Here is a 144,179-nt window from a genome sequence, read left to right on the forward strand (position 1 = left end):
ATCTTGCTGTTGTGAGTATATTAATAGCATAAACACGCCATGTTCTATATTGGCTTATAGTTAAAACAAGTCTAAGCTTAAGGAAGTTGACAAACTCGTGTTAACCTCTGACATTGGTGACATAGGTCAGAATTTCATATATCAACTATCAATTTGAAAAAAAAAAATTGGAGTGCTGCCCTTTCTACCCGGCTTCTCAAATCTTTGATAAATTGTTCTGAACCATGGAGGCATTTTGGGCTCCAGTGTAATTGTGCATACAACAGCTGTAGCACAGCACACAAAAGGATAGGCCTGAGGTAATCTTGCTTGGTAGAATTGCTATGCTGCTAGGCAAAAATCACTGATATGATGTCTTCTGAAGGCCAAGTGTTGTCGCAGAGTGCAGAATTAACCCTAGGGAAGTGGTACAATGACAAATCACTTTATAGACTGTATCTATGGACTGCTTTCTCTGGATTAGTTTCCGTCCCTCTTTTTTCCCTATTGGCAGTGCTATCTATCTTTGGGATTGTCTATTTTTTGTGCAGAAGATGGAGTTTTAGGGGGGCTGTGGCATTGCTCCATAGAAATACCAGTCTTGAACCAGTGAAGAGGTGGTAAGCATACAGAGTAAGTTCATAATCCAAAAAAAACATTGCTAGCTCAATCTGGAGAAGGAAGGCCTGGAAAACATTCACTCATTCTATGTGATGCTTTGTAATGGAATAGCAGCTTCGGGGGAATGATCTGCTGAACATTCTGATCCCTCTGCAGACTGTGCTGTAGGCTTCCAGCCGGCTTTATGAGTTTGTACTGAGTCCCAGCTTGTTTTAGCCCTTAGAGGGAGCCACAGACTTGAATATGGAACTGGAGAAGAAAGGCACGTTTTGTTACATCCTATCTCTGATGGAGGAGGTGGGGAAGGGATAATTCTCAATTGCTTATTTCTAGTTTTTAATTGGCAGCAATGTGCATACCAAATGCAAGACCTGTTTGTTGTGGTGAGTGCTCTAATGTACTTAATTTCCTACTGACAGGTTTGTTCGTGTTTAGAAGGCCTCAGAAAAATATTAATTTTACCTTTCCTGTGTCACAGTCAGCTTCTTCCTGCACTATTCAGTTCCAGCTTCTTTTCTTCTCATTTTGATGCTGGCACAGTGGGACTTGAAAAGTACAGATACTGTGCACTGCTTCATCTTGGACGGGGAGGGGGGGGGGAAGAAAAATGTGTTAAAGGTACAAAACACACACGAAGATTAAGACTTCAGAGTTCAGCACGTTTTCATTGCCACATTTTTTTTCTTTATACTTTCTTTCACAATTTCATTCCTTTCTTTATGGGTAGAGATGTATTACTCCTGCATCTCTCCTCGTAGTATGTAGGTTATAGCTGAATATTTTTATGTAAATGACATGGCTAAAGTAGGTTAGGTAGCTGTGTTATAAAATCTGAAAGAAAATGCTCTTCTGCTGGTTCAGCATTCATCAGCATTGCCAGTGAGCTGTTCAGCCCAGGGAATAGAGGATGCATGTGCTTAGAAGAAAATGGAGGAAGAGATGAGAAAGCCCCGGCCAATTAAATACTTTACCTTTTTCTTCAAAATGGGGCTAAAACATTTTTCTGTGCTTCCTCTTCTTCCTTACTTCCCCAGCAGGTGAGTTCTAGTGACAGTGCTGAGCATTGTTTAGCCAGAAAGATGTTATACCAGAGGCTGTGTGTCTAGTCCCACAAGATGCTGTTAAAGATTAAAGGAATCTCCAGTCTTAAATTTTAAACAGCTCTGAGCTCCTTTCTGGACTAGTACTAATTAGAGCATCAAGTTATATGGAAGTTATAGTAGGGTAAGAACTGCCAGCAAGGAACTGCACTGATAGTTATCTTCTGTTTTGTTCATAAGTTCTTGAGATGTAATCCTTGTGTAATTATTTTAGCTTAGTTTGGAGTGTTGTGGTAGGGGTAACCAAGGTGAAAGGGTAATGGAGAAATCATTGTCCATATAAACTTCTCAGAAAGGCTGGGGCGATGAAGAATGCCCACAGTCAGTCATTCTTTCTTCAGTTCTCCCTGCCAGTCATTAATTCATCTATATCGTAATCAGGTCTGAGAAAGGACGGAAAGAAAAATTTTGTTTGTCAGTAGGAAGTTTAATTTCATGTTTTCTCTGAATAGCTGTCTTCTTCCTTTGAATTGTCTGAATCTGCTGAGTCAAGCTATTTCTAACTGTGAACTAATCCTGGAAAAGGGAAAAGTTTTTAATATCGGATTTGGTGTCTCCTCAAGGTTGCCTTTTGAGTTTCAGACCTTGTAAGGTTTCTACATTTTCTCAGAAATCAGAAGAAAAGGTTGAGGGACTGGGCTTGTTTAGTTTGGAGGAGAGAAACCTCTGGGGAGACCTCATTGTGGCCTTCCAATACTCAAAGGGATTGTATAAACAGGAGGGGGAATGGCTGTTTACGAGGGTGGATAGGGATAGGACAAGGGGGAATGGTTTTAAACTGAGACGGGGGAGGTTTAGGTTAGATCTTAGGAGGAAGTTTTTCACCCAGAGGGTGGTGAGGCACTGGAACAGGTTGCCCAAGGAGGTTGTGGATGCCCCATCCCTGGAGGCATTCAAGGCCAGGCTGGATGTGGCTCTGGGCAGCCTGGTCCGCTGTTCAGAAACAGCTCTTGCTTCTTATCATGCTTAAGCGTACGTAGTCCTTGATGAAGAGTTTGTTCTTTGCACTGTGATAGCTTGTGATCACAATTTGATTTTTGTTCTGCAAAGTCAAGTAAAATAAAATTGGAAAGATGACAAATGGTTAGAACAGTAAAACTGCTTGCCCTGAAGCCTTTACAAAGGCGAGTCTTTTTCAATTAGTGCCAAAATGTGAAGCCACAGTTTCAGTATAATTGAATAAAAGTAGAGAAAGGAAGGCCAAATCCCTCAGGCTCTCCTCTTTCTATACCTGACCAAGAAAAATAGAACAAATAGAAGCAAAGTGTTTCTTTCTCTAGGTATTTTCTTTCCAAATTCTATTTCTTTAAGGAAAGCAAAAATGTACAAACAAATAAAAGCCAAATAAAATTGAAGCATTTTGTTTTACGAGACAAAACCTGCACGTAAGAGAGAACCTGAATTGCAGAGTGACCTGGACTCTGTACAGAGCAAACAGCTGAAGGCGTTGTTCAAGGAGAATCTTTAGATTTGTGCTTCCACACAGTACAGTCTCTACTTGAAATTTAATTTAAATCAGAAGTATTTTCTGCTTAAATTGTGATATTTTGTTTACGTCAAAGGAGCTTAACATGAGTAAACACAATAACAGTGTAAGTTTTTGAATACAAGGACCATGAAAGCCATGTAAGAGCTCAAGACATCCGTAAAGTTATTTTCTTCATGAGGAAGAATGTAACATATCTTGCATTTAAAGGATAATGTTGTTAAAGGCATATGGAGCTGGTACACAGTTTTTTTCTAAGTGAACTCAGAATTCCTTGAGTGTTTGTTTTAACTTTGTGTGACTGCATATGAATGTCACTAAGATAAGTGATGCTCCACTCTGCAGCATAGACAGCTGCCCCTGTAATTGGGAATTACCTGCATTGACAGGGGAAGAGAGGTCAGTGACTGAAAACAGGTGGTTAGTAAGTTGTGTTGAGACTGATGAGTTTGTGTCCTTGCCTTCTAATACTTCCATGTATTTCCTGGAGCGAGGAAAACAGGGAAGAACTGTGAGGAGTAGGGGAAGGAGGAAACAGACTCCAATTTTGTGTCCTCTCTGCTCAGGAATCGGTGCCAGGGGCCAGAGGCAACTCTCCAGGGAGGCACCTGCATGTGAATTTCCTTGATTTGTTTCTCTGTGCAGGAGGAATGCATCATTCTGTGGTGTCTCGGCCCTGAGTCTTTGTACCATCGTTGTGAGAAGATCTTAATCTTTAGAACTTTTCATTTCTGGTTTGACTGAGGGCAAGCACCAGAAATAATTAGTAACTCAATACTAATTCATTAAGTGAGCAGGCATCTTCTTGTCACTTGTTGTGCACGCCAGTAAGGAACCATTGCAGGTGAGGGATGGGGTTAAGCATATTAGCAATAAGTGATAGTATCTAATTTGAAAAACGATACAGGTGTATGGTGGATGGATCATCTGTGTTCCTCTTCCCTTGCTATCTAGTGCTACTGCAAATTAGATATCTTGCTTCTGAAAATTGTTAATGACAAGGAGTGGAAAAGTGCGATGACTGCTCTGCAGTTCTGCTCCATGGCAGTTCCACTGCCCTGTTCTGAATGTCACGGGAGTGGCACTCTCATCCCTCTGGCAATAGTGTGGGTCTTCCCTGTACAGTCTACCTTCTAGTGGTAGACCCTAAAAGGGAGATGTTGTGCAAGTATCATGAAATGGGATGCTACAGCCTGAGGTGTGTTCTTCATTTTGTTAAAACTCAGGATGGCCCCATCTTTTCTCTTCTTAGACAGTTTCCCCTCCTCATGGCGTGCTGCTGCTCCTTGGAGGAGTACCCAGGGAAAGCTGGATGTGGAATTCAGCATTTACTTTTCTCGTTTAATTTAGTGGCTCTTGGCCCTGCTGCTGAAACATTATTTTCCAGACTGTGGTAAAAACTCTGTTGAATAGCATAAGGTCACAATTTACTTGAAGAGCAGCATTATATCTTTCTGCAGTCACAAAGCGGAAAGTGAATTGCCAGCAGGATGTGCGTGTTCTACATGAACTGCTGAGAACTACCTCTTGTTTAATTAATATTAATTTACTATTTATAAAGTGATAACAAGATTCTTGCGGCTTTTATTACATTTGCTTTTAATTTTAAAGACATTTTAATCACTTTGCATGACCATATTTGTCAGCACCAGGTAAATATGAGATGATGTGACCTACCCTATTGAGACCAGTTAACAGGTTACACTGGGAAATAATATGCAAACTCATTTCTCCTCTCTTATCAGAAGAGATCAGTTCCCGAAGTGACATAGATATTGTTGGTGTAGGTGATACCTTAAACCATGACATCACTTTAAACCCCCAGGGCAACACTAACACCCTTGGGAGTACATTATCGCTTCAGCCGAAAGTCTCAGACTTTCACTATATTGAATTTCCTTCTACTCAAGGGAGCAAAAATGATGGGTGCAGTCAAGAATCCCTTATTTTTACCTGTTTGCAGTCAGGAACACTGAAGGGTCTTATTTCTTTTGGTCTTTTCATTTATTTCATCATCATTCTCCTTTCGTCCCCCCTCATTTCACTTGACACCTGTCACTACCTTTGGTGGATGAGATAAGCAGAGAACTCTGTCAGTGTAAGAGAAGAGGAGCAGAATATGCCTGCAAGAAGAGGGACAGAGGAAGAAGAATCGAGCCTGTGCTGGGCTGGCAGATGAGGGAGAATACCTTTGCTGCAGGTTGCTTTCTGGAGTGCTGTAGGTGGGATCTCCTCGTTGTACTGAAGGTAGTTGGGAGCAAGTTTCTCTCTTCACTTTTGGAGTAGTCATGCTGCAGCAAATTTTGCGTGATATGTATATCGACCCTGAGCTCCTGGCAGAGCTGAATGAAGAGCAAAAGCAAATCTTGTTCTACAAGATGAGAGAAGAACAGCTGAGGCGCTGGAAGGAGAGGGAAGAGAAAGCACGAATGGAGGAGGCTATGCTGACAAAAACAGCAAGGCGCAAACAAAGTAAGCTTGTAACCTCCTCCTATGCTTGTTCTGGAGCTGGGGAGATGGGCATGCAACTGGCTGTGATACAGCATTTCTGAAACAGATTACAAGGAAGCTTGCCAGCTGTCCCCATAGGCAAAACGGGGTTGGGCATCAAAAACACAGTTCCTGCTCTTTGTCTCTCAAGGCTAATTCTTTCTCCAGGGAGTAGTTTAGTGTGGGAGCAAGGGGAATTGTTTCAAAGTGACTCTTTCAGACAGAAATCACTGCTCCCATTTTTTCAGTGGTAACTGGAGATTACCAGGTCTCCCACTATTGAGGCTTTTTTCTTTGCCTGCTATCCCTTTACTTGCTCCTCAGTCAAGCAGAAGGCAGGCTTACCTGTGCTGTTGAGGTTTCTTAACTTGGCGCTAATTGTTTACATGTGACTGGATCAGAAGATAGGTTCGTGAATTGGAGCTGCTTGGGAAGGGTTGACTATGAATAAGATGTTATGTAAGAACAGCCACACCATGTGAGTTTAGCTGTCCAGCTATACAGTTTTGAATAGATGATAGAAAATAGGACAAAAAAAGAGAAATTGTGGGAAAAAAACCATGAAGATGTGTTTTCATGGGATATTTAGTGAAGCTGCAGAGCTCCATCCTCAGTCTGTTATGTGTGCTGAATGTGTGTTGGCTGAGAAAGCAAGTGAAATTGTGGGGAATAAAAGAAAAGAAAATTTCCACTTGGTCATTACCGAGTGTTTGATCTTGGGTTCAACTGGTTTAGAATAAATAGAAATATTTCCTTGTTGTCTCTTTTGTGTAAGTGGCTTCCAACTCTTTCCTCATCTAGAGGATGTATGATAGAAAACTATTTTCTCATGAAAATGTGGTTGCAGCCATTCCTCACTCAGCAAGGAGGTGTCACAGAGATGTGTCAAACACTCCCTGTGAAATGCTAAAGATCTCATCCGATCTTTAAATCGATTTAAGTCTGAACATTCGAAATCACTAATAATCCTGGGTAGCTGATTACAGCTGCAGTCACTATGTAAAGTGTTGCTCCTGTTAACTCTTTGCCATAGCAGAAGGCTTTGCTTTGAGCACCTCAATGCAGATACATTATTGGATTCAATTGTCAGACTTCTTAAGTTAGAGCAGCTGAACCTTACAAAGTACTAGGTATATCCAATCAGATACTTGGCAATTCAAACACTATGACTAAAGAAATGTATTTCAAAGCAAAATTAGTTTTCAAGACTCACTTGAAGCTAGGGCCTTTGTAAAATGACTCCAGGGTAGGTAACAACAGTAGCCTAGAAATGAGGGGGGGAACATTAAGAACAGTCTATTTAGCAGTGGTGAGTCTGAAGTGTCCCCTCACAGATGACAAGGTAGAAGTTGGGAACCAAGTTGTGTCTAATTTCTGTTTTCTTTATCTTAGTGTTCTTACAGTGAGTATCTCTCCTCTAAGAAAGATGGCATCAGGATCGCTTCTCTCATACAGCACAATAACTTTGTTCATCTCGATTGATTTGTAGCTGGAAAAAAATATTAAAAATGTCTTTCAGATCCTTAAACCAAAACAGCTGTTTATCATCCAGATAATCTGCATTATGCTCATTCTTTGGGAAAGATGGATGCAGCAAACTCTAGCTGCAAAAATATTTATGTGATGATTTGTCACAGTGTTGACATCTAAATTTCCATATATAAACTATGCATTAAACCTGTTCAGCTTCCTACTACAGGAGACTATTTTCTGGGTAATTAATTTTCTGATTTATAAAGAATTAGAGGAGGAGGAGAGGAGCAACACAGTAACTTGTAGATTGCGTTTGTACTGACAAAAATGTTCACATTCGCCTAGAGTAAAATGTCACATCAACATTCTATTTTACATATTACCAAGACTGCTCTGAAAGTAGTGCCTCGTATTTTACTATGTTGTCCCACAATGTCAGAGGCAGATGCTCATAATGTGGCATTAGGGCCACCGATACCCATTACATGTTGTTGCCATGAGACAGATGGCAGCAGAGGGGCAGTCTGACTGCTGAATGGTGTCTGACATGGAAGGGTACATGTAGCAAAGATGTGTCATTGAATTCCTCTGTGTGGAAAAAAATTCCAGCTGTTGACATTAATTGTCACCTGTTGAACACTTATGGAGACCAAACAATGGACGTGAGCACAGTGAGGCAGCGGGTCGTGCTTTTCAGCAGTGATGTGAAAGATGAGCCACATATCATACACAGCTGTCACACCACCAAATGAAGAGCATCTTGATCAGCTCATCCCTGTGAATTGATAGATTATGACAAGGGAACAATGGATGGAGCAGAATCTTGGCTTCAAAGCATTGGAAACCATGGTGGCAATACACGGGAAGAGAAAGAAAGCCATATGGTATCTGTGAGGACCTCTTGAACTAATAGGAAGTTGCAGATCATAGTTGCCTGAATTATGTCATAAGAAATGATGAAATGTGGTGTTGCTACTATAAGCTACTGTCAAAACAGCAGTACATGGGGTGGCTACGTGGGTTCCCTGCTGAAGAAGTTCAAGACACAGCTCTCAGTGAGTAAAGTTATGTGTATAGTTTGGGATATAAAAGGGGTGATTCCTCTGGATTCCCTGAAACCCACACAAACCATCAATTCTGACTGCTACACTGTGACCCTGACTAAGCTGAAGGCTTCAACTTCCAGAATGTGGCAAGAATAGAGGATGACCTTTCTCTTGCAACGTGATAATGCCAGGCCCTATACTGCTTTGAAGACTGTGGAGCACACTGCCAATCTTGGCTGAACTGTACTACCATGCCTGCCATGTTGTCAGGATTTTGTGCCTTCGTGAGTTCAATCTGTCTGGGCTGATGAAAGATGGACTGCATGGGCAATGTTTTCCTAGCAACAATGCCATAAAAACAGCTGTGAAACAGAGGGTCACTTTGCTGGTGTGGATTTTTACAAGTGTGACATATGGGCTCTTGTTCATTGCTGGTGAAAATGCATAACTAGTGATAGTGACTGTTGAAAAACAGTGCTGTGTAGGTGAGAATGTGCTCTCTCAAACACTGTTATTCTGCTCTGTGTATCTGTTGTAGTTTCCGTGGAAATGAATAGGAGGCATTACTTTTGGAGTGACCTATGTACCTTCTTAAATTAGCAATTTGAATTATCCTTTTGGTTTGACTGAAGATAAAAGTATACCACATCCAACAGAACTGTACTGGAGAGCTGATCTTACAGAAGTTTTTGAGAGAGAACTATTGAAATTAAAAGTTGAGGAAGTCAGGCATTTGGTTCCACTGAAAATATATCTTAACTTTCATGATCTAATGTTTCTAATCAAATGACTCTTCATTTTTCTCATAGATAAAATATTTACTTATGAAACCCAAACCCTGCCTCTTTGGGAGGGAGTAGGGTGAGGCAGTGCAAAAGGAATTGGTAATAATAAACATTTCTTCAGAAGTGTTCCAGAAGGTGCTTGGGCTTGAGCTGCAGTCGTATGCAACAACTGGTACAATTCTCCTCCAGTTCAAGAGCTCACCTTTTATTACTCTGCAAAACAAACAGCAAATCAAAAGGGGTGCATTTTTCAAAATTTTGCAATGATGGTGAATGCAATTTTGATTATTTGGCATTACCTTAATGTCTCTGCCAGGAAGGTCAGTTCCATAATCTTCTCAGGCATGGAGCTGAGGCTCACCAGCCTGTAGTTCCCCGGTTCTTCCTTTCTCTCTTTTTTTAAAATGGAAGTGATGGTACCAGGGACTGCGCTTGGCAGCCATGACTTTTCAAATAGGACAACAAGATATCTGTGAAAATGAGAGTGCTGATGTGAGGTGAAGAGTGGTTACACAAACCTAAGAAGGTTTCTGGTCTCTAAGAGCAGGACTCTAAACTTGCTGGTCAAGGGCTTAGAGGAGATGCCTTGTCTGCTGCAGGCTGCTGGAGCCATTCCACTCTGATCTTCTTGAGTGTCATCCACGTCAGCTCTTTCCTGGAAGTCCTAGTTTGAAGTACAGCAAGCTGCACTGTGTAACTGACTTGCCATACAAGGCAAGATATGTTGTCTTGCAGAAACCACGAGCCCAGAGTTGGGGAAGAAAAGGGTGGCACTCATAGGTCAAATAAAAAGATTATTTTTTTCTTGAGTTAAAACCACCCACAGGTTTAGGGGATGTTGCTCAGTGTGATAACTTTTCAATTGTTGTGGAAACTAACTAGCCAAGTCCCAAGGCCTACAGTGATTTTTTTATTTTTTTTTTATGGGGACACCAAAGAACAGAGATTGTCTTAGATGTCCTGTTAAATGCTATGAAGCTTGATGTAAGTTGTTGAGAGAGTTTAGCAATAAAAACAGTATAGCATTCTACATGAAATCACTCAGTCTTTGTGTCTGAAAAAAATAATATTAGCCTTCATCAGTAACAGCTAAATCATACCTGCTTTTACGTTTGAGTTGGTTGGTTCGTGTGTCTTGAGGAAAAGGTCACAATTGAGATTTATATCAGACTGAGCCAATGTTAAAGATAGTATTTTACTTTGAGTGTGAATGAAATGTTTCCATGGTCTTCAACAGCTTAAAATTCCTCCCTTTTTAAAATATAAATCAAGGTGTTAAAGGAATACTATAAAGGAGTCATTTCTCTGGGATGAAATATTTCCTTTAGCTGACAGTGAACTGCTCTGATGCTTTTACTGTTTCTACCAAGCCTGTGTTTGTACTTTCCCTAGAATGTATTGGTAGAATTTGAGCATTGCTTCGGGGTCCTCCCAAAATAACATTATTTAATGAATTTATTCTAAGTTCAAGCAAGTATTTTGAAGCTTTTATTATGACTGATGGCTTTTTCTGAAAGAGTTTTCTGAAAGAGCTTGAAAAAGGAATAGAGTTAGTGGAATTTAGAGGTTGTCCTCTATTTATAAATAATTCCTTAGCTGATCTTTCACGGATATTTCTTCATTGTAATAAAAACAGGTTGCCTTTTCTCGTTGTGCTAATACCTCTAAGGGAAGCCTCTTCAAAAATTCAGGATTCCTTTGGGATTTTCTCAGCGGACTGACAGGCAGCTTTGCAATTTGCAATGAAGTGCATTTATGTCATTAGGCAGAAGCCCTTTAACTATTATAGTGGAGTTGGGACTAAGCGAAGAACGCTGCCAGTTTGGATTTTGACTCTTGTGCTATCCAAAGCTGTCAGAATACCTAAAATGAGATTTCAAAGCCTATTGAGCTCTAGGAAGCTGAAGAGCAGCCATGTGGGAGGTAAGACAATGTGGGACTGCTGCTACTTATGCTGACATTTACTCATTGTGAACTGCAGCTCAGGATGTTCAGACAGGAGCTATTTGTAAACTCTGTTATTTACCTGTCTTTAACAAGCATAGCTGGGAGAAAATTAGGTAGGTTTATCACAGCATGGCTAGAAAATAATTTCTCCGTCTAAATGACATTTGTGTTGGAAAATCATTGGAGAATAGATGAAGCAATTTGAAAGCAAGTATTTCAAATGTCACAAATGGATAGTTGGAGGATAGATCACTGTTGCAGGTGAAGACCAGCGAGTACATGTTTCACTGTTTGCATTTAAGGGTGCGTGGATGTACACAGTGACATTCCTCTACATTTCTGAACTCAGGAACGCATTTGTAGTAAATCTTCTCTACGTCCCGGTAATGCTTAGCTAAGGCTTGGCTAACACTACAGAGGCATGCTCCTGGCAGCATTCATTGTCTTGTTCCCTGTGTCACTGGATCTAACCAAAACTATCAGACTTGAGTATTTCCAAAGTTTCTGGCTGTATGTGGTCTTGAATTCTGTCGTCTCATATTTGTTTTGAATTCAGAGAGGACTGAAAATGTAATGAAAACATTCGAATAATTTTTATTAGGGATTTGAGCCAACTAATTTGAAATTGTTGGAAAAGCTTTGATGTAGCATTCACAACATATATATAGTAGCCTGTGATGTTGTTAGTACTAGATACCTTGGGGCTCAGATACCTCAGCTGCTCAGGGTTCATGCCAAATGTGGCTCTGTACTGAGCTGTGCTTAAACAGTGGCTTCTAAATGTTTCTAGCCCCAGCTTGAGAAAAGCAAACATCTCTGACCCAGATATGTACCAGATGGAACAAATCCAGAGGGACTTCTCTGCCCTCCTTGGATTAGCCTTTAAGTCTGTGCTTTTTAGTCTCATCCTCTGCCCTGCAGCTGACTTCGCTGTTTTGCAGAAACATAAGAGCAGAATATTGCTAGCTACGTAGGTCTTATTTCAGCCAAGGTTTCTTTTGCATCTGTGTTCTGAGAGGCTACTGGGTTAATCGAGTCACTGGCAGGGAGACAATTGCTGTGTTCCTTTGCTGATGGTTCTGCTGAGCCCGCCGGGACACAGAGGTGGTAGACAGGCTTTCTTGTACATAGTTGTGCTCTGGTAATGATACGAGGTTGTGACTGGTTGCAAGCTCATGAATACTTCATATGGAAATAGAGCAGCACTGCAACCAAGGGGAGAGTGAGGTTTCCCCAAGCTAATTCCGTATATTCTTGCAATTTGTCCCTGTTTCCAATAGAAGCACTGGGTTTTGAAGGAAGGATTTGGAAAAGATAGGAAAACTTGATGAGTTCAAGTGAGTGATGGGTTTATTCAGACACTGATGATGGTTCATTAACCTCCCAATGCACTTCTGTGCCGTGATGATGGAAAATCTCGCTGTGGTGGGATACCAATGATTTTCCATCAGCCCTTGAAGTAGCCATGCAGACTTGCTTTAATTTATTCTGTAGTAGCAGGTAAACTTGGATGCTTTGTGATAGCTCTTAGTGAGAAATAAGCTTTGCATGTAACTTTTACAGTGTATAAAAGATAATTGGGATTGGGAATCAGAAATTATAGTGCTTTTTCCTTTCTTTTTTTCAATGAACGGAAAATAAATGAATGCTATTGATGTAAATGAGTTCATAAGCTTCCTCTCTGATCTCATATGCATCTGCACTCTTATACCATTTCCAATGAAAGGGACATAAAAATGGAGTGACTTGAGCTTGCTGCTAAACTGTAATTCGTAGAGTTACAGCAACGTCTTTAAGCTCTGAATGTTACTTCCCAGTTGAAAGTGGGCAAAGCATAAAATTAATAGGCGTTAGCGTGCTTTGCCCAAGGAGCCAAGAAAATACTTGGGGCATACTGGAAAGAGATCAATTAAGTGCTATTTTATTTTTCATTTGTTCACAGTATTCAAACCTCTGATATTGCAAACCCATTTTACCTTTGAGTGTTATGCATGGATATTTTTGCCACATTTGTTAATTACCGGAGTCTGATTTGGGTAACTGTCTCCTCGCTTTATGTTTGCTCTCTTGCAGTCACTCTTCCTTTATTTAATCCTGCAGGGGTATATTGCAGCGTAATTATTTCCATGGCAACAGGCTGTAATTCCATAAACATAAGATTGGGTTTGTTATATGATCAGAAAGCAGCTGGAGAGCCATGAAGGCTCATTTTTCAGTGGTGCTGAGATCCTGCAACCCTTGCTGATAAATTAATGTAAACCAGCTAAATTCTCTTGCTCCCCCTGCAAATCCTCCTTCAAATAGGAAGGCACACAACTCAGTGTTGGAATCGGACAGCGTATAAAATAAAATGCTGGGGGGCTGCTTGAGAAGTTTAGAGTTTTTCCCCATTTTCTTACTGTCTCAAAGGTTAGTTTGAAGCAGCGGAGCTCTCAGAATGTATTCTTGGAAGAGATGGGTTCGTGGCCCTATGACTGCTAGCAGGGGTGGACCACATAATTAACTGTAGTATATCTGCAGTTTATTGTGGGATTATGTTACTTTCATTGCTTTCATCATTAACACCTGTAGTGGAAATGCTAAATCATGGCCTGAAGCAGTGATGGAGCACCTGGTGGGAAGGCAGGGCCAAGCCAGGGGAGCTCAGGTGCACGCAATGCAGCTGAGTGACAGGAAGGGCTGGAGCCAGGATCCACCCCTTACAGACCTCATTTGACAGTGGAGGTGAGGGGTTTTTTTTGTTGGAGATCTCTGCCTACCCGAGATCTTCTGAAAGTAAACATCTTCTTTCTGACAGCCTGTAGTTGTTGTGTTTGAGCAAATTTTCGCTTGCTGCAGCCTGGGACCTTGCTTTCTTGCTGTCATTGCTGTGCTTTTCATTGTGTCATACCACTTAGTTATTCCATGTGTATTTTTATGGATCTACAGATGTTAGTATTCAGGAAAGTGCATTCTGTCATTTTATAAGTCTTTCAGCAGCATTCACAGAAACATGGATTGTCTTTTCTCCTTAAAAAGAAGGGAAATGGTGAGTGGGATCAGTGGCTAAGCTCAGGAAACTGGTAGCTTAATATCCTCACCATCATCTTTATCAATGTGTTTCTAGTATATCACAGAGTATACGTCTAGTACCTTATTAAACTGTGCGTGCAGTGGGTTTTATTCTGTATCTGAATCTGGGTTTCTAGAAGATGGCTCGAACTAGCTTGCGTGGCTTAGGAGCCAGGGACAGTTTATGCTTGGAATATAGCACAGATTGTACCTAAGCAGCGGTGCTTGGTGAATAGGTTTCTGGAATGCTCGCCTTTGTTCCTTCGACATGCTTGTCTAACCACTGTACCCTAGGTATGTGATTTATAGAGTTGTTTATAACCATGGTTTCGGGTTCTGTATCTATATAAGGTCTGCTGTGGTTACCAATAAACGAAGCTGTTCACTCATATTGAGTTGGTGGGCTTCCCCAGGTTTATCAGCAGGTTTCCCTGGCCAAGTGGGTTATTCCCGACATTTGGCGCCCGAACAGGGACCTGACTGATGTGCCTGGCGTTGCGAGGCTTATGCGGTTAACAACCGGGGCAGACTCGGAGGGCAAACCTGTGTGAATAGCTGGCCAGCTGAGCGCGACCGCGGAAGGCGGATTGCGGATCTCCATCAGACGGAATGGAGCGGGAGGTAGCCCAACAATTGCTTTTACGTTTTTTAGAAAAACGCGGGGTGGATACGGGAGTTTTAAAGTCGGTACCGAGCGTTTTAGATTTCGGGCGATCGGCAGGGGTGTTCTTGCATGCAGGAACCTTATTTAATGTTGATGAGTGGCGTACGTGTGGTGATATACTTTGGGATCAGGTGATTGATGATAAAAAGGAGGCTAAGAAATTGATGAAGCCTTGGAGAGAGATTATTAACTGTATTAAGAGACATAAGGTGGAGCAGGATATGGCCGGTCAGGCAGCTCAGCAATTGGGGGTTGGGACAGCTACGGGGAGAATCCAGGATCCCCCTCATCCATCTATGGGCATCCCTGTCCCCGTTAAGTTGGATAATTACGTTTTGCCCAGCGCTCCACGAAAGGAAGAGTCGGACTCTGAGCCCGACTTATTCCCTGAGGAGGAAGGTAATGGGGACTTGCCCCCCCCCCCCCCCCTCCACTCGCCTCTGCACCTGTGCCGGCGGGGGTCTTGCCAAAGAGAAATGAGCAAAAGGGCTGTGACAATGTTACTCAAATAGGGAAAAATAGACGGATTACAAGACTTAATTGGGCTAAGATTGCGGAACAAGCCGCACATCAGGGGAAAATGGATATAGTGGAGGTTGTGAGTCAAGCTTTTCCAATTCGTTATGATGCAGGACCGGATGGTGAGGTTCATGGGGTACATGTGCCAATCGGTTGGAAAATGTTATTTCAGTTGCGGGCTACAGTGGCCGAGCATGGGTTACATAGTGAACCGGCTCGACAGCTGTTGACGTATATGTGGGCTAGTAGCATTTTGGTTCCGGAGGACATAAAAACTATAATGCGCATGATTATGAAGCCCTCTGAGCAGATGTTGTGGCAAGCACATTGGCGGCGGCTGTGTGAGCTGTCTGCACAGACCCCGCGGGATATGCACCACCCGTTGTTTCAGGTTACGGTTGATCAGTTGACAGGCAGCAATATGTTTTCTCGCCCTGACATTCAGGTCCAGATGGGACCTGAGGTTTGTATGGAAAGTATGAACTTGGCGCGGGATGCATATAACATGGTAAAGACGTCAAAGCCGACACCATCATATTTATCAATTAAGCAGGGCAGAGAGGAAACTTTTGCTAGCTTCGTTCTAGCTAGTCTTGTAGTCTTCGGGTTTTCCCTAACGGCCACTGCATGGGCTTTCCCGATCCGATTGCGATGGATTTCTGATCATCCCATTTGGATTGATCAGTGGCCGTTGAAACAGGAAAGCCTGCAGTATGCCAGTCAGTTGGTACAAGAGCAATTGCAGCAAGGGCATATCGTGCCTTCTACCAGCCCTTGGAATACTCCTATTTTTGTGATTAAGAAAAAAATCGGGGAAATATCGGCTGCTACATGATCTGCGTGCTATTAATAATCAAATGCAAGCAATGGGGGCATTGCAACCGGGATTGCCAAACCCATCAATGGTCCCGGAGTCATGGCATCTGTTAATAATTGATCTGAAGGATTGCTTTTTTACAATCAAAATTCACCCTGATGATTCAGAACGCTTTGCTTTTACATTGCCAGCAATCAATAAGAGCATGCCAGCAGCGCGCTATCAATGGGTCGTGCTTCCGCAGGGGATGAAAAATAGCCCTACCTTATGCCAGTTGTTTGTTGATTACGCGTTAGCACCGGTCAGAAAAGCTTGGTCTCGTGCTATCATTTATCATTACATGGATGATATTTTGTTTGCTCAATCTGAACCTTTTACTATGCAACAAGAAGTTTTCCTACAGGAGCAATTACAGAAAAACGGCTTGCAGATAGCACAAGAGAAGATACAGCTGGAGACCCTAGTCAATATGAATACAGCAAAAGCCCTTCCCCCCGGTATATTTCTAATTTGTGGGGATAGGGCATGGGCTGGGGTACCTAAGAATATAGTAGGAGGACCCTGCTATTTAGGAAAGCTAACCTTGTTTGCACCACGGCGAGCGGAATGGATGAACATCAATAGGATGCTATCTGGAGACAACCGCCTGAGGGATCAACGCTCGGCAGTGATTCTGACTGAGGATTGTCGTGACGAGGTACAGCTATGGACGGTCACTGCGAACATCTTTGCGTCTATCCTAGCACCAGGTCTGGCGGCTGCACAAGCCTTGAAGCAGATTGAGCGATTGGCATGTTGGACAGTCAAACAAAGCAATATTACGTCCCAGATCCTTGAAGAAATGCTGGAGGACATGGACAGTTTACGGCACGCGGTGTTGCAAAATAGAGCAGCTATAGACTTTTTGCTGTTAGCGCAGGGACGCCGGTGTACTGATTTTGAGGGAATGTGTTGTTTTAATTTGTCTGATCATAGTGATTCCATACATAAGCAGATTCGCTGGCTCCTAAATCACACGCAATCTGTGAGTAAAGATCATAATCCCATAGATGATTGGCTTCGTTCTACTTTTCCAGGCCTTTCCTCATGGGCATACGGCCTGATAAAAGAAGGTTTGCGATGGTTAGTGATCTTGCTATTGATAATTATATGTGGACGAATTGTATATGGCTGTCTTCAAAGGGCAATCGATCCCCCTCGAGCCATGCCGGTATTTAGTACAACGTTTTCGACGAATGAGTTCATTCAAGATTGGCTTAAGGAGCAAGGAGGTCATAGCTCCTTGGAATATCTTGAGATGCGTCCATAAAATAAAAAGGGGGGAATTGCAGTGGGTTTTATTCTGTATCTGAATCTGGGTTTCTAGAAGATGGCTCGAACTAGCTTGCGTGGCTTAGGAGCCAGGGACAGTTTATGCTTGGAATATAGCACAGATTGTACCTAAGCAGCAGTGCTTGGTGAATAGGTTTCTGGAATGCTCGCCTTTGTTCCTTCGACATGCTTGTCTAACCACTGTACCCTAGGTATGTGATTTATAGAGTTGTTTATAACCATGGTTTCGGGTTCTGTATCTATATAAGGTCTGCTGTGGTTACCAATAAACGAAGCTGTTCACTCATATTGAGTTGGTGGGCTTCCCCAGGTTTATCAGCAGGTTTCCCTGGCCAAGTGGGTTATTCCCGACATGTGCGCAACCTCATGTACTCTGCTGACTATGAAAATGCAAGCCTCTACCTTAAGGATGTAACAGTTGTTTTTTCAGAAAGCCAAGACTAAAATCTTATATGAAACACATAGTGCTCAGACTAGAGTATGCCACGTATCTGTGTTCCCAAAGAACAACAACAGCGAAAGTAACCCCACAAACTGCATTTATCTCTGACCAACAAAGGCAGATCAGACTGATCAGTTTGATGTCAGCAGTGAATGCTCATGCAGCCTATTTCAAATGCAGAATAAGGTTCAGGAGCATTCTTCTAGTGCAGAGCGAGAGAAGGAATGCTTTTAAAGAGTGGGTCAAAAGATATTTATCTGACTACAAAGCTTTTCAGCTAGTGAGGAAACCAAGTAATTTGCTATTGCAGAGATCTGTAGCTTCCAAGTGGGAGAGCTGTGGTGGGAAGCCAAACCTCAGAGAAACAAGGCTATTCATTGAAACAGCAGGCTGTTTTGAGAAAGTGACTTTTTAGCAGACTTTGAAAGCCCTTCTGTGCTTCTCAAATTATAAGTCAGTGATCTTTCCATCTTCTCAATTTGCACTTGACAGAGCTTGTAATATTCCTTGTGCTACAAAGGCAAGGGGGATTACTGGTGCTCCCTGTTTGGCAGGGCTGAGTGGGCAGGTGTGGAAAAGTAACAGCACAGCTGGGAGGCCTGACACCATGGGCCTTCGAACTCCTCCCCTGAAAACCAGGGAGATGGATCACAAATAGGAATTGTCAAGGGTGTTGTAGCTGTTAAAACAATAATGAGTGAGCTCAGAGGATGGAACCGATTCCAACGATATCCTGTTTGCTCTGATTATTGCTATTTTTAAAGCCCTTTAATTGCAAGCGTGTTTGAAAATGAAGCTAGATAAAACCGAACTCATTAAAAAACCAACTGTGATTCTCCACCTCCATCCCGATCAGCAGAAGCGATGAAAGATGGGGAGACTTGTGCAGTTCCATTTGCTGTAAGCCTCAATCGCAGCATGGAAGCCTGAACTAATGCAAGCTGATCCCTTGTTTAGTATAAGCGTTTCCTGCAGCGGGATCCTCCTTGCAGGCCCCTTCCCCTGATGGCTTTCACTCTTGTCTAATGTTGCTAATGTTCATGTTCTCTGGCAGTGCTCGGCCGTGGCAGTAACGATATCCTGCATACACTGACGATTTCTTAAGGCAAGCTCAAAGGGCATCCTGTTGTGATGTACAGCCCAGCCCATGGTTGAGCTCCAGCTCAGTGTGTGAGGTTGGCATTATTGCTGGTAGAGAGACTAGCAGTGCTTGCAGGTGAGACACTTGACTTGCTTTCTAGGGTGTTGTTTTATACTTACATAGCTTCTATGCCATTTACTGAATAAACACAAATAAATAGAAAGATGACTTGGTCATCTTTGATCAGTTATGATTGTGTGTATGCATTTGTGTTTATAAGTGCAATTTTATGTTGCTGTTGCTTCAGGTTGTAGGTGTCAAAGTTTGCATTGTTATCTCTTTGTGCTGCAAATTTACACGCTTGATTTTGCATTTGCCTAGTGTAAGTGGTAATATGGAGAAACCTATTTACTGGTCTTATAGCAATATAGCTGTAGCTTCGGGAGACCTCAGTAAGAGGTGCTCCTCCATTGACAGGTTAAGAGAATTGCAAGAAGTAATGTTGATTTGTTGAGTTACTACAGAGTTGATGTAGCCAAAAAACATGATAATATTCTGTACCTTTATAAATTGTTGGTCTGAGCAGTAGAGCTAGAAAAAAATCTTGGTGAATTATTCAGTACATTTTCCTGATAAGGTAATTCTTGCTTCTGAAATGCTTGTTTGTTTTTTTTCTGGCTTTCTCTTCTGGACTAATCTTGATGTCCAGTACTTCCTAATGCTAACTATTCACAGCCTGCCACAATCTGCAGGAAAAGAGAAGTATTTCTGTAATCCAGCACCAGGCTGGGACTCAAGAGATTATTTTATTTCCTGATTTTGTATTAGGTTTTGTTCCTGGGCTCAGATGTCTCTGTTTCTGAAGAAGAGAAATGAGATTCCCTTGTTGCTTTCTCACTTAGACTTTTAATTTATTTAGTTAGGACCTGTCTTTTCTTTTTAGACTTATTTGAGTTTCTCTATTTCAAATTTGTTGCATTTAAAAATAAATTATATGAATAGGATATGTATATTCTGAAAAATGTAACACTTTAGAAGTGTCTCAAAGTATAAATTATTTTAATATAATCAGCCCTCAATGGTAGTAATTCTGCACTAGTAAGGCAGACAACGCTAGTTTCCTGAAAATATTGAGGAAAAGAGTTTTCTGTGCTCTCAGCTCATATCTTGGAGTTGGTTCTACAGTTTGAAAATGCAAGCTCAGTATTGTTGGCCCAAAAGGCCTGACAGTGACCACTGTGAACTTGATCTTGAGACTGCAAATGCCTCTTATATGGAAGAAATTCCATTTTCACGATGTCAGATCTTCTCCCTGAGTTATTTCTTTTCCTGACCACTCATATTTTTTGGTTGTTATTTTGTGCTAAGAAAGTACAAGGTTTTATGATCAGATTGTGCAGTAAAGCCAATCTCCAACTTTATAGGGAATGAAACTTGAGTAGATTTAAGGTATGATTTGCATGGGAGTCATTTCTTGACGTAAAATGGAGAATAGTTGAATTTGAAAGTTTTTCTCATGCTCTAAAGAAAAAGGTGAATATGAGTTTATGTGCTGAAGTTCAAACATAATAAAATTGTATGTGTAGAAATCTACCTGTTTAACACTGGAACTTCAAATTGCCGGATTTTTGATAGCTCTTCCAACTTGAACTATGTCTGTTAATATAGCAGTATACAGTACTGCAGTATAGTACTTAACCTACAGTATATTGCACCCATGTTTTTCAAAATGCTTTGTGTATCTATTGTCTGTAGACTTACAAGACAGATCTATTGTTTTAAAAGGAAGAGAGAGAACAATATCTCAGTATGGGTCTACAAATCAATTACTTGTTTTAAGTGGCTCAGTAATTATGGTTAAATTGTGCGTCTGAGAAACATATTAGAATCACAGAATAATTTGAGTTTGAAGGGACCATAAAATCATGAGCCACCTTTTACTAGATGTGGTTGCTTGAAGCCCCCCACACTAGCCTTGAGCACCTCCAGGAATGGCGCATCCACAACTTCTCTGCACAACCTGTTCCAGTGTCTTGCCTCTCTCATAGTGAAGATATTTTTTTCCTATTTCTAATCTAAATCTTCCTTCTTTTATTTTAAAGCCCTTAACCCTTTTCCTATCACAGCATGCTCCTTCAAAAAGTCCTTCTTCAGCTTTCTTGTAAGCCCCCTTTAGGTACTGGGAGTCAGCCATCTCTTCTCCTGAGAGAAAAGGTTCCCTGAGCCTCTCTTCACAGGAGAGAGGTCCTCCTGCCCTCTGAGCATCCTCATGACTCTCCTCTGGACTTGCTCCAACAATTCCATATTTTTTTGGGTGGGGGTAGAGGGGGGAGGAGCACAGTAGTGCAGGTTGAGGCCTCATGAAAGTGGGACAGAGGGGGATGATCACCTTCCTGATCAGCTGGCCATGCTGTTTTTCATGCAGCCCAGGACTCAAATGACCTTCTGGACTGCAAGGATATGTTGCTTTCTCATGCTGAGAAAGTACCTGACACAAGTGCAGGATCTTGCACTTAGGCCTTGTTAAACTTCAGGAGATTTCTGTAACCCTACTTTTCGAGTTTGTTGTGGTCTGTCTGAATGGCATCTTTCCCTTCAGCATGTTGACCGCACGGTTCAATTTGGTGTTGTCACAAACTTGCTGAAAGTACTCAATCCCACTGTCTGATGACAACAAAGATAAAATTAGTGCTTGTCCCAGTCCTGATCACTGATGTCCACCTGGATGCTGAGCCATTGACTGCAAACACTGTGAATGCTACCATCCAGCCAATTCCTTACCCATCAAGTGGACCAGCTGTAAAATCCACATCTTCCAGATGTAGAGCCAGTATTCCTAGGAAATCATTCTGTACTTCTCAGGATGTAAAATGCGTGAAATGCAGTAGATGACAGCCTTAGGGACACATACTGATATGACCAATCTGTTCTTGGTAGATGGTTTTCAAATGTTGTGTAGAAAAAAATACAATGCTAACAGAACACAATAGAACCACAGTAGAATACATTCACATTTGTATCCTGAGACATAATCTGATAGACTGTGAAAGGACAAAGCATTTGGGGGTTATTGAAGGGAAACGTTACTAGCTTAAATTTTTCTACTCAATGAAGTTAGCACCATTACACCAACAGAGGGAATTCTTACAAATCACTTTTCAAATTTGATGTAGAATATCAGCTTTCATTGAGAGATTTGATATGTTTGTTGCCTTCAGTTTGCATTGTAAACATTTATGAGAGAGGCTTGGCACTGGCGTGACCTGCTGCTTACAGCCCTGCTTCCTTCTCTTCTGCAGTTTTCTCTCTTCAGTTTTTGAGATCTCAAAAATACTTTTGATTATACATTGGGAAACCTTAATCTGGGTAAGTGGATATTTGCCTTCTTGTAGAACAGCAGGTAGTTAAAGATGGTAGGAGTAGCAAAGCTAATGAAGTGGAGAAAGTTGTAAAATAAACAAATAAACAAAAAAAAAATGTAAAACAAAAAACTGCAAGTGAAGGTTCAGATAGGACTAAATTTATTTTAACTCCTACAAGATTGATCAGAAAAAAACTAGCTAGGAAAATGTGGGCTGTCCAATTCTTCATGTCTTGAAGCAGAAGCCTTCTGGAGGGTAATAAGTGGCCACCGAGAATTTACTGGTCTCAATATGAAGGCAAGAGGCTAAAATCTAGTGGAATGTATGAGGTCTGCTCTGAAAATAATGCCTTTTATTTTATTACATTGGCCCACAACCTCAGAAGTGGGTGTTGGTGGTACAGCAGTAGAGGCTGAACCTTCCCACCAGTATTCCATTACGTTTTCTTGCTGTGTCACAGACGATAGCAGAGGGGCACTCTGACAGAATGTCATGGGAGTGCATATGAAGTTAAGATGTGTCATAGAATTCCTCTGTGTGGAAAAATCCATTAACAGTCGTTGATGTTTGCTGAATGTTTACAGAGGCCAAACAATGGATGTGAGCACAGTGAGGCAATGGGTGGTGTGTTTGGTTACTTCTGTTGATGCATATTTGTACGAGCATGGCATGCAGGAGGCTCTTGTTCATCAGTGGTGAAAATGCCTAGGTAATGGTGGTGACTATGCTGAGAAATAGTGTTTGTTAGCTGAGATTTGCTCTCTAAAACAGTATTAGTGTTCTTTTTATCCGTTGTCCTTTTATCCATTGTCATTTCCATGGAAATAAATAGGAGGCATTACTTGTGGAACAACCTGCTTAATGTAGAGCAAATGAGATTAATTGCTGATCCCTTGTGGCCTTTTAGTCTGTATTTTTTTTATAAATGATTTTCATTATCTATCTTGGCTGTAGTGTTTGTGGTGGAATGTCCTTTTGTGAAGGACAATTTCAATAAATCAGCAAGAAGTAAAAAATGAATGCAAAGGGTGTTTCCACTTATTCCTTCTTATGAATTTCTAAAATGTATGAATTAAATGTACAAGAGTGAGGTGGTGTATATGACTTAAAGTTTAGTCACATTGCATCTAATCAAGTACCCTTCGTACTCAGCAGGAAGCCTTTCACAGATGTTTTGGAAATGAATGCTTGCCAAACATTTGTATTGTCAAGAGTGCACAAGCTGTGTTGGTGAAATCTCTCTGCCAACACAGCAGCCATAGATTTTTGCATAGTATCTTTCGTGAAAACTGATCCCTGTGAATTGCCTACTGGAACAGAAACGCTTCTACTGTTGAGTGGTGCGTTCTAATGTGTAGGCTTTCTGTAACTTCTTCATACAGTGGAAGCAGGGAATTCCTCAAATTTTGTGAAGGTTCAGCTTGGGTCTCTGCATGCCTGACGCTCAAAATTCTCTGTGGGCTAAAGCATTTCTAGTTGTATAATGCTACTTGTTGTTTCTATCTCTCCATCTCTTTTTCTCTTCCCTTTGTTCATCCTTTGCTGAATTAAGCAAGACAGTATAGTTTTGCAATTAATAAAGGGATCGTAGTCCCTAAGTTCTGGAGAATACAACAGAATTTTATTTTTTTTAATTATTATTTTTGGTAGAGCCTTTGAAGATTATATGCTTTGAATTGTACAAACACTGTCTTCCCCACTTCTAGCATGGTGGATGGGTCAAATCTGTAGATTTCATCAAGCCTGATGTGTCTTATTCTGAGTAGTAAGTTGCTTCCCAATTATGGTTTTCTGGTCTTTTCTTCTATATTAATGTAAGAATTTGAGCCTGCACTTACGTGTTTGCTTTTTCCTTTTTTTTTTTTTTTTTTTTTATTTCTGCTGTTGGCTGTTGCAGGTAATGGCAAACACGTGCAGTGGCTGCGTGGGAAGGATGGTGAGGTCTGGGTCTGGGTTATGGGAGAAGCCCCAGGTGACAAGCCGTATGAACAGATATCAGAGGAGCTAATAGCTGAACGCGCCAGGCAACAAGCACAGAAGGAGGCAGAAGAGCTATGGTGAGGATTTAAGAATCTGAATTCAGGGTCCACTTGGCATTATGGGACACATGGCCTTGTAGAAAGGTGTGAGGTAATGGTGGGTAAAAAATGGTAAGTATGTTTTGTCAACATTTACTTTCATTTGTTTTTGGTGATTTTTCAATCTATGAAAAAATAAATTTTATTTTAATATTTAAAAAACAGAAATCTTCTTGCACAAAAAATTGTGGTGAACATTTTTCTTTTGGGGAATTTTGCTAAACTGTTGTCCAGTTTGTAAGTAAATAAAAAATAGGGAACTGGCAGAGGAGATTGCCAAGTTGCTCTCTGCTGACTTTGAAAGGTGATGGAGAATGGGAGAGATGCCTGAGAACTGGAGGAAAGCCAATGTATATCACTTTTCAGAAAGGAAAGGAGGGAGGACTCACCTGCATCCCTGGGAATGTGATTTTTTTTAATGTCATCTCCAAGCAATGTCATTTCCAAGCAGGTGAATGAGAAGCAGGTTATCTGGTGCGTAAACATGGATTCACCAGGGGAAAGTCGTGCTTGATGAGTCTGGTAGTCTTCTATGATGTCATGATCTGCTGAGTAGATGTGGGAAGAGCAGCAGATGTTGCGAACCTTGACTTAAGCAAGGCTTTTTACACTGTCTTCCATAATATCCTCGTAAGTAAGCATAGGAAGTGTGGGATAGATGAGCAGACAGTGAGGTGGATTGAGAACTGGCTGACTGGCAGAGCTGAGGGTTGTGATCAGTGGCACAGAATCTATCTGGAGGTCTGTAGCTAGCAGTGTTCCCCAGGGGCCAGTGCTGGATCCCATCTTCAACATCTGCATTGGTGATGTGGATGAAGGGATAGAGTCCACCCTCAGTATGTTTGCCAGTGATACAAAGCTGGGAGGAGTAACTGACACACCAGAAGGATGTGCTACTTTTCATTGAGACCTGGTCAGACTGGAGAGGTGGATGGAGAGGAACCTTCAACAAGGGCAATTGTATAGTACTAAAATGAAAGAGGAATAACCATGCACATTGGTATGGGATAGAAGCTAACCTGCTGGAGAGGAGCTCTGCAGAGAAGTACCTGGGTGTCCTGGTGGACGACAGGTTGGCCATGAGATAGCAGTGTAGATAGCCCTTGTGGCTGAGAAGGCCAACAATAGCCTGAAGTACATAAAAAGAGTGCGACCAGCAGGTTGAGGGGATTTATTCTCCCACCCTACTCTGCGCTGTTGAGGCCACACTTGGAGTACTGTGTCCAGTTCTGGGCTCCCCAGCTGAAGAAAGACAGGGGACTACCGGAGGCAATTCAGTGGAGGGCCCCAGAATGACCGGGGAACTGGAGCATCTCCCTAGCAATGAAGGGCTGAGCGACCTGGGGCTGTTCAGTCTGGAGAAGATAAGACTGAGGGTGGGTCTTACCAATGCTTATAAATATTTAAAGTGTAGTAGTCAAGTGGATGGGGCAGGTTCTTTACACTGGTGCCCAGTGACAGAACAAGGGACAGTGGATGCAGGCTGGAACACAGAAAGTTTTACCTGAACACAAGGAAGCACTTCTTTACTGTGACAGAACACTGGAAACAAAGTTTGCCCTGGCTCAGCTTTCACTGCAGCCCCTGCCTGTCCCGTGATTCTGTGTTTTGAGATGGTGAAATCAGAAAATATTTGTTGCATCTATGCCCACAACAGAGATTTTGTATGTGTAATGCTTTTTTTTTATTATTATTTTCCAGTTGGCTTCATGTGCATACTGCTTGTGTTAGTTCTTAACCCAGCAGTTCAGAAGCTGATTACTACAAGTGCCATGCTGGTGTTTCCAGTAGGGCTGATTCCAGCTTTCGTAAAGATTGAAAAGTCTTTTGATGCTTGATGTTGTGATGTTGTTGGGACGTAGGCCACCTGCTTCCTGCACTTAGTTTTGCAGTTCAGTGCACAGAAGTAACACATTAAATATTGGATTATTCTGTATTATTGCTTTTCATATCAGATTCTTCTTGCTTATAATGATTGCAGATTTAAGCAGGGATTAAAACTTCACCGTGTGCTCTGTGCTCCTTTTAGGCTGTCACAATTAATAAATGCTCTACTGTTAAAGTTTTGCAGACATTTTCACTGGTTTCACTATTTGAGAGAAAATAAATTCCCACGGTTTGCTAGATGGATAGGAAAAATCTGTTTTCGGCCAAGGAAGACAGGACATGACTGGAAAATAATTTAAAAAAAAAAAAATTGATCTCATTTAGAAGATGCTATATTAATGGGACATTTACTGGAAATTGAAAAAGTTTCTTGTCCAGATGGTTATCTGAAATCCATTCCTCAGAGGTTTCTTGTTAAGTGTGTTTTCTTTTGTATTTCCATGACGTTTAATTCTAATTATTTGTTGCAAACGAGGATCTACTACTGACTAGAATTTGATCTTCAATTTAAAAAAAAACCTCAAGAACCGTGCCTTGAATTATCTTCAATCATTTTTATTTTCAAATTCTTTTCTGAAGGAGACAAAAAGAAGCTGAAATTACAAAGAAATTCCGGGATGCTATGGCTCAAGAAAAAGCCAGAATAGTAGCAGAAAAATGGAAAATAGAAATGGAAGATCGAAAAGCAGCAAAATTGGAGGAGGAAAAGATTCAGGAGGATCTGAAGGTTTGCACAATCGTATTTAGGCTTTAAATGTTCTTACAGAGATTCAAAATTCTTCTCAGCTTTGGTGCATGTTTATTAATAGGTTTTAAGAACCAAAGTTGTGTTTTTTCATCCTGGAATATGCAAATAGCTACATGGTGCTCACCGGCACAGCTGGGTGAGTGATGGGGGAAAAAATTACATATCTCGTTTGAAAGTGTCAGGACAATCATATGGGTTATTCAGCTCACACACTGATGGAATTGTTTAGTCAGCTCTACTGAGTGAATCATACTGGGGGCAAAAATGTTCAATTGTGGAACGTATCTTTTTAAGCTAGTCTTTTTGAACATATTTGATGCATTTTGTGTGCATTGCTCATACATTTGACTTAAAAATTCTCTCTCCACATTCATTAAGGTAATGAACAGTGGATCTTTCTCCTACTCAACATATGGGAAAAAGCTTTGTTTCATGAGGTTCATTTACCTGATTTTTATTGACACCATTGTGAATTTTCCATAAACTCGGTTACAGTATTTTAATGTTGGTTTGAAATACTTTTTTAAGATTCTCTTGTCAAAGATAATTTGAAGACAAGACAGGAAATGCAGATCTCTGTTTCTTTCAATTTATTTTGTAATGATAAAAACAGGAAAATACAATTGTCTTAGTATGCAGAGAAATTATCATGACTTCTGAGACTGAGATGTGTGGTGTGGGACTGCACAAGATTGATGCAGCTGGGTTTCCATGGAGAAAACCTGTAGCAAAGCATGACTCCTAGGAGATCTACATGCAGCCATTTCCATCTACACCCCGCTCACTTTCCCCAGTTGACAGTTGGCTACTGTCATTTTTCTCTTCTTTGGATGGTGATTAAATGCATGGAAACTGTGGATGGAATCCTCACCTTGTCCCTCTGTAACAGGACAAATTTTGAAAATCTCAGTGTTTATTTATATGGTTTGATTCCCAGCTAAAGTCAGCAAGTTACTTGTCTATCTGTAAACAGTGGGGCTGGGATTTGAGGATGGCTATATAGCAGAAAGCCTCTGCAGCACAAAGTTGCTGATTTACCTTTGCACAATTAATTTGAACTCATAGGAGAGAACAGGGCTTTTGAAAATTGATGTCAATGAGTAATGAAACTATACCTTTCAAGTAGCTTTATTAATGTGTGAATAATGAGCAGAGCAACTAATTAAATTGCTTTCCTTCCTCTACTTTCCAGAAAGCAAAGCGCTATTGAACTAAGACTGCTGCAGGCCTGTTCACTTGTGGCTCTGTGGTTGTTTCACAATGCATTTGATGGTCTAAATGTCCACAAGCTCACTGTTCTTTTGTTTCAAAGAGATTTTTTTCAAAAACCTGAATGGAGCAACTTATGAAAATTCAGTGGCCACCAGTCGCATTTTTTTTCTTTTAAGGAAAACTAGCCTTCCACAATTTGAAAAGAGTGGCACCAAACTCTGCTCATTGTACTTAGCTTGATGAGAAGGTCATGTCCCAGCAGCAGCAGCAGCTTCTCTGTCCATCAATTTATTTAATCTCTCTTGGTTCCTTGTTGGGAAAAAGATGAATTAATCAGTTTCGTTATGTATGACTGCAATCATTGAAATCAGAAAGAAATGCACCTTTCATGAATGATTCAGAGAGTGGAATCAAATGCAGATCAGTTAGCTAGCCCACTTTAGCAGGTTTAAGATATTTAATGTGTTGGTACTCATCCTTCTGTGATAACAACCAGCATGTAGTTAAAGCAGTCCCCAAAACTAGGGTATGAAAACATCGGTGTCTGTTAAGGCTTTGTCCTCTTGAAGAATTTTGACTTGAGAGATTGGAGCTCTGTCTGTTCTGATATGCTGATATGTTTAATTTCTGACCACGCTATATCACAAACTCTCCTTTTTAAAACACTTTTATATTCTTGACCTATCATGGGACTTTAAGGCTGCCTGCGCTAGATAAATGATATCTCACATATCAAACTGATGATTCCTGTCTTCTTTTTTAACACTATTGAAAAAATATTGCATTCCTTGCTGTTTCTTAAACAGAAATGCCTTTAATTTATGATGCTAGAATATAAATGTTCGCTGCTCTATTTTTGCAGTTCAAGAACTGCTATTCTTTTATGCATCTACTGCAAAGGACAAATAAGAGAGCCAATTACTATCATTAATCTTTTTCCAAATTCACGAAGGCTATGAGATCATAGACATCATTTCCTGCTTTTATCTGTCATTAAGAGTCTTGAACAATGTACAGAGCTAAGATAAATTAAAGATGTGATCTTCAGTGAGCCAGAAGAGGATAATATCCTTTAGCTACGTTTAGGAATGAGAGATACTGTCTCAGTTCTTTGTGGTCTCCATAAAGCAAGAAAATATTAATAGTAAAGTGCTATCTGTATGACAACAACAGATACCTGTCAAATGTAATTATATAAGCAGAACTGACAATAAAGCTAGATTGTCTCTTGCAAAAATCCATAGGTATTAATCAAAAATTATGTATTGGGTTTAATTGACACTGTGTGTCTTCATGCATAAAAAGATATTTAGTGGGACTTATAATGACATTGGCACTTTGGGAGAAATAATGCTTATTTTTATCATAGGCAGTAAGAGAGGAATAGCATTACAATTTCCTGCCATTATTTTAATTTTTATTGTTATTCAAGTGTTTATGACTAATTCCCATTGGGACTGTGTTGAGTGAAGGGGGAGTTTCTGTGTCCTGGCTGTTTTCATTGCCATGAAAGAAGGCAGGTTTATAAACAACCTTCTGAGAAGAAAAAGAGTAACTAGTGCTCTAGTTCAGGAAAGTGATAAGGACCACTTGTGCTTAGTAGACAGAGTACACTTCTGTCCCGCTGGCTTGGATGGGCTTTCAACACGTGCTTTGTGAGTGCTTTCCTGTGCTCGGAATGCTGTGGACCTGTTTTTTTTCCAGTGGTTGCTGCCACATATACAAATTAGGAATGCAGTAAAATGTCACAGTTACCACTTAGAGTACTTTGCACTTCTTACAATCTAGCAATGAGCATTCTGTCCTACTCTAAAAAAAAAAAAAGTTGTTTCCAAGTAAATATCAGGTAATTAAGTGGGCCTGTTGTTATGTTTAAGTGCAAATAAGCTGTAATTTCAGCTATGTGCTCTGTGCCAAGAAAACACTGAACTCTTTCCCAAGGATAGTGTATTCAGAATACAAGAATAAGACAACAGCTTCTTGACCAGATTTTGCATCTAACTCATTCTGAAAATCCTTTCAGTACATTCAATACCAACTGCAATGTTTTGGTAATGCTTCATTTCTGTACTTTTTTGACACCACAGTTAAGATTTTATTTTTTATTTTTCTATGCAGATGTTTCTTTAGTGATACTGTAATGAGGCTGGTTTTTATCTTCAGCTGGGAAACAGATCTTCAAAGTTTTCCTATCCTATGTGCAATGAATTGTGACATGAACTTTAAAGAAAAACCCTTTCCCTACTAATGTGGGTACTGATTATGCTGCTGAAGCTGATGTCCTTATTCTAGACGCAGCATAAATATGACCTTTCCCATGGGTAAATGAGAACATATGAACCACTGATGGGGATAGTTGACGTACCAGGGATTTGAATTGTGAAAAAGAAACAAGCCATTAGGAGATTGTGCTCAAGAATGGTCTGCTCCAGCTCATGTAATAAATCTCAGATCCTTCCTAATCGGAATGAGTCCTCACCTTTGTTTTGTACTTCATCTAAAACATGGTCTTTGCAAAGCAGAGTGTGATGTTGGCACCTGCCCATATGAAATGTATGTGAATAGCATGTCCTGGGGCTCATCTGTTAGTGAAATGTGAATTTTACATAAAGCGCAACTGCACTGATGGTATTTGTCTTCATGCAAATGCGTGCATGGACTAGTGAAATGATGCAAACCCCCTGTTCCTCTTGAGACACTGATAGTAGAGAAAATATGTTTCTGCAAATGTTTTTCTTTCTGAGGCAAGTGGGAGGATTTTCTCAGAAAAACGTTGGGAAGTGGTTGGATGTATTTCTGCTGATGCGTGCACACAGCTCTGCTGGAAACTGCCAGGTGGGTTTGTGGAGAATGCTGGTCTCTGAAGTCAGTCCTGGTGTAACAGTGCTGCTGACAGCACACTGTCCCGGAGCCAAGGACCCTGGGTTTTTCAGAATCTCTCACTGAGGGCTGGGAGGCCTAAGGCCTCAGATGTGAAGATGAGCTGTGCTCGCAGTACTCTGGCAGGTGGCCTGGACATCTGCCCTAGCACATGGCTTTGACTGCAGGGAGTCCAAGTAAATGCATAGCAGCTGTGCTGCAGCAGGCTGCCTTTGGCTCTCAGGCTGCCAGGAACATTTCCTGACAGCCTTATGTGTGGAGGGAATCCAGGTACCCTTCGTCTCAGAGAGGGCTGCTGTAACAAACCCTCTGTGTGGGTTTTGCCCCAAGCAGAACAGCAGTCGTTCAGCTGCCCTGCATCCTTCCTCCTGAGAGAAGCCCCAAGAGCCTCAGCATCCAGAAACTCCATTTTCCATTGGAAAACAATGAGGTGATGTTTGTCTTGTCTCAGGGCATTTTAAAAATCATTCTGCAGCAGAAACTGAATACTGACCTAATCTTCTCTCATCCGTTGGACTGAAATACCTCAAGCTAACCCTGGCTAGGATTAAATATTATTTAGAGCTGGCTGAGGTAGCACTATCAAACACTGTGTGATGCACATTTACAGTAACAAGTTTGTGGTAAATGCTCAAATGCCAGGGGCTAGATAAGATCATTTAGCATGTTCACATTCTTCAGTGGAGTTTAAGCTGTAGAGGATTACTCCTGCCTATTGAATTGCCAGCATGATTTGTTGCAGAAGGTTGGTATTTGTTGGCAACTTGCAAACGTGCACAGAATTGTCACCTTCCTAATTATTCTGGAAGACATGAAAGAATCACTGCACACAGTGCAGTCTCTCCCAGCTGTGAGGCAGAAGGTGATGGTTGGAGATCATTACAGCTCTTTTCTTTCAGCTCTATGTGAAGGATTAGGTTCGCAGGGAGAAGCAGATAAACGTGGTGCTGTTCTTTTTCCATTGGTGTAAGTGTGAAAAGTCCAATTGTTCATTTTCAATAAAAATTCACACTTTTTATTCATACTTATCCAAATGCTTACTCATCTGTCCTGTGTTGTGCTATGAATTGTCATTTCTCCTCACAGGCAGTTGTTCCCAAATATACTTACACATTAGTGCATTCAGGCACTAATTTGAGTAAATGCTATTTAAAATCAAACTTGCTCAAAAATATAAAATGGTGCAAAACAAGTTTTGTCAATTCAGAGTCAAGTGCTAGTGTTGAATGTTTTTGTTATTATTTCTTCTTTGACCTAAAGATCCTTGTTCCCACTAAAGAAAAAAAGCTATGCTTTTCTTAATAGCCACTGCTGCTTTCCATAGAGAACTGAATTGGGTTCTTTTTTTTGTTAGGGATTTTCATCTTTATACTACAAATTCTTGAACAACAGCTGTATTGAAACTAAACTTCTGACAAATCCCTTGTGTGATTCAGGGAAATTGCTGAGATGGATTCTTGTGGGGTTTGTTCTGGTAGTTTTTGTTTTGTTTGTTGGTTGGTTTTGTATTTAAGATGTTGAATAGAAACGTTTTGATAATTGAGGATTACCTCTATGCTGATCTGCCTTCCTGAAAGGATAGCCTCCATGCGGTGGAATTTTTTTCGAAGCAGTGCAATTGGGTGGATAACATTCACCTTGTAAGAATAAAGCACAGCTGATTGGATGCTTTTTCCAAGAAGGAATTAAAAATGTTTGCTAGTGACTGAAATAAGAAAAGTCTTGTTCTGCAGGAGATGTAAAAGGGATTTTTTTTCTTCTGAAGAAGCTTCTGGGCTTTGAAATCAGTGCTTCATAAAAGCATTGACATTTCAGAAATAATGAAGTGTCCACTCAACTAATCTTCTTAAGACTCAGGAGATAACAGTGCGAGGACAATGTTAGAAATAATCAGAGAGTCTGGCATTAATATATGAAAAACTGAGTGAAGAACAAAACCGGGCTTTTCTTTCTCAGAAACAGTAAGATCAGCCTAATTTATTGTTCATCATGTATGCTATAAAACCCCTATTCACTACCAATAAGTTTTTCAGGTCTTTCGATTTAGTTTAGTAGAATCAAAGGGACCTCCTCTGCTTACTAGTGGTGCTCAGCTGAGCTAAATGGAGAAATGTTGTTTTCATTTACTTGAGGAAATGGAAAAATTGCGGAATTCTTGCAAGGGCATAGATTTACATTTGTTCCATTTTCCCACTTGAAATGTTGATTGTTGCTGCTAAATTGCTTACTACTTCTCAGTCTTTTTTAATTGTCAACGGACAAAAGCATTACAGAGCTGTGTCAGCTGTCTGACTGTTCAAAAATCAAAGCACCCTGGTGAAACTCAAGGCATCTGTCCTTGTTTATGCACTGTTATTTCCACATTCATGCAACTACAAGATGTTATTTTTCTTAAACATGGCATTGTGTCATTCCTAACTGGAACAACCAAACAGTATTGATTCTTTTTGGGTCTTCATTAAGCTTCTATGAGTCACAAATGGTGAATAACAATATTATTTGCTTTGAAAAGCTGTCTTCAGAAAAGAAGTTGAATCATGCTCCTTTAATTCCGGTTTTCAGTTAACTAAAAATTACGTATGCAGTGCTGGAGAGAATTAAAAAAGCAAACAAGCAAACAAACAATAACCCTTGCCATGGTGGATAAAATTTTTCTTGATTCTCAGATGAGTATTCCAGATGTATTTCATCACTGGAAAAACACAGATGATGGTTACTCTTAAATGTGTTAAAAAGCAATGTTGTTTGGTAACATCTTCCAACAGGAAGAACCAAAATGTGGAAAATTAGATGACTTTATGCAGGAATAACAGCTTGGTTATGCTTTTCCTGATGCAGCCTGTGAGTTTAGAGTGTATTCAAAGTCAGGTTTTTCATCCATCTCACCACTCAAATTTGTAATTCTTATTGAGATAGACCACATATTGTGTTGGTCGTGCTGTGAATCCTGCTGTGCTGAAAATTATGAAGATACCTGTTTTCAGATTGTAAAGTATGGCCTTCAAAAAAGTTCACAGTGCACAAACAGGGTGTGAAGGAAGCAAAATATATCTGATTCCCCTTTGAAAGAAGGAGCAGTCTCATCTGAACTTAATTTCAGACTGTGTCTTAAAGAAGAAAAAGAAATAATTCATGCAAAGCCCCATAGTTAAGACCTGCTTGCTGAAATATATGAGCTCTGAAAATTGATCAGTCGTTGTTGCATTTGAGAAAGTTGTTTTCTGGTTTAATCCTATTTTTTTCTTTCTCTGTGCTGATCTACTGCCTGTCTCATTGTAATTAAACATTAAAATCCCACCCAAAAGAAGAAGTTAGTAAACTTCTGGCCTTTCACAAACCAAAAAAATCCCACACACAACTGTTTAAGGAAGACAGAAGTATCTCTCCCAAGTCCCAGTGTAAAAGCAGTTTCACCACAGTTTATTCAGCTGGATCAGTTGCTTCATGCTAGACATTTGATAACAATTTACAATAACTGACAGTCTACCTGGGCTTCATTTCTAGTTTGGGTTGAGTTTAGCTGAGTTTGTAATTGAGGGTGGATGAATACTCAGAGACTACTAATGAAACTATTCTGCATAAGTTTCTTATTGTTGTGGTTATAATGGTTTTTCCATTATTCATTCAAGACCTCTGTTCTTAATGAGATAATTATTTACACAGCACAAACTTCTTAGTTTGTAGTAGCAGTCTTCTTAGTTCAACAAAATAAATTCACTTCTCTTCCTAAGGTAATAGTGAAAAATACAGAAAAACAGATGTGGATCCCTATTCCTGCACTAATTAGGTACCTTGGTTATTGATAGTATGTAGAAGGGCATCCATAACATTACTCTATGAGGTTTCCATCTCTTTGATAGTCTTCTTGCACAGGAAATTTTTGTGTGTTAAGTTACATCTTGCAAAGTGTTTAGCATATGCTGGAGGATCTGACTTTCCTCCTGGAACGTAATGGTCTTGATATTTGAAGAACGTTGTTCTCTGTGTTGGTTATGAAGACACACGGTGACAGTTGCTCAAGTAAGAATGCTAGTAAATCTGATTCAGAGTAGTACAGATCTTAGAAAAGATGTTGTAGCAGAAATGCTAAGTCAGGGGTTGAACCAGTGATTGAGCACCTGGTGGGAAGGCAGGCCAAGCCAGGGAAGCTCATGTGCATGCCATACAGTTGAGATTGGAAGGGCTGGAGCCAGGATGCACCCCTTCTTAGCTCTCACTGAAGTGTTAGCAGTAGATGTGAGGCTATCTCTCTGGAGATCCCTGCCTAGCTGAGATCTTCCAAAGCTCTTTTCCTTCATTTCTGTTTCTGTGGTTCCTGCATTTGTGCTCGTTCTTATTTGCTGTAGGTGAAGACTCTGCCACCTTGCTATTATCTCATTATATCATTACAGATGTATATAAAGCTAGAGTGGGAGTGATGCCTCCAGTGTAAGTCCATGTGTATTGAAAACAAGAGTGCTACTTCTGAATTATAGGATAGCGCAAGTTCAGGTGCCATGTGATGAGGTGTTTTCCTTATATATTTTAGATCTTTGGTCCTTTGAAGTTCCTTATTGCTGTGATTTCTATTATATTATATGGAATAAAACTCTTAAGTTAAAAGAAAACGTTTTTCAAGATACCATAGTTACTTTGGTCAGAAACAACTGAAGCAGTATCTGTACAATCAATGAGTATACAGATTATAGAGTATGTCCAGGAGTTTGGCTGATGTAGCTATTACATTAGAGTAGGAAAGAAGAACAAGCACTCTATCTTGGGCTTCTGTGGTAAACTCCAGTGGAGCAGATCTCCAGAAGAGATCCTTCCCCACTGGCGGTCAGCTCTTAAATGGGTCTAGGAGAGGAGGAGACAGGATCCACCCCTTCCTGCAGCACAGGTGAATTGCCTTCTCCTGTGCTCCCGTGGCTGACTTCCTGCTCACCTCAGGTGATCAATCAGAGGTTCAGGCTGTGATTCAGCAGCCCCATAGAAGTGTCCTAACTTGGCATATTCTTCTGCTTTGGTCATTTCTGTTTTGCTTCATTTTGCTTAGAAAAGAGAAGAAGAGGAAAGACAAAAAGGTGAAGAACAAATAAGGCAGCAGGAGGAAATCCGAGCAAAAGAGCTGTATTTGAGTCTCAAGCAAGCTCAGCAGCACAGTCAGCACAGCGATGATGACCAGGAGTGGGAAGAACAGTGTGAGTAAAACCATCTTCACAAGATTTATGTGTTTCTGGAAGACTCCTATGTGCTTCTAGAATGAAAAGAAGTGTTGCAAAAAAATCTCTCGTGCCTAGAGGAATGCAAAATGCTGTATCATTTTTCAGGAAATCACAAACTTATTTTAGAAGTGAATGCTTCTATGAGTTTACCGAATACGTTTCTGAATAACAGTCTATGTCAATGACTTAAAAAAAATGTATCAACTAGAATGGATGGACACACTTATTCAGATGCCTTGTTCTCTGCTATCTCTGAAGAGGTAGAATCTATCTTTATCTGTGTTTTAATTCCTTCTACATGTTAATGGGATTGAGATATGATTTCAGCTCTTCAGTTTGAGGGATTACAGTAAATAATACATTGTTTCCCTGAAAAAAAAAGCTCATGGAGATGCTCTCCCTGTATGAAGACAATTTCTTTTTAGCCGCTCTGAAATCACTTACTGTCGTCTTTGTGGTTAATTCATAAATATAATTTTCTTTTTTTTAAAGACAGTAAAGAACAGGGCAAGCATGTGACTCAATGTATAGACATATATTGTAGATATAACCTTAATAGGTTGTTGTGAACAAAATGTAGGTCTACTTGATCTAGAGTCTACTGTAAAACTAACTGTAGAAGTGGGAAATATGCATTTTCTTGGAGGAAGAATATTATTATTTCTTGCAGCAATACTTGTTTGATTACTTTTCAGAAAATGTGGTGTTTGTAATGTTATAGCTCACATGGGTGTATTCTATTAATTAAGTACAGTGCAAAGTTTAATCAACTAATACTGAGAATAGAGCTTTATGGAAATGACAAATAGCATGTGCATTATGTGAAATACCTCATGAAGTAGGAGAAAATATTGCTTTACTGTTTCAGAATATGCTAAGAGTTTATTTTATAGCGTTGGTAATCACTTCAGCAGTTCCTGAAGACTAGTTACTGAAGTCCTATTACCTGAGATTGATGTGACAGAGAATCGTGCTAACAAAGTGAATTAAGATTATATAAGATACACTGGTGCATTTTCCAAGGTGGTAGAAGGCTAGGCTTATTTTTGATCAATAAAACCTCTGCATATTACACTGTCAATAAAGAAAAGGTAATGATTCCTAAATCATCTAAATCTAGGTGTACGTGTTTATTCTGAAAGGAAAACTGTAGCTTTCTATGTTTGGACTAAATTAGGTCAGAAGTAGTCTTTAGTTTTGTCGAAAATTAGATGTTGTCAATTACCATCGGCTACCAACATAGCATAGAGGATGGCATTATGTACTTTGATGGTACATAAGGAAAGAAAATACTCCTGTAACCATGTTACAAAGAAAAGTGCAGCATATTTTTATACTGAGAGTGGCAACAAAAAATATTCTAAAAATTACTAATAAAAGATACAATTTTTTTATTACTGCAATTATTTTACTTTGATGCATTGAAGAGAGAAGTGAAGGTTTTGAAATCGTTTCAGTTTTCTCAAGGAATCCTGGTTGTACAGGGACAGATATCAGAAATGCAACAAAGGAATTATGAGAAGAGGCAGAGGAAAAAGAAACAAGCTGTGAGAGACTTGGATCATTTCTTTAATAGCATTCGGTGTCAGTCCAAAAAAGATTTCAACTACATCATATGTTGACTGACATAATGTTTGTTTTTTTTTTATGTAACCTTTGGTTGGAGTGTTTTATGTGTTTATGTGAACTCTAAATTATTCGTCCATCCCTTGTCACCCTCACTCTATATACTTCGCTACCTGTATGGATGTATCTTTGTGCTCAGAAGAGTGACTGACTGCAGCTCAGATAATTTGAGATACCAAGTGTTATCACCAGTAACAGTGCTGCTGTGGCAAAACAAAAGGTCAGCATGGTCTGGTTGGCTGCACCATGGCTAATGTTTGCAGCCTGCTCTAAATTCTGTGCTCTCAGAGTTTATGCTGTTATCAGGAATTGATTTAGCATTAAACTAACTGCAGGGTAATGACTGGAGTGTATCATATCTTTGTTTATCCTCTTATGCTTATCTCATTGTCTCAATTTATCCCAGTTGATTTGAAGGCTTAGAACTGTGTTCCATTAGCGAATAGCTGTGACAGTTTAAGATATGAAGAGGTAGTGTTTAGTGCCTTGGTTGAAACCAGTTCCTGGGCTGGTTTAAACTCTGCCATCTGATCGCAGTGAGTTTCCTGAGGAATGTTCATATCTTTCGTTCCCTTAACTTTGCCAAAACATCAGAACCTTCAGCAAACAGACAGCAACAAATATTTGGAAGAGGAAACGTGTTAAACTGCTAGGGAATGAGCTAGTGTTCGGGTTCACCAGACTTCTCAGCTTTAAGTTCAAATGACATCGTTTTTCCCCCTTTTCATGGCAATCCTTTAATTGCATCTTCATGTATTTCTTCAGCACACTGAGAGGAAATTTAGTCAAGGTGGGCAAAGCTGTCCATTTGTCATCTTTCCTAAGCAAGAAATAAATGCACGAATATGTGAGAAAGGTCTAAGCAGACATAATATTAACATGTTTTGTCTCTTGCCCACCTGCAATGGAGACCTTATTGCCCAGTAGGAGCAAGGTTAAGCTCCTTTGTGTCTTGTGTCCTTGTAGTTAGTCCTTCATATTCAACAGTACTGGGGTCAGTACCGAAGAGGAACAGAAGTGCCTAGTGCAGCTATTGTGGAGAGCAAATGTAGCAATGATATTGATGACAGTAGTAATTTATTTAGCAGATGAAATTTAGAATGTGATGAGAATTCATCTCTCCTCGTCGCATTATCCCCTCGGTTTACTGCCAACGCGATAAGCAAAGTGCTGCTAATATTAGTTTCTATTGTTCTGTTCAGTTTGCTTCTGTGGTTTGCTTGATTATGCCAAATAACAAAAAAAAATCCCATAGAACTGCTTTGTTAATTGAAATAGCTAATTTCAGTGCTTTTTAATATAATAAATGACAAATGTGGAAAAGCCTGAAAAAGCTCCACTTTACGTGCATAATTGCTACTAAATCATTTTTTCCTTCATATGTGTTGGGGTACTGTAGAGGGCAGTTGCAAGTTAATGTGTGGAGTATTTAGGTTGGCAGATGGGAAGATGAATAGTAAAAAGGAATTGTTCAGATAGTCCACTTTCCCAAGCTCTTATTCTGAGAAGTGAGAACTGAAGCTAAGCTTGGATAGAAGAGAATGTATTCTGATTGGTTTTGAATCTTTCTACAGGCTGGTCTATTTTGTATGTTTCTAGAGTTTTCAAGAAACGATACTCTATGCTATGCTCTCTTAGTGTGACTCTGTTGTGTGAGACCAGAAATGAGGGTTTTACGTAGCATAATATGAAAACTTGTAGCTTAAACATTCCTCTGCTTGAATAGTGCAAAAGGCATTCTGTCAGTACACTGCCAACTTCCTGCAAACTGCACCAAGGAAAGAAATGCCTGGATACTGTCTGACCAACTATACCCCTCTCCAGACAGTTAATAAGCCTGAAAAGATGCAAATAGATTTGAGTGACTTGCTCTGTTCATATTTTTACATCTTTTCTGAAGCACCCACCTTTGGTCTCTGTTGGAAATGGGATACCAGGCTGATCTGGTAGAACCTCTTCTATAATTTTGTGTTTTACCACAAGGTATGCCTATGAACTTGTTGAGGTTCAAAGGATTTTATGTTCTTCTGGTACTTACCTTCCACAGAAATTCAAGTGGAGAAATTTACTGGCAGGAACATTTGATAAAATGCTGATTTTTAAAGCAAACAGCTCCCAGTTCAGCTATGCATTAAATAAGCAAATGCTCAACCTTAAGTATGTGCTCATAGAACTTCAATAGATCACAGAGCACATTGCTGAATAGGGATGGAATTATTGACATACTTTCAGATCAAAAGATTGCTGAAGTCAAGCCCTGTTGCAGAATATTTGTGGGAAGTTATTTCCCAATTGTGGAAAACACCGTGTGATTTTTGGGTTTGCACTCAGAAAATCTGCGTGTTGAATTTTATTTATCAAGCACTCATTTTGAATTACTCATGAACAAGCTTTCAAGAATAATTAACAAGGGTAAAACTTAAGAAAAATCTCTTAAAAACAAACAAACAAACAAACACGTTTGTGGCTTTTTTTTTATTTCCACATATCTCCATCTATAACTCACAGCTCTTCAAAATCATAACATGTATTATAGAAAATAGAGAGTTCCTAATCTCACAATTGACGTGCTTCACTGACCACGCACAGCACAAATTAATCCTAATCTGAGTTAAAAGATTTGTTAATACAACTTTTCCAGGGCTAGATAAGCTTATATAATATAAATAAGGATTCCCAAGCCCGAACTCAAAATATGAAAGATGGTGCTGCATTTTGACTCAAAAGATTGTTTAGACTGGCAGAGAGAAATTATAGATTCTCAGAAAGTGTCCAAGATGGAGCAAACTCAAGTTAAGACCACATAGAAACAGGTCTGCATTTCTACACAAGGTACAGCGTAGGGCATAAGGTACATCAGGGGAAAAGTATGCTTAATTTCACCTGAGCTGGAAGAGGATGTACCTGTTCTTGTTCTTTATTCTTAACCAGCATCTGAAGAAGAAACCTGATGGTGGAGGTGGACGTATGGGCTTGGCTGAATGGTAAATTTTGTGCGTAAACTTGAAAAATCAATCAAAATCCTCCTTTTCCAGTATTGAAATTATTCTGAAGTTATTCTGGGATATAAATTTGTAGTAATTCTTGATGCTAGATAGATACCTACAGTGATGATTCAGATATTTTTGAGGACAGGAGATATTTAAATATCTAGTCTTCTTACAGAATATACCGATTATTAAATGTTGTGCTTTGCATAGGGGTCACGTCAAATGTACACTTACTGTAAAAGTGTCTTCTGTCAGCAAGTCAATAATTTAAATAATCAATTAAGAGACCTTGTACACCCCCATGTTCAGTGATGCAGTTCTTCAGACACTTCATCTGGAGAATTTTAATGAAAATTCTTCATCATGGGAAAGAGATGACTATATATATGTGTGTTTATGTATATATATATACTTTTACATATATATATATACACACAGATGTGTAGACTTGCATATGAATAACTATACGTAGATATCTGACTACAGTTTTCTCTATTCCTACACATTTATAAATGTATATGCATATGTATATGTGTTTACATACATGAACACAAGCATGTGTATCTATATGTATAGGGATGGGCAAGGCTGCACATCAGATATCCATTCTGAAATTTTTTGGAATGTTAATGATTGACAGTTGAAAAATATGTTCTTTCTTCCCATTATTTTGCCATAAGAAACATTTATATTTGATACTGCTTGGGAAAACATAGTTCAGGTCTCGGGCATCTGATGATATAGATTTATTAGCTAGCAAAAAGACAGTAGAAATGTCTGTTGAAAAATCTATTGCTGAGGAAACTTGAGCATGAATACACCTTGTTGTTTTTCCTTTGCCAGTCAGTCTGTACATCAGTAGAAAGGAATTCTGAAAGCTCCATGCAATCTGCCCTCAATCTGTTTGTAAGGAACAATGACTGGTTTCTAAATGTCCTACCCAGCTGTATTGTACTCATCTTCCTTGCTCTCTCTCATACTGCTGCTAACACAAAGTCCACATTTAAAGCAATCGCTGCTCGCTGGCTTTGCAAAGGATAAATCATAGAAATTTTGTATCTAGTACACTTGACATACTGAAGTACCATATTTAGATAAGATTATCTACCCTTAAAAAGAAGGACCTGTAAGATAAATAGTGGAACACAGTACTCAATTTTTCGTACTGTATGGCTGTTACTGCATTTAGCTAAAATGACAATGTGTGTATTTAAGTGAAAATACATTGAATTTGTGCGCACAGGAAGTAATGATGACTCGTTTATTATTCTGTCTTGATTAGTTTTAAGTCGTATATATCTTTCTACCTATAATAATACTTTATAACTAAACTTAGAGGTCTTCTCTCATTCCTTCATTTGCCTAGAGTGTTTTATTTTGTTTTCTGTTAAGCACTTTTATTTTTTTATTCCATTAAACCTTTTCATAATTCAGATAAATCTATTATAGCCCGTGCTTGCTGTAAATCAGGAGCATAAACCAGAGGCATGCAGCCTAATGAAATGCAGCTGTCTGGTATTATATCATGCATTCCAAGTCACAGGTACAATCACAGCAGAGTAGGAAATAGCATGTGCACTTCATGAATTGGGTATGATCTGACCCAGGATAGTCATGGCAGGATTGATAATTGCTGCTGGAGGCAATAGCGTGCTGCTTTAATATTTGCTTCACTGAAAGGTTTGTTTTGCACTGGAATAATTTTCCTGCCTGAAGTTATTTGTGTCTGAAAAAATCATCAAAATGGAGCTTGAAGCACTGGGAAAGAGCAGATAGATGACAAATATTTGCATATTCTTAGTGCATTTAAGTCACACCAGTTTGACAAGGAGATTGTTTGTACACTGTTTTTAAAGTAAAGAAGCTTTAGTGAAAGGTGTGTGATCTGCGATGGCCAGAGCTGCAGGTCCATCATTTCAGGCTATGGAAATTAGTTTGCTTTACTTAGGTATTCCTGGTCAGTGCCACTGATATGTGTGTATTAGAATGATAAGATATCCTGAGATGGGATATTCCCATAAGGATCATCGTGTCAATCAAATGTGCCAGACCAGACTCTGGGTCTTTATATATAGTTTCAGAGACTGAAATAGGAAATGATAACACCATCTGTAGCATCAGAATACCCTCTACACTGACTATTCATTTTTTCTGCTGTTCCTGAAACAATTTTTTGACTGGAGTTCTTAAGATGGAGATGTTTATGATTTTAAACATCGTAATGATGATAGCATCCACTTTTAGAAAGAGAGCAACGTTAACAAATAGAGCAATCTAAATACTAACGCAATTGTATGTTTTGGGAAAACCTCCTGCAGTTCTAGTTATGTGCGTAGCTGCTCAAGCAATAATTAATATTCTCTCTTGAAATGTATAACTTGATCAACCACTAGTGGAAAAGATGTCCTGCAGCAGAATTTCTCTTATTACATCCAGTGCAAGCATCAGATGTAATCACAGTCTGTGGAGGCTCAGTTTTTGCCTGTAGCAATCAAGCCATTGATAGCACAAATTTGGCGTACTTCCTCTGCTGTTGGGCCTGTATTTGAAGCATCAGGGAGGTTATCTGCTTAGTTTTCTCACTGATAGCACATTGTAATTGGTGTGTTCCTAAAATCAGGTAACATGAATAATAATGACATAAATATGGGCAAATGTTAGTATTTCATGTATTTCAAAAGCTTCTCCTCCTGACCCCTCCCCTTCGTTGACTCAGTGCGCCGCTCCAAAGCTGCGGATGAGGAAAGGAGCCACAAAGCACGCAGAGCACGGGACGAGTACCGGCGGCAATCCTTGCGGGCCATCCAAAAGGGCAGAGTGGCTGATCTGAGTAATTTGTTCCAGGGAACCAGACTGAATAACGATCAGGAGGCAAAACTGAACAGCAACAGTGCGAGTCCTTTGCTGTCTTGTGCTGTGACATCCAGGTTAGTTTGTGCAAGCGTAACTTGAAAATGCATATTCTGTTGAACTGTTTCCTTTCCAATTACTACCTGTCTCAACAAGTTCAGTGTTTTTTTTTATGTTCTCACTGTCTTGTTCTTTCACTACGACCAGAGCAAGAGTGTTTCTAGGGTGGAAACAACTGAATACTTAATGCCAACTAAATTATTTTTCAGGCAGATTTGTGAGAGCCCATACTGAGAGATGGGCCCATCAGAAATCATGATCAGGTTAGTATGCAAGGCTCTGATGTAGAGAAAATCAAATGGACAAATTCTTAGGTGAGTCTTAACCCTCAAGCCTGAAACTCTCTGCTTCTCAATGGATCATAGAATGGCTTGGGTTGGAATAATGATCATCTAGTTTCAACCCCCCTGATATGTGCAGGGTTGCCAACCACCAGACCAGGCTGCCCAGATCTTTGAAAACACGTTATGGATAGTTGTCATACTCCTAAATTTCAAAGAGTTCTCTTGGCAAACTCAAATGTTTTTGGTGTTTTTCTGTTTATTAATCTTTCATCCAACCATTCAGGGAGTACTGTGTAAAGAATTCAGCATGTAAGTGCTAGAAAGGTTATTGGTCACTGTTTTCCTGAATACATCTTCTGTCATTAATTTGGCTTTTTGCAATGATAATGACAATGTGAATTCTGTCAGAACGGTAGCATTTAATGCTGAAAGTGACAGTAGATCAAACTTTGCTTTACCAATTTGTGTTGCACCAGTGAGGAGTCCCCTCTTGTGTGGAAATCTGTTCTGCTCTGACAAATAAGTTCTTTTCTGTGTTATGTTGAATCAGAAAACCTCTGACAGTAATAGCAAAAGCAGCTTGAGATGGAATCAAAATATCACTGGCTGAGAGAGAGCAGAATATTTAAAATTGCCATCAAATCAACTTGTCAGAGGTGTTATATTTTTCTGAGCTACTTAAATAAAAGTCTTCTTTGAAATGGAGTACTATAAACACTAATGAAAATGATGTATTTTAAAACAGATGATCTGTAACTTGTAAGAAGAAGTTCTGTGCTTCTGAAGCGAGGATACTGTCTTTAAAATTTGCCCAGGGAGGTTGTGGATGCCTTGTCCTTAGATGCGTTCAAGGCCAGGTTGGATGTGGCTCTGGGTAGCCTGGTCTGGTGGTTGGTGACCCTGCACACAGCAGGGGGGTTGAAATTAGATGATCCCCAAGGTCCTTTTCAACCTAGGCCATTCTGTGAATTTGGTAGTACCAGACATGAATGTTTTGAAAAAGGGGTTGAAAAAATACTGAGGTATGTTCTGATGGTTATACAGCTCATGTTCAATACTGCTTATCTATTATAAGCTATGCTTTAAACATGTATAGTGATTCAGTATATATGTAAATGTATATAGATCAACTTCCTACCCCTAATACAAGTACGGTGAAGAAAGAATGTAGGTATCTAAAATTTTCCTTCTCTTCTGAGGTGGGAATTCAAGGGGGAGATGTACAGTATGTGGTTATTTATAGCTGGTCTGAGGCAGACCTTCAGCCTTAGGGAATGCAGGTTTAGTGTCATATCTCTAGTTTTTTCTATGTGACGCACAACCCCTGTAGTTTTACCTTCTCCTGTCTATTTATTCAGCTTTTTCCTTTTGTTCCTTTTGCATACTGTGCAAATATATGCATACATGCTTACATTTTACTTATACTTTTGTGGCGGTATTTTTCTCTTCTGTCATGTATGAACATGTTTGACAACACTAACGCTATACAAAATGACAGTGATTTTGAGATTTGCCTTTGGGCAAAAATAAATAAATTTCACAAGCCTTTTGCTGTTAAATAGTAGAAGTAGAGCAAAATAAGTTAAAAAATGGAAATGGATTGAAGGGCTTTGGAACTCAAATGGTTTCCTGTTTCTTTATCGAGGAAAGCTTTTAAAAAAACAGAAATAAGAAACATACATAGGATTTTTGTTTATTTCATTAAGTGCATATCTGTGTCTGAATCTTCACTTTCTCCACTCACTTGTATGTTTATACCTTAAAATTTGGTTATGAATGTTGGTCAGATCTACCCATGTGTTGATGGAATTTAGCAGTTACTGTTACTTTGGGCTTCATCACTCGATATTAACAAACTCAATCACTATTTTTATTAACTTTCATATCATCAAGCAGACATCATCTATCTTTTTTCTCTTATTCATTTCTAAAGATAAGTTTACTGACATGAATTACTGAACCTCACATGTCAGTTTCATGTTTGGTGCCTTCTGAGTTGACATTTTATTACTAGTTCTTCCATTACGTTGTCTGGAAATACCTGATGTTAAATAGCAGCTTCGTGGCAGGTGGGCTCAGAAAGCAAGAAATAGGTAGCTGGTACTGTACTGCTCCCTGTGAAGAGTATGTCTGTCTTGCCAAATGAAAGTGACGTTATACTACAAGTGGACATACCTGCATCAGCTTGAAGATTTGATAACTTTCGTTAACAATTTGAGCACACAGAATTCCATGGGATTTCAAACAGAAATCCATAGTAAAACCTCCCTTCTATTTGTTTACCAGGGTAAATGAGACTGTGTGCTTGACTGGAACACAATCACACTTCGTTTTGATACTATAGAGCTACCTTCAGTCCTTATGTAGGATTGCTGGATGTGTTTCCCATATATTTTACCTGACTTGCCTTTTACAAGCTAATATAATCTAAAATACTTATAAAGTTGTAAGGGAAGCTGGCAAATCAAGAGTGCCAAGGCAACATAAGGGCTTAAACCAAACATTTCCTCTCTCATGCTCGGTGGTTTAGGTAAAGGAAATATTATAGGTGATTCTGGATTAGAATTTCTTGCCAGGCCAAAGGAATATATTCTAAGCCGGAAAAAAAACTACTTGTGAAAGTTAGGTGGAATACAAAGGCTGCCTGAAATGCCCCTTGCATCTTTCGTGATAAATTGTTTTTTCAGTTGTAGTTCTTTGCTTAAGAAATTACTTAGAATTCTGTTAAATTCTGAAAATGTTTTTGTTTTAAATAAGAACCCAAAGGAATTTGAACAAATAAAAAAGAACATAAAAATTGTTCAGTGATCTATACTGAACAGCAATTACACTGAACATGCTGTACTTTTAGGTGTGTGTTGTAAAATACATACAAAAGAGATTTTGAATTATATTGACCCTTGCTTTCTTACACTGCTGATTCCCTATGTGACCACCTTCTTGCCTTTTGACATAGTAAAATCTGGGAACGTCCTTCTAGACCCTTTTCAAGAGAAGTCATCATTCGCTGGTTCAAAGAAGAGCAGGTCCCTCGACGTGCTGGGTTTGAGAGGAACACCAACAGGATTGCTCAGTGGTTTCATGGTAATATCCTGATCTTTACTTTCCCATCTTATAGAGCTGTAAGCGTACCTTCAGGAAGTAAATCTTACCGACCTTTCCTTTCAGAAAGGAATGTTTACTGACAGTGTGAAACCTGGTGCATGTTTAGCATTTTTTTTGCATCATTCCTTTTTCTTAGCATGTGCTTTCCCTATTTTCTTTTTCTGATTAAGTAGATTTGTGACTCAAATTGCTGATGTTTTTCAGGAGTATTTTGATTAAAAAAATAATAAAAAATGCTTTCTGTAATATGGCAAGCCAAGCAGGAAGAACAGACTAAGATGGGATGAGGGGGATTTAGAATGAAGTGGCAAATACAATAGTGTGATGTTATGTGAATGTCTCACATTAAATCTTTTCTTTCCCTGATTGGCAAACAAGATTTGAACTTATGTGTCTAACATCTGTTGCGCTTTGCATACCACGGTATCTTTTATTTTCTCTTTGTTTTGCAAAGAAGAAATATTGAGATGTCTTAATTGTTTTCTGAATGTCCTGGAGAATACAGGAGAATGTGTCTGTGTTGCATAAGGAAATGGCAATACAAATGAAAGCCATTCTGCAAAGCCAGAATTATGGCTAACTACTTGAGCCAAATAAACAATAATGTAATAATCATTTGGATAGGTGGGTGTTTCTATGGAAAGGACTACCGCCTAGTATTTAATATTGTTAATATTGTGATTAACAATGGGTTTTCAAAACCTCTATAAAAACATCATTGAAGAACTTCTGTATTTTCTTCTATCCCAGTTTTGGACCGTAAAATGGGAGGATACTGTTCTGCTCACATTAAGATCTTTTTGAATGCAGTGCATTAAGATATCTATTACAGCATTATTAAAGAAGTGCATTAGTTAGGTACAGAATTACATGGTTTTGCTGAGGTCAGCAGGCCCTTGCTTATCAGATTCGACTGGCAAGTCCTTCAGCTTTTTTTTTTTTTTTTTTTTCAAGATTAAGCACTAGCTTATTTGCTGTCTTCAAATTGTACTATAAATGTCTGGTATTTTCTACTCGTATAGAGATGAAGGCTTTGGGTTGTTGTTAGGCTATATTTAAAAAAGACAAGTAATAAAAGAAAATGTAGTTGCTGTTATATCTTTATCTTGGGTTATATTAATATGATAAGGTGCTGATCTCTTCTCTCTATTGACCAGTGATAGGATCCGAGGGAATGGTATTAAGCTGCATCAGGAGAGGATAAGGTTGGGTATTAGGAAAAAGTTATTCACAGAGAGGGTGGTCAGGCCCTGGAACAGGCTCTGAGGGAAGAACTCCAAGCTGCTGGAGTACAAGGGGAATGCTCTCTGACATAGGGTTTGATCTCTGTGTGGAGCCAGGGGTTGGATTCAGTGATCCTTGTGGGTTTCTTCCAACTCAGGATATTCTGTGATACTATAATTTGTTTCCTCTGTTTTCCCTTGTCCTTTAGCCTTTCTCTTCTGCTTGAAATCTGCTTAATCGTGTTATTTTTTTTTTCCTTTTCCAATTGGTTTGCCAGCCATTATGTTCAGAAGAAACTTCAAAAATGTAGGACATTGAGCCATCACATATTCTGTTCAGCATTTGGTAATTTTTCATTCAGAACATACAAGAGAGTTAGTTCCCTTCTTGTCTGGGGAGTGGTTGATTTCTAAATATTTCCCCAGCTTTAGTTGATTCTAATGTCTTACTACTGTTGATTTTATTTATCCACTTTTTCCACATTATTTATCCATTTTATTTATCTGAGAGAGTGGGATCTCTCAGAAGTATGCTGAGAGTAACGTGAGATGACTAAATGAGGAATTTGCGAATTGCCTGTCTGTTATGTGGCTTCATGTATGTTTGCTAAGCGCTTTATGCAGCATTGTGTCAACTCTGCTTGCCTTGAGGTTGAAAGAATAGTTCAAAGGCTGCAGTTCAGAATATCACAGGGTTGGAAGGGACCTCAAGGATCATGAATCACCAACCCCCCTGCCACAGGCAGGGCCACCAACCTCCCCATTTAATACCAGACCAGGCTGCCCAGGGCCCCATCCAGCCTGGCCTTCAACAGTTCCAGGGATGGACAGGGCATCCACAACCTCTCTGGGCAGCCTGTTCCAGCACCTCACCACTCTCATAGTAAAGAACTTCCCCCTGCCATCCAATCTAAACCTTCCCTCCCTCTTAAACTTAGAACTGTTTCCCCTTGTCCTGCTGTTATCTACTCTTTCAAAGAGTTGATTCCCCTCTGTTTGTAGGCTGCCTTTAGGTACTGAAAGGCTGCAATGAGGTCACCTCACAGCCTTCTTTTCTTCAGGAAAAGAATATCTGTAAATTTCATGGCTTGTGAGTGCTGGGGGAAGGTACCAGGTGAACACAAGCTGATGGTTATTGCCGTCTGGTAGAAGGAATGCACAGGTTGCCTTTAGTCATCATTCCTATTCCACATAGATATTACCACAAATGTTTTTAGGACTTGCTGTCACCTTTTCTGGAAGTCTTCCCAAGAGCAGATCTGGAACAAGTTTGGTCACCAAATTATGTTCTCACTGTATAACTTTACATCAGAGAATAGATAGATGCATACTGTTAGGCATGAGTAGAAAGGTATACATTTCTGTCATCCATACTGACCCTATTCTGTGTGTACACAGAGCACATTAGTCTCCAAGGCTGTTAGTCTCATGCTTTTCATCACTGCTGAATTCAGACACAGAGATGAAAGATGTTCATATGCCAGCTGTTATGCAGGATGAAGAAGAGCCCTCTGTTGGATAATATGGAGCTCGTTACACGCTGAATGAGGCAAGTCAGGCTGGAAAATCTGTCTAGCATTTGAAGGTCTGATGACAGGGTCACTCTGGTTTTGCACCATAGCCTGTAGATAATAGCCATACTGTAGTTTTAATTTATTTTAAATAATTATAAAGTAGTACTGTTTATAACCTCCATGTATAGGTTTTATGTTTTGGAATGCTATGCAAGAAGAAGATTGTCCTTGCAGGGCTCTACATATTCTCTATATGGGTGGATTTAAACATAGCTATTAGAATCATGTTTACCTATTCATTTTTTGGGAGATGGAATGATGTTTTTTATATTCCCAGAATGTTTCACTATCAAACGTTTACTGCATTTCTAATAGTGCTTTTCTGAGACAGAACTTGGAGTTGTGTTTAGATCCTGCAATAGGTTCCTGCATGTGATTATGGATGTTATGAGTAAAGTCAGATACATAAATTGTGATCCAAATCCTTCATCAGCTCTAGTTCAGTTCTCAGCTTCTTCCTTAGGAAATAATAGATGTTTTGCTGTTTCTGAGAACTAAGATGATCACGTCACTCTACTTAGTTCATAATGATTGTTTTAGTGTGTTGATTCTTTTGAAGGTTTTGGAATTGTATTTCTAGTGCCATTACAGTTCCAAAGTGTCTACACAGGCAGGTTATTAGCAAACAAAATAAATGTTTTAGGCTCATGGCTCCACTTGGAAGGGAGCAAAGTATCACGGTGAGGTAATGTGAGCTGTAGCGTGTGGCGAGGAGAAAGGAAGCTCAAAAGAGCTGCAGGGAAATTGTAGAATGAGGTAAATGAATAATTAATGTGAATAGGCTAATTGCTTGTGTGGAATTGTTTTCTTATTCTTCTACAATACATTGTCCTTCTTGACTGCTTGTTAACTGGAAGCTATGTTCTAAAGATGTAGATGAGATAGAGAAAGGCAATTTCACTAAGGAGATACTGTAGACACTAAAAATGTGAGACTATAAATAACAGGTGACTACAGGAGTAGAAACAAGTTTATAGTGTTAACAGTTTCATTAATACAAACTGATCAGGTGCCATGCCTGATCAAAGATTAAAAAATATGGTGGTTTTTTTTCCAATTATGTGCTTTTGAGTTTAAGCTTGTGCCAGAAAGTTCTTTGAATCTTTTTCATAGAGCTTACTTCTGCGTGAGCTTATTAATCGCTTAATGGAAAAATATTTTGCTATTAAAAATGAAATTGATTTACATTCTGGAGACTTGTTGCCCCCTCTATTTAAAACACTTTTAAAGATTTTCATCTCTGTGTGCTTCTATTACAACATGAGCACTTATGATTTCATTTAGTAGGCCACAGTGATGGCTTAGTGTATTTGCCTGTAATTTTACATTAGAGCTCTGTGTTGTGTCGCCTTAGTGAATTGGACTGTAGGTGGTTAGTTTTTCTCAATTACTATAGCTATTTCATTCAGACTGTATGTAACATCACATTACATAAAGTAAAAAGGAGAGATTGTATAATCATAGAACCGTTGAGTTAGAAGAGACCTTTAAAGGTCATCTAGTCCAAATTCCCTGCAATGAACAGGAACATGCACAGCTAGATCAGGTTGTCCAGGGCTTGATCCAGCCTTGCCTTGTAAGTCTTCAGGGATGGGGCATCAACCACATCTCTGAGCAACCTGTTCTTCCATCTTCCCACCATCAGTGTAAAAGACCTCTTCCTTGAACCCAGTCTAAATCTACCTTCTTCGAGCTTGTATCCATTTCCCCTTGTTTTGTCACAACAGATCCTGCTAAAGAGTCTATCTGCTTCTTTCCTGTAGCTCCCCTTTAGATATTGAAAGGCCACTATCAGGTCACCTCGCAGCTTTCTCTTCTCCAGGCTGAACAGCCCCAGCTCTGTCAGCCTGTCCTCGTAGGAGAGGTGTTCCATCATTTTTGTGGCTCTCCTCTAGACGCACTCCATGAGGTCCATGTCTCTTTTGTACCGAGGACTCCACATTTGGATGCAGTACTCCAGGTAAGCCCTCACCTGCACAGAATAGAGGAGCAGGATCGCCTCCATCGACCTGCTGGTCACGCATCTTTTGATGCAGCCCACTATACATTTGGCTTTCTGTGCTGCAAGGTCACGCTGCTCTCTCATGTTCAGCTTCCCATCTGCCAGTATCCCCAGGTCTTTTTTGACTGGGCTGTACTCAATCCTTTCATCCCTCAGCTTGTATTGGTAATGAGGGTTGCCTCAACCCATGTGCCATGTCTTGCGTTTGGATTTGTTAAACATCATGAGGTTCATCTGGGCCCACTGTTCAAGCCTGTCATGTCCCTCTGAAAGCATCCTGTCCCTCTGCTGTGTCAACTACACACCACAGTTTGGTGTTATCAGCGAACTTGCTGAGGGTGCCCTCGACCCTGCTGTCAGTGTCACTGATGAAGATATTGAAGAGTATCAGTCACAGCACTGACCCTTGAGGGACGCCACTCACCACTGATCTCCATTCAGACATGGATCCATTGACCACCACTCTCTGGACTTGATCCTGCAGCCAGTTCTATGTCCATTGAACATTCCACCAGTCAAATCCGTACCTTTCCAGTTGGGAGGGAAGGATGTTGAGGGGTACTGTCAAAGGCCTTGCTAAGTCTAGATAGATGATATCAGTGGCTCTTCCCCTGTCCATTGATGCAGGATGTTCCTGAGCTGAAAGCTCTGCTGTTCATCTATGGAAATGAAAGAAATATCTATGTAAAAAAACTCAAACAAGTGAGAGCATAGATTATTTGGAAAAAATAAAAAAAACATATATAAGGACCTAAAACTTATGCATTTTAAAGAAAATAAGGACGAATATTTTCAAGTACAATGTCCTTCTACCTACAAAGGTTGTGTATTCTATGACTGGGGGAAAATGATGCTGATCACGTATTATGATAAAAGTGAATGCAGAAAGCCTTGTTTGCCTGACCAACTTCATGAATCTGAGCTGTGCTTCCCTTTTACATATACTGTAGTGTGTTCCCTAGACAATGGATCATGTTTTTTCCTTTCCGTGTCAGTCATGTGTTTTCATTAGTTATTTCATCTGCACACAAAGTGCACTTAGATGTCAGCCATTGCCAGCATAAGGTATTCAGCTCATACTACATATCTTTAAATACTGGATCTGGATATTTTTCCTTTTCTAGCGTAGCACGTGTGTTCTGGATAGAACTTTGTTAATGTTGGACAAACTATTGATATCCTACCTATTAGTAATCCATATCTGATTGTCATGTGTGCCTGCAGCCCTTCTTTCTTTGCCTGCAGCGTTATGCTAACATACATTCTACTTTACAGGCATCCACTTGGCCGCCTTCAGCTTACGCTAGAGTAAGTCACATTTATTATTTTACCTGCAGTATTTTCTCTGTGAAGTACAACAAATATCTTTAGACTCAAGGTCAGAAAATTTTCCTGTTCGCTCAGCAGATGGCCGCCTTTCTGATCCTTCTGTCTTACTACTCAAAGTACTGAAACCATGATGCTATTGATCCAGCCTGTAGGCAAAGGATGACAAGTTATCAGTTGGATAGTTCTTTTGAAACCATGCTGTTTTCCTGCTAAGCAAGCCTACCTCTCTCAAACAGGGTATCAGCAGGTATGTTGTGTAGTCATGCGGGGGGGAAAGCATGCACCTGCACAAAATTACGTTGCTGGTTAGTCTTAAGTATAGATCAGCCAGTTAGAAACAGATTGTGACACTTAAAGTGCTCTCACAACGGGAGATAAACAGTAGGAAATAATATGAAACAAAGCGAAGAGATTTCTGTGAGTCTGTTGGCAGCTAAACCTTTATGAGCAGCTTCTCAATATGATTCTGGATGAAGGCAGAATGAGTTGCAGAGTGGGAAACACAAATTCACTCTTTTCCTGCAAGGGAATGACAACTCCTTCTTCTCTCTTGAATTTCAGAAAAGTCAGTTCTTCTTTCTACTTCCTTGTCTTTCAGTGAATGGGACTGTCACATCACCATCTTGTGAAACTTTTTGAGGTAAAACTCCAAAAGAGCTTGACAGAATAACACACTGTATTGTAACTTACTTCCGCATCCAGGATGAGTACCTGTAGTATAACACATAATAGACCTTAATCCATTATATGAAAGATTAAATTATATAGAATTCCACAGAACATTCTGCCATTGCTATTAATGCTGTCACTGTTGTATTTCTGGGGAGCACATGGATTTTTGTAAATCCATTCCACTGTGCTTGATGGAAAAAATGTTTTGGATTTGTAGTGAGATGCAAATATTTACAGATGTTTCTGTGCAAGGTATCAGAGAATTAATTAACCATGGGACAGAACTTGCTTCTGTTTTCATTCTTAACCATGCTGTTGTTTTCCGAGTAAGGTTTGAGATCATAGGGTGCCAGTTGCAGTAAGGGATTCTGCATACTCTCACCCTGTGTCCAGATCCTCTTATGTAAGTAAAATTATTTGATTGATGAAAATCAGATAAAGCAGAAGGTTCAAGTTCAGACTTGAGATAAGAAATTAAGAAAACATTTCTGTTTTCATCTTCTTGTGAGTGTGAGTCTAGCTGCTAGCTCATTTACCTTAATTCTAGTTGTAGGGAATGGTGACCGTTTTTAATGGCTTAACAGAGAACTGGGGTGGACTCCAAAGGATGTCCAGATCTGGATCACTGCAAGAGCTGCATATGGTTATTATCATGCCATTCTTTGGGCATTAAGTTTTTCCTATCCAAATATTATTCTCATTTTATTTCCAACTGTTTTTCAATGTTTGATTGACTAAATCAAAACATGAGAATGTTGCAAGCAGCTAGAAAGGACTGTAATTAACAAGATAGATTAAAGTTCTGAAATCTAGTCAATTGTGTGACAAGAAAAGTAACTTATTATTCTCCCTGACTTGTTTTTCTTTGAGTTAGAAAAAGAAGTGCAGTTTCTTAAGTACTTACAGAAAATACCATGATCAAACTGCTTCATAGAAATCTATCTGGAACAATTATTTTAGTATGAATACAGAAAATGTTCTAAATGTAGCATGATTTAGATTTTATTCCTAAATCAATACTAAGTTTTAATGACTGCTTAGTTAAAAACAAACAAACAAAAAAAAAACATGTAGAAAGATCCCTTCTAAGTCCAGTAATGTGATTGTGAGAACAAATGTAAACAGACTTCAGATTTGACTACTACTAAAAAAAAAAATACGGATTCTTAAACCTTGTATATATTCAATATACTCTCAGGCAAAAAACATTTTCCTTCACCATTGAAAAAGCTTTGAAAGTGAAGAACTCAGTATATGTTCTGCTTAGTTTCCTGCTATAAGATATATTGTAAAATCTCATTTGTAGGTCTGCATGTTATCTGTGACTTTTTCTCCTTATATTGAGTGAGCTCTTCTGTTATTGTGGTTTGCTGTTACAGTTGTCATTGAGATTTCCAAAAAAAGTCTTAACAGCTTCTTCAACATCTATGAAATGCTCTATGTACATTGTGAAATGTGTTTTTGAAGACCATCATTGACATATTTGTTTGGTAGTAAATATGATGTGATAGGCATGTGGCTATTTGTACACATATTAAAAAAAATCCTTAAATTTTCCTATTTTTTGGATCCGTTCATTTCGTTATAGAAAGTAGATGGCTTGATTGATTATTTTTTAGTGGTGGATGTATTCTTGTCAACAACCAGATGCCTTTGTGTTTTCAACTGCCTTTCTTCTGTGTCTAATTCACAACGAAGAACTTTATCACTAGAGGCTCTGGGAAGTTTTTATTTACCTGATATTGTTAAGTAGATTTGGTGATCGCAGAGAAAATTGAACTGTATAATTGTCATTACAACTGATAACATCTTCAGTGTGTTTGTGTTAGTGTGTCTGGCTACAAACGGGGGGCCAAATTTGTAGCACTACTCTCTCTAGGTTCTTTCTGAAGTTAGTTGTTTCATGCTAGGTTCATACAGCAACTCTCACCTACGTTGTAAGGTGCAAGGAAACTTACCATGGGAAGGGAGAAGCTGGATATTTCTGCAGCTTGTTGACAATGCCTTTCTGGACCCTACCTGATTGAGCCCTGGCTGACTTCCCAGGGCTGCTGTATGACAGACTCAGAATGAAAAAGTCAGCTCTTGTTTATAGGTCAAACTGGAACTTTAATGACTCTTGTTGGATGCAGTGAAGAATCTAAACTTTCATAGACTCAGATAAAAAGCAAATTAAAATTAAAATGACATAGGTATATCAATACAAATTGGTATCAGTGTAAAAGGCCAGTGGAAAACATTAGCAGCTCTAGTAAATTAGAAGTTTGTTCAAGGCTGTAATGTGATATTCTGTTTACTACCATGTTACTCAATTAACTTCTAGTCATTTCAGTGTCTATTCATTGGGCAAATGCTCTTACAGTGAGACTGTTAAATTAATGAAATCGTATTCATAATGCATTCTCAGTGTGCTGAATGACAGATCAATATCTGCATAAAATAAAGCCAGTTAATGTAGCAGTATACCGGGAAGACTCTGTAAGAAGGCTCTGAACACAATCAACCTGGATGTCACCTTTCCATAGGTAACTGGTAAAATTCAAAAAAAAAACAAAAAAAAACAAAAAAAAACCAAAAAAAAAAAAACAAAAAACAAAAAACAAAAACAAAAAAAACAAACAAAAAAAAAAAAAACAAAAAAACCCCAACACTTTCCATATGTCTGCACACTTTATATTACACCATTCAGGATGTTTACAGAAAATGTTGAAGCTTGCCTATTTACAGATAGATTTGCTTTTCATTTAACTCATGAGCACATTTTCTATATCTAGTAGTCCTTTCTTATGTTGAAATCTTACTGTTCTGTTTCACAGTAGTGACTGTGAAGCTTCATGTTTGCTTTAGGTAGGACTACAAATTAATTGCCATTCTGTGAAGCACTACGGCTAAGTATTTGTAAATATTTCTACAGATACAAAATAGAAGCAAATTACTTGGGCCCATAGAACTATCAACCATGTTTCCTAATCTAAAGCTCATCCAGACTTCTTCCTTTTATACTCTATACATATTTCTTAATCTTTTAACTAACAATTATGAAATTATATGCTATGTGAAGTATTCCAGAATCCAGTCAGTAATGCTTATTTTGGAAAATGTGTGCTGTTTTAAAGGACTGTGCAGTTTATCCTTCTAGATAGATGTTCTGTCTTTGACTCGTGTTTCTTGTTCAGATGAAACACTTGTTAATTTGCAAATATAAGTGTTTCTTCTGGCACTGTTTGTTTTTGTTTTTTTTTTTTTTTTTTCAGAAGAATTTCTTGTTAAATGTACGTTTATAGTTGAGTGAAGTGAGTTTAGGGAAGCTGATAAAATCCAATTCATGCCAAAATTGAGAGAAGTAATCTGAAAAAAACTAAAGCAGTAAAATTAAATGACAGAGATTGTACTATGCAACTTAATTACTCTCGAGATATTTTCTGACAGCTTCACGCAAAGCATAATGAGGACAAGATGTTACCTTTACTGAGGTGATAAAACACTGTTAACAAAGGGATCTAGATATTTCAGGTTAACAGTTGTCTTCACATCTGAAAAGGAGAAATGAAATGAAGCCCATCTTTGGTGGTTTACTTTACGTGTTGCTCTGAACATATCAAGAAATGACTCTTTTGTAAAGCACTTAATCCCCTAAATTAGATAGATTTAGGATGTACTGGATTTATGCTCAGTGCGGGGAAGGCTTTGTTCATGTTACTATTTTTCTTAAACCCTTTTTTTCCTTCTTCTCTATTGCCACATTGGGACTCAATATCTATTTCTTCTTAGTAAGAACTTCTGAGCAGCAACTCGTGTAGAAGCAGCACAAGCACTGTTTCTGTCCCAGTAGAATGTGCTTGGGAGGATACCCTGCTCCTTTCCACACTCTTCTACTCTCTTGCTTTCATAATGTATTTCAGATTTATATTTGTATGAGCACACTCACTTCTGTTTTAAACATCTGTTTTTCTAACATTAGTCAAGATGCAATATCGTCTGTTTTAAGAGCACAATAAACCTTTCAGATACTTAAATTCATTTCTTCAGATTCCCAGGTACCTGATCCTATTTATGATGGTGCAAATGTTAGTGATTTTTTTTTTTTTTCCTTTCAAAGAGCGTAACATGATGTTAAACATTGATGTTAACAAACATTCTTCTTATTGGTTAGGTACATATGTCACCCAAATGAAGAGGAGAAGCTCCATTTAACCAAAATTCAAAAGCCTAAATATTCTGATGGAGCGTTATCCAGAAAAGTGCAACTCACCTGCATGTCTGTGTTTGCATATAGGTATAAAATATTTTTAACCAGCTGTAAATAATTTTGTGGTATAGGTATATTTCAAAACATAACAATTGAAATTTAATTGATATTATTATTTGTTTAGTTTGTTTCTTCCTTCTCTGTACTATGTTGTACAGAAATGCCATTTACATGATGCAGTCATCCAATAATACTTGTATTGAATCTGAATCCTGATTATTCTTCTGCTTCAGAAAGAGGACAGGATTTAATTCAGTTTATGCCACTTTAACAAGTGATTGAACCAAACTGCAAAGCACTTTTAGAAATGACACTGCATGAATATGTCAGTAAAAGCAAAAATGTATAATAGAGTTACCAAATGCACTTGGACAACTTTTGGTGTAGTGTTTTCTTGTCTGTGGATATATTAGAAATGTTGTAAACATAACAATTATTGTGGCTTTGAGCACAACAGTAGCAGTGTTGGTTCTTGGAAATATAAAATTTAGGGATATAAAGAAGAATCATTCTCAGAAGCAATTTATCCATTTAAGAATCTCTCACTATGGCTTATTAGGACATAAATTCTAAAACAACTTTCTGCAGGGCATTGTTACCATCCTGCAAGATGGTGGCTCAGGTGGGGAAGGGGAATGGGTGGTTTCTTCCTCTCTCTGGGTAAGATATATAATTTCTGCTACATTGTTACTTAAGTTAGTTAGGAACTTCAGTACTTGCCATGAACAACTCATAAATCCTATGCCCCCCTCTGCTTTTATCTTGCTCTTTCATCTACCTACAGTAGATCTACATTAAGATCTACTGTAGTCAATATGTCTGCATATTTAAATGATTAAAGCTTACTTGTGTCAAAATTAATAAAGTCTCTTTTCCGGGTTAGATTTATTTGCAGGTTTTCTTGTGGAACACTTGAAATTTGGAAATAATCATTGAAATGAGAACTGTTAATTAGAAGTTGTTAGTGGCTTTTATTTTGTGGTGAATCTTTTGACTTGGAAATACCATAGAAGTATTAGAAATAATGTTGTCAGTTTTTATACAAAAGCCATTCCTTCTGAACAGAAAACCTTTGCTTTGAAATTTCAATTAATTTATAGATTTAAAAGTTGAAAAAAAAATGCAATAATATTTAAAAATATTATGAAACTGGAATATTCGTGTTAACTAGCTCCAATATATTTATGGATCATCAATTTGACTATTTCTTTTTCCTGACATTAATGATTTACAGCAAATTTTGCTGGGGTAAAACCAATGAATTTCCCCATCTGCCAGGTGATGAGATGCCCATTCATTTTTTGTCTATTGTTGAAGTCTTGCTCTGAACAAAGATCTTAAACTAAAAACTGGTTTCTCCAGTAGTAAGTCTGTTCTCATTTACAAACCTTTTGTTTGCAATTGTTCAGACTTGTTGTCTTCCACTTACAGAAAGTAGTAATATACACATGCTAAGAGAGCAGATGCCTTGAGTTCTAGGTTCCAAATGCAGCTTAGTGCCACATAAGAGAACTTGCACAAAATTCTGATTCTAATGCTTTCAACTTTCAAAATTTCCTGTAATGGATAATTTTGACTTGCAAATGGTTTCCACTTTTTATATTACTTTTTCTGAGTTGTTTTTAAAATGAACTTTTTATCCAAAGAATAATTTTCCCCAGCCTCACATACTTCTCTATATGTTGTACGTGTTCTGAGCTGTACCTCCCAGCTTAATTATCTTATTGTAAACATCTCTGTGTGGATGTCATCCTGGCCAAGGCTATTTAATAGTAGCACTATTCTGTGCACCACTCTTGTTTATTTTCTACCTCTGAAGTATAATCTGACAATGTTGCTTCAAAATTGGTTGTATGAAGCCAGGAAGGAGCTGTGTAAAAAGAGACTATTTTTAAAATTAATTCTTCAACTTTGTCTTTTTACAGAAAACTTGATCAAAAGAGTCTCATCAAGAAGTTCATTTGTGTAATTGGCTTGACAAAAGCTTGATCTTCTATATTTTCTTGTGTCTGTGCTGCCCTCAGAAGTAGTCAGGAGGAGCAAGGATTTATGATGGCTGGAGTTATGAGAACATAAGCAGATCCTTGGAGGGCTTTTGATCTCTTATCCTCTCCTTTTGCAGACCAGCTTTCTTATCTTTTCCCTTGATGTAGATTTCATTTGCATATTGGAAGATTTTCTCTATCCTTTTTGAATTCAGAAATTCAAATTCAGTAAATCAAAGTATGAGGATTTAAATGGGAGATTACAAGATGAGTAACTGATTTGGTTAAGAAGAATCGCTCGCGAATCATGCCCACAAGCTAGAATTTCTTTTTCCTCTGTTATTTGTGTGATCAGGACCAAACGAATGCAACTATTTTGCCTACCTGGAGAAAGTATGGTGAGTTTTGTCCAGCTTTCTAAGAAACTGCCAACTGTTTCAGTTTTCGTGCACAACACTTTATCAGTACTGTTGTACTAGAGCAGAGCTATTTCTCTTCTATTACTCGGCCAGGATCAAAGCTTAAATCAGCTTCTTTCCTTCAGATATTTTTTTTTGTGTGCGCTACACCATCCTATAGTTTCTAGCCTAGTCAGGCTGCTCAAGTGAGCTATTCCTGTGAGTGCTCTACTGTTTTTACAAATGCTAGTATTTCAAGAGGTACAGTAAGGTTTTAACGTCTACTTTGCAGTAGTCACATCATACCTCTATCACAAAAGTTTATTGATTGTTTAGTGGGTTTTTTCACACTGAACAGGAATAAAAATACACTTCCATTTATATGATAAAGAGGTGAGTGTATCCTACAGGAGTAATATTTGTAATAAAGTTCCCTATTTGGATTAGCATATTGATATTCTTTCAAAGACTGCTTGTTTCTTATCTTCAGACTTCTCCATGAATATGCTTATTTCCATGCTATAAAGGCTGGTCTGACAGTCCTTGAATTATAGAATCATAGAATCATGGAGTGGTTTGGGTTAGAAGGGACCTCAAAGATCCTTTAGTTAAAAGCCCCATGCGATGGGCAGGGTTGCCACCTGCTAGAACAGCATCCACCAGGCACCATCCAACCTGGTCTTGAAAACCTCTAGGGATGGGACATGTGCAGCCTCGCTGAGCAGAGTGTTTGAGCGTCCCTCCCTGTGAAAAATTTCACCTTGGAACGTATTCTAAATCTCCCATCCATTAGTTGCCCTGTCCTGTTACTATTTAGTCATGTAAAAAGTTACTTTCAGAGTGACCTGTGTATTTTTAAAAAATGTTAACTAAGTACAATGGTCTCTAGGTTGCTTGTACAGGACGGATGTGTTTTTTTTCCTTTTGTTTGCTTTTTTTTTTTTTTTTTTAACTTTCAGAAAACTTTTATAAAACTTTCATTTTCTATTTTCATCCCAACAGAAAAGAGAAAAACACAATTATGAAGAATATTTGCATTGTTTATGAAGGGCATTCCCTGGTATCAGTCTTACTTTGACTTTACCAGAACGTAGAAGCTTCCAATTTAAGTCAGTGTGAGCATTATAACATAAAATATTCTTGCCTCTATTTTTTTTATTAAGTTATTGATACTAAGTAGGTAAATTACACTCATGGAATATGGTTGAAGAAGACATTGAGAATATAAAGGTAAATTGCTCCAATTTTTGTATGACCTACTTTTCAAAAACTGTACAGATGAGAAAAACTAAGGGATAATAGCAGAGGTTTAATGCAGGACAGCCCATCCCTAAAGAAAAGTTCAAATGTATACATATAGATGAGGTAAAATTAGAAACACAAAAGATTAAATCCCTTTATTGTACAACCTTTTCTTTTATGATAGGCAACAATAATGTACAAGGAAGAGTTTGAAATCTGTTTTCCTTCTGGCTAATGCATTCTATATGCTGATCTGAAAGTAAGGAAAGAAAGAAACCAGCAATGTGCTTTGAGGAGACATTAACAGACAAATTTATAGCTCTATTATACCAGTGGTGTATTCAGGCAAGTAATGCAAACGCCTATCTTTTATGTGCTGCACTGCTTGTTAGTGAATGCGGTGTAAATATTTTGACAGTGAGTATAAAAGGCTTTTTACAGTATTTGATAGTCTGGATGTAGAATGAACTTTAAAGGAGACAATTAATGGGTATGTTTTCAGCAAAGTGCATAGGGAATTAACTCTGAGCCACACTGGCGTCAATGAATGTAGCACATCTGATTTTCTGTAGATCTGAAGGAAAATACCCATTATAATTGTATTACTCATTTAGATAGAATTTTCAGAGATCCCTGGGAGTGGAAGGCACTCATTTCTTTCTGAATTTTAGTAGCTTTTTAATTGCTTTAAGGAATCTTTACTTCAGAGAATTAAGGAAGCTTCTGAGATCTGAGCTTTCCTTCTTTTATGAGCTGATCCTGATAGAACAGAGAGATGAATCTGTATTATAAAACAAAACAAAACATCAGTAGTGTGTATTTATTCCTATGACACTTTGTCTTGGTGAATTTCTCCTGTAAGTAGAGGCAAAGGGTAGTTCTGTTCACCTTATGTCTTCAAGGAGAGCTTGTTCAAAAGCATAGTGTGTCATTAATATTCCTCATCCTTGCCTGAAGGGATCTCATGCCATCAGAAGCACATTATTCCTCTGAGCCTTCATTTTCTATATGTCTCTGTTTGTAGCCCAGAACATGCCGTCCATGCTGAGCAAGGCTTACAAGGGAGGTAGTTGAAATTCACTGAAGTGTTGTTTCCCAGTGCTGTTTGTATCTTCCATCTACCAGGATGGTTAAAAAGAAGAACAATCAAGAAGAATGGGTAGTGAACTCCTGCTTACTTTTCCATCGTGCAGATTAATCTCTATTTCAGGCATGCTACTTGATACATTGCTGCTGAGCTTGCACAGTATAAAAGGTGGTGAATCTGGAATAAAAAAAGGTGTCTGCGGAGGCTTCCTAACCAATGTTTGTTCACTTTGCCTCTGTAACTCAGAGAAGTCTGGCTCTTTCCTGACAGCTGAGTACCAGAAAACTGTCTGTGAAATGTCCAGTGTACTTCAAATTTACATTCAATCAGTTGCTTCCTAAGTACATCCCGGCTTTCCTTCCCATTTTTCTTCTTAACATACAGGAAGGTTTTAATTTCAATTAAACCTGTATTTTAGGTTTTGCTTTATGTAACCTATTGTCAGTCTTTCTTTCTTATCAGCACAAAGACCTATGGACCCTTGTTTCATAACTGTTATGGGCACTGTACTATTTACTGGGACTTAAATCAGATTACCAATGTGAAGAAAAACAATAAATATCAGCATTATCATCCCTGTAAGTAGGAAGAGCATTTCATAGGAATACTGCAATCCTGGGCTTTTTGGGTTCTTGTGACACTTGTGGTCAGATTTTGGAAAACAAACACAAACAAGCAAAAACCTCAACTGTTAATATGATGGTGTGTGGCATTTTATTTTATCTATTATTATTTTAAAACCTGGGCATTTATTTTGATGCCTAAATGGGAGTAGAACTCTTTTGAAGGTCTAGTCCCATGTGAGTTTATTCTGCATTAACAGCAGATGGTGAATGGTTTCAGCAGCTTTGTTTCTATTACCAGCAGGCTTTGATTTACTCCTTTGCTTTGCTTTTTTGTCTTTATTGCTTCTATTCTGAAACAGCAGAGATAGAGCTATTGTTATGTCTCAGCCATAGCTTTTCTCACACAATACTATTGATTTCTTCTTTCACTGTTTGTTTTTTGTACCATATTTAAAAAAACAGAGTTGCTTTAAAAGGGAAAAAGGAAATTAAACCTTTTAGTTAGTTGGTACACAGCAAGATCCCACTGCTGAAAATACTTGTGCATATACTAAATGGTGTATGTTAATTCTGCTGTAAATGCCAGAGATTTGACCTACAAGGTCTACTCTGAGAATAATCCCTCCCATTTTATGATGTTGGTCCACAACATCGGAGGTGGATGTTGGTAGTATGGCAGTAGAGGTTGAACCTTCTTGCCAATATTCTTTTAAGTTTGGTTGCCAGGTGACAGACGGCAGCCGAGGGGCACTCTATCAAAGTGGTGTCTGACATGGAAATGTATCTGGAGCAAAGGTGTGACATTGAATTCCTCACTGTAGAATAAATATCACCCACTGACATTCACTGATGCTTGCTCACATTAATGTGGACCAAATTGTGGATGTGAGCGCAGTGAGGCAGTGGGCAGTGTGTTTCAGAAGTGGTGGCAACAACAGTGGGTCACCTCTACTGGCACAGATTTTTAAGAGCGTGGCATGAAGGCTGTTGTTTGTTGCTGCTGAAAATACATAGATAATGGTGGTGACTGTGTTAAAAACCAGTGTTTTTCAGGCAATGTTTTATCAAATAGTGTTAACATGCTCTTTTTAGCTTCTGTAGTTTTTATGGAAATAAATAGGAGGTATTACTTCTTGAGTGACGTACACGCATTCTGTTCTATTCTATTTCAGCTACAGATCAGACCATAAGCCACTGTAACTGGTAACAAAGTTCTTTAAACTCCATGTGACATTGGTAGTCTCAAGGATAACATAAAGAAGTCATTCTAGACTTCATAGTTTTTTTGATGAATTGTGCCCTTCCCAACGTACACCAGTAATGTGTTCAGTTAACTTCAGAGTTCACACAGAGAATTGCACCCGTGGGAGAGAATTGAAAACTGCTACCTGAGGAAACTTGCTTTGAGTGATATAGAGGCTGCTTTTCTTAAGAGCATGAACTATAGCTTCAGTTCTTGCACTGAGGGAAGCAATCACTTCACCTTTCCTGCTTTTATTCTTTTTTGTACTTCTGAGTGACTGAAGGATTTGTATGTTTGACTTTTTCCTAGGCCAGAGCTAGTAGCTACTGTCATGCATTTGAACATTTATTTTAAGCCTTTTCTGTTCCACCTTATTAGAGGATATTTATTAAGCGTACAAAGAAGAAAAAAGCGAGCTATATTCTAGTCCTCATTTCCTCAGCTTCAGTTTTCTTCTTAGCTACTGTTTGTTACTTGTGCATATCTTCATTTGTTGTGGTCTCCAGAATCCATGACCCTCCTCTTCAGTTAGTTTCATGGCATACTATTCTTACTAGCTGTTCTCGTTCTTCCTTACAGTGGTTTATACTACTGCTGGTATGCTACCACTGCCTGTCAGACCGCTTTACCCGGTTGGAATTCTTATGCAGAAGGAGCAAGAAATTTTTCTGAAGAACTTGTAGCACTGGTTCAGCATAGGCTCAAAAAAAAAAAAAAAAAAAAAAAAAAAAAGTGAGGTTTGTAACGGTTTCAGTTGTAGATGATCTCTTTTTGCTCTGTGTACGTGCAGAGTACACATACTGAACTTATCCTACCACTATCAGGAAGGAGGTGATGTTGCTACAGCCTTTGTGTCCTTTTAAAATCCCTATGTTTTGTGGTGTTTTACTGCAGGAACAGATTTAAGTGCTTTTACACTGGTACAATCACAGTTCACTTTATGATTTTGTACTACTTTTTAATACATACCCTTAGCTCAGGTACTGAATGTTTTCCTTTTATTGTTACATTTTAAAACACAAGAGTGTTGTTGTTGTTGTTGTTTTTTTTATGGTATTCTCCATGTTTAATAATGCAATTTGAAACAGTTATTTGCTTTATAATTTTTAGTTTTATGAGATGAATGGGTATATAGTTTTTTGTTTGTTTTTTTTCCCTTTGATGATTCACAGTAAACAGATTTCACGCTTCTTTTTAGCTTTTGTTGTACCTTGCTCGCTAGAAGGACACCTTTACATCTCTTCGTGGATCATAGCAATTACCTGTCACGAGTGCTTTCTAAAATAATCTGGGACTCTCAAATTAATATGGAAGGCATCTATTGAAATTCTTTAGGTGAGCTGTATATGTAATAATTTCAAATAAAGAAATACAAATTCACCTCTACTAGATATTTGTCAATATTGATCATCTGCTTTTTTTTCCTCTGTATTTTCTTCACACTTGTGGTCTGTAAGCATTTGTGACAAAGTTTCTTCTTCTTGTATTCAAAATTTGAATGAGTCTATCTTTGAAAACAGCTTTCTATGATGGATCTGTGGGCTATTTACAAGACAAGACCAAGTAGGAAGCACGTTAAACCATGTGGGGCTAATATAAAAGCAAGATATTGCTGATAGACATATTTACAAGAAGTATAAGAGGTGAGAATTCTGTTTTGTTTTTTTTTTATAGAAGTACCTTTCAAACTTGTATTTTGATTTTTATCTACCCTGCTATTTCAGTAAACATTAGGAACAAACAAACCCATGTAGGCTCATCTAAAACCATCCCAGATGCAGTAGGATCTGTTTGAAATTTTAGCTCACTTTTCTCATGATTTCTTTCAAAAGTAATTGCCTTTAGTCATAAAGTTCTGAGTAGGTTGGCTATTTACATCCAACTATATGTTTTTTATCTTTGGGATCACGTAGGCAGAAAAAGCTATAGAAATTTCCTCAAATCACAACTTTTTCAATTAATAACTTTTTTATTCCAAATGTTGTGTCTGTCCAGCTGACTTATTCAGTTCCAGAAAAGGGAAGATTAGCTTAGAAAATTCTTTTCTAATTAAATTATTCTCTCTCAAAGTACAGTTTAGACCTGCCTGTATAATTGAACAACCACAGTCCTTTATATTATTCTGCTAACTTCTTATGTTTCCTTGTGTTTGCTCATTTGTCATATATACTTTCTCAAAGTGCTGTGTCCATATGAACTTTAGCATGTGAATTATTCATGCGATCATAGCCAAGTAATATTTAAGTTCGTGTGAGTTTTGATCTAATTCTGCCGAAGACAAAGGAAATAATAGCATTGGCTTGTCTGTGTTTTGGATCTTCCTTCCTAATTTTGACTGTAGAAATAGATCACACACTTCCCCAGTTATATGTCTTAAGTTGCATAAGCAGGATAAGTCTCTTTCCTATTATGTTTTATCTGCAAATGCTCATGATTGTTCAACAAATCAATTTTTTCATGAAATAGAATGCTTTTCATAATGGTAATGAAAGCACTTTTGGCATGAATGCTCTCATAATTATTTACTTAAGCTTGCATTTGTGTTGCTTTTGCAACACGAAAAAACCTTTCACACTGAAGTGAATTCAAACTGAGGAAAAAGTCAATGAAAAGCGAGAACGCGTCAGGTAAATGCATAGTTTCTGTTGCAAGGGGGGAGGTGAGCATTTCTGGGCTGTTTATAACTTTTGTCCCTCTAATTTCAGTCAACCTCTGATTTAAATCAGTGCATATGAGTGTGTTAAAGATGTCTTGATCATTAGGGGCAAGTTATGTTTCTGTACTGACATTTATATAACACGTGGTAGCAGGGCAATCTCAAAAGTAATGTCTCCTATTATGTTGGCCCACAATGCCAACATGTGGAAGTCTGTATGAAACAAATTAAATTCCTCCATACAGAAACAATGGCACCCACTGACATTCATCAATTCTTGCTGAAAGTTTATCAAGACCAAACAACAGATTTGAGCACAGTGAGGTGTTTCAGCAGTGCAAACAGTGATGTGTGAGAGAAGCCTTGTGACGGATAGCAGTACAGATTATTATGACTGGCATGCAGGCTTTTGCTCATCAATTCTGAAAACACACAGCTAATGGTGTTGACTATCTTGAAAATTGTGTTTTGTAGCTCTGAATTTGCTCTCTCAAATAGTGTCATCATTCTCTTTGTTTCTGCTGTAGTTTCCATAGAAATAAAGAGGAGAGATTAGTTTTGGAGTTACCCATGTGTTAGGTCACTGCTAGATCACATGGACATGTTCACAGTCAATGGAAATGACTTTAATTGAATCATCAAAAAATAATTTTAGACTAGTAGATTTTCTTGCCTTCTTGACAAATTTTATCAGCTTTTTTAGTTTGGGTTCATTCTTGTTACGGCATTGTCTTAACAAATGTTTGTGTACTTCTCCTGAGTTTCAATCAAGGATGTGTGTAGGATAATGCTGAGAGAAGTGTGGGAAGCTGAAGTATCGTTGCATAATATTTCAGAATAGTATTTTCTTGTTAATGAGTGTAGTGCAAACCTGAAGGCAGCGCCAGAACTTCTCAGCTGTGCCCACTGAACTCATAATGGAATCTGCAGTTGTAGTATGATCTTATTATGCTCTAAATAACAGGATGTTCTTTTTCCTTTTCTGGATGATTGGTGGCATTAAAAAAATATATATATATATATGATGTTTACAACAGAATTGTTAAGATTTGCATATCATCTACAAATGGTCGTGATATTATCTATATATAAAAAAGAAAGCCAGTAATTGGGAACAGATCAGTTGATGATTAATAAGTTTCTGTTCTATGATTTGAAAAATCTGTCCTTCAAAAACTTAAAATGCCTGTTCTACAGTATTGCAATTAGAATGTTTTAAGTGGGCATGTAGATTTGTATAATATGATGGGTGCATGCATTGTATGTAAGAGGGACTAAAATCAAGCGAGATGCTAGGATTTATGTTTTCAAGAGGAGTTACACCTTTGATCCTCTCCCAGTCAAAACTCTATTGCTCTTCTGCAGTTTGCTGTAGATAGTAGGTAGCACATATTCTCTGAAATAAATTATTTGAAATTACAGAGGGAACATATAAGGCAGCACTGAAATGAGTTTCAGTGGGGTAGCAGCTTCTATTCAAACACACTGGTACGTGTTGGGGCACTCAAAGTTAAAATGCTGATACTGATGTTTGCGAATAATTTTTTTTGCTGTCTATTTTAGAAAGTTGTGCATAGAGTACTGATTTTGCTACTTTGGGCCAAATATTCAGCTGGCATACATAAATGTAACTCTCTTAATGTTATTTACAAAAGTTTGAAGTACACCAACAATGCATTACTTTTTTTTTTTTTTTTTTTAAGAGACTGGCAAGGATTAGAAAGAAAAAAATCCCTTTCAAATCACCAGTGATTTCCTTTTCCAGAGACCATTTAATATCCTAACTAGCACAAAGAAGAGCATTGGTGATTGTAATCCTCTTACCAGAGCCTTGGGAAACCAAAGTTTCTTGACTTCAGTTCAAGCTATGTTAAATGTTCATAAGGGTTTCACAGATGTTAATTTCTCTAAGCCACTCCAGGAGTGTGCAGTGCCACTCTTTTGCTACTTGTCCTGAGAATAGTATAATATTTTTGAAGGGGTGAAGGAAGACTTTCAGTGCTGTGATCACCACCCAATGTACAATTGACCCATAGAACAATAAAGTAACTGGAAGATTAGAGAGAGAAGGGTGTGGGGAAGAAACTGCACTATTTGAGAGTCAGGAGAAAAAGAGAGGAAAGTATCTGGCTGACAGTTTATTGCACTATCTTTAGTAGAAAAGAGAATAAAGCAAAAAGAATTTGGCTGTGAGCAATGTAGCTTTTCTCACCAACTCAATGACAAAAAGTGCCCAGACCAAAAATACACTCTGGCAAGGAAGATAACATCATGTGGAAGCCTGCAATGTTTTAGCTCTACTGGTGGGATCTGACAGCAGGTGAGCAGATTCTTTAGTATTAAACTAACTGATGCTAAAAGAATGTGATTTTATATACCTGATAGTATCCTGAGACTACTGTTCACCATATAATGCAAGCCATCTTTTGTTTTGATTTTATTTTTTTATTTTATACAATTTTTTGTAGCTGCCGAATTGCCTAGGCCAACTCATTCCTCACCAGAGCTGTGTAATCATTCAGACCCAGGTTAGGCTTAGATAGGGGTAATTGTAACATCACCCACTTCCTATCCCCAAAGTTAGCAGTGTGTTTTTAACCTAGAATTACTGTATAAACATTGGTTATTGGAGCTAATATGCTATTTGTTGCTGATGGAGCTGATGGATCTTTCTTGCGCCATTGAGTGCTGTGAACTCATTATGGTTTATCTAAATTTGTTTCTAGGAAGGATTTTTCATGGAAGTAGGCATTGTAATATTAATAGAAATCTTTCTTAGTGCATTCAAATTCAGTTAGTTTAAAGGCTGGATGTTTGCCTTAACGAAGAATTGGATTTCTTGCTGTGTGTCACCTGGTATATGGCTCTGCATAATATGCTTTATTGTATGGATTCATACTTCTACTGTCTTTTCATCTGAGCAGAGTTTGAGAGTTGCTTTTAATGATTCATCTTGGATTTCTCCAAGTAACTCCGTTTTTAGTATTGCAAAGTGTAGCAATTGACACTGATAATGGAGCAGTTGCATGCTGTTTCTAACCAAGTGTATATGTTTGCATGTTTACTGCTTATTTTGTGTGGCAGGTGTAAAGATTTGTACCTTATTCAGCAGAGCATGTATGTATATTTTTGTTCTCAGTCCGATGATATTTCATTAGGGACCTCTGAGTCCCTCTGGTCTGAGCCTTTGTCATCATTGTCAGCATTGCAGCAAGTAAAACTGTAAAAGAAAATCATTACCTTAGGAAGACAAAAATGGAATGAGGAAGAACTTTCCTATCTTTCTTAACAGTGCACACATTGCTTGCTATTAGGATCCAAATCTCGTCAGTCCCTTCCCACACCTCCCAGAGTGATCATTTTCTGCATGGGCTTAATTAGAGCATCCCATGGTTTGGTCTTTGAGGTAGGCTCTGCTTTGTACTGACTGTCAGTTCCTGGGATATGCTTATTAATGCACTAAAAAACAGTGTGGTTTTCAGCACTTGAACTCCATGGAATGTTCACTGGGACGTGTGCAGGGTTATATAATGACAACCAGTTCCCTTAAATATAACATGTATTGTAATATTTATGTATTTAGCTTCACAGAGATTAACTTTGGAACATGTATATATATTATTTATTGACATTTATGCCCTTCTTGCATCCAGGATGGCCTAACTCAACATCTGTTCTTGATTAAAGTGAGCATCTGGTATTTTACAGATAATTATGAGACATGAGCTTATTGTCCTCTAGGCCTATCAGACAAATTGGAACCGAACTCTCCATGTGGACAGTGATATGTTTCAGATCACACCTTTTGCATTGTACTTCAGGGTTTATCTGTTGTACCCTGTTTGCCAGCAAAAGTACCAGCAACATCAGTGCTATATCCTAGTACCAGAAAGGAAAGAAGTGATGAGGATGTATCCAGCACAGAAGAATAAAATGGGAAGTTGAAAGCTCTGCTGTTGTTAAACTTTCTCCTTTGTTTACTAATTTGAATTTGTAATCCTTAATTCCTGAGAAATAGGTTTGTCGTACAGCAAAGGAATGAATTCAGGGAGGGGGAATGTAAAAAGCAAGTAGTTAGTGACCAGGATGTTGAGAGTTTTTTCCCTGACGCATTTTCTAGAAAGTTAGGTTGGCTCAGGAGGAAAAATAGCATAAAACCACAGGATGACAGGTATGTACTGCAAGAAGCCTCACAAAATTTTGTCCTCTCTTGTTCTAAAGCAAGGTGCATAACTCATTGTTCATTATGAGCCATAAACACTAGCTCAACTATGATTAACGTATCCAATATCCACTTATTTGTGTACCCTAGTTCATGGCTACACATGTATTAATTAAAGGAGGTTATTACTCTGAACTTAAGCCTAAAAGAAGAGGATTGCAATCTTTGTTTCTTGTTCTCCTCTCTAACAGCATTTCCTGGAAGAGCAAGCCTGTGACCAGATAACCTAATATGTTTATCTCTGTTAACAGTTCTGATAGCTGCAGGATTTGGTTTCATATAATCATGGAATCATACAATGGCCTGGGTTGAAAAGGACCTCAGAGCTCATCTGGTTTGAACCCCGCTGCTGCAAGCAGGGTTGCCAACCACTAGGCCAGACTGCCCAGAGCCAGTTTATTTTTGCTTTTGTTTATCTGTATGCATTTGAAAGAAGTTGTTGGGTCAAGAGAACCCCAGCAAAATGCTTTTTCTTCAGGCACTTCAGGCACTCACGTAGTTTTCATTCCTTAGAATCTGTTAAAACATTTGAAAGTCAGAAGCATACCAATACAATCACAAATATCAATGAGATAGATCAGGTTCAAATTGCAACGCCAAATTGTGCTAGTTCTAATAAATGATCTCTTGTTCACAAACCACGTGTCTGATGTACCTGTTGTGTTTATGCACTTCCTCTGAAAGTATGGTAAGGTGGAAAAAAGTGATTCTTAACCAGATAGTTTAAAGACATATCTAATGCAACACCATCACATCTTCTATAGCTAACTCTCAAAAGCAGATAGCAGTTACGTAGTCTCCGTAGCTGTAACTCCTCCTACAATCATTTGAATATTTAGTAGCTAAGCAAGTTTAGTTTTACTTAGACTTTGCACTCGTGTCATTGGTTCTGCTAAGTTCTGCCTATCTGTTGTCATCTTAACTGCAGCTTTTTTCTTTGCCAGGTATTATTAGCCGCCAGGAGGCAGAAGAGCTGCTGATGAATAAATCTGAAGGAACATTCCTGGTGCGAGTCAGTGAAAAAATCTGGGGCTACGCATTGTCTTATCGCCAACAAAGTGGGTTCAAACACTTCTTGGTTGATGCTTCGGGGGATTTCTACAGCTTCTTGGGGGTAGATCCAAACCGACATGCAACACTGACAGACCTTATTGATTTTCACAAGGTAACACTCACTAGGTAGAGATCAATAGTTGAGTGGAGGTGATTAATAATTTAAAGAGTAGCCATGTAATTTGAAACCACACTAGAGAGAAGTAAGGATAGCAAGGAAAGGAATATATGTGTGTATATATTCTAGAGTAAGCCTTGCTTTAACATTTATAGTTGGTATCTTTTGTTGCAGTGAATTGGAAAGCCATTCCCCTTTCTCTGTAGACATCTCGTTTGTGTTTTCCTTTAAGCATTCTTATGCAATGTATACTTTCATAGGCTAAAACCAGACTAATAAGGGTTGAGAGAATTAACACTTTTTGAGCCTCTATGCTTTACAGAATTGCATGGGAAATACCACAGAAAAGGTCTTTGAATGAAGTTTCAGCATTTTTAGAGCCTTTGATGTGAGGGCTGTAATGTGCGAAAGCAGAGCAGTGGAGCAGAAAAGAAAGGAATATAGAGGTTTTCTGTTGTAGGGAGGTGCTAAGAGTTGTTCCTTATCATCCAAAACAACTTTATGAGAGTAACTTAACTGAGGTCTTTGCCGAGTTTAGATGGGTTTGAATTACTTTGTCTCTAACTCGTGTTTCTGTTTAGCAAAAGGAGACAAAACAGAAGCACTGTTTCTGGTAGCATAGGCTGTTTTCATCACGTCAAATCTTTCTCCAAACTTCAAACTAATTCTATTTTTTTTTTTTTTTGTTCTTTCATACAGCATTTAATTTTTCCAATATTCAGTCTCACAGTCACTAAGCAGAGATGATTTTTCTTCTAATCTCCCCTTCTGAATCTTTGGTATTTCACTTAGTTTGCAACTTCTCCTCAGTCAGACCTGCAGCTGTAATCTTTAAATTACAACTGTTATTACCAGTACAGCATACTGTAAATCAATTCTTTTGGATTTGATTGGTTTAACAAAATGAACCTGAGTTTCTCAGAATTTGCATGTTATGAAGGAAGAGGAATTATAGCGTGACATTCTTCACAGAAACACAGATGGTCATCAAGGGCAAAAAATCCCAAACTCATTCAGGTTGACTGAAAACAATTTATTTGTTCTGGTTTTGTTATGACTTTTCTCATCCTAGGCAATCGCTGTACTAGAAATCTATTTACAGACAGCAGTAGAGTACTTCTCAGAAGCTGAATAGCTTTTAGTTCGCGCTAAATTTTTTTAGATATTTCTTGATAATAGGTGTTAGTTCCCCCTGTATTAAGCCTATCAGAGTAGCTCCTTCACCTTTAATGTCACCACACAGTTCTCTTTTAAGTGTCTAGCGTAACAGCTACATTAAAATTCTTCCCTTTGACAACCAGCTCTGTAAGCTTCTTTATCCTCTCTCTCATACGGTTTTCTCAGAAGCTTCTCTGCCTGCCTATTCTGGTGATGTACATTGTCAAGTGCCCTACAGCCTTTTGGTAACTGGCTATGCAATTTTGATTTCTCCAAATCATAAACCTTTCTCTTGCAGCTATTGCAATATTATTTGGAGCAATTGCTGCTTCCTCATTACTGTTTTTGCCGAGAGTACAGCTTCCTAATGCAAAAGATGCCAAAATTCCTTGAAGGTTCCTTTTCACTTCCAATCAAAATGAGCAAGGCTGGCATAACTAGTCCTGCAGTTATTAGCGCTTATTCATTTACAACTGCTTCATTTCAATTACAAAAAGTTAATACAAAGAAATCAATCCACTGATTGTTAATGGGAAGAACAAATATCTTGCAGAAAGAATGTAAATTTCCATTTTCTTTGCACCTATGTACTGTGCAGCAGGCAGCAATAATACATCCATGATATTGCTAAATCCTTGCATTTGCTTTCTCATAACTTTCTCAAAAGCAGTTAACTTGAGTAATAAATTTTCTGAACTTAGCTTGATGAGTGACTGGGGTGGAACCACATCTTGGACTCTGCGTGTGTTCTGAGGAAACCAGGCACCAAATTTCCACTGCATTTTAGTAGAAACTGGATGCCTTTTGAAAAATTTAGGCCTAAAACTTGGATCAAATTTTATGCCATTGCAGTCAGTAACAATGGATGTGTAAATATCCAACTTATGCAATAACAAAAATGAATTATTATTACTCTAGAAGTAATGCAAAGACCATGTTCTCTACTGTTTTAGTAAGTTCTTTACTATTATTATTCATCTTAGTGATAAATTACTAGAATTACAGGTTTGTCATGCGAGTATCTAATTAATGAAATGAGGTGCTATTTTTAAAGATTATTTTTGCCTTAGCAAGATTACTATCTTCAGCTTCTCAGCCAGAAAGCTGTTACGCTGTTGTGTGTGAGCACTCAGCATTGCACTCTTGCTCAGTCTTCTTGGGAAAGTTTCCAGCATCGCAAAGGCTGTGGGAGTAGCACAGTAGGACTGCTATGTCTGTTAAATTAATCATTCAGAACACTTTTTACGGACATTTATAGCTGTTTGTCTTAGCATAGCAACTTAGAGGTGAGTCAAATCACAGCATTTTTTGTGCATCAGCTATTTGATACTGGCACAATTTACACAATTTACCACTGACATAAATACCAAATAAAGCAAGAAGAAAATAGTTGATAGGATCCCTTAGCCGATCTTATTTTTATCAAGTATGCTTTGTAGCTGATTACCAACAAGTGATATATTTTTAATGCTATCAGCTTTTCTTAGAATTCAGGGAAAGACTTAGAAGTCTATGAATGATACTCTAATTTGTTTTACCTTTCTAGGAAGAAATCATCACATCCTCAGGTGGGGAGCTGCTACTGGAGCCATGTGGACAGCAGAAGAATCCACCAGACTACAGCCCTTTATTTGAGTAACCAGGACTCATTGGAATGTGTTCTGGGTAGCTGCAGTAATAATCGATACCCACAAAAGTAAACACCAAAAAGTAATTAACAGACTTTAGAAGCCACTGGTCTTGTGGCCAAAGAGTGTCCTCATTAGAAGACCCAAATGTGTCTGGTTCACATGTGATTTATCAAGATTATTCATATTGCAAGCTTTTTAAAGATGAAAAACTACTGACAGATTACAGATGAGGACTATTTCCAGAAATTTTTAAAAGGTTGTGGCCAATTGTAGTGAAAGCTAAGTTGCTGTCCTAATTTTCCTGACATTTAAGATTGAAAATGCAAAATCATATACTTCTAACAGATTGAAGTATGGTTGGGAACTATTCGTTGAGCCTTGTGTAATGCACCAGTATTGCTGATCAAGCTCTTTTTTCCAAAGCAAAATTGTCAGGTTCTATGGATGATCTCTTCACTCAGTTGTGCACTTTCGGAAGCAAGCAATGCAGTCTTAAAATGTCCTTTTCCAGTTTGTGATTGCTCAAATGACTAGATATAGCTGGAGTCTTTGTATCCTGCTTTTCAATACAAACTGGCAAAGTTCACTGCAGCAGAGACAATCGGGACAGTCATTCTCATTCTGTTTACAATTACATGCAGTTGAGCTGCCCCAGAAGGAATTCTCCAGTACAAAAAAACAGTCAGTTCGAATAAACTTGTTATTCTGGTAACCACTGTTTGATTTGTAGTAGCAACCACAACTCATACTGACCTTGTCATGTTTAGGTTTTTTCTGATGTACAAGATACGTGCTGGAGATTCCTACTTTTACTTTGCTATAGTACTAGATATCTTCCTTGGTAGTACTAGATATCTTTCTTGACTGAGCTGTAAGTGGTACTGTAACATCTCATAACAAATCAATTCAGGAAATGCAGTTAATAAGCAATGCTTATTAGCTGGAGTTGCTCTTAGCATACAGTTCCCAGATAAGACATCTGGGCTTTTCACAGCAACTGAGTTTTCTGAGATAGGACATTATTTAGTGCAGCTGATAACTTGAGATACCAAGTGACTTGGAAACTAAATAAAGAGCCAAGATACCCAAGGAGTCTTGGATTTTTTTAAAAAGTATGCTCCTCTGCAGATCACCATAGTCTGGATCCTCAAAATGGAATATGGCTCTGCAATTCTGCATGTAGACTTAATTAACTCCTCTAGTACAATCTGTGGTCTCTGTTAAAGGAGAAGCCTGGTGTGGTATGTCTGATCTGGGACCACAGTGCTCCAGATCATGGAGCTCAGCACAGTGGTGATTCACTGTGCATTTCAAATATGGACACTGTAAAAGCCATAAGTAAGCTGCTTTCCCCTCTGCCCTCAATAGAATGTTCAGCAAGAGCTATCTAAACCCTCCAAGGAGCTCCCATACATACTCCATGTACCCATACATACCTCTGAGGCCAGAATGCTGAAGAAAGGAATTCACATTCACAGAGACTGTTGAGAATAGTTCTATTCATTTCTAATTAAAAAGTTCTCAGCATGTTCCTTTATTTATTTATTTATTTACTTACTTATTTATTTTAGGGGTAAGAAGGCCTGGGCATATAGCTTTCTATCCTATGTGTCCTGTTCTGATGTAGTCAACATCATAACAGCATCATCATTTTCACTTTGGACTACATTTCCTATGTTTCCTTAGTTTTGTTAATTTTTCTGCTGATTCCATCCACTTCTCGTTCTACGTTTTACCTGGCTTTAAAATAAATTTCTTTTAAGTTCCTCTGCAAATGAAATTGCTGTCTGGAAAACTGCAATTTCATCTGAGAAGTTTATTACGCTAATAAATGTCAGAATTCTCAAATAAAGGAATTGCTTTTTTTTCCATAGCTTCACAGAAACAATGAAAAACAACCAGCCAATTCATAGCGTATCAGCAAAGAAAAACTCAACAATATATAACCAGAAGCAGCAGCAGCAGTGAAATAGAGTGCAACTTGACTTAAGATAAATTTTGAAAGAAACAAAGGGAGATCATAGCAAGGAGAAAATAACAGGAACTTCTTGGTAGAGATGTGTGGTTGCTCTCTGCACGGATTAAAAAAAAAAGAATAACGGGGAAAATATACACTGATAAATAATAGGGGAACATGTGCTTATCCTATAGTTTTGGAAACATTTTGGCAGTCTGCTGCCCTTGGAGGAAGAGTAGGCACTGCTGCCTCTTCTTTAAAGGTTGCCTTTTTTTCTGCTGGCGTTAGAGCTTTCAGCAGTAAGGTGAGTTTGAGCTCAGTGTACCTCTGCATTTGCTGTTTTCTGAAGCTGCTCATCTCCATGTACTAAATTTTTTCCTCTGCTGCAGTTTCACTGTCTAGAATGGGCAGTTTTATTCTTTTTTGCAGTGACCTTTAAGCCTCGCTTTCTGATCTGTTTTTCTATCAGTAGCTATTATTGGGTCATAAGAGGTAGGTGTTATGGATTTTCATTATAAAATTTCCAGGCATCTTTTTTTTTTTTTTTTTTTTTTTTTTTTTTTTTTTTTTTAATCAATGAGACCACTGGGAATATGATGAGAGACCTACTACAATAATCCCTGTTTCACAGGGAAAGATGTTACAGCAATAAGGAAAACTTTTAAACACTTCCCTTTATGCCTGTTTCATAGCAATAAAAAAAATGGCATGCAAGTTCCCATGCTTATTGGCACACATCTTTGAAAAAGCAGCTCCTCAGGGTTATTCTTACTTTTTCTTGCATTTGTTCTTTCTAGTTTTGTTTTAATCTGTTGTATGTGCATACATAGATATTTCCTATTTGCTATTGATGTCTCCTCTAAGGAAGGGCAAAAATCAAGCAAAGGAATTGACAGTAGTCATGGATGAGATTTTCAAGGCTCCTCAAAGAATATAGGTGGCAGCCTATTATTTCCTGTAATTACTGTAATAAAGTAACTATCTAGAATGAGTGTATTTACATATTTCTACTTGTATAAAAGCATAATCCGAACTAGCTATTAAGTTCTGAATCCTTTTTGTGCTGATGAAGTATTGAACAAAAGATAGCTCCTGTCTCAACACATATCTTACGTAAAAATGCTAGCTGAAGTGGAGATTAGTTTCAGACTTACTGAGTAGAAACTGTTCATAAACACCATGAATTCAGAGAGAGAATTTCCACTAGATTTCAATGGCTTTGAATCAAATCCATAAAACACATTTCTCTGCCGAAGTGAACCAGGGTTAACTCACTGACGACAGTAAAACAATTCAGTTTTCAGAACTAGAGATCCGCTTCAGTTCGTTCTCTTAAGTCCCTGCAAGCCTGGCTGCAGAGCATTAATGGAGTTACACTGCATTTCTCTGCAGTCTGAATTCTTCTCTTAATGCAACAAAACAAACTTGATCTCAAGTAAAAAAGGGCTGTTTACAATGAGAGAAAATTTTTTCTTCTTTTCTGTTAGTGAATTTATTTGCATCATTTACTAATTTGAGTCTATTTTTCAATGACTTTCAAGGACTGACTTTCTTTTGTCTTATTCTGCCTTTGCTTTAGAATTTCTTTTTCTATTCTTGAGAGAATGGGGTTAGTGACCTCTGTGAAGTAATAATGTGTCCCTGGCTGTGCTATCAGTTGCAGAATGATGTGTTTGCACTTGACCAGATGTTTGACTTGTGTTTCCTGAGATAAATCTTTTGACATACTGTCTGATGATAATGATACTTAATTGATTTTTATAGCTAGTTTCTTGCCACGCAAGTGCTGCATGAAACCTCTTCAAATATTTGTTTACTGCTAGCAATTAGTCCTGTAGCTTGTACGCTTACATTATGAGCCGTAGCTAATGCAAATTTTCTACTAGGCTGGAGCCTTCAGTGAATTTTGTTTCTACTCTCTTGGACTTTCTTCCAGTAGTTTTAAATTAAGGTAACAATTTTATAGTTTCTTTATTAAACATTGATGTTTGATTTTTCTTATGGAGAATAAATCAGTTTAAAAGAGGTTGGACATTAGTTTGGTCTTAATTGTGTCCTTTTGATGTGTGTGTGAAGGAAACACTTAGCATGTTAATGTCTCCTTTAAAGTTCTGCTGCCATTTCTACCCTGTTCTCAGTTTTAATGAGAATTCTGTGTCGAAGAACGTCATGCACTCGTGAACAATTGAGAGAATAGGAAAGAAAAGGAGCTCAGATTGTCTTTATTTCACAGAGTTTTACGTATAACAGTTGGCCAAGTCTTGTATTTAATATTTCATAAGACATGGTGTTTTACCTGCTTAGCATTCGGGGGATCTAGGGTGAGACTTACTGACATTGCTTTTATACAACAGCAACAGGAAAATACTCATACAGCAGCATGTAACTCCCAAATGGAGTTGAATGAGTAACATTAGGAATAACATTAGGTACTCCGAGAGTGGTACAAAAGTAGTGTATAGAAAGAGTAAGTGAAAATTTAGATCAAGAATACAGTAAAGACAATTTGTATGTAGCTATGTAGAGCTAGGAGTGTTTACATATCCTTATTTGGTAGAATTTCCTTTTGTCATTAATGCTCAATCCATGTGAATACATGAGCAATATTAATTCTATTATTCCAAAAATTCCTGGGATGTAGATTGCCTGAAAGGGAGATCAGAAATAGTTCTCGCAGACAAATTATTAAGCATTACTATGTAGTATTTGGGGCAGAGAATTTTTAGATTTATTGTACATAACTGCTGGGATGTGAGAATGTAGGAGATAAACACTGCTCACCACATAAACCATAATGAAATTTTGTCATTTTTATAGCACTTGAAATTCAACAAGGAATAAAGCTGTCCCAGGTTATACTCCTCTCTTGTAGGAAATGCTGTCCGTGTCATAAAAAAACAGAAACTTATCTAGGAGATTAAACTTAATAATGGACTTAAATACTACAGGAAATCATTTCAGAGGCCTACGCTAAACACTGCACCACTCTTAGTAAGATAACCTATTGTGCTTTCTTCTTAGTTCTCGAACCCCTCTTGTTTGTGATAGGAATCCAACTTCATGGAGGATGTATTACAGTATATAAGAAGTTATCATTTTTACCATTAACTTTTTATTTCAGAGTACTGGGGGGAAAAAAAGTCAGAGAGCAATGACTAAATACACACAGTTCCGGTCTGTTAGTATTTTGTTACACCTTCAGTGCTGCATTTGCAGTATGCTCGTTGATCAGTTTTGAATTTTGGTCTGCTATGTGCTCCATGGCAACCTACTTACACTTAAAAAAACAAAACAACAAGACAACAAGCCACTAAGTGCTATGCATGTGAGTGAACTCTTGTGTGGGTCAAAAATCTTCACCCAGTTCCAGTGCTGAGCAACCGCAACATCCACTGGAACCCATGTGGCCATTCTTACAATCGCCCTTCATTTTTCCCAGAAAGAAATGGAGTTTTAAAACCTTGCATTGACATTTTCAAAAGTAGGGCTGTCCTATTTTCCAAATATTCAAAGCTTTTCTAAGCGTAGCCATGTTTTATAATTAAATAGCTTCAAAGTATGTACAGGCATTTTTTACTGAAGAAAATATGAGAAGTATGCAAAAGTTTATCTCAAACTATTTCTATACTTTAATAAGTTTTCAAAAATGTGTTGCGTTAGGCACCCAAGTTAATACAGATATTCAGTGATTTTGAAATTTGAGTAGGTATCCATTTGGTCCTTATTTTCCTTTCAAGGAGGAATGGAAACCCAGTGAATAGATATTCAGAGCTTCAAACCCATTAAATAATGTGAGTTGACAACTGGAGTGTATATCTGAAGGCTTAAATAAGATCCCAGGTAGTGTTTTCTTCAGAAAAAATTAAGCTAACAAGTTAGGTGATTCAGGAAAAAAAATACAATGTCCATCACAATTTTGAATAATTTGTGTTAAATACTTGGATCTTTTTGGTATGATTTCAATTTATGCTCTTAGTTTTGAGTGCTGAAAAATCATTAAGAGAAATGAGATGTAATACACTGGAAATTAAAAATACTATTCCAATTTCTTAGAAAGTGAACAACACTTTCTACGCTGTAGTTATGTAAAAAGCTAAGCCTATTAATTAACTTTCTGTTGGAGAAAAGATATAATTTTCTAAGTTGTCATTGTGACTAATCACAACAGCACTCTCCTCATGGATGAAGGGTTCTGATTAGAGAAATATAAAATTCTGACTACACAGCCAAATGTTTGATGAAACATTTGCAGTGAACCTATTGCATGCAAATAATAAGTATTTAAAAACAAAAAAAAATTAACAAAATCCACCTAAATGAGAATTTTTTTTTTTACATACAGGGTACATTGGAATTTCTGAACTGAGATTCTGTATGTAATTTTTATTTATAGACGTGCTATGTGTGGATGCGCATCCTACAGAATAGTCATCATTATATAGGAAAAATGAATAGCTTGACCTTCAGTCAAGCTAGAAACTTTGATTTCAGAGTTCCAGATCAGGCTGGCATTGGTTACTTGAGGATATGTGGGGTTATCAGAGAATGAAAACATATTTGAAATCTTGAAATGTTTTCCTGATAGGAAAAAAAAGATTTTCCCCTCCCTGCTTTACATAAAACCAGTTTGCGGTATGAAACTGCTGCAGCCATCTTTTTCCTATTGGTGAGCAGAGATTTGAACAATTTGTTCAAGTCTGTGAGAAACAAATGGGTAATAAGGATTTCACAGCCAGGTCATTTTTTATTTATTCTGTTCTACAGCGCCGCACACAGAGTCATGAAGTGCTAACCTAGCTGTTCGTAGAAGTTTTTCAAAATCCAATGGGCTAAAAATATTCCGTCTGCCAAGCACTCAGGGTGATTTGAAAAGGCTTGGATGCTTTTTACTTCGGGCCACAGGCTGCAGATAAATTAAGAGGCGTCAGGTTTTTGTTTTTTTTTTTTAATTTAAATCTCTGTCTTCTCCTGCAGCCCTATTAATAATAAACTAAATTCACAACAGTGAAGGAGAAGCCTGCTTGCTGGCTAACACTCTGTTTGTAAAATGGTGCCTGCATCTCCCCACAGTGCTAAAATTCATTTCAAGTTACACTTCAGTAATTGATGATAACTTGCTATATCCCCTTACAAAGCTTTTTTATCAGTGTCTTTGGTGGTTTGTTTTATATCAGCAGCAAATCAATGAAATTTTAATGGAACAGAGCTCCTACTGGAGGCTGAATTAACATTGCTTTACCTATTTCATTATCAAGTGAAGTTCTCAAAGTCTGAAAGGATAACTTTCTCTGACAACTGCAGACTGACAGAATGCAGCTGGTGAAATATAAGTAGGAAATGCACAAGAGCACACTGAATTATCTTGGTTTGTGGGTCTCCATCCTCTGAAGAGGACTTGCCCAGTTTGGACTGTAGAAATGGGGAGGACCGTAAGGAAGCACGCTGCCATGCTGCCTCAAGCTGAAGGAAGGAGCCCATTCTCCAGCAACATTTGGACTGGGAAGTGAGGTTTGCGTTTTGTTTTTACTCTTGACTTAGCTTTCCACCATTGCCAAGGTAACTGTGCTGGTGTTTAGGATACATATTGCATGGTGTCTGAAACAAGAATACCCACATGTTGCGTGTTTGTTGGTTTTAGCTGCTTGGTGGGGATTTGTTGAAGGCAGAACTTTAGCTTATTCGTAGAATCATGGGAGATTGGAAAAGACCTTTTAAGATCATCAGATCCAACCGTTCACCCGTCACTACCATGCCATCTAAACCGTGTCTGTATGTGCCACATCTGTGGCATCTGTGGGTTTTCTCTTTCCTTAAGCAATGCTGATTGCAAGCTGCTCCAAAAGCTGCTTCTGGAGAGTGATGGAAGCACCTTCAAAAGTCAGCTTGCCCATTTTTTGGTGAAAATCCTGGAGAATTTTGCCTTCTTTAAGCTCAGTGCTTTGTAGTGACTGCTGTTGCGTGTCTGATAAAACACAGTGCTGTAATTTCTGTAACAGTTATAGGTACAACTGAGGAAGTGTTAGAAGAGATATTAAAAAAAAAAAAAGTCAATTTCAAACCAAAGGAAGTAAGGAAAGAATTTGTCACTGCTGACAACAGGAAAATGAATAAATATTGCAATAGATACATATCTACTCAATGAATTTATATTAGTATCAGAGAGATGTCCTGTCTCAGGAAGGCTGGTAGACTGATGTTATTAACTTCCTTGATGGAGATCTTTCATTTTAGGCTGTGAATTTGTGGTGTGACATCATCATTATCTTCTTTGTAGTTTTGCTTGTCGTCTTCTACTTCCTAAAGAAGTATGCAAATTATTGGATTTTAAAATACTAAATGGTTGTAATTTTCATATTTGCTTGTTCTGAGCTGGGCTTCTGAGTTCACCTTTTGGCACCAACATAAAAGTGGCTAAGCTGAGAAGTCTTCAATATTCTATGTGACTTAAGGCATACAGTAGATATCTGTCATTTTGGAAAAGTTAAGGTACGATGGAGTTGCAAAGACTTGGTAAATGTGGAGTGTATGTTGAGTCACATAAAGCTTTGGCATTTGTTGTTAATTTATTTCTACACGCATCATGAGAGTCCCTCATCAGCAGGAATTGTAAGGCTATAGAAGGGGCAAGAGATCATATTTTCTGCAAGAATTTAACAGCTAATTGTAGCAAAACAGCTTATGAACTGCTTCAGGGTCCTTGTTCAATTCTTTTTCAGTTTCCTGACAGCAGGGTCCTCTGCTTCTCTTCAAAGACCTTTATCATCCCTTTCTTGATTCTCCTGCTTTTTTTTTTTTTTCTTATCTCTTTTCCCCCACAGCTTAGAAAGCAGAAGTGTTTGCTAGTAAGTTGTAGTCACTTGAGTGTACCATTAACGTGTGCTTGAAACCTCTGGCAACCATGGCAGAGTTGTTCAGAACTCTTTATTGTAGAAAAAGTAGAGAAGAAAAACAATTTGAAAGACAAACAATTTGATTAAACAAAGGAAAGCAATTTCAGGGAAGCTGAATTCTTTGTTTTTATCCTGAATAGTACTGAACTCTTGAAATATAGGAATACCTCTGTGTCTCCTCTTCTGCTGTCCTTTGAGGTTCTCACAAGCTCTTGGTTCTTACTGATTTTGAACTGAGTGCTGTAATAATGCTCTTCCAGTGCCCACCTGACTCAAAACTCCTGGAAATCTGTGCATATCTGCTTTTAATCTTAATTTTCCAATGTATTAAGTGTCTGATAGGAGGAGATACATCAAGGATGAGAAACAAGATATTTCTGTGAATAAATCTGATGAACCCCAGACTTGAATTCCTTGAAAAAATTTTAGAGGAGTATCTGAACCTTTGTGGTTTGTATAAAATCTTAGGAACATTCTGAGAACAGCCAATCTGTAATGACATTGTCCTTCTGTATTTTCTAATCTGTCCTGCTACTTTGGATATAAGTCCTCTAATAACTCTTTGAAGTGCATCAAAATGTCATTTTGTGCAGAGTGCCTGCTCTTTTCCCTCTAGATCCTAGCTTAAAAATGAACGCTGTATCATAGGAGATCATTTTGGATTACAGAACAACTTCTCAAAATGTCAGCAGTAAACCCTCATTATCAATAATACAGCATTGATATTCAGTAAAAAGCCATTTGTAATACTTTCCAGTCCGTATCCTAACAAACCTTTTAGCTAGTAGCAATTCCCCAGCATCACTCAGGTTTAATGCAAGAGAGATCTGTTTTTTTTTCCCTAAAGAACTCAACTGAAGGTTTTATCCAGAGAATAAACTCCTGTTGGATAAGGGGCTTGCATTTTAATACTGTTTTAAATGAAACCATTTAGAGATGTTTTTAATTCCTCATCTTTACCCTTTTTAAGAAATAATTTTTAAAAATCCATTATCTGCTCAGAAACCATTTTTTTAAAAGTAAAAGTACATTACTGTTTACAAAATTATTTTTGTGCATTGAATACTGACTTGAATGCCACTAAATCTTGTTGAAAGCATGAGTCTCTGACTTGTGTTAATTTCCTTATTCTACACTTTTCTTAACAGCTTGCTTTCTTGTATGAAGTAAAAGAGTCAACGTTCTTGTGTTACTTGTTGTAATGTTACTTGAAACTGTAATGCAATAGCTATAAAGCTATTATTTTTTCCATGCATATCAACTTCAAAATTCTCACTGATTGCATTGGTAGAGAGTTAGGTCTATATGAGGAGCAGAGAAGAAAGGTCAGTGAAAAAAAAAACAGAACGTGAAGTCTTATACCTTCAGAAAAAATGTGCTGATGTTCGAGACAATGAACATGGTGATAAGCCTTGGTATTGGGTTGAAGATTAAAAAAAAAATCTGCATTGCTGGGCTTCCAGCACCATGTTACTGTACATTTTATCTTGTTTATGAAGATTTTAAGGCGTGGAGAATGAATTTGACTGTTTTTGACTTACCTGCGGAGGTTTTCTGACAGGATTAGATAGCTGCGTACTGGGAACGCTGTTAATATAAAACAGTTCATCTTACATTAACTTCTGTAAGCCATTAGCCTGTACTGAGCTGTCCTTGAACAAATGACTCACAAGGGTTGTTTTAGATATCTGATTGCCAACTGCTAGCCAGTCAATCATACATGAAACATTAGGAGAGCTTGTAAAACATAGTTCACAAAAAATTAATCTCACTGAGAGATAAGTGGATCTGTACATTTCTTCTTAAAAGAATAACAGTGAAAATTATCTTGAAAAAGCATCTTTTTCACGTTAGGTATCACTGCTAACAAGCATTCTTCTAGTAGCATGCAGCGCTAGACCTTCAAATAAAGATGTTTTTGAAAGGAAAAAGCTCTCTATTTATTTAAATCAAACTTGGCTAGCTTTGATTTTCAGAAATGATTCAGTAAAACATACTGTCACAAATATATGTCAAAGTCATTGTCAAATACCAAACTATTTTAAAACCAGATTGATGAATAGTAGTAGCTAAGCTTCAAACACATGTTTTTTTTTTTTTATAGTGTTATTAGTCATGTGCTTGAGACCTCTTCACTAGTTAACTTCACTAGTTAACTTCACTAGAGCCTGGAATGCCTGCACAGATTTTCTTTGTCGTATTTTCAGTTCTCCAGTGTATTTTATGAGCCTTCCTTCATCTTCTTTCTCCCTCTACACTGCTTGTCATGGGCTATTATTGAGCTATTGGGACATTGACAGCTAGGGGACTGTGACTGGGCAGCTGTCACTGCAGCAGGAGTTGTGTGCACAGCACAGTTGAATCTTGAAGCACTTTTTAGCAGGAGTACAGACTGTGATGGTACATACTGCAGTGGTATGCCTCGTTTAACACCTGAGAAGAATTGCAAGCAGCTGGAGCTGTGTTTTCTTGAACAGCTCCATCCAAAAGGGAGACAGAGAATACAAGCTCCAGAGAATAATCTAGAGAAACTTCAAAATGCAGGAAGCAGGATATTGATATAAAAAAAAAAAAATAATAATGGGGTTGTAAGGTTAGATGGTCACAACAGTCTCTGTGAAGTAAAAGACTATTAATGTACATCAAACCCTTTCATATTCTTGCCTTGGGTATTATGACTCTGAAGAATGTAATCCTTAGCTTCAATTCATCTGTGACAGAGGAATTAAGACAATTTTTTTTCCTTTGACATTCTCTGTCCCTCTTGTTCCACCAAAGAAAAGTTCAGTCCTATTCAGAGGACCAGGATGCAGCTAGCACAATTTTGAAACAGTACAGTTTCAAAATTCCTGAGTGCTGCAGAAGAGAGCTTAATATACTGTGGAAATTGTGTTTCCACAACCTGTGGAATAATACATTTGCACGAGGACTGGCAATAAAAGTTAAAATAATAATAATAATAAATATATGTTCACTTCATGATGGACTGCGTTCTGGTGAAGGTCAACCGCAGCCATAAGTTAATGATGGAATAACTTCAAGCCAAACAGTAAATAATGTAATACAAACTGTTAGGTGACAATAGTTTGCCTTACAGTCATGTTACACAGATAGCACAGCATGTTTGTGATAATGTACATGCTGCCCAAGGAAGAGAAAACCTCATGAGAACAGGTGTAAAAAGAAGGGCTTTGCTAACTCCATCAGAAGTTATCTAACTTCCTTCAGAACCTGGTATACACATTCTGAAAATAAGAGTGTAGTCTGAACAGTTTTATTTATACAGATGTGAATGACTTCTTGTGCTCCGAGTATTCATGCAGCAAGCATATGGGAATGTATTTGTGCTGTACTCAGAGACCTGAAGGCAGCAAGGAAAATGCTGAGTCAGACATATAAATCCTGAAATAAGTGAGTCAATGTTAACTCAGATCTGACCCTGTGCAAATCATCAAGAAAAGCTCATTATTTTGGATGCTTAGTGTGATGATTGCTTGTAATTCTAGCACCAGCAAACTGCTAATGGGCCAAATGTCTGTGAAGGAAGAAAGAGGAAAGAGACCTTGCCAGAGTACTTTGATTTTATTATCATCATTTTCTCCTTTAATGTGCATTAATATGCTACTTGGTTTTGTTCAACTTGCAGAATTCAACAGTGATACTTATTCTCAAAACTGTCACCTCATTTCTCGTAAGCTTTAGCCTTCTTCTGAAAAATGGTTGTCTGACAATATTTATTCATTTGAATAAATATTCAAGAGTTTTACTCACTAGGGCAAGGTTCTTGAGTTTGGATTGTCCTGCTCACACAGTCCCAGTACTTTGGTAAGCTGCTGCTTCTACATTGCTATTTTATTGAACCCGGCTGATGGGTGAACTTTTTCTCAACTTGTTCATGGTATAAATAGATTTTCCAGCAACTATAGCATCCAAGACCCCTTGCAACTGGCTTTATTTTGTGATCTTACAAGATAGGAATCCCCTGTTGCTATATGCTGTCAAAATTTGTCAAGTGTGCATAACTCAATATGTAATTAAAGTAGTTTTGACAAATATAAATCAGGTAGGTTGCATTCTGATTTTGTGTGGACATTTGCAATTGAACCCCTGTCAGAGTTTGGCAGACAAATAGCTGAAAATATTTTGGACAGTGTTGAAGCTGGAGCCGGGCACAGAAAGTCCCCTTTAGCTGGTGTGTTACTGAGAAAAGTCTGAGTACTGAAATGTCAGTGAATTCATTTTCTTTTTTCTTTTCTGCAATGGGAGACAAGTAGCTAGCATTATTTCAAAATAAATATTTTAATAGTGTTTTGTACTTTGTTGTGTATGCGGTGTTCTGTGTTTGAAATTAAAGCCTGAGAATAATAGAAAAATTGACTTGTTTTGTAGGTGCAGCATCCTTTTATGAGCTAGAATGATTACATTCCCTTCCAAGAAGTGTAAGAACAGAGAGGGATGATCTTGGCAGAAAGCGTTCTGTAGTTCGTATCATTTGTATCTAAAGTGCCAATTTCAAAAGCAGCCTTTTGTCGGGAGCATACCACAGCCCAACTTTTCAAATGTGATGAGTTGTTTTGCATTGTCTTGTTTTGTTAGTTGGAGGCATTTTGTAAGGTTTTATATTTGCTAGTGTTTTGTTGAACAGATTCTTTCAAAGGAACTCAGATGAAAAATTGAGGTATCTAAAATAATTAGTTGCTTTTAAACAATCTTTCTTTCCTTGTTATTTGATCAAATGCTTCTCAGAAATTCCTGATTAGAGCTTCTATGGGAAATTAAGATCCAGAATATGGCTATCAACAAGAATGCTCAGCTGACAGTCTCAATTTTGATTGATAATTTTAATGTAAATATGGCAGACAAATGAAAATACATTGGCCAGCTTAATCAAATAGATGATTTTTGAGAGAGCCTGGCTCCTGTCTGGCTCACCACCATCTTTTTGAGAAGGTGTAGGGATGTGCTGCCAGAACAGTAAATTCTGCTCCTGGTCCAACGATGCATATAGAAGAGGCTGTTTATGCGGGATCGGAGATGCATTTGCCAACAAAATAAATAAATGCTAAGAAATGTATCAGCCCTTCTTGCTGACTTACCCTCAACTGGCTGTGAAACAACTGGAAAATAATGCTGCCTAGAGAGTTGGTCTGCAGGTGAGAGGGATGATGAGCACTGTTTTTGCCCCCCACCTCATTACTATATCTATTGGCAATATTTACTCCCTTTAGTCTGGGAATTCCATAGGAATCACTGGTGCAATGTAGAGAGACTTGCAGACTGAGATGAAGTGGAAAGAAAATCAATCCCTGCTAGAAAATCACTAGGTGGTAATTCATCCAGGAGTCAGGCTAAAGTTCCTGTCTGCTTTTCATGATTTGCTGCTTCTGCTTCTCCTCTCCTATGTTATCACTGAAAAGAGGTCTTCTTTCAAGGTCTTCAGAAAGTAGGAAAACTTTCTTTTCTTTTTTTTCTTTTTTTTTTTTTTTTGTGAAGTCCAAGAGGGACAGACAACATTATTTATTTTAATATTGCAGATTCACATCACCCTTTGAATATTTCACTAAAAATTTGGAAGAGAAGGAGTTTCACAATTCTGACTATTAAAAATAATCGTGAAGACCATTGAGATGAGTGACCAGCAAGGCAAGGGAGGTGATTGTCCCCATTTTCCTCTGCACTTATGAGTCCCCATCCAGAGTATTGCATCCAGGCCTGGGACCAGCAGCACAAAAAGGTTGTGGAGCTGTTGGGCTGGGTCCAGAGGAGAGCTACAAAGACGATCAATGGGCTGGAGTGCCTCTTGTACAAAGAAAGATTACTGAAGCTGGAATTGTTTAGCTTGGAGAAGAGACTTAACTGTGGTCTTCCAGTACTTGAAGGGAGCTTAAAAACTGGAGAGGGACTGATTTTTTACATGGTCTGATAGCGATAGGATGAGGTGTGATGGCTTTAAACTAAAAGAGGGGAGATTGAGGTTAGATGTAAGGAAGAAATTTTTACTTAGAGGGTGGTGAGGCACTGGTGTAGGCTGCCCATAGATTTTGTGGGTGTCCCATCCCTGGAGGTGTTTGAGGATGGTGCCCTGGGCACCTGATCTGGTGGGTGGCAATCCTGCTCACAGCAGCAGGCTGGAACTAGATGATCCTTCCAACCTAAGCCATCTGTGGCTCTATGATTCTGTGAGAGCTGCCTTAATACTTGAATTTCAAGCTCTATTATCAAGTTGCTTCTTTAACAATTAGCAGGCTTTTGAATATTTGTGATAAAAGCTTTTCTTCCTTTCTTCTCTTCCATTTCTTTACTTCTGTATTCAGACAAGCTGAATATATGTAATCTAACTTATAGCTTTCTGGCTGAGATATTAACAGTAGATGAAGAAAACAAATAGATTTGTTGTTTGTGTTTCTGTGTTCTTTTTTTTTTTTTTTCCCTTGATGTATTTTGACCTTTTCTTCCACAACTTTGAGGAAGAGATTCCTAACTGAGAAAGACTGGGTTCATTAACTTAATCAAGGAGCAACCTGGAGGATGGTTAGCAACAGAGGGAGAAGAAAGTGCATCTATCTTGTATTATAAAGATTTATCATGTGATCAGAAGGCAGTTGTATATGTTTGTACGATTGCCTACATATCTCAAGTGAGTAACTACAGGGATAGGAAAAACACAAAGCAGTCTTAAATTTGGGGAATGTATTCTTGTGATACAGCACAGCACTGCCAAGGCTAAATTACAAACCTAATAATTTAAATAGTATAGTCTTATTAGTCACATTCATCAAATGATGAGATGGCACTGTGGTTCCCCAAATACCACTGGAGACAAATTATTGACAGTACTGACATTTCCACACAAAATCGACATTAAAAAGTGTTTTGTTCTGTTTTTCCTTTGGTAAGTAATTAAAGATGGGCAAACCCTCAGCAGCACTTGATTTCATGGCTCTCAGACATATGATATGAATGTACACTGTGAATCAGCGCTCTGAAAAAGTTGCCTAATGAATACTTCTGTGGTTGTTTTGTTTGCTTACTACAAACTTTGCTGAGGGTAAGTCAGCAAAACACCGCACAGATTTGAGCTATTAATTTTGACTAGAAGAAAATGGTTGAGTTCTTCAAACTCTTTAAATGACTAAGAAAAAAAGCTTTTTGGTTTTTTTTTTTTTAAAAAGGAAGTCAATAAGCTTCTAATGGGCAGAATTTTTATTCAGTAGTGACTTATCTATTAATCAAAGATTACTGATACCTATCATTCTCCCTGTAAAACTGTGTAAATGGCTACAATCTTCACAGTTTAAAGGTACAAGAGAGTGTAGACTTGATGCAGAAAGGAGATGATTAATACAACTGAAGAACTTTAGGGACTATCTGGGCTTTTTATTGACTGCAAAACTGCAAATACCAATGTTTTCCAGTACTTTTTTCATAAAAGACGCACAACTATGCATGTAACTAATAGAAATGTAACATTAGAGAAACCTCTTTACCTAGCTCATGTCCTTGCAATGAGATAGGCTTCATAGCAGGTGTTCATCCTTCATTTTCCAAGCATTTTCTGGGCAGCCTGGTCTGGTGGTTGGTGACTTTGCACATAGCAGGCTGTTCAAACTAGATGATTATTGTGGTCCTTTACAACCCAGGCTATTCTATTATTTTCTAACAACTTCCCTTCTGTTCTGATGACGAACAAAGGATGCTTCTGAATTATATATTTGTTTATTATTTGTCACCAGAGTATTTTTAGCAATCTTGATGTTAAGAGAGCTGCTGTCATTGTCACCTGTAGGATTTCTCTGTTCTAGACTAGCCCTAATGAATTCCTGCAGCTTTTCCTTTTAGGTCATATTTTTAAAACTTATTATTACAGGTTTTCTTTTTTATGTTCTCTTCAGGACTCTGTAATTCACTTTTGTCTGCTTTAAGCAAACTGGCCAGTCAGTATTCTGGCTGAACTCTTACCAGGAACACACAAAGCAAACCAATTTACTTCGTTTCAGATTTACAATATTCCTGCTAGTACAGTTCTTAATAATTTTCCTGTATTGTTGACACTTTCTTGGGTTTAATCTTGACAGCCAGATTCTTTCCTGATATACACTGATTGTTTGTTTCCCTTTGAATTATGCTCTTTATTTCTCTTCCTTATGAATATGTTTATAAGATTGGAATGTCTTAGGGACATTTCTCCTCCTTATGCCCTGGTCTTAAATGAATGGATCTTCAGATTAGTTCCTCTCATCCAAAATGCATAATAAATCTCCCAGTATGATGCTTTGATTGCATTATTTATTTCATTTGACAAAAAATTTACAGAGATTATGATTAAAACAGTTTAAACAGTTAAAAAAAAAAAAAATAAATAACAATTTCAGATCAGACCTCTGGAAGACATCACTTAGAGTCTCTTAGTCTGATAGTGAATAGTTAATTTTAGAAATTTTTATTGCAATTCTGCAAGTGCTTTCAGTTTATTGCACTTCTACAATCCCAAATGCCTCACTAAGGCCAAAGTTTGTCATCAGAGAATTCAGGGGATATCTTGTAGGCAAGCAGGTGTGCTGATTATGCTACTAGCTGTTAAGTCAGCTAGAAGGGTTGCTGTAGTCAGGTATTTATGATAAAACAGGGCATTAGGAAGGGTATGATGTTAAGGGTTCTTATTTTCACAACACTTAGCAACTCATCAGGTTTTGAATAAGACTGAGTGGTCTGTGATTCTCAGGTATTCCTTTAACCTCTTAAAAATTGATACTGTTTTCTTCTTTTTCATTTACAAACCAGGTGGAATTGTTCTCTAAAAATTAGGATCAGTTTTTGACTTGAAGTACAAGTATGTACACCTGTGTTTCTGGGGGAGTTCCTTCCAGCTGTAGTTTTATTCACCATGCAGGCCCACTGAATTTCTCATCTATCTGTGACTAGTTAGATTTGCGTGCATTCAGTCTCTTGCAGAAGCCTTTGTATGAAAAAACTGACTTCAGAAAAATCAGGAGAGAGTCCAAAGAGTGATATAAAATTCAAAAATATCTGCCACAGTATCATTTTTCGAAGCATATTTCTAAAGAACTGTTACTGGAGATGGAAATTTTGTTATACTCTGTCAAATGGGTGGTTTACTTCCTATGGTTCTATATATAACATTCCTATACATGGATGGAAGTGAATATGAAAGGTATGGAATGTAGAATAATTATTTTCTTACTTTCTACACCCTAAAATTACTCAGAAAATGAACAGAAGCTTTCTCAAACAAAAACAAACAAGCAAACAAAAAAAACCAACAAAAAAAAACCAACAAAACATGAGCTATGATTACCAGATTCCGAGTGATGCTTTCCAAGACGAGAGTGTGCAGAAAATTTTGGAAGCCCTTTCTGCATGCAAGCCACAGTCACGACCTGAATTATCTGATCTGGTCATTTTCACTGAATCCGTGCAAGCACATGAAGTGATAGCAAAGGCAGAATCACAGAAGAAAATGTTCAGGTCAACCCAAATTCCAATTGAAAGCAGGAAATATCTTATGCATGCAAAAATTATGAGTAATGCCAGGTAATATTTTTTACGTTATAAAAGTGGGGAAGTATGCACTTAATAAACTCTGGTAAGAGATGCATGGCTTGATCATTGCAGGTGAAATAATTCAACTGCTAACAAGTGGAGCAGACCTCTCTCAAAAGTCTTTCCCCTGCCCTGCCACCACTCCTGCCTGCCCTAAGATAATTCTGAGCACTGCCTTACTTCTAGTGAGAATCCTTATGGCAGGCTGAGGCTGATACAAGGTTAGACAGAAGATTCTAAAGTCAGAATTGATTTTGAAATAAGTAATTTGAATGACTTTTTAGGTAATTAATATACAGCTTGGAGCAAGACACCTAGAAGTAGCCAATATTCTCTTCCACATCAAGAATTCAACTGGAATCTTGCAAGGCAGTTTTGCAGATTCTCACAATGAGAAGTCAGACCTTCAGTGCAAGTTGCCTGACTCCTCTAGAATAAGATGAATCGTTATCAGTGTGCATCAGCAGAAGATTTCTACTGTGGCATAGTGGAAATGCTATGTCAGGGCCTGAAGCAGTCATGGAGCACCTGGTGGGAAGACATGGCCAACCTAGGGGAGTTCAGGTGCACGCAATGCTGCTGAGTGATGGGAAGGGCTGGAGCCAGGATCCACACCTTACAAACCTCATTTAAGGGCTGGCAGTTGAAGTGAGGGAATCTTTAGTTGGAGATTTGTCTACCTGAGGTCTTCTGAAGGTGAGTGGCTTTTTTTTTTTTTTTCTTTTTTTCTTTGCCCTCACCCCATTCATTTCTGTGTCCATGGCTGCTGCACTTGGGCTTGTCCTCAGTTGTTGCAGCCAGAGACTTAGCCACCCTGATGTTTTTACTGTAGTTTCTATCACATTGTAGCATTATAAGTGGCATGTTCAATAAGACAGGAAAACTGGTTTGCTGGGTTTTCTTTTGGGGAGCTACAGTTTACCTTGGAATTAAGCTTTAGCATTTCATAGGGAAAAATGTTTTAAATATGTAAACAGTTAATGAAAATTAAATGTAAAAGTAGGTGGTCTTACATTTCACTGGTGTTCAGACATAATGTGTTGGGTATTTTTTTCACTATACAGTCAAATAGAATAAAAAAGAGAAGTAAGAAAATAACAGCCTCCTATTTTAGTGGTACATACTAATTTTTACATTAAAGGCTCAATTTCTGATTTCTGTACTAAACAGAGAATGTTTCAATGATTTTTTTTCTTCTTCTTCTTCTTCTTTTTTTTTTTTACCCCCAAGCCTGGCTAAGTTTTTTGAACTCCAGAATCTCCAGATTGATTCTGTCTTCCCAATATGTGGTCTTTCATTACACTCTCGACTTTGAAAAGATTCTTTCCAACATTTCAGAAATTCTCTAATAGTACAAATGGCAGTGGTTACAGTAAATGTCTCACCTAGCTCAGGGGGATTCTTGCTTCTGGTAACTGAGGAAGAAACATTCTCTGATAACTGAGGAATGTTTCTGTAAGTTGAAAGAGAAGAATGACACATTCAAGCTGTGGTACATTTTATTGTCTCAGGCTTCATTGTGTTCATTAGGCCTTGAAATTAAATTTTCTTGTAAAACTGAATATGCTGCTGTTAAGATTTGCCTGGATGGATGCAAGAACGTAGTTATAATGAAGACAAAATGAGTGTTTTTGTTTTTTTTTTTAAACATATGGAAAATTAGAAAGCATGTATGTTCAATTTTTAGGTTATGTCAAAATGTAAATATTGGTGGTAGATCAATATTGTTGTATTTGCTGTTACTTTTTTTTTTTTTTTAACTTATATTTGGTTTTTGGTAATATGTGGTTATTTATCAGTCCTTAAGTGGACATAACTTCTATGTCTTCTTATGGTTATATGATGCTTCCTGAAGCTTTTGATTCATATAATAATATTAACAGTAAAAACGTTTTTGACTTCTCAAAAGTATATGGGATGGAGAGGAGGTAAAAAAGAGAGATTCTAAAAATAAGCTATATCCAACTTTCTATCTTCTAGCCAAGTTTATACAAACTTTCCATGACTGCAAACTACCATTCCTCTTGCTGTAGTTTTGAATCGTTTCTACTCTCAAGTAGTAGTTTTAAAGGTATAGCATTGTGATTAGTGTGGACCATACTAAGATTATCAGTAGTTAGCTAAATCAAGATCCTTTCTAATTCCCAATGATTTGATAGAACATCAATCTTTTTTGCTTCCACCCTCACTTTCCGCTTTCTAAGTTTATAGAGTTGCATACTTGCACTGCACGTGTATAAGTGTATATAATCTGTTCTGGTGTGTGTTGGAGATGAGAGGAACTGATAACTATTCTAAGTCTGAATTCTGTCCTTCTGTAAGAGGAAGGCACGTTATCTAAGCTTCATTGTGAAACTCTTGTTCCAAAAATCAAGTAGGGGACTATGCTGAACCTGGAGAATGGTGTTAATGGTGAAAAAAGACAAGGAAGTAACATATGTACAACAGTCCCATAGTTAATGTAAAGATAAGATTTTCATACATTTAGAATAGTCTAACTTCGTATTTATTTATTACTTTAACCTTGTGAAATATTTATTTATTATGAGCCAAATGAGTCATCATTGAGAATAATAGTTTTAGATGAAAACATGTCCATTTATCTGTTGATACTTGAATTAAGTGTACTGCATGTGTAGTGTATGGGTATTGGAAAACCCATTTGCTTGGAAGGAATATTTTATAAAGTTCATACTGCAGTGCCACAGTCCCCACACAGTGAGAGAGCTGCATGCTGATTTTGCTGGGACTAGAACTTGAGCACAGTAATCTAAATGTTTTTAGTCCATTTCATCTAGCTCTGATCCCCATAGTTAAGGGTCAAGTCTCTTCATCAGTTCTCTGAGAGTCCTGTGTATCTGATTTCATGATGACTTGAGCCCTTCTATAGAGAATTCTTGCAATCTTGCACTTACTGCTATTGCTATCAAGAATTTCTGTGGGCACCCAGAAAAATGAGGTCAATGGAATTGAAAGCAAGCCAGGAAAAAATCTGTGCATTTCAGGTAATTGCTGTTGTACTTGAGTGGACACCTTGTGGGCACACAGAAGAATCAATGTGAATAGTGGTGCTGTTTATTTTAGCAGATTAACAAGACTCAATGAAAAACAAACAAAAAATCCCTTCATTAATTTGACTTCATATTTGGGAAGAAAAAACTTTCTCTAAAAACTCTGGGAAACTGAGAGAAGTCTGTCGTGAGATCAAGAATGGAGAATTCAAAACTAGGGAAGAAATCCCAGGTGATGCAGTCAGTGATAGTTGCAATATCTCAGGGACGTGCAGTCCAGGGTTCTTGCATAATGTTACATGAGAGATAATGTATTCTGTACTGTGGAATGTTCACCTTTGCATTGCTGCTTGTAATTGTAGTTTCAGTTTCTAGTTCCTTTCTAGTATTTGCAGGAGCACTGTGATTTTTTTGGGTTGGTGTAGTATAGCATGATAACACTCGTGAATTAAAGTCTTCTTCTACACAGTACCAAAGTAGTTGTACTGGAAAGGTGCTGAGCATACCTGTTGGTGTTTTTGTGCACTTTACATGTCTGTCAAAATAAAAGACTATATGTCTGTGAAAATTGTGGAACTGCTGCTGACTGATAATCATACTACAACAGAGGTGTCGAATGGGGCAGGGAGGAGGGAGCATGTTGTATGTTAAATGTATGTGAAATTCCTAATTAGTGAATGACCCTGATCACGTTCCTCAGAAGTCTGTGCCCTAGAAGAACTTATCAAGTAGAAAATCACTTGTTGATTTTCTGTTTCCTTAGCATGAGACAGTAAAGAAAAACAGTGACTCTTCACAACTACAGATCATGTTGCTCATTCAGTTCCTACATCCAATGATATTCTTCTTTGCTATTTTATGTACGTGTTCCTTGGCACAGAAGGAGACACATCCTTGATGAATTCTGGCTACTTCCCAGCGAGTATTCGTTTCACTTACTCAGCAAGGTTTTAAGATCTATATTCTGGCCTAATATTGTTCAACACATTTGAATACGAGGGAGTCTGGCAGCTTTCATTGCGATGGAAATCTGTTGTTCTTGGCTTTCTTCGGTTTTGGCTGTGAAATTATTGATAAAATTAAATCGAGTCCTTGCTGAAGCCAATTGCAAACTCCCAAAGACTGAAGTAAGGCCAATATATTTGTGGCTTAAGATAAAATTTATTAGGATGTCTTAAAATCATACAGAATTTTATGTTTCAATTAAAATTGTGAGGACTGGTCAAATAACATATAGTTAAAATCCTGTTCTCTATTATTTTCTACGGTGAAACCTCATATTAGAAGAACTCTTATAGCAAGAAGATTACTTTTCTTTAGTGATCTTTGAAGGGCTGCTCACTCATCTTTGCACAGGGTGATTTTGCTGATCAGAGAGTATTAGTCCATATGTGTTTTCCAGTCTGGGGAAATGGAACTTCAATGACTTTTCTGAAAAGCTTTGTGTTGGACCTGGGTTATTTTTATAAAGAATGTATGAATTTACACGTATGCCAGAATAGGCTTGACTAGCTGTTGTTTGTCATAGACTTGGATAGCTTTGGTCCTTCCAGCTTTCGTTATTAAAATATAAAAGCATTTTATTGTCATTCCTGAAATTGCTCTCTGATCAGAAACAGATCAGACCAAAGTTTTACAGGTGAATATTAAAAAAAGGTTCTATCTGAAACTGGTTGAAGCCTTGCGACCACGATTTATATCTTGATTTCATTTGGGTTAATAATGAAGGTCTGCAGTCCAAAATAACCTTTTTTGAATACTTAATTTCATAATTGCATTGTGCCAAGAACACGAAGTGGGGATTAGCCAACCCGTGGTAGATGGTAGGGAGGTTTTCTGAAAGAAGTTAGTGCATAGTTTTCTCAGAAAGTCCATCTTTGCCCATATCCAACTGACTCTAGGTGATGTAATTTGACCGGAGTATAATTGAGTTAGCCTCTGCTTGAATGATGATGTAAGGTTTGATTCCTCTGCCAGCTCACTCAGGTTATATGGCTTTGTTCTGTATGCTAAGAGGTAGCTGTTAGCACCTGGGCAGGTAGCTGCTGATACTGAGAGCCTCTCTGGATGCCCACCTAGGGCAAGGCAAGGTCCTGGTGTTCTGTTCCATCAGTACTTCTGCTGTATTACAGTATATGTCTGTATTTCATGGCATTTGGTGTATGCTTTTATTTTGTTTGTTTCCTCTTGGAAAACTTAGTGGAAGCTTTTTGTAAGAGCAGATGCTTCTGTGACTCTGTTCATTGGCTTTTTCTCATACCCCACCAAAACAGATATAGAAAATTGTGCGGAGAGAAGCTTTTTATTCTTTCTGTCAGCACCATACAGAGGCAAAAGAGTTATCCTGAAAAATGAATGCGCTATTTCTTTGCAAGATTTCATGTGAGTTCCTATCAGGAGAAAAAAAAGTGCAGAAAGTAAAGGTTGAAAACATGCATTCTGCCACTATTTTGCCAATTAATGAGGCATTAAGTTTAAATGAAGTTGAACTCAAAATGAGCTAGTAGTGTTATCTCTGGAAGTATAAGAAAAAAACAAAGTACTGAATAAAAAAGATGACAGAAAATAGTTTCTATGACTATGTTTTTGAAATGATTCTGTCTACCATTGTCATTTTAGATAGAATTACTTTTTTCTGGTCTCAATTTCTAGCTTAAAAGAACAATGTAACTTTGAAGAGAAAGTGCAGAAAAAATGTGAGCTCTGGTAAACTAGTGAGATGGCAGTTGTCATCAGTTGACTTACAGAAGGTGCCTAAATAACTTGAAGAAAACAAACACTGTTTTGAAACTTAATGAGTTTATTATTTTTTTTTGTTTGTTTTAAAATAGGACTTCAGTACAGACCATCTCATTTATATTAATATCAGAGGAATGTCCTACCTTTAATTCTTCGCGTGATCTATAGGATATGGAATTCACTACTTTGCTCTGGCTGCCCCTACTGTGAAACTAAATAAGCACTTTGGTTGATAATTTAAGGTAGCATATCATAGAAATCAATCCACAAAAAATAGTGCTTTTGTGCCTCGCTTGAAGTGCCTTGGTCACTACAATGCATGTATTCCAGATTAATTTACGCATTCACGTTTGCATGTGCAAACTTGAAGTCAGGTGACAGCATCATCCTGCTGATAATTATAAGAAAATTTCCTCATCATATGAAATTGAAGTGGAAATTATATTTTGACAGAGTACTCATCAAGACAGAATTAGTACAGACTGAAATATGTCTGGAAAAATTAAGTGCATGTGCCTGACAAATAGATTCATCTTTCTCCAAAATGGTATTGTATTTATATGCATGTGATAAAACAAGTAAGGAGTAGCATGGGGGAGAAAAAAAGGAACTTTTCCTCCTTTGGAATAAACTAAACAAAAGATGCTTTATGTGGCATTCTAGAAAAAACGAAATTCAGTGTGTTTATTAAAACAGTTCTGCATGTCACATTTGAAAGCTTTCAAACACAGTGCATTCCTGTGCGTACTTCTAAATGTTCATGTCAGGGTTACACAAAATTGGGAGGGAGGCTGGGATAATGCTGTGAAGCTCAATGACAGTCTGCCCGTAACTCAATCTGCTTAATGCATTCTTGGGATCTGCTATTCAGAGTGTAATTCATTCTTCATCTTTGGAATATGCTCTGTATTTTTTTTTCTTTCCAGATAATTGTTATAAGTGAATGGACAGACAAACCTAGTGTGCTCTCATACACATCATCCATGCATGTGGAACACAAATGTTCATGGGAAAAATATACTGCAGAGTAGAAAAAGCAAGATTGTGCTCTGTATGTCAGTGTAAGATCTTATTCTGTTAACATCAGTGTCTCAAAGCTTGCTGGGGACACAGATGGACTTGTTCAAGTCCAGGCAAGTCCTGGGCAAAGGTTGTGAAATCCTTTGTCTGAAGTACACAGATGGACAAGGCCAGGGGCAAGAGAGATGAGCTGCAACTAAATAGCTGTGAAGTGCTCTTTTGTGTGGACTTATCTCATGATGATGGTCATCTCGGGGTTGGGGAGGTACTCACATGACCCTCGCCCAAGGCCCATCCATATCACACAGGCAGGAGGAAAAGGAGAATAAAAAAGGAACTGAAAACCATGAGGATAGGTTTTCTGGCAACAGATTCCTTACGAAGTGATGCCTGCATGCTGAAGTAGAAGAAGAGGTGTCTGACATCAGATTCCTCACACTAGGAATTCCTGTATGCTGACGGACTCTCCTGGGCCTGCTGCCTGAGTCCTGCTGCTTCCTCCCGGCTTGGTTCTGCGACTGCCTCCTGCTACCTGCTTGCTGCCCAAGGCTGGCCATGCTGCTGCCCCCCTCCAACCTCCCCTCCGCTGCTTCTGCCTTGGACCTTCAAACGTCGTGCCATGGGACACTGCTGGATCCTGGTGGTGACTATCCCCGCTTTATGCAATTCTTGCTTCTTTCTTATCTTTTCTATCGCCCTCCTTCCCTTCCACATCTCCCTGATTAGGATTTGTAATAAACTGCTTGGGCTAACATGTGAACTGTTGTTTCTTAATCTCATGCCAGATACACAGATATTAAAAGAACCTCATCTCCCTCCTATAAATTGGAGCGAGACAGGCAGGAGTAATGCTACAGATATCCATGTGGAGTTCCTGCTTACTTTCTACAACCAGCAGTCCATGTCTGCTGGAAATAGGCAGGATTTCTGATGTTTGGATTCCTTTCAGGTACTTGAAAACATCTTTCCCTGGTTCTGAGCGAGCATGGTGCCATGACGAAATAAGTTCATCCTGAAACAGGATTTAGGTCTTTAGCTGTGCATTTGCCCTTTGCCAGTGCACAACCTTGACTGTAAAAGGGCTGTGTTTTGAGGTTTAACAGGAAAGCAGTGTCGACTGATGTAGAAGCTGAACTGTGTTTTAAAGACTGAGATCTTCTGATGTCAAAACGGAAACCCTCAGAAAGAGGTCTTTGGTTCAATCTGTACTGTTGTCTCTTTAGTTTTATGAGCTTGACGGTGTAAACTGTGCTTCATGTCTGCCTGCCTTCCACTTCTTACCTCTGTGCTTGCTTTGTACCTTTCTTTGCAATAACTTGACTCTATGAGCTGTGAGAAAGGAAAAGAGAGTGTATTAGGTGAGCAGCTAACATCTACAGGGTGATAGAAGCTTGATTAAGCAAACAAAGGATGTCATATTAAGAATAAATAATATTAAGAATAAATAATGATTTGAAGATATATTACAATGGCAGTTTTGAGGAATCTAAGGGAGAGACAGATAAATTACCACCTTGTAAACTCATAGCTCATCTGCACCTCAGCTGACCCTGATTTCTGGGCGACTGCCAGATAGATGCCGTCCTTGCACGTGTTTGTATTCCTCTAGAGGAGGAAGAGAACTTGGCTGTGTGTGTTAGGCACAGCGGGACTGTGAAAAGATTCGGTCGTGAGCGGAGCAGGCGGTGTAAAACGGGACTGTCGGTGCGAGCCTCTGGCTGCGGAGGTACAAGAGCATTGAACTCAGGCTCAGCAGGTGGCACTATTGAGCTTGTCATTTTAGCAAGGCCACTTCCTCGCCGCGGTACCCCTCCTGCACGTTTGTTTTTTAATAATGAAATTATTTTAATATCACGGTGATGCTGCGTGAGTCTCAAAATGCAAGTCATGGCAGGGTATTCTTGTACTACTGTAAGAGTCGACAAAGTGCAAGAGTGAGGTTTCTTACTTTGATCGTTCCAGAAGTACATTGCTTTCTGCTGCAGAAATAAAAACTGTTATTGCATGAAATCCATTTGTAGGAGTTCTATTTTCTAATAACTAATTTTATTCCTTCCTTATTTGAAAGAAACTTATGCATTGAGGTGGAATGCATAATGGCACAGCAAAAAGTTGTGGAAGGCTGAAGTCCTCAAACTTATCCTGTGCTCCAATCATATGAGAGGTCCTACAGTGGGAACCTGCATTGTCTTTATGAATGTTTGCCTCATCCTTGTAAGTAGTTGCCTCCATGGCAACCAATTATCTAAGCTTTCAGTGACGCTTTGCGAAAGTATTAACAAATGCAATACTTCTTTGTTAAGGACTGTCATGGTTACTCTGGCTAATGCTTTTCATTTCCTCGTATATATCAAAATGGTTTCCAATGGTTGAATGCTCACATATCACCCCTGCTGGTTCACAACCAAGAGATGTTAGATGTCTTTGATGTAAACCTGAACATAACAAGGCTCTAATCTTCTTCTTATATTGATTTGTCACAGCAGAGTTTGAGTTTAAAAGAGCTAACTGTTCCTGAGTCATTCTTGAATGTCTGCTGTCTGAATTAACTTCTTCTATTTGTAAAGAAGTATAAGGTATTTGAGTCTTGTGTATTTTTTTTTTTTTTTTTTTTAACTTGAAAAGAGCAGGGTCAAGGGCTCATGATGACTAAGATGATTAGCTCTGCGTACAATTCATCAGTGTAACCTGTAGGAGATATTCTACCTTGAAGAAAGTAGAAAGTAGATAGCTTGTCTCTTGAAAATGCTTACAACTGGAATGTTAGTATTCTTAGCAGGTAGATAATGACATCCTTCCTACATCCTCATTTATGTGTGTAACATTTTGCAAGTAGGCTCCACAATGCAATTAAATACGCCTGTGTTCAGCATTTCCAGGGGTAACCTCCATTCTTTTTTATGTAGATCGCATTGTCTCAGGAGTGAACTGTGCCCGTGACAAAATACGTCGTAGATGTGTCTGAGTTATTCCTGTGCATATACTTTGATGTCTTACTTGTTATTTTTAACATCTTTTTTTTTTTTCTGCAAATGTCAGCTATATCCCTATGCCCAATAAACAGAAACAAGAACACATTGCAAATTTTGTGTTCAGTTTTCTCAACTTATTTGCATGGACAAATAATAACAAGTGAGGGTGACCAAGAGGATGATATTGGTGGTTGACTGTGGTCATGATAGATTAAAATGTAGCATGGTAAGCTGGAGTGATACTGACCACTTTAGCAAGGCTCTTGGAACTGCGTTTAGAAAACATCTATTGACCTATCAGTTACTGCTCAGGTTTTTCACTTCTTAAAAAAAAGGACGTTTACTCCTCACCTGTGAGAGACCAGCAGTTTTGGGGCAGATATTCCATCTGATGGAAAATATATATGGTTTCTAGCACAGGTGTTTCTGTAACACCTATAAATAATCGTGGGAGATTGCTTCAGCAACTGGAAGATGTTACTTATACATCAGAACTTGATTTCTCTTAAAACCAATAAGAAATAATCAAACTGTAGAGGTGCTGCCCAGAAACAGGACATCTTTCAAGGATCTGCCTCAGAACCTATGTTGCTCAAAGGATTTGTGAATCCTCTAGACAGTTTTTTTCCTAACATAGCGTAGAATAACATCAGCACTCTCATAATGCACAGCTGTGTATCTTGTACCCTGTGGAGTTTAATCTCTGCTCTGGAGAATTGCTTACATGACTGCCATCTGGATGCATACAAACTATTTTGTTCTTAGTTTTATAAAAACATTAGCCTTGCTGCTGAGGGGAGGTCATTCAGGGTGTCTTTGTCAACATGTACATAAAAACATGTTTTCTGCCCAAACAAGCTTACAGTGTATTACTGCAATGATGCTTGAATTACTTGGTGCAAACCATAGTGGCGGTAGGTAAAGAACGCAGTAGTTTGTCCAAACATATTTTACTAGTGAGGACTAGCACCATAGCAGTCTTGTGTTTGCTGCAAACTACATCTTCTGTGATAAGTCCAGATTGCTAGATGTGGTGTGAAAATGTCTCGAACTGTACATTTTGTCATGGTGTTGTTATTTGTCCAACACTGCCTTTGCAATTATCAGACATCCTCCTCAGTGGATTGTGCTTGATTTATTTTAACTCCCCTTCAGTCAGGCTTCTAGCATAGAAGCTGCTCTGCTTATGTTTCTTCAGAGCTCATGGGTACATTTGGTCTCTTGTTTTGAGCAATCCTGAGCGGCTTGGGTGGTCTTCATGTTGCCTGCCTGTAAATTAGCAAACTGATTTTATTAAGTATAGAGAAGTGGAAATTCAAAACAAATGATTCCTTCTTTTAGGACAATTATTTTTGTATTCTTTTAAGTCTGTAATGAAAAAATGCATTAGGACATGTTTGTAAGTGCAGTGAAGCGCGCTTCAGGAATTTGGCATGTTGGATATGATGAGAAATTTGCCAACCTTGGAAGAGAGAATATGTTCTCCTGTGTTACATATGGTCAGTGAGGAGATTGTGATTGTCATCTTCTAAGCCTTTGTTCCCTTGTTTTTTCTTTCTCTTTTTCCTCCAAGCTGTTAAAATCTAATGATGACAGCAGTGTTGAGACATGTGAAGGCTGAGGTTTGAAATTGCTTTTGGGAAAAGTCTGAACTTAAAATGTCAAATACTTCACGCTTAGCTGTGCCATTCTGACTGCTCCTCTTGGATGCTGTATTAATCCCATTTCACACAGGGAAACTGAGGCATAGATGAGCCATCATCTGCTACTGATTACCGTACTATAAAGATAGATTAACTGTCTTGAGTCTAGTTACTCTGAAAAACTACAGCTGTCTGAGCCAAGGTTTGGGAATGTGCCCAAGGATGGATTTCCACTTGACTTGTGGTTGGCAAGCAGCTACGTAGGGTCATGTAGATCAGGGCAGGGAGAGATCTGTAATGATCATTTATCTGGACTGTTTAGGCTCAAAAAAGGACTTTTGCCAACAGTAGATCTAGCTAGTCTTGTCTTTGGCTGTCTTGAAAAACTTGCAAAGCTAGATATTAGTCAGTTTGGTGACCTGTTCTGGTGGTCTGTCATTCTCTTAATGAAACAAGTTTTTCTTGGATGTCCATCATCTACTTGATAGCATGCAAACTGCAACTGTATATAAAGAGTGATGCAGCACTCTTCCTGTGCTGAACTGTTTGTTGGCTCTTCTACCTTCAACTAATAAAAAGAATGATCAGGTATCCACAAGCACCTAAGCTTAAGTGGTACTTTTATTCTTCCCTATCTTATGAAAAGGAAGCATTTAGGCTATACAGAGAGTTAAAACTGAAAATAAATTCTAGGTGAAAGTAATACTTTAACATTATACAGTCTTAAATCTAAGTATGCCGGAGTACTGAAGTTATTGAAGTCATATACTGAAGTCATGACAGAGTTTGTTGAGAGCTGCTGAGTGGTTATTTAGTTATCAATGGATTGTTGTTACTATCCCTGAAAGTTATTTTCATTCACAGTCCCTGTGAAATCATCTTGTTTGTCTTCATGGAATCATAGAATGGTTTTGGTTGGAAGGGACCTTTAAGATTACCTAAGCCCTTAGGCGGGGACACCTGCCACTAGACCAGATTGCTCAAAACCCCATCTGGCCTGTCCTTAAAGTCCTCTGGAGAGAGGGAATCCACAGCTTTTCTAGGCAACTTGTTCCAGTGTCTCAGAACCCACACAGTAAAGAATTTCTTCCCAATATCTAGTCTAATCCCTACTCTTCCAGTTTAAAGCCATTTCCCTCATCCTGTTGCTACATGCCCTTATAAAAAGTCCCTCCCCAGCTTTCCTGTAGACCCCCTTCACGTACTGGAAGACTACTACAAGGTGGCTCTGGACCCTTCTCTTCTCCAGACTGAAGAGTCCCAGCTCTCACAGCCTGTCCTTGTAGGGGTGGTGCTCCATCCCTCTATTCATGGCCATCCTCTTGAACTGCTCTGTCAGCTTGATGTCCTTCTTGTATTGGGAGCCCCAGAACTGGACACAGTACTCCAGGTGGGGTATCACAAAAGCAGAAGGACAGAGGGCTGTAAATCTCTATGCTACTAGCATGATAGAAGACGAAAGGATTATACCAATATACTGAATGAATATTAGTCAAGATTGCTGATTCATCTAGTATTACCATCAGGTTATTATCTAGAAGTGTTTCAGCTCTTAAAGAATAGAAGCATGAATTTCTTCCTATTTTGTGTGTTTATCCTCATGATGGATGTTATATGGCAGTCAGAGGGGGAAAGAGAGAGGGAAGAAATAGACATGAAAGCAATCAAGGAACAAGGAAAAAATCACGCCAGTCATTTTCCAGGAAGGTAATGAAATTCTCATTTTTGATGCTCAATACTACCTGTAATGACAGCTTCTATAATTCTTGATGGCTTATAAACTCACTGTATGGTATAAATACAGGCAAACTGGTTTGGAGATAATCTTTTATATCCTTCATCTCAGTAGTTTTTCCAGATGTTACTTAGGTTTTCCTTCTTCCTTTTCAGGCTCAGAAGTTTATTCCAGGCTATTATGAGTCTTTATAGGCTAGTAAGTTCCCCTCCTCTGGTCCTAAATGTAGAATAAATGCTAATTTCTACTAGCCATTGTTGTTAGAGTTTTTTCTTTGTGTAAATGCATCAGCAAATGGCACAGAAAAAAAAAAAAAGTTCATCAAATGTTTTGTATATGAAGTGCTTTCATCTTACTTTTGGATTTGCTTTCTTTTTGTCTTAATAGTAAAAGAGCTGTTCTATTTGGTCATGCCTGCTTTATAAATAAGATGATTATCAGTATCAGTTTTATTGATTTTACTGAGACCATGTAGCCTGTTAAATGTCAAAGACCGAGTCCATTCTGGTCTCTATTTATTGTACAGTCAATCATCTAAAGAACTTAGAGTGGCTAAAATATTTATAGATGTAAATGTGGCAGTTTATTTAGTCAGCATCTAAATCATAGAACTTCTCCACAGAATCTATGATCCTGTTTATTAAGAAATGCTACAAAATCTCCTGATTGCACAACACCTGGTAATATGATGTGGAAAGGACCTACGTGCTTAACACGTACAGTACAGGCTGTCCTCATTATTGAGAAAGAATTAAATGAGTGATGTGTCTGGGCAATTAACTAGAGCAGCAGAATGATTATGGCTGGGTAAAAAGTTTCAGAAAGAGTTGTTATAAGAATAAATATTCTTAGAAAAACTGAATAAAGGAAAGTCTCAGGTTGCTCTCATACTTCATACTGTTACTCAGCAGTTCTGTATTTCCCTCCTACCTCCCCTTGTTCGTAGTGGTTAACTGCTGAGGTCTTCTTAGACATTAAATGGTTTTACCTGAGCTCAAATTAAGGCTTACACTCCTGCAACTTTGACAGTGACATGTAATAGGTTATGAAATTGTGCTAACTTATTGTCAACGGTTTATGGGCTGGTCCGGCCCAGTTCCGTGACCAGCAGGGCGGAGGGATGTGCGGATCCGCGCCTCTGGGAAAGGGGAAGCAGGGGACCCCAAAATACTTGAAAACAACAGCACTAATCTGAGGTGGAACAAATGATTTTACTAAATATAGTATTAGTAAAATACAATGAGAGAGAGAGAGAGAGTCTGTTTGAATTGTATAGACCTCACCACAATGCTGGGGTGAGAAGTGCAGTCCAGTTGAGTGACTGAAGTACAGACGGCAAAGTGCAGATGGCAAAGCGCAGGCAGCGAAGCGCAGGCGAAGAAGAAGGATCAGGTGACCTTGCATGGAGTTATATCCCCTTGCTGACCGCAAAGCCTCCTGGGGAAATGTAGTTCTTCTCCATCGGACGAACATTCGGCAGATATCAAACCCCACCCCCAGTGCATTACATGATGTTATGGTGTGGAATACTGATGACCAAAAATCATAAAACCATGACACTTATGTTCCTTTATTCACCAATAAGAGAGAGGTGGTGGATTTGGTGGATTACAGTAACCTTTTAGAAGCAGAGAGAGGACTATCAAAACTTCCTTCGTATTCTCATTTTGTAAAAAGAATACAGAACAAGAGGAACAGGTGAATTTGTTTCTCCATCTCTTATAGAATAATTTTATGGACGATTACAAGAGACTATATTGAGCTGAGAAGTGCTGGTCTTGTCTCTTAGTTAAATTGACTGTCTCTGAGAAGTATTCTTGTTAAATTATTTTGGGTTTCTCAGGAAAAAGTAGCAGCAAATATGTTTTTCATTACAGAATGGGACTCCGTACTTCCTTTTTCTACAGGGAAATAGGCTACCTAAGCTGCTTCCTTTAGCCAGCTGAGTTCCCTTATTTACTGGCACAACTTTTCTTCCCAACCTGTTCTCTGTAGAAATCCACTAAATTCTGTTTTGGCCAGAAAAGATAAAAAAAAAAAAAAGCCTAAGCAGAGGTCTATTGTTCTCTTCTTCCTTTCCTCTTTTACTATCTTATTATATGTCGACTTCTAGAAGACATAGCTGCCAAGAGTATTTTCGGGTTCAGAAGAGGACTTACTGGAAGATATTAAGAGCTCTCAACTTCTTTTGATCAATAAGTCTCTAAACTACATTGGATTATTGCATCCCTGGTTGGATAAATGATTCAATAATTTTTATTAGATGTAGAGGTTGAAAATGGACTCCATAAGATTCTCTCTACTTTCTCTGAAAAGTGAAGATATAGCAACCTTAGATGTTAAGGTAGATAAACAAAAACAAGTTTCAAGACAAAGCTCCGGCAAGAGGCTTGAGGGAGTCCTTGGCTTTTTACTGTGTAAATTAATCTCTCTTAGCCAAAGGTAACAGTGATACTGAAATTCTATATGAAGTGCAAGTACTTGTGTTCTTCAAAGAAAGTTGAAAATCTTATGGTGGAAAAAATGAACCGCAAACCCTGAGTTGGAGATTATTGTTTGTAGACAGAAACAAAGAGGCTAACTTGATTAGTTGACTACCAGGGAAGACTAACAGGTGGCATCCATTCCAGAATTATAAATGCTTTCAAAGCAAAAAAGTGTTGAATAGGAAATGGCTGTTCAGTGGAGAATTACTTCATGAAATTGGATGTTAGGAAACCGAATCTTGAATGAAAATGAAATAATCATAAAATGGAAACTTCTAACTTTGAGATAATATTTTACTGTCCCTCCGCATCAGGACCCTTTTGCTAACCAAATTACTGATTCAGAACAGAGGGAAATGTGGCAGTCACCTTGGAAAAACGAGAGGGAGACATGCTAGGAGATTCATCAGGATTTTCTGTATTTCAGCAATATAATTTATTCATTGCAATTATGTCAGTCAAGGGACATCTAGAAATTCAATCAGTTCATTTCGTAGTTAACTTTTAAAAATATGTAATTGAGAAAATGACACTTTTCCATCTGACCTTAATGAACCCTAACTTTGTATAGCTGCTCGCATTTCAGTCTACAATCAAATACAATTAAGTTAAAAGATAAAAAATATGGTGAGTTGTGATTTGGAAGAAATTATGACAGACTTAATGGCTTATTTGCCCATGAAAACTGAAGAAAGGACTCTGGGTCTTAACCAATGGAGGTTAGTGAAGGACACTTCTTACCAATCTGAAGATAGTCGGACCCTGGGGTCATCAGACCTTATCATGGCATCCTTATGTCACGGGTTATAAAAATGTGAACAAAAACGCTCAACACTCAAATAGTTCAATATTTTGACATAAAATAATCCCTTCTACGTTAATGTCTTCAATGACTAGCTGCAGTGCATAATAAATCAACTAAATTATATCTAGAGTGTCTTAGTGTCTTATATCAGCTGTAACAAGGTGTTTTGTATGCTATGGTAGTCTTCTACTATGCTCTTATTTTGCTTGAAGACATCAAAATTCATATTCAATCAGATTTTTCCTCTTCACTGTTTCCTAGGCTACACATAAGACAATATATGTGTTGTTTTTTTTTTAAGAGTGGGGATCAGAAATGGAAAGGAGAGTGAAAAAGTGAATACACTGAGAAACAGTAAAATATGTTGTCTCACCGTAATGTTTTGAGTAATAGCTAGGCTATAGCTATGCTAGCTATGAGCAATAGCTAGGTTTCTTATGATGATTTCTTTTCTGTTCCTCCAATGAATTCTGTATCAGTGTACAAAATGCAAACTTTTAAATACAGTGCCTGACTTCAGAGATCCTCACAGGCAGCAGAGTGTAACAGAATTTATTGGGGTTTGGAGCTCTGTAGTCCGTGATTTTCTGTTGTTCATCTGTTTCAAGCAATAAATTTACTATCCCATCGCTACAGGCTGGGTCACTCAAAGCAAACTAATACGGGGCTTTAGGCAATGAGTAAGGTAATCTAACAGGAATGACAGCCAGTAAAATTACTCTGTGTTTTCTTTTTCAATATGGAGGCAGCCTTTGATCCTTCGAATTAGCAGATTATATTCTGAGGGGCTTCAAAGGTGTGTGCAAGTCCAAGCAATACACCGTCAGAAAGGTGGTCAGCTATTGCTTTCCAAGGCTCAGTTGAATCAGACATTGATGGAAAACAAAATATTGTGATCGCTCTGTAACTGCTTCATTAGTTACAGTTTTGCCTAGGCAAAGAGTACACGGTCCACGACCAAGTGAGGATTCGCAACTCCCTGATGGCTCTTGTAATGTTGTGTTGGTTCAAATTGAAGCAGATACTGAAGACTAACAGACCTAGAGAATCAGGCTTACGTAGTATCAACCTTTTAATTTCGTGTAGTATGCACCTTCAGGGACGCCTTCAGCATGATGCTGTTTTAAAATGACATCCATATTTTGACATAAAAAGATTACAAAGGATGCTAGTGCAGACTTAAATTAGAGGCATTACAAGCAATGCGTTTGCAGTCATACGCAAAAGAGATAGGCCTAAATTAAGCTCTATCCTGGAGCCCTGTGTACCTTTAAGTTGTGCATCTTATTCATTTGGAGTAGCTGGCTTCAAATTTAATGTTGCAGAAGCAATTTATGAAGTACACTTGTAATGACTTTAACAAAAATTTAGAAGGAACAGAAAACATGATAGGTAAGAGTGAATTTTGCTGAGACGTTGCTTTGAACTTGTCCACTTGTAACAGATAGCACGTGTATTAGGTCAGCTCTGCAGAATAACACGTGCCTATGTAGATGTTGTGTAGGTGAACTGGCATACAGGAGAACTGAATCTATAGTAACACAACAGTCTACTCAGCTGGGAATCCAGAATGTTGCACTTTTGTTCTTGTCTCTGAATTTCCCTGAATTTTTGAAATTGAATGTGAATTTGAAGTCCTGTTCATTTGTGCTATTAATGCTTTAAAACTTTAGAGAACAGATAAACTAGTTGTTTTGTTGCCTAGAAGAAACTGGCATAGTTGACTGCAGCAGCTTTTTTGGATCCATTATCATTCAGTTTGCAAATAAATAGTTCTGAACTTTTAATGTCTCGTATTATTTATGTATGTCTTCTCTAAGTAGCAACAAAATAACAGGGTTAATTAAGAAGTTGTTATTCAGTAGCTGGAAAGAGCCTTGAAAGGGTTAATGTTTTGTGCATTTGTGTAATTAGTAAGTTTTGCAAAACAGTTATTCCTTACTCCAGCGTTCATTATGAGTCTTTTTAGGGTGGATGTGCACTGCTGGATGAAGATCAACATTTTTTGCTTTGTTGGTCAGCAGCCTTACAGACTGTGCAGTGTTTTGTATTTCTTTCCTGAGCTTATTTGTCAATTAAAATCAATGGCATTTTCTGTAGGTGTTGTATGTAATGATTAGTGACAAGAACTAACTAACACAAAGGCGAATCAACTCACATCCCCATTAAACTTAATTTAAGCAAACTATATTTAATTTTTTAAAAAATTATTTTATTCTTTGGTTTGTTGCTAAAGTATTCAGCAATCGTGTGCTGATTCTGTGTTTTCTTTGCTCCCTGCATGGAGCGAGCTACTCTTGTGTAGTTAGGTGATTTGTAGAAGACTGCTCACCTTGTTTGTGCAAGTTCTTCCAAGCCAAGGCTTGGTCTAAAGATTTGATGATTGGAGTGAATGATAGCATGGGACTCGAGCACTTTTTTGCAGATGGCAGTAGCAAAGTTGCAGTTTCAAGTGATTATGCATAAGTTTTTTAGAGTTAATCAACTATTGGCACAGGGGTGAAATGCAGAATACGTTTTCATAATGCTGAGTGACAGCTGAAGTTGCTTATAAGAAATAAGAAGGACTGGTTGGGAAAGCTGAGGGCAGCCTTGAATGCAGTGACCATGAAATAGTGGTAAGGGACTGATATGAAAGAAACAAGACAATAAGTAGCATTGGAACCCTGGATTTCAGAAGTCTGTGAAACTGTAACAACTCCAAATATTATTGCCATTTTTTTTGCAGCAGGAAGGGGTAATTCAGCAAGAACAACCTTTAATAGGACTGTTCACCCCGCTTAATTACTATGGATGGTGCAGAAAAGAAGGGGATATCACCAGTAAAAACAGTATGTCACAACCTGCCATCCTACTCAGATTCAGTAGAAGTAGTATTTGCAAATAGAGCCTCTGGGTTAAATGGTATGAATATCTGAGCCTTTACCACTATATAGGGTTCAGGATTGCTTAAGATGATTCACTGAGTGATGGCAGCTTAAAAGCTCCCTCCCATTTACTGGTACTTTGCTTATTTTTTGGTCAAAATTAATGAAAAGGCTGGAGTGAGGATTAGGAGAGGATGGGGTGGGTGAGTGGGCAGGGAGGAAGGTAAAAACCCCTTAAGATGAAGGAACATAACATCGTGACAGTAAGATGTCAAGAACCAGTGATGTTTTCACATGCTTAGATGCTGACTGATATTTACTAATATAAGTAGAGCCAAGATGCTTAAGTACCAGAAGATCAGACCTTTGCTCTTTTTGGAATCACTTGAGTAATTTTGTTACTAGCCGACCTTCAGGTGTTAAGGTAAACACCATCAATGGTTCCACTACAATTATGTGCTTTTCTGTCACTTTTCATAAATGCCTACATGTATGTCATTGAAAAGAGTAATATAGAAATTTTCTTAGTCTTTGAGACGGGTGGAGTGAAAAGACTGTGAGATTTGCATGAGGTTAGATACCTCTAGGAGATAATGAACATTTGTTTTCTTGACCAATTTCTTCACTGAAATTTCTTCCTTGAAACAGTTCCGAAGCATTGGAACAGGCTCCAAGGGAAATAGTTGGGTCACCATTCCTGGAGATATTTTAAAAAAATCTTTTGTGTGCCCAGGGATATGGTTTAGTGGTAGCCTAGCACTGCCAACCCCAATAATTGCACTTGATGATTTTAGAGATAATTTCCAGCCTGAATATTTCAGTGACTCTAATTCATGTGGTCCAATCAGAAGAGAATATTTATTTATTCAATAAAGCTGTGGGATTGTTTGATGATATACTAAGAACGCATCAAGTACTATACTGCAACTGTGAAGAAGAAAAAAAGATTTCATAATATAGAAAGGGAAAAGGAAAATCACTCAGCTTCATGTTTTCCAGCATAGTGAACATTAAGTATGCCTTTGTTAAGAGGCTGAGGAGAAAAAGTGACCTCTTAGTTTCCTAGTGACAGGTAACAATGTTTGTAGTATATCTGGAGAGCTGCCACTGTTTCTCTAGATAAATCATACAGGCCCTAACTTTTGAAATGTATTCTTTTTTCTTTTTTTTCTTTTTTTTTTTTCTTTCATTATTTTTATTGTTATTATTATCAAACAACTCACTCATTAGTAGAAATTATCTTAGGGATTTATAGATTGCTTTTCTTCTTGCCACACTGTGGAGCTTCTGACTGTGTGATTCTGTTGCAGTGCTCACATTGCTCTGGTTACTGTAGTGGAGCGTGCTGGTGATTTGATGTGGAGAATGGGTATTCGAAATAGAGCAGAGTAGAGAGATGAGTGTGAGTGGCTGTACTCATGGAATGCTAGAATGAGGGTGTTCGGAGTGTAGGGGAAGGGAGACAAAATTACTGCGTTTGCATTGCTGCAAAACGGCTTGAATAATTCTTATAAAGTTGCTAGATGGCTTTCTATCTTCTGTCAGACTATTTGAGTGAATAGAAACCAGCCTAAGAAAAGAGAGGTTTCTGTCATGCTTAATGATTTTGGAGCTTTTATGTTGCTAATTTCTGTTTGTAGTTTAAAAACATATATGTATGTGTATGTATGCATATACGTGTCTTTAATATTTGCCCATAATGAATTGAATTCCTTTCTCTCTGAAATATTTGGACCACTCTAATGAACTTCCAGCTTCTGAAAATGAAACTATTGAAAATATTCCAAGATAAATTCTCTAGTCTTCCTAAATATTCTAAATTGTCTAATCAGCCTTTTAGGTGGTACATTTTTAGCTATCCTAAAAGGCAAGTACCATGGCATTAAGACTAAAGGCTCACGTCGCTTAAAATAAATGACCTTGACAGCAGAAACGAAAATGTTTTGTTGCAGAAGAGTAAATATCCAAAGTCCGATTTCAGCCTTTCCAGTTCTCACATGCCTGCCAGTAATCCCATGGTAAATAAGGAATAGTGCTTTGTGTGATGATAACTTTATAAATTCTAAAATGTTCTATCTTACATGTATTTAGGCAGTTTAACTAGTAGAAGTAGAGGCATACAGAGGAGCATAACGTGAGCCATACACATAATTGAAGGTGGGAAAAAAAAAAAGAAGAAGCATAGATTATATGATTTTAAGTATTGAGCATTTAAGAAATGAATCGTCTGTGAAATATTCGAAGGATTGTCTTTAGATTTCCAAAGCTGGAAAAGGAAAGGAATTTCCATTCTTCCCACGTCTTCAGCACTTCCATCTCACACTTCAATCTTTCATTCATACATTATAATTAAAAATTAATTATTATTGCAAAAAACTAATTTATTTCAACCAGAACAAATCCTAGTCTCACAAGATTTAAAACATTTTTCATCAGAAGGGAGAAACCAATGATTATATCACATGCTGAGAGGGCGGAGATGCTTTTGTGTGCCATGTTTACTTGGAAATATCTTCCTACTTTGAAGTAATTATATTTCTACCTTCACAAAAATCAGATCGAACCTCTTATTGAGTTATGCCACCTCATTTTTTCTTCAGTAGCAAGAAAACATAGAGGATAAGAAAGCATTACTTTTTAAAATTCATTTTTGAAGTTTAAACATAAGGGAGTAGAAAAGGAAGAAAAGCTTCAAATATTCAGCTAGAATAAAGAGTTTCTTAACTTATGAGTGATCAAGGGGAGCAAGATTAAATCCATAATGATCTGATAATTACCCTGCTTAAGAAAAAATCCTACTTTGCAATCAAAAATACTTGATGGTTGGATCTGTCTTGTGAGAGCCGTTTGACAGATATGTTAGAGGAGTTAGCTGAGAATACATTGGTTTTTAACTCAGTACTAGTGTTACTAACACGAGTGATATATGAGTAGATGATAGTAGGAAGACACTACTTTGCTAACCCATTTTTCCTGCAGTGTGTCACTCAAGTGTTAAAATGGCAAATAAAGTCAAAGGCAAGGGGAGAAGAAAAACCCTACCTTTACATATATACATTAAGCTCAGATTTGAATGAGCTTTTGGGCTTTCAGTAGATTTTTGAGGCTCTGACTCAGTGCTTAGGAGTCAAATGGAATAAACTGAGTTCAGAATTTTTCAGGGACTACAATGTAGGAAATTTCTATTTCTACAGCCATGGTCTGTCCATATTGTCAACATTATGAACATCTGTTTCCTTAATCTGGTAGAGAGAAAGACCATCCCACAAAAAACTAAATAGAGGGTGAGATATTTCTGTTAAGTCCTGCATGGCTTCCTGTTTTGAAAAGTATCATCAGGAGGCAGGCAAATCAACTACGAACAGGGTACAGCTACAAAAAAGCATTATCTTCTTCTGATGATGATGATTAACATTTTTATTTTATTACAGGAATGTTGTATTTTCTATTTTCTCATTGTTTATTTTAATTGTGGAAATAATTAGATTCATGTGTCGTATCTCGTACCCTTGGAGACATTTGTATTCAGAGGAATGCAACCCAAGATTTGCCATGTGTTTGGTCCATGAAAGGTGTCACAGAATCTGAAACTGTTGCGTTATGTAATTTTATTGAATTTCCTTTTACTTTTTCTCCTGTATAACTAGTGCAGAATTAGTAGAGTGGGCATGCAATAAAATAGATTTACAAAAAAAAATTCTGTTTCTGACTGAATTCACTTATGTTGAAATTGCATTTCAGAGGATAAAGAACAGTTGTGGTAAAACAGCAAATAACACTTTTTTGTTGTTTTTTTTTTTTTTAAATTTTCTATTGCTGAGTTAGGTTTTAAATTTCACTTACACAACTTCATGTCTTTGAGCTATTTATCCTTTCTTAAGACTATGGCACTTTTAAAGTTTTGGAAACAGTACACCAGAGAATCCAATTGAGAAAATACAAAATGCCTTCTGAAAATGCTTGAGAAATTTTATCTTGTTTGCTTAACTACAGACGACAGACTTTTTTTGCATCGCTGTGAAGTTCTCTATGTGGACATGCATATTTTCCACTCTTACTACCGTATTCTGTGCTGTAATGTTTTTTCACTACGGCACAGTTCATTTTATATGACATAACAGACTTTCCCATAGATGTACCAAAATATGCTGGACTTGTTTGATGACATCACTGAGCCAGGCTTTTTAACAGAAGGCTGAAGAGCTGAAGAGAGCAAAAGGTTTCCTAATTATTCACGATGATCCTTGATGAAAATGTCTGCTTGTCAACTTACTAATGGAAAGGAATTATATTTATATGTGTAATTAGTCTGTAACCTTTTCACAGCTTCTCTGTGTCTTACATTCCTGATGTCTTTTTCAGATCGCATTCTCAAAATGCCACAGATCAGATCCTTCAGTATGGGTGGAATATAGAGTGCATCTGATTTGTTATGACTTGAAGATTGGTTTTGTTGAGGTGTTTCCAAAATGTGACTACCTAAACTACCCTAAGGTAGTTTTTGTTTGTTGGTTAGGTTGATTTTTGTATGATTTGGTTTGTTTGTTTTGCTTCATTATGTTTTAACCTAGCACAAAAATGCTCCTAGCTAGTTAGAAGAAACATTTTGCATAACAACTGCTTATTTCCTTAAATAAGGGGTGAGTGGCAGGTGTGGATTTACATGACTCTTTCAGCAAAATACCTCCCTGTATTCCCTTCATTTATATCTACACTAACAAGGCTTCAAGGGAAAGAAATAAGCTTGTAACGCTGGTTTATGTTTATTTATATTTTACCAATTGCTCTGTCAGGCCATGGAAAACATTTCCTCTCAAAATCTCATTTTCAATTCGGCCAAACCGAATTTTTAACAAGTATTTTTATAAAAGGCGTCAATAACCGACTAAGGGTAGCAGCTGTTAGCTAATGTGATTACTCCTATCAGTGATATAAAGAGTACCACTGTCACTTCTGTTAGTTTGATACTAGAATCGTAGAATCATTAAGGTTGGAAAAGACTTCTAAGATCATCTAGTCTTACTGTCCCCCTATCACCAATATTGCTCTCTATTACCATGTCTACCATGTCCCTAAGTACTACATCTACCCTTTCCTTAAATACCTCCAGGGACTGTGACTCCACTGCTCCCTGGGCGTCCTGTTCCAATGCATCACCACTCTTTTTGAGAAGAAATTCTTCCTAATGTCCAATCTGAGGCACTGAAGCCTAGAATGTAAAACCTAAGTTGAAAGGCTGCATCAGGAAAAGCTACGCTTGTGTTGAGGAACTGCAAATAATGTAGCACTGATTAATCTGCAAGGTGATGCTTGTTTATTATTGGTTATGTGGATTTTTTATTTTATTTATTTTTTTTTTTGCTGTTGTAGTGCAATAGTTATAAAGCATGTTCTAGATATTGTCATCAGTTGTCATAATTGTCACTTCCTCAGAGACAAGTGCCATTGTGAACATAAAATGTTCTCGCTGGACCGAAATAGGGAAAAAGTACTGTGTGATACAGAGCAGTATCTGTGAAAAGTAAGAATTATTCTTCTATTATTCAGTTATTTATTTACTAGTCCTCTGATGCCTACTTCAAGAATGTCAGACTCCATTAAAATAACTCTTGTTGCAAAATTATTTCTTCTCCACATACTCATTCAGGTACTTGGAAAGATAGTGACGAAAATGCTTTGTACCAAGTGCAAATCATCTAGGGAATGTTTGAGTCAGTCCTTTCCAAATCCAAGCCTTTAGAAGGTCTTACTCCTTAAAACTTGTTCGTGCACCACATTGGTTGCCTTCCAGCATGAATTTGATTTCTGCCCCCTAATTGCATCCTGGTTCTGGCTCCAGGAAGGAGATATATTCTACTGATGACAACTTCTGACAGTTCAGATTGTTCTGTGTTATGGTGGTAACCTGTAATCCAGCCTGATTATTTACTTAGAAGACAGAGAAGGCTCTGCAGAATGTGCTATGAAAATGAAACCCCATGTCTGCTCCCTAACTTCTCCATCAGGCTACCAAAGCAGAAGGGTGTTGTGGCATTATCCTGGGAGTGTGCTGCAGTGTGGGAGTAAGTGGTGTCATCCCTGCCCTAGGAAAAAGTAACTGGAGGCCCAAATGATTCACTTCGGCTCTTCATTTTTTTCTGACAACAGACCATTTTGTAATTTGAGAGTGATGCTCCTTATGACCTCTAATCCATTTATGGCTAAGATGTTAAGTGAGGGTTTGAACCCTCTGTAGGCTTATCATCTAAAGCTGCCAAATAACCAGAATCATCCTGTCATACAGTTACATCATCCAGTGTTCTAATTAAAACATAATGAGACATACTAGTTTAGTTCCTTTCATTTCTAACTGCCTGTTTAAAACCCTTTCTTTACGAGGAAGGGTTTCCATTTAAGACAGATCAGGGAATTCACAAGATGTTCTTTTTTTTTTTTTTTTTTCTTCCCCTGTGCAAATTCTACTCTGCTAGTATTTGAGTGAAAGTAATTAATTTGAATTTAATCACAGTAAAGTTTTGTCCATACAGCTATGAACAGTACGGGAGTTAATTACAAAAACACTCAAATAATGGCTACTGAAGGAATATAAAAGGAGGAAGAGTATAAAACTAGCAAGCTAAAATCAAATGAACCAAAAAAATTGAACCATACCTCCTCCTCTTCCTTGCAAAAAACTTAAAGGTTTTCAGGAATTCATTCTTTTCATTCTCACTCTTTCCCAAATGCTGTCAAAACAAGTTGGCTAGAAAAAAGGTTTTTTTTCCAGAACTGTAATTGAAAAGGGCATTTGCACATGAATTATGTCACTGAATACATTAGTGAAATATACAGCAGCCAAATCACTGAAGGAACATATATAACAAAGAGACTGTGAGCAAGTTCTAGTGATATCTGTATATTCATCTGTAGAAGGCCTTAAGCAGTGGTTGAATCTTCATCTCACTAAAAAGGTGGGTCTCTGTTTGACTTCAAAGATTTTCTTGAGGTCAAGAAAGATTCTATCTCACTGATAGTTATTTTCCAGAGTGGGTCAGAACGCCATTGAGTTCTTAAGGGGGACAGAATTAAACATGTTGACACAGGTTTTCCTCATGCAAAGTTCACATGGTTGCAAAGTAAGTTGAGGACAGTGAAAGGACTTCGCTGTTGTCCAGCAAATCGCAAAATCAACCTTCTTTTATCCTGATGTTCTCAGGGGATCGCTGAAACTTGTAAGCAACAAAATAGATCAGTATTTCTACTTTTCTGAAACAAATAGATTTCAAAGTAGATACTAATTTTAAAAGAAGGAAAGTGGTTTAAAATGACAGATTCAGAGCTGTGTGTAGCTTCAAATGTAATGCAATTTTTGCTTATGCGAATCTAGCAGTTTTATGATTATTTTTTTGGTAGCAGAAGATTTACAACTTAACCATGTATGCGCAGTCATTCTGCATACAGAATTCATGAAATTTGCCCCGTAATTGCTCAGTGCTTCGAAGATCCAATTTAATTTCAGTGCTAATTAGTACACAATGCTTAATTGGAATAATAATGAAAGTAATGCCTCCTATTTATTTCCATGGAAACAACAACAGATATGAAGATCACACTATTTGAGCAACTTCTCAGCTATGAAGCACTATTTTTCAACATAATTTCAACCGCCATTATCTATGCGCTTCTGCCAGTGTGGTCAAGAGCCTGTGTGCCACACTTGTAAAAGTCATTGTGGCCATCCAGAGTGTGGCCTGTCTTTCACATCACTGAGGCTAATGCTGAAACATGCCACTAGATACCAAAAGACTTAAACAATTTATGTAGTATTCAAAGAATAGACTTCTCAACTTTCTAGACAAATAAAAATACAGTGATATGTTAAAAGCATAGTGAAGATGAGTTAGCTCTGAGATGCACATGCTCTAGGAAGTGATCCCATGCACTCAGCGCTGTAATAAACCTTTATCAGCTTTCTAAACTATCATTTAGCTTGGAGAGTTTTCTTGGTTAAGTTTTTTGGTAGCGCATCCACCACCTCACTGTTTTCCTATCTAAGGCTTGGTCTCCATAAATGTTCATCAAGCATTGATGCATGTCAATAGGTGCCTCTTCTTTCTGCATGAAGGAATGCAGTTCCATATTGAAATGAAGAAATTGATGCATAGGAATTTAACAACAAAGTTTTATTACTGTTAAGTCAGGTATTCTTTATTAGCAGTACGGGAAGCACTTCAAAGATGATGTAATTCAGAGCCCATTATATTTCCACAGGTAGTGCATATTCATCAATTACCTGCAAGATAATTAACATATAAACACCTATCACAGGTAGTGATTTATGAGGTTTACAGTCTTCTATTCCATGGTCTCTTCTATTGTCTGGCATCCTTTTAGTATCCTGACAGTCGAATTAACAGCCTTTTATTTTCATCCAATGATTTTCTTCACTTGCTCTCTAGATGAATTTTATTCATTGATGTATATCACTAGGAAAATGCCTATTGTAAGTAATTTATGGATACCAAAAACATAACATTTGCTTGCTCAGCACTCTGCCATTATTCCTGAACATCTGCTCTTCCTTGGTTAGAGATAAGTTTGGAAAACTGTCTTTTAATGATATATACAGGGCTGTTGTAAGATAAGGAGGATAGAGGATAGTATCTTGATATCTGCCTTGTTGCATCCTGATCTACTCTTGGTATTAGAAAATTTGGCCTTGTGGGGAGGCCCTGGCAGTGATGAGAGTTGGTTAGATACTGCTGCTGATGTCGGCCTTTCTGTATGTGATTGGGAAAGGGCTGAGTTTTGGGCATACAAGCAGCGATGTTTTTAATTTTTGTAATACTCTGTGCTGAGTAGAAGATGGTTTTGTAGAATGAAGTGACAGAAGACTTTCATCACCAATTTGAGCATTATTTCAGAGTGATTTTAGGGAGGAGTGGTGTCAGAGGAATGACTGCAGTGTTTGACTGGAACCTCTCCAGAAACGCTGGCCTGGAATTACATTTATTCTGTTTCTTATTTTGTGTGTATGTATAATTTAATCACATTGCTCATTACTCAGACTTCTTCTAGAGCTGAAATGAAAGGTCTTAATTACAGAGTTTGAGAAGAGATCAAAGAGTAGATGAGAAGACTCTTGGCATCAGAAAAGAGATGGCAAGAGAGCAGAATGGCAATATAAAACATCTTATTATTCAACTTTATAAGGTGTTTGTTTCCTCTATGTAGCTGTTTTGTCTTCAGATCACTTCCTCAGGCCCTAAGTTGCTGGAGACAATTGGGATGTTCTGCACCATCAGCAAGAGATAATTTCAAAGGGCAAAAAGCTGTTTGTAGCATAAATATAAATGCAGAGTTTATGGCATCTCTACATGTTTAAAAAGTTTATAATTATTATTAGTTGTATTTATTGTCATTGGAATTTGGATGCTTTGTATGCTTAAATGAAGGTTTTTTAGCAGTGAACTATGATCTTGGTTTCCTACCCACAGTTACATTCCTTGGACAAATAGGAAGTCAGAGAAATTGCAAATATTATTAATATACTGACTGTTGCCAACTTCAGCTTTGACAACTGAAGATTTTTGGTTGTTTTTTTTTTTTTAAAAAAAGCTATTTGTATGCTATGCTATGTATAATTACTAGAAAGTCACCTGACTGAGAACTGAGGTAGGAGCATGTATGTTATTAATCATGGAATTGATTTTTTTTTTTTTTTTTGTAGTTTTATAAATCAGGCAAAAATCAGTCAAGCAAAAAAAACCAAAAACAAACAAAAAAACCCAAAACAAAACAGAAAACCAATCAAGCAAAACTATAATCTAATTTGAAAGGAAGACACAACACAGTTCACATGGAAATCGTGTCACAGCTACAACAGTCAGAAGAGGAAGTCAAGATCCCAGTGAATGATGAACAATATATTGCTACCACAACGTATTAGAAGCTTAATGAACTCTAATAAAAGTTTCCCTTACTTCTTCAGTGAATTTATTTAACTTGTGAAGTAATGCACATTCGTTGGCCTGCAGTGGGAATAGAGTTCTAGCAACAATAATACATCCAGCACCGGGAGGATAAGGAAGATAAGGGCTACTAAGGGGAAAAAACACAATAAACCAGTGAAACCTCCAGGGCCATAAACTAGCCACGAACCTCATTGTTGATCTAGCAGATACTAGAGTTCCATAATTGCTCCTTCCTCATTTAGCAGCAATGGAGTAGAGCTACTATTAACGAATGGAATGATAATTGATTTGCAGTTTGGTCTCGGTTCTGTCTTTATTCACGTGAGATTGCAGGCTGCTGTATGCTTTATCTTGGAAGAACATATTTAAGATAACACTTAACTGTTTTTGGTGGAATAGTCTCTATTTCATAATTTGAAGATTTAGCTTATATTAGCATTGAATAGGTAGGGTTGGTTGTGACAAATTTTTGAAATTTCCAAGGATGGAAATTTCCAAGTCTGACTATTGTTATCATACTTAAAAATAGGCAAAACTTGAAGTATATATACCTGTACTTCTGCGAAGTTACAAAGCATAGGAAATGTGTTAGCATTTATTACAGTAGCTTTAAAAAACGGTGAGGAAAACAACAGATAATTGGTTTAAAACTACTTTTAGTTAGATGTTATCAATGTTTATTTTCCCCATTAGTAGTGAAAATGTTTTAAAAATTAGGCCTTGAAAAATTTAAAAATTTTAAATTTTTCTTCTATTTCATATTGCTTCTTAACATGCATCATTTTCTCAATTCAAAGATCCATAGAAGGAAGGAAAAGCTCTTCACTGTTTTCCATTGATGGCAGTGTTCAGGAAAAACACCTTGAGAAATGCTTGAATTTCTCATTTGAATTTTTTATTAAAATTTTTTTTTTGTTGCTTTATTAAAATAACTATGACAGGCAGTACGACATAATTGTTGTCATTCATAAAACAAAACAAAACAAACAAAACAAACAACAAAAAAACCCCCAACTTCTTAATTCTCCGAAGACATAGGTATGGGTTACAGATAATTATACCTAAAGGTACAGGAAGTTACATTACATAAACTTACATACTCAATATAGACTCAAATTTGTATATTATATATGTATGTATAAATACAATAAAGAAGGTTTATTTGGTTAAAATAACATCTTTAAAGTGGAGCACCTTGATTTGCTTCAGGCTGTTGTGCAGTGCAAATCTGACTGGACCAAAGGCCTTCATTATCAGCTTCCAGAAAATTTACTGAAAGGAGTCTCTATGCATCCATGATATAAAAATAAATTCTTAAAATGTTCTAATGTAGTCAGGGATCATGTTATCTCAGAAAGCTGTGATGATAGTATGCTAATAATAATCATATTCAAGACTTGAAATCTATTCCATTTTTTGCACAACAAGGACATAACAAGCATTCCCCATAACCAAAAGAAAAAGAGTGAATGGTGTGAAAGCTGAGCTTAGGGTGCCAGTGTGCTGTCTCCTATGCTTAATATCAGAAGACTCTGTATATTAACCTTTAAGTTATTAGGACAGTGGGCATTCCCAAACTGTTGATTGTGTAGTTGCTGAGATTTAAAGAGCAATGTGAAAAATGTATATGTTTTCACTTGAATTTTTGGTAACAGTGTGGTAGTGACGAATGAAAAGTTCAGTATGCACAAATGGGATATATTTGCATAGGGAAGTAATCAACAGGGTGTGGAGAGCACAGGTAGGAAAAGAAAATGCTGGGAAGATAGCAGAGCGCTGGATTTTCAGGTAATTGCTGGCTGGCAGATGATTGGCTCGTTACTTCTAGCATGATTTGAATAACTCAGAAGATGATCTAAAACTTATGTTCCCAGATTTGGTTAAGGACAGTTTTATTTTATCTTCATCAACTAAACTGATCCAAGAACTGAGCATGTTAATTCTCATTTGGATCTGTTAACTTTTTAGAACTATTTAGAATTGGTTCCCTTCTGCTATGACAAATGTATTCATCAGTTGACTTACTGCTGTACCCTTTGCTGAGTACCATAAAAAGACACCAGAATGTGACAAAATTGCCATAATTATATTTTAACATCATGAGTTCTAGCCCTGTAGCAGAACTATTTGCTGAAAGTCATACAGGGCAATATTCTACTGCCAATAGGAAAAGAGTAAAAATGCATGTTATTTTCATTGATTTTTTTTTTTTTTCTTTTTTTAGTGTGAACATAAAATCAAAATGCAATATTTTGAAATGTAATTTTGTGTTGTTTTTTTTTTTTTTATTGTTAGATAGTAACAGTTAATTTACGGACAGGTTTTTATTACTGACTGTAGAATTCTGAAGACTTTAGTCTTCATTTTGAGTTAGGATGAATATACGTTTTGAAATCTCAGTCTTTGGTGAAACATCCAAATGATTATGTGACTATTATATGGCTATGATTCTGTGACGCATTTTACCCTCTCTACGTTTCTGATTGCCATTGTTATATTATGCAGAGTGATTCTTGATTTTACTGTTTGAAACAGGGTTCAATTTGTATATAGAGATCTACAGGTTTTTTGCTTTTAGTCTCTGTAACCACTGAAATGAAAAACCTTTCTTCTTGGTTATGAACCTCTCTTCATTGGAGGACAAGCATAGCTATTTTTCTATGGCCACACGCTGACGTTCTCTGAATCATTTGTTTTCTCTACACTTTCCTTGTACTTCCTGGTCCTGTTACAGCCATAACAGTTTACAAAACTATAAAGAGAATGTGTAAAGGTGATTTATATTTTGTAGCCATTGAAATTCAAGGCCAGTCCAAAGACAGTGCCAGATGAGAGCAATGTATTCAAGACAAAACCATGAATCATCACAGCTGGAGGGGTGGTTCATTTGCAGATCTTCCAACTCGTTTTTTCCCTTCTTTTGTTGCTCTGGGACGTATTCTGGACAATAGTTTTGTCCAGAATAGTTTTTACTTAAACACACTTCAGTGTGGAGGTCAAATTTGAACTCTGATGCACTGTTGTTACTAGAAACAGGTCGCAGTAAAGCTACCGCTGTGAAAAAGCTGCTTAGAGAGGTTAGGTAGTTTTCTGTTGTGTCTTTTGAAAGTCTGAAAGTTTGAAAAGATCTAGTTTTTAGTATCATTTCATTTGATATTCAATCTGTATTTTCACTCCTTTTAGACAGTTCTTTCTACTTCGTATTTCTCTAAGTAATGTCACTGGTAAGGTGAAAAACTGATATCCTGGCTTACAGGGATCAATATGCCTTTCCTCCCACGGTTCTGAATGGTTTGAAGCTGAAAGCTTTGATTTAAATACAATTTTTGTTAGAAAAAAGCATATGATGGCATTTTGGTATGGATAGTGCTAGAGATAAGGAAAGCAGCGGAGACTAAACTGGAGGTTGAGGACTCAAGTACCTTATTTCCTAATGCAAATAGTTCTAAGCTTGTTTCCTGACATCAGCTGAATCTGGCAACGTATGTCAAGACAAAGATTATTTTTCTATATTATCTAAAGACCTCAGTTTCTATCAGGATCCTAGTACCATGAAAAACTGCATAAGAATAAAGAGTCTCTCCCTTAAAAACACTTATGTTCTGCAGAAACATAATGACCTCAAGTAAGAGCCAACTGACAAAAGCCAAGAGGGTAGGTCTGGCTGGAAGGCTACCTTCCCTTCCTGCAGGCACAGGCAAGATTCCACTGTCTTCCTTCACAGTATGAGCTAGTCAGAGGGCTGCTGCACCCTAACTGCTCCATCCACTTTTCTTCAGCTGTCACCTTTCAACAACACTAAATGGCTTAAAATCAATTAAAGTAAAATAAATAAACAAAACCAAAACACTCTTTGTAGAGTGTTTCCAGAAACAGATTGGATTTTCTGCTTACCCATCTTTCCTTCCTAGCCCGCCTCCTTCAAGTCTCCAAGGACATAGTACGATTACAGTCCAAACTGGGCCTCTGATGACAGATTAGAAGCAGAACTTGTTTGGAAATTCATTTTTTACTTACATTATCAATTAACCTGGAAGTGGGCTTCAAAATGCTTTAAAATACCTTCCAAATCTATTCTAAAAATGTAAAGTTATGCGTGTTTTTCTTAAATACTTCATGAAATTGGGAACAAATAGATTAATGCTGCAAAACTATTTAAACAAACATAAAGCAAGTAATAGAGTAAAATACTAGTAGACAAAAACACACTGTGAGGTTATTAGAGTTCACTGTGTTGACAAAAATCGTTGCCATACTTTCTGCGTAGGGATTAATTACATTGTCAAGGAAATTATCCAGATTAAAAAAAAAAATTGAAACGAGCATTTCCACGTTTCAATTTTGAAATGTTTCTTTCTTCAATGCAATTTTGCAATATGCAATTTTACAGGAGGTAAGTGTTAAACTTCAATCATTTACTTTTCCTTAAGTTTATCTTCTTTTTACAATCTCTTCTTGATTTAGCTGCTGTACCAAAAAATAAATGATATATGCAATTCAACTCAGCACCGAGTTGAAGTAGTTCTTTTAAGTAACCCATTGTTTGTCAAAGTATTATTATTAAGCCTATGGAATATTGCTTTTTTTTTTTTTTTTTTTTTTTTTTTTTTTTGGCTTCTGGACTCATGGGTTCCTACAGGAAGCATGGTTTCCTGTAGTGAAATGCAAATTGAAGTTGTTTTCCTTGCGGAGAAACATGGTAACCTGTTCCTCAGGAATTTGAATAAAAGCCAAATGGAACTTGCCTGTTGTATTTACAAGATGCAAACTGCTTTTCTTTACAGAGCAATAATGAATTTGACTCATGATTTTTTGAGTTGTTCCAATGGATCAATTTTCTGTGGCTCAGACCCTGGAATCCTGTTTCAATGGCTTGCACATTTGAATAGGACACTGAATAAAAATCATGGGGCCACTGATTATCCAGCTGGTGATAGTGATGTGAAAGAAAAGCTACTTTCCAGATAGCCATGCACATGTTTACAAGCGTGGCATGCAAGCTCTTGTTCACTACTGGTGAAAATGCAAAGCTAATGGTGGTGATTATGTTAAAAAAAAGTGTTTGGTAGTTAAGAAGTTGCTCTGTTAAACAGTATCGTTGCACTCTTTGCAGCTGTTATAGTTTCCATGGAAATAATTAGAAGGCATCACTTTTGGAGCAACCTATGAAAAAAATTAAACAGGCTATTCATGTCAGTCACAGACTCTTGCAAAAGCAACCTATTTCACAATCTTTAGGCCTTCACAGGCCTCACTAACTTAGAAACATTTGTAGCTGTTCTTGCCAGACAGCACAAAGCCGTGGGTTGTTTGAAAAAGAACTCTCTAGACCCTGGTTATTTGAGGGATTGCATTCTCAGTTGTTTTCATTATATTCTGTTTATCTGACCCAGTTTTGGAAGTCAGGTTTTACAACCTAAAGGTGTATAAACTCTAACTGCCCCGTTTTGGCAGAGCCTTGTCACTCTGCTGCTCTCTTCCATAGCTGTAGTAATAAGCTCCTTCAGATTTGTTTTGATTTAAATTGTAATTCTGGTCATTTCTGTGACATTGCTATGAATAAAAATGTGCGCTTGTGCAGCTGAGTGGGAATTCATCAAGTGAATTCAGATATGTTGTTCCTGTTTTGTTATTTGTCTCTGTAGACGTGGTTATGCAAACTGTATTTAAATGAAGTTTCAAATATGTCTTGGATGTGTTTTGAAGTACCTTCAGAGCTTTTTTCACTGTCATCTGTTAACTACAAAGCCACAAGGAGACCTTACCACTAGAGTATGTTAGAGTGCATGTAACACACCTGTTTATTTAACAAGTTTCTTCTTCTCCCTTGTTTTTATTTAATGTAGTCCACTGTGATTATTTTGTGTGTGTGTGTTCCAAGATGGGAAGCAACATATTCTCGACGTATTCTGTAATAGTTGTTTTTTTAAATACATTTGTTAACAAGTATTTACAGAAACACTCCTGGAATTGATATGCTTGCATTTCAATACACCTTTGTTCAACTGGCAGCTTCTCGCTTTACCTGTAACTAAAGGCAAGAAAAGCTGGTGTGCTGCAGGTACTCCAAAAACTGTTGCAGTACCACTTAATGGAAATTCACCACCTCTGATTATTTTCTAGATGATAAAATTTCTTTCACGTTTGGCCTTATAGTTATTCAGGGAGACTGTGTACAAGTTTTTCGTTGTTGTTGTTTTGTTTTGTTTTGTTTTTTAACCTAGGCCATTCCTTACTGTATTATACTGTATGCTTCATTTCCCTTTCAAGAAATTGTGTAATTCTGGTATAAGAAGTCTTTCAAACACAGATTTACTTTTGATCACCTTGTTGGAACAGAAAGGGAGTTTTTAAACTGAAGAGATAGAAATGATTAAGTCTTGCATTTTTACGAATTGTTGAAGAAGTACATCTTTGTACTACGTTTGCAAAGACTCTAGCTACTTAGGCTTCATAAGAATGGAACATTGGGTTCAAAATTACCAACCTTCAACTTTTTTCCTTCTTTTTTTTGTGTGTGTGAAGCTTGTAGTCTGTGCATGGCCTACATGGCTTTCTCTCAAATGAGATTCAGAGAGGTTTTTGTTCATGTGCTTATATTGTGAAACCAATTTTCATTTCTCAGCTTACGTATGCTAATTAGACAAAGGAAACAAAAGCACCAGATTGTCATTAGATGGAAAGACAAGCACAAGCTATACATTGAATGCTATGTACATTTGCATGTGAGGCTTGTGCAACTGTGTAAAGAAGAAAGAGTAAACAGATCAAAAAGAATTAAGAGAAAAAAACAGGCAAGTTGAACAAAATGCTTAATTACTCATCTATTCATATCTTGTAATGTTGGAGAGATGATTATAATCACCGAGTCTCACTTCATGTCTAACTCCTTGTTTGAAACCTTGTAAATAGAAGGAATCATTACAGGACCTGAATGACTCTGTGTTGTCCTTCCCTAGAATTAATAGGGCTCTCATTCACTTGCTGTTCCCCTAAATGCAGCAGGGTGTATAGGCACCCCTCTGTGAGTTGCCTTCTCCTTTGTCATATTCCCTGTTGTCATAGGCAAGTGAGTTCAAGTTTGTTTTATGAACATTATTTAACCCAGGTGACTTTTACCTGATTTAAGAAGACCCATAGCAGTCAGAGATACCAGCAACATCCACACTGATTCTAGTTTATGGTAAAATTTGTTATTGATTTATAAACCTTGAGGTGATCCATTCAATGTCTTCTTCCTCGCCATGGTTTTTAGTTGTTATAAATACTGAGCATTTTCACTAGCAAAACAACTTAGACCTGTATATGCATTCCAAACGGAGTTAGATCAGATCCTAATCCTTTCCCATGCAAATTGATTCATAGTTTTCAGATGACTGATGAATAAAGGAATTGACCATACTGTTGAGCTTGGGAAGGAAGACAATGTAGAACATCACAAACTTTGCAAGAAAATGAAAACTAGTATAATTGTTTGAATTCGGATACTTATAAGACACAAAAGATGAATATATACATGTGTATATATATTTCATTTCTTGTGAGGAAAAACAGGTATTTGACCACTGTCAAAAATAATCTTTTCAATTATGAACTCATGTTCACAGTTTTCCAAAATCTGTGCTTGATAAACAAACAAACAAACTCTGAGCAACTCTTTCTCACTTCCCCAGAGCTTTCCGATTTAGGAAGGAAATGTTATTTTTCCCTTGGATGTTAAAAAGTAGTTTTCTCCCTTTAAACTCCTTTCTTACTACTGAAAGTACATAGGATATGGATTATTGTATACTGCAAGTATACTACTCCTCCTTTTCTTACTTTTGTTTCACATTTCTTATGTCCTAGTTTGTAAATTCTCTACCACTTCCCAAGAAACCATGCTTTATTGTATTATTTTTTACTAAACACTTCTCTTGTGCCATGCATACCTATGCTCTCATTACGAATGAAAGAAAACAGTGCGTAACTTCTCCCAGATCTACTAGTGCAAAAAGATGAAAGAAGAGTGCCAGTATCTTTTACTGTGGGAAAAGGTTTACGGACTTATGTCCTTGATGTTCTGTTCTTGTGTTTATTTACTTTCAATTCCTAGAGGTTTAGAAAGAACATTGAGCAGTTCTTGCCTGCTGGCCTTCCTCCTGTGATCAGCCCCAGTACAAACTTGGACAGGTCGGAGAGCTGGGTGGAGAGGAACTTCATGAGATTAAACAAGAGGAATCCTACACTGGGGGAGGAATAACTGCACACATCAGTACAGGTTAGGGTCTGATCTGCAGGAAAGGAGCTCTGAAGAGAAGGACCTGGATGTTTTGGTGGACAACAGGTTGGCTGTGAGCCAGCAGTGTGCCCTCCCATTAGCTGTAAGGCTGAACTCTGTGATCTCCAGAAGTCCTCTGTCCAGAAGGCCCCTGTGATTCTGTGAAACAGAAAATTAGATGAGAATTATCCTTGGCTGTTTCTTCTGAGCCTTTGCTGATTCCAGTTCTTCCTAGCACTAGGTAGCCTGCTTGGCTGTTTCTGGCAGTGTGTAACTGAACCTGGTAATCTGCAAGTGAGCATGATTGATGTCTCATGGGGATGACAAGGATGTTTCATTTCATTCCTCATTTACTTACTGTATCACTGAAACTGTAAAGTAGAAGCTGGTAGTTAAAAAAACAAAACAAAACAAAGTTAATAAGCATAAGAACCATTATTTATTTATTTTGGATTCTTAGTAGAAAGAAATATACATGGAAGTCTTTTTTATTACTGCTATAGTGGAACAGAAAGAAAAAAATAAAACATACATTTTATTGCTTGTGATGAGGATAGCTGCATTTTGCAACCATAAGTATCATCACCAGAGTATGCCTCAGGAGTTGTGTAATTAAGTCTGGTATCACTGGTAAGAATTTTTAATGTTAGCTGTGCTGAAGGTTGATGCTGTTGTCATTAGTCTGAAATCTGATAGCTTGATGGGAAACAAGACTCTTTCCCCTCCTTGCAACTGTGAGATGTGGCAGGCAGATCGCATCCTGTGTGCAGACAGCAGCATGTTTTCTCCAGCTGCAGAAATTACCTCTATTCTGTTCCAGCACATCAACAATTTGCAGATGAAAATACCGAAATAATGCACTGGTATCTTATCAGTTGTAGGAAGATTAACATTTCGAACTGAAAGCCATTCCTGTGCTGTTGTGTGAATTATTTTGAGTTATATCATGTATGGCGACCAGGAGGTTGGAGCTCCATCACAGCTTCTAACAATGCTGCCTCCCACTCCCTTTTTTTTTTTATTTTAGTGGTCACTTTTTGTAAAACTCTGGTTGAAATAATCAGAGGCTGTGGTCAAAATCTTGCTTCTAGAATGGGCTCGCTAACCACTGCCTGGCTTCATGAACTCTCCTGGCCTTCTTGATCCTGCATCCATGGACTATGTCTTCTGATTATGTCTTACAAAAACGAAGGCAGAAACTTACTTTCTAAAGAGAATTCCAAGTTGTAATTCTGTGTCGAAAGAAGCACCTTTATGCAACCTTTGGGTAGCTTTTTCAATTCGCTGGAGAATTTCCAGCAAAATATATAGGAAAGAGGTCAAGCTGTTTTATGAGATATAGGTCATTACCTTCCCGAGGCACTGACTTGTTGAGTTGTTGATTTTAAAACAACTGTTGTGCTCTGCTTTCTCTGGAAGTTCAGTCGTTCAGTCTGTTCAGCAGGAAGAACCCCTGTTGTCACTTCATATTTTTCCAGAAAAGAGTGTGAGACTGCTATTTAATTTTATCCATGTAAACTAATGGCAAAGTCTGCATGAATAGAATAGGCAAGAGAAGGCAGGAGAAAACTGTTTAAATATGAGTGTTTCTCCTTTGAATTCAGATCTAGTGTCTGAGAAAATAGGAAATGACTGCACCATGTATTTCCGTTAAAAGTTCTTCTACTTTTACTTTAAGCCTGCATTTTCCTTCAGTATTGAGTGTATTAGAGGAAAATACAAATGAATACCTTTCAGGTACTACAAACAACAATCATTTTTTTAACCTTTATCAGTTAATAAATTTAATCACAGATATATGCTTTCAAACAGTAGATGTTAATAAAAACTTACTGGTTAAGCTGTATTGTTTTCTGTTATGAAATCATTGGAACCTGAAAATTGAGTTCTACAACTGGAGAAAAGTTAGGGAAGACAAAAACATTAAATCTGAATGAAACGTAATTCAAAAGCAAGAGGAATGCTAATGCCATGCCCAGTTGAGCTGTCCTACTCTATATATTAAATTATTAAGCAGAACAGTTAACCGAGAAATGCCTAGTGAACATCTAATAATTAAGGATATTTTGTGACATGAAAAAGCATTCATTATGCTCAGCATCTCAAATTTGCAGTAAAATGAAAAAAAAATAAGGTTTTTGAGTAAGAGAAAGGCATGTTTGTTTGTTTTACATATATGTATATATATACACATTTAGTTTAGAGCTTTTGTCTTTTGGGTGTGCATATAAAAATATGTAATTGATTTACCGATATTAATAACCTGTATGTTTTATGTGATATGATGCAAAACTTGTTTGACCATAAAATTGATAATTTTGGGCAAAGTTGAAAATTCTGCCTTAATATAATGATGTGCATTAGACACGTGATAGCAGGGATGTGCTCAATCTTTTGATATGAGAGAGATTGCTCAGCCCTTTACTCTGATGTGAGATTATATAAATTTAAAAACTTTGAGTGGAGTTACACTGCAACTATATTAGTGTCAGAGCTAATACGAAGTGCTGCTGATTCTCTAAGTCTGTGCAAACATATTCAAGTCTCAATGATATGATTAGACAATTACATTAACATTCCCATTTACACACGACCTGGATCTCTTGGAATGATGATTCAGTTACAAAATAATAATTTCATGAGTTGCTTGTGTTTATGCTATCTTCAAGGTGCTCAAGTGGTACCCAAATAAGTCTTTTTGATAATAGCTTGAGACTTGAATGCCATGATTTTGACTGATGAGTTACCATTGCTGTTAGGGATATCAAAGGCTATCTTTTACATAAATGCATGATGGTATTTTGATAAATTTATTTTCTAACACAAAGCAAACGCATGCAGCTGTGCTCAAGACCTTACCCAGGGATTTCATTTTATTTGACTTTTCCCTGAATGCTTAGCAGTTCTTTTGAAGTTTTTTTGTTGTTTGTTTTCTTCATTTTCTCTTCCGTAATCAATTACTTTTTTCCTTTATTTTCTTATTCCATGCTTTCTAATCAGGTAGAATATGTAAATGATGCCATTAATTTTCAGAAATGCTCAAAAAGTAAAATTAACCTATTTTGTTTTTAATGTGAAAATGATTATCTTTCAGCAACAGTTAAAATTAAGGCTAGGTAATTAAGAGTTTCCTTTTGGCTCAGGGAATGATTTTAGTAAAACCATCATGAGAGGTAACTATATTTCTCCTGAGTGAAGTAAGCTAGTGCATGGGAACATCTGAGTCACAGCCTGAACCTCTGATTGATCACCTGAGGAGGGCAATGTGTCAGCCATATGAGCACAGGTGAAGGCAATTCACCTGTGCTGTCAGAAGGGGTGGAACCTGGCTCCACCTCTCCTAGACCCATTTAAGAGCTGACTGCCAGTAGGAAAGGATCTCTTTTGGAGATTCTTCCTCTGGAGTTTTGTAGCGAGTCCAGGACACAGGTGAGCATTCTATCTGTTCTCTTTTTGTTATTATAACTTGCTTAGCCAAACTCTCTTATTTATTTCATGATTATAACATCTTTATATTCGTTGATTATACAACTGGAGTTGTTTTTTTAATTTTTTTTTTTTTTTTTAAATAAAGCCAGAAAAGCTGATGATGATTACTGCATAACTAATAGTGCAATTTGTTTTACAAGATTAATTAAAATATTTGATGTGATGGTTAAACTAAAAATCCATTCACTGTTGCATCATTGCCTTTTTAAGTCCATCTTATAAAATATGGAGAATTCTTCCTCTGTTAAAACAAACAAGTGATAATTGCAGTAAATCTGATATTTTCAATATCATATAGCAATTAGTAGTAAAACAAGGTTCCTGCTGACAGTTCATTAGCAGAAATTGTTCTCTGCAAAAAGAGGATAATTTTCTGTAATACTGATGAAGTGGCCAGTTCAATAAAACATAGCAACTTCAAGTTTATTTTGCTTAATTTTCTGCTCTTTTAAAAAATCTGTAGTAGTTTCATTTACTTCGTTGTTTAGAATCTTTCATGCTGTTCTGAAAAGGATCTCTAGCGCTCAGGAAGAAAAAGAGTTGGGAAAATATAGCTGAACTTTCTGTATTAGAAGAAGTGAGGCTCGTATGTATCTTGATTAGTGTGAGTCATTGCCATTGTTCTATGATCTACCTTCAATACAGAACCTATATCCTTTCTAGTATGATTTTTCTAACTTCCCTCAAGAACGTATAACCAGATTCAGGTTCTGAAACAGTCAGTATAAGGGGGAAAACTAAACCTGTGGGGAATATCTTAGAGGAATTTTGAAATTATTGTCTTGTATCCTTCGGTACAGTTGTATCTTACAAAATTAACAAAGAAGGTAATATTACAAGTCCATGGTAGTCCACATACAGCAGCAGTGTGTTAAATTATCTCCCAAGAACTACAGTGGATGAGGAATGACCAAAAAAAAAAAAAAAAAAAAAGGTTGTTGCCTTTGATTATCTCTTCCCCTTCTGCTCATGCATGTGCATGGCAATACATACAGACAGAAAATGAGCAGTCCAGGAAGTCATATTCATCCTCCTGATAAGAATGATAAAAGATTTAGAGTCTGATTTTGAGTTTCACTGCTCTTTTTGCTTCTTAGCGACATACCACAAAGTGCGTGATCTGGAATAATGCTAGTAGGAGCCAATTACAGTTTGTACACATCAGAGGAAGAAATCTGATAACTGAAAAAATATAATAATATCTATATATTAAATGTGTAGCAATAACAAAAGAGTGCAGTTTGTCCTTTACTGATAGTACTAAAAAGTAATATCCTTTATTTTATAAGTTGGTTCAAGTTTCTGGAAGCAGGTGTCACTGGATATATATAAGAGGGCTGAGTTTGCAGAAGCAGCCCCCATTCATTTCCTGAAAATCATAATGGTAGTATTTGTTTGCTCCTGTATTTATCAACTAAAGCCTGAAATAAAAGAGAAATTTTGTCAAAAATGTCAAATTTTTGAGTATATGGTAGATACAAAAACGAATTTTATTCTGGTTGTCATTGGGCAGTTATTTTTAATGAAATGAGATGCCTTCTTAAGATGCCTGCAGTGTGGAGAGCTGCTACATGGAAAACAGGTAGAATTGATGTTAAAATCTATACGTCCCTACAGTGCTCCAATGCTATGTGATCACATAATATCACATACTATGGATCAATTAGGCATCCATTTACTGAAATCTACATTTCACTGTTCATTAGCCTGGTAGTTACAAATGGAGTGCATATGAGTTAAGCATCATTTAATCCCAGGGCTAACAAAATGTAAAAGAATATGACAGCCTTTGTGCCTCTGTATGTTTGGAACTTTAGTTGGGATTTTTGGAATATTTAGTATTTTAGTAAAATTCTTACACTAATAACAGAGGTTATGGAATATTGTATTTCTGCTAAGAACGAGGTATCTGTTTTGTGGATATTTATTTGCCCTTTTATTTATTGTGTACTATGTAAATATGTTCCTAAAGATGATAGATGCTCTTATTTCCAAGTTATTTTAATAAAAAATGAAGCAGCTTTGTTCCTTTTAGTAGTGGAAAGTTACAGTTTGGTATCTCACAGAGTGAAAGAATAATTTTTTTGAAAAATTATTCCAGTGTCAAGGGAGCAGTATTGGATTTTGTAGTGAATTCAGCCACACATAGTTACATGCTGTGATGTTGGGAAAAGACACCTCTGTCTCTTTCGGATGAAAGGGAAAGAATATTTTAGTTTCTTTAGGTATCTGAATCAATTTTTGTTTTTTCAGGTGAATTTCTAACCAAATAAATGAGAACTGCATTTGTTTGTCTCATATGCAGGATGGTCAATTCAATAATGGTTCTTGGACTGTATTAGTGAATTCGTTGTTTCCAAAGTCAGTATGTACAAGAACTGTGAAATGAGATGATACTGCTCAAGGTCACTGGCACAGTGACGATCAACATATTGCAGGGTGTGAGACGTGCCAAGTGTAATATATTGGCAGAGCACGTTGACATTGACAACATCTCTGAATGGGTTTTTGCCAGGGAGTTCTTAAAAAATAATGGTAGAGAACAGATGTCAGAAGCACATAGATTTTCTGAGAAAGGAAAAAAAAAATGCTAGAAGAAGTGCTGATTACACAAGAACAGGTGATCACAAAATTAGGATGTCTGCAGGCTGACAGCTATAGGAACAGATGGAAACAGCATTCAGACTGAAATGGAAAGGAAATACAGAAAAAAATGCAGATGGTTTTAGAGTATAGGGCACATATGATTTTCTGTACTATACATATGTAGGTGAGAATACAAAAATAAAAAGCAAAAAATAAGCACTGTACATGTGAATAAGCCTGTGCCTTGAATGCTATGGACTTGACAACGCTTGGGTCCACAGGCCCAATTTTAAGTTGTTTCTTACATTTCAAAGTGGATCTAAAGCATTGTTATACTTATTTGCTCCAGAATAAATGACTTGCTGAAAGGAGAACAAGAAGCAATAAAAAATTCAACGCAGTGTCAACATGAGTGAGATTTGCATAATTACAATTTTGTACAGCATCTAGCACTATGATCAGAGTTCTCCTGAGCTGAGCAGTTACATTAGAGTGATAACAAAGAGTAGATGGATGAAACGAGGTTGAATGATGTGACTAAGAAGAATTAAGAAGGGAGAGGGGTACCACTTCCTTTGTAGTCACGATGGCATGGATATGACAAATTCATCATTTTCACTGATATTCCTATACCAGTGAAACTACTCTGGAAAGAGAGAGCTGAAATATTTAAGCCGTCAAAAAGGCTTTCCCTGCCATGACATCCTGATTTTCCCATAAGAAAGTCTCTCAGCACTGCTAAAGTAGTAGAAGTTTAGTAATGTCGGTAGGCCCACTAGAGTTAAGTGCCCAACTACCTCTCAGTTTGTAGGCATAACAGTCTTCACAGGCTGAGAGTAATAAGTTCTTCCTGGTGTTGGAAAAGCATTTGGAGGTTATAAGTGATAATTTTAGGATGAGATTCTATGCTTAGTCTTCTACTTGAATGATGCCTAATCTGCAATTAGGCATTACCACCATTAGGCATTAAATAGCCAGTGTTTTTATATCGCTCCTCTAATCTAAGGTAAGTTCTTTGTCACCAAATCCCTTCTATCTTTGAGTCTTTGTTATCAGAATGCAATCGATCCCGTATGGGTCAGTGGTACTGCAGCTAGTTCTTCATTTCAGCAGACAGGTATCTGATACTGTAGCAAAATGGTTTTTGTTGTCCCATATTTCATGAACGCAAGGGGCAATAACGAGGACGCATATTTGAAAGTGTTAGCAATATTTGGGTTAGTGACCTGTCAATAGAAACTGTTTGAATGTGCTACTACCCTCTGTAAGGCTTAAGAATGTGGTCTTCAACAGCAATTTTCTTTCATTGGTAGGTCTGATCAAATTGCAGGAAGTTCTTTTGTTTTTGCGTGTTTCAAACAGATTGTTTTCTGATCAACGTGTTTCTTATTACTAAGTCTGTTCACCATAAGAATCTGTGCATAACTTTTCAATGTTAAAAGAGTCTTCATGGGGGTCCGTGGATTCTCTACTGCATTCAAAACAAATGCATCCCAAGTACCCTCTTTTGTGCAGCTGAATTTTTCAGCGTTGTGCGACATGATTGCTGCATGAGTCTTATGAACATATTAGAGGTATGTACATAATACAACTTTCTTTTGTAAGGCAAACTACATTGATGAATTTCCATTTGGTGTTCTAATCATGGCAGTTCCATGCTTTGGTAAGAGTGTGATGAGTGATAGAAAGTGAAGGGCCAGGCTGTTCAATACTGTATTCAAGCAGTACAACAAATACAGAAGAATATAATTTACATCTTTCAGGATAATCTTGGCAACTGTAGTTCTGGCCTGTAGGGAACAGGGTTTTGAGGGAGGCTTGTAATGTGTCTAAGAGAATGCATATTTTCTTGTTTCTATAAACTTTACAGTGGCTCTGTTTTGCTCTGTGAGTTCCACTATATCATGGATTTCTCATTATAATTATCATTAGTTCAGAATTATGTCACTGTTCTTTGTCAGAAGTGGAAAGCGATGCAGTATTTTAGAGAGGTTCTTCTAGGGTAAAGGGAAGTGTCTTCCTACACATCAAGTAGAATAGTTTTGCTCAGCCTTTCAGTGAAGTTTTACAGTTTGTTTTTCTAAAAGTATTTTTAAAATAGCAAAAGAGTAGGAAGAGGATTCCGGTGGCTCTCTGAAGGCCATTTGTTCTTCTGTTCTGTACTGTATTGTTGAATATCATTGCTCTGACTTCTGGTTCCTGGCAGTCTGAATTACGACTACTACCCAAACTTCTCTTGAACAAAGAATTTGTATAGCCTTAACCTCTAGTATAAAATACCACTCACTAATGGTACTCATTTCCTTTTCTTTTTTCTTGAAAAAATTTGCTCATTTATTTATTGAGACAAGGATAATCACAGAAGTATAGAAGAGAGAAACAAAGTATTTCTTTATTATCACTACTAGGTTCATTTGTAATAAATACTTTGTATACAATAACACAGATTCTAATGTACAGGTATTAGGATATTGAACAACTATATCTGAGCTTCAGTGATGTAGGGAGGAAGATACAGAGCAGCAGTACTACAGAATGTACTCTTATAGATGGAAGCATGCAGGAATTTCACTACCGAAAAACATACAATTTTAACCTATTATGCCTACTTTTTCAAACATTGCTGTCCTGAGGATGCTGTCCAGGTAAATGGTAGCAGCATTGGTCTTTTGATCACAGTCCTCTTTCTTTCTGCCCAAAAATAGAAAAAGAAGCATGAATGTTAGTAGTGAATATTACAAAATATTCAGTAAATTCAGGCCACATTTTTTTTGAAGGAAGATTTTTCTATTCATGTTTTGCTAACTGGAAATAACGGAAGACTTGCTACAGGCATCCATATATGCTTGAAGATATAAGTTCTCATCCCTTTTTTTCTATGAATTTTTGAAGAAAATATCTAACCTACACCCTGCCAGCTCTCTAAGTGATAAACTAATTTCTATATGGGGTTGTCTTCTTTTTTACTGACTGTGACTGCTGTGCAAGTCACCTTGAATACATGTCATCTGTCATTTACGAAATGTGTTCTGTTATGTCATGAGAACAAAGTTGATAGCACTGCTATAGCCCATGGCTGGTTTTCAAGAATGAAACATTTTGAATAAGCGTGAACAAGATGAATAGCCTCCTGGGGTGTTCTGCGCAGCAAGTGAAATACTCTACTGCAATTCCTGTCTTTTGTACCTAGTGGTTTCACTATTTAATCTGTTCATGTGATATTTATCGCACAATAAAATAGCTAAATATTGGGTCATAATATTTAAAACAATGTTTGATGGTGAATTAATGAGTAACTGTGTTGATCTTTTAGTTTAGGGTCTGTCTTCTAAAATTTCAGACTATTTAGTCTTGAAATACATATGTGCTTCTCTTACAGCATTCTCCTAAGCTCACCTGTACATACCTACCTTTGACTTTTTATTGATAAATGAGCATGGTTTTATTCTACCTGTCATCTCTTTATACCTTTAAGCACACACATTGTTCAATTATGTAGCACAAATACTTTTCTGTGAGAGAGATTACTGAATTAAAAAAAACAAAGAAAAAACAAAAGCAGGAGACTATGTACTGGAAAATACATACGAAATGAGTTTTAGGGGTGTGAAGCGTACACAGAATTGTTGGATATCAGTGGTAGCTGAGGTTCCAAATCATCTCTAAAAAAGAAACAAAAGAACAGTTACCATGGAAATGTTATATTTGTAAGCGCTAACTTAAGTGGAAGACAGGTCAAGATAAAATGCTTACAGGAGAAAAAAAAACAAACACAAAACAAACAGGGTATGTCTTCCTTTCTGGAATAAATATAGAATCATGAGATCATGCAATGACTTGGATTGGAAAGGACCTCTAGGATCATTGAGCTCCAACCCCCTTTCTGCAGGTTTTCTTTATATTTATGAATGATTTTCAACTCTACATGCACATATTTGTGTAGTTTGCGTGGGAACTAGCTGTGGCAGGGGGATTGGAGCTAGATGATCTTTAAGGTCCTTTTAATCTCAAAACGTTCTATGATTCTATGAAATGTACATGCACACAAACACACTTGTTTTTTTTTAAATGTTTTCTAAGTATCTGATATTTATTGTCTCTAGGAAATATGATCTGTGAAATTTAGGAAATTTCTTCCTACGTTCCAGTCTTGGACACATCAGAGTCTGCAACAAAATCTGTAAGGAGCAATTTTTAAATTGTGGCAGAATAAAATTCTGAGGAAATGGAGTTATAGAAGAAGTTTTATTCCCCCAAATGGAGATTTCCTGATTATTGCATTTTGGTCCTGTTGCAGTATCTGTGGATGTGGTGCTGGCAGATCTCCAAAGATTTACTGTAATCCAATCTAGATGTTAGAAACATTCTGGATGTAACAAAACACTTCCTAAATCTTCTGAAGCTGAGTGAGATTTAATTTTCGTGTTTTAGTAAGATGATGACAAGCTGCTTTAAAAGGCGTTTGTGTTGACTTAGCGGACAGCAATACTGCAATGTGTGCATTTGTTTTTTATGGAATCATGGAATGATGTACTAATTTCAGATCATGATGACTGCAATCACTGCAAATATTTGCATTTCTCTGGACTTGTGTTTCCCTCTTTATTTCTCAGAGAAAATACACACAGATGATTAAAAAGTAGTTCAGTTCCACAATCTTGTTTTGTTCAAGCTGCTGTTTCTACACGGATAACTTTATCAGTTTTGTGGATGAAACAGAAACATTTTCTGAATCTTTTTATACGAGACTTTTTTTTTAAACCAGCAATAATAAAAAGTTGTGTAGCAGATTTGAAGCAAAATACTTTTTTAAATCATTTATACATTACAAATTCTTTTTCAGATTGATTTTGGTTCGTTGTCAATTACAAAATTCAAGACGCTTTACAAAGCTGGAGCTATTGAATATGAAAAAAAAAAAAAGCATGTCTTGCTGTCATTGGCAGTTGTGAAGCTAGGAAAATCAATATCTAATTGATTTAAAGAGCAGCATATACATATGTAGTGGAGAGCTGACACAAAAAGAGATCAGAGCCTGGTAGCATATTCTTGATTTGCAAAAACTTTCTTAGCAAAGTTCATCAGAACTAAAATAATTGAATTCGTACTTAGACTATAATAGCAAATTTCGACCTTTCAATTTTCTGTGCCTAGTAATTTCAAGGCAGACTGCTACTATTACTGACAGAGCTGGTGTCATTAAAACCTTTCTCTCAGTTGACCAGGAAGGCCTTTTCAGTGGCACAGAGTTGAGGATTCCTGGGGTGATACCTGGTCTTGGGTGGAAAATGATGGGAGTGCACCTCATACATTGCTGTGTAAAAGGGAATGCTCAAAAGCTCAACACTGAGATGAATTCGATATTCTTAGATTTCATAGAATCAGACACTGTGCGAATAGTCTCATTTTACGCAAATAACTTTTTTATTTACTGATTGTTGAAGATTATTTAACTATATGTATTTTATTGCTTAGGCTATTGTGTGGGTGTGCTCCTATGCAGACAGCGTATTATTCTATCTGCAGCTTTGTCATCATGACTTAGTGGATATTACAGCAAACAGAGAAACATTTATATCTTCACAGAGGGGAAACTGCAATCCATTTTGACGAAGTTTGTATGGATTAATGAAAGATTAATAACAGAAAATGAAGAGAATATTTGCATCCTTCACTGGAGAAAGTTAATTAAAAAGGATCGGCCTAAGGAGGACATGAACAGTCGGTAGTATTAAAAAAGGAAAAATAGCACATTGTTACCCTTAAAAGAGCAAAAAAGGAAAAAAAAAAAAATTACTGTTGGTGATTACCTTCTGGTAAGAAGATAGATTTGGCTCTCAAGTCTCAAAACTGACAGCTACATCTAAGAGTCCCCACTTAGCTTCTAATCTCTGGCCTAAAGCGTTCAGTTTAGCAGGTGTACCAGTGACCCATAATGGTCTAATTTGTGTTATTAGAATTAGAGCACTGTAACATGGAGGTATAAATAATGCAAGAAAGAGAACTATTATGGCAATTAACCATGGCATGAACTGCAGAAAAATCACCCCACAGCAACTTAGAATTCATTAAAGTAACAGAGAAATTATTGAGTTCTCAAAGCCTAGCACTGTGCTCCTGCAAAGGAGAACACTGATAGAATGAGAAAAGTGACATCAAAAGTAATCTTTATGTTACCAGAGAGAATGGTGTAAAAAAATTAAGTAATGGAAGACACTGAGTGAGAATAGTTAAAATTATACGGAGAATGTAATACTGTTTTCTGAAGCTTTAATAAAGTAATAATATATACAAATACTAAATTAGTGATCTCTTAATTCAAAGGTAAGAGTATATAGTTAAATGTAATGGGAGATTTTGAATGCATCTGATTTTTCTGGTGATGCAGTAAAAGCAAATAACATCTGTAAAGAACGGAGCCCTCTGAAGAAAAGATAGCTCTGCATGTTAATAGAGAGCAGTTCAGCCACATGAAGAAATCTGTCAGGATACCTGAATTTTGTTTTGCGTTTTTTCTTTCTCATCTTTCAGTTTCAAGGCAACTCTCCAGTAAAAAATAGCTTGACTGCAGTGTTACACTGGTGCTATGCAGATGATAAGGAAAGAGAAATCACTCAAATTGCCCTGATGTGTTTGATAGGTCTGGGGATGGGCGAGTACTAACTTGGGAGGTGAAGTCTC

The 144,179-nt window shown here is 37.6% G+C and overlaps 1 protein-coding gene across 1 annotated transcript; it reads left to right on the forward strand.

The window, feature by feature from the left end:
* Nucleotides 1–5,474: 5,474 nt before the first annotated feature.
* On the forward strand, nt 5,475–75,535 carry SH2D4B (SH2 domain containing 4B; the record flags this gene model as incomplete). The annotated part of the gene is made up of 8 exons (XM_079536048.1): nt 5,475–5,658; nt 24,093–24,252; nt 26,740–26,887; nt 36,036–36,180; nt 43,537–43,747; nt 46,971–47,098; nt 72,512–72,732; nt 75,443–75,535. The coding sequence occupies 8 exons, from the start codon at nt 5,475–5,477 to the stop codon at nt 75,533–75,535; spliced, it is 1,290 nt and encodes a 429-aa protein (XP_079392174.1).
* Nucleotides 75,536–144,179: the final 68,644 nt, after the last annotated feature.

Source organism: Tetrao urogallus, assembly GCF_951394365.1.
Source record: "Tetrao urogallus genome assembly, chromosome: 5".
Classification (NCBI taxonomy): domain Eukaryota; kingdom Metazoa; phylum Chordata; class Aves; order Galliformes; family Phasianidae; genus Tetrao; species Tetrao urogallus.